At 38.2% G+C, this 144,179-nt stretch overlaps 2 protein-coding genes across 5 annotated transcripts; one reads left to right on the forward strand and one right to left on the reverse strand.

The window, feature by feature from the left end:
• Positions 1-269: 269 nt before the first annotated feature.
• LOC134529853 (uncharacterized) lies at positions 270-54,875 on the reverse strand. 4 transcript variants are annotated; one of them, XM_063364368.1, is made up of 5 exons: positions 54,745-54,875; positions 40,645-40,790; positions 20,591-20,799; positions 14,138-14,286; positions 270-494 (listed from the first exon to the last, which is right to left on the reverse strand). In XM_063364368.1, the coding sequence occupies exons 1-5, from the start codon at positions 54,766-54,768 to the stop codon at positions 321-323; spliced, it is 702 nt and encodes a 233-aa protein (XP_063220438.1). In that variant the 5' UTR covers positions 54,769-54,875; the 3' UTR covers positions 270-320. The 4 variants fall into 4 exon arrangements, with proteins under 4 accessions (XP_063220438.1, XP_063220437.1, XP_063220436.1 ...); XM_063364367.1 differs by having other exon boundaries at positions 40,645-40,793; XM_063364366.1 differs by lacking the exons at positions 270-494; positions 14,138-14,286; positions 20,591-20,799 and adding an exon at positions 31,974-34,139 and having other exon boundaries at positions 54,745-54,819.
• Positions 54,876-66,379: 11,504 nt separating this feature from the next.
• On the forward strand, positions 66,380-89,536 carry LOC134529855 (galactose mutarotase-like). Its single transcript, XM_063364369.1, has 7 exons — positions 66,380-66,880; positions 76,870-77,027; positions 78,845-79,054; positions 81,874-81,961; positions 83,454-83,613; positions 86,600-86,771; positions 89,307-89,536. Exons 1-7 carry the CDS (start codon positions 66,616-66,618, stop codon positions 89,385-89,387), a joined length of 1,134 nt encoding a protein of 377 aa, XP_063220439.1. The 5' UTR covers positions 66,380-66,615; the 3' UTR covers positions 89,388-89,536.
• Positions 89,537-144,179: the final 54,643 nt, after the last annotated feature.

Raw genomic sequence — 144,179 nt, forward strand, 5'->3', positions numbered from 1 at the left:
GTACTAAAATTTCATTGATGAACACTACCTTTAAAAACATGTGTTTACTAGACTTAAAAAAAAAAAAAAAGTTCTATCTAGCTTTGACACAGATATTTTCAGAAGGTGACCCAGATCACGGTATTAGCCATTTTGATGCTGGTTACTGTCATGTTACTAGTATGTTTACACTTATTTTCAAATTTCAAGCCAAACAAAGCTAGATAAATGTTTGAGTGGTAATGGGTAGAGCGGGCATGGGGTAATGAAATAATAAATACAATATGTAGTTATGTTTGGAGCGTGAAGGTTTTATTGCAGCACCGGGTCTCGGTGGAGCCTCAGTAGTAGGCGACGGGGTAGAGGTACTGCTGGGCCGCCCTGAGCGCCGCGTGGCTGGGGAACATGCCCTGCTTGTGGCGGCCGGGGCCCTTGGAAGCCATCGGCTTCTGCGGCTTCTGCGGCTTCTCGCCGCCGCCGTCCCCGCCCAGGCCGCCCAGCAGCGCCTCGTTGATCTGTGCACACGGTCACACTCCCTCAGCTGCGACTCAGCACACTCCCTCAGCTGTGACTCTGCACACTCCCTCAGCGGTGACTCTGCACACTCCCTCAGCGGTGACTCTGCACATTCCCTTAGCGGCGACTCTGGGGACACTGTCCTCCCGTGCGGGAACCCGTACTGTAACTTATGAGGCTTGCTTCATGATAAAGTGGTTTTCCACAACAAATGCACATGATGACCAAAAACTTTGCCCTGAATATTTCGGGAGTTTATTCCATATGGAGCTTTAAATAACAGCCTAGCTCAAATCGTAATGGTGATGGATGTCATTAAAAATTATGTTTAGGAATGGAATATGTGCAAATTATAGTGACAGTATGTGAAACTTAACTATAATTCTTCACATGTAACGATTTTGTAAGTTCACGCCCTTGCCTTCATTAAAATAAAAGTGGTTGGCAATTTTAATGATTTTTTTCCCCAGAAATTTGATGCTGTTTTGTTAAGATTATCGACCAAATGAACAGACGGTCCATTTGTTTGTCATTTGATAGGATGTACCGCTTCGGCGTAATGCACACACATTATTATTAGCACCTGGAGGTGGGCAATACTTTCTTCAAGCAGATGTGAAAACAGTTGCCGGGAAAATGCACACGCAAGTGAAACTATGTTATTCTCGAAGCTCGTGTGTCCATGAAGCATCAGAGTTGTGAGAGACCTTTGCTGCGGCACGTGTAGCGTGTCGGAGGCTTCCTCTCGAGCAGGTCTCGACATGACCGCTCTCCTGCCGCGGACCAGCGCGTGTTTGTTCCATCAGTCTGAACATTGTGACTTGTCCCGGGCTTCTTCGGGGGACCCTGGAGTGGTTCAGGTGGGGGTAAACCACCCGATGAGTGACACGATTAGGCGTCTGGGCCGAAGAGCTCTTGCAGCCGTGCAGCAAGTCTGGCCGAGATGGGCTGCGGCCGCGGGTCCCGAGGGCTGTCACTGGCCGTATAGGGCTTGGGGGGGCGGCGGTCGGGGAGAGGAGGAACTTCGATGGGGGTGAGGGGAGGAGCGGGAGAGCCGGTGGGTGAGACTGGGGTAGGAGGATGAGGGATCAGGAATTGAGCAGAGGGTGAGTGCCCTGGGGAGTAGGGAACAGGGGAGTATTGTCCAAGGGATTCCGGATGGTAGGTAGGGCTGGTTTCCGCCGGCCCAGTGAAGTAGCCCAGCTGGTACGGCTACAGCAGCACCTCCGAAGTCTCCTTCCGGTGTCGTCCCTGCTGGCGAGAGCGCTTGCGGCCGGCCCTTTTTGGCATGGAGGGGAAAAGGGGAGGAGCGGGAGTGGTCCCCGAGCAGTGAGAGGTTGCTGCCTACCAGAGGAGATAGGAGTAGGAACGGTTCTCCAGGGAGGTCGCTACCTAAATAATACTGTTCAAGTATTATGCCAATTTTATTTCCCCAGAAATTACTGGGAAGACCTTTCTCCCTGGTTTAGCTCAGCCAGAGTAAATATTCAATGCATGTACATATTCATCAGGGTGGGCACACCTGTAACATTCCTGTTCATACATAGTAGAATTACAATAATATTTACATTCACTTGTATAATTCAAAGGCTTCTTGTTACAACACTGGGTATTTACATATTTGTCCTGAATTATGCTGGGCAGGTTAATAAAGTTTCCTTAATTTACATTATCCTTTGTCTGCCATCTAGGGGCGGGTGGCGAACTAACTTTCCTCCCCATAGATTATGTAGGATGGGTGGCGCACTTGGGGCTTGTGCTATCATAACAGCCGAGGCCAAACTGGTGGACATGACAAATCGCCCCCCTCCCTCTGTGGCCTTGGCTGGGATCGTTGCACATGCCAGGAGTCAGCACGCTGGGCTTCAGTCCCAGGGCTGGCTCCTTTACACTGGCCACTACACTTCACTTTATGACAACCTGTACCGTACTGGTTTGGTGAGGCAGTCCTGTGGTCGTAGCCTCTGGCATGGACTGGAGTGTCTTCTTGGAGTGGTGTTTTCTTCTTGCCGAGTGTCCTGGGGTCCTGATGACGTCCCTAATGATGGGGATTTGGGGAGGTTATCTGGGTCCGGGTTAGGTTTTCCGGTGGGATCCCTTAGTGGGGATTTTCGTAGGTCCTTTTGGTGGACCTTGATGGTCTTCTGAGGATTCATTTCTAGGTCGAGTACTTGCCCGCGTCTTCCCACGATTGGGTAGGGTCCCTGCCACCTAGGGGAAAGGCTGGTGCAGAAGTTATCCTCCCATGAGGACATTTGGTGTGTCTGCCAGTAGGCCCAGTCCCCTACTTGGAGTGTTGATTCTTGTACTCCTTCAGGAGGAGCAGGTTGAACCCTTTGGTAGTATTGAGACTGATGTTCTCTGGCGTCTTGTTGTCGGGCTTCGGCTTCGGCTCCTGTGTGCGGAATATGCTCCTGTGCTTCTTCGGCTTGTTGGGGTTGGGTAGTGGGTAACTCCCATTCTCCAGGTCGGGGAAGTTCGTTTCCCAGCAGCAACTGGCCGGGGCTGAGCCGAGCGCTTCATTGTATCTGTTCCGAAGGGAGAATAATATCGATGGGATATGCGAGTCCCATTGGCGGTGGTCTTCCCCAAGCCGAATCCGTATTCCCTTTTTAATTTCTTGATTCCTACGCTCTGTGGGGTTCCCCTGGGATGGTACAGTGCGGTGGTCCATCGGTTCACTCGCCATCGCTTGCAGGCTTTGTCTCATTGTTCTCCGGTGAATTGCTTCCCATTGTCTGTAAGGATCTGTTTGGGATATCCCCAGCATGAGAAGACTTCATTCTCCAAGGTTGGTATTAACTTTGGTGCTTTAGAGGTTCTCAAGGGAAATGCCTCCACCCATCGGGAGAAAAGGTCGGTAACTACTAATAGGAATCGATTTCCCCGGGCACTCTTGGGGTATGGCCCCATGAGGTCGGCTGCTACTGTTTCCCAGAGTTTCTCTGGGCGGCAAGGATGAAGGTGGTCGGGCCCCGCAGGTCGGTGTGCTTTGGCCGTGTTGCACCGATAGCATTGCCCTACATACTCTTCCATATCCCTCTTTATCCCGTCCCAGGTATATCCCTTTTGGATTGCCCTCCGGGTTTCCGCCATGCCGGGGTGGCCGGCGAGATCCGCATCATGGTATTCCCTTACTACCTTTTTCCTTAAGGCTCGGGGAACTAATAGTTGTGGGTTGGCCCCCTTGTCAGGCCATCTCACTAGGCCAGCGGGGTGGAGGCAGTGGGTGCGAGCAAACTGTTGATCAGCGAGCGATTGCTCAGAAGGTGGGGTATTATGTATGCGCTGCAAGCGCTGCACCATCATACAAATGCCTGGGTCTGCTTGTTGGCCCTGTGTTACGGCTTGGCAGAGACTATCCCCTGGGATTTCCATTTGCTGTAGGCTCATCCCTTCCTTTGCTGTTGGAGGGAGTGGGTTTGGGTCTGCGACCATCCTGTCGTAGTCTTGGAAGTCATCTTCCAGTGGTGGCCCTGTGACTGCTCGGGACAAGGCATCTGCGAACTCATTGTCCTTCCCGGCACATTGTTCAATGGTGAAATCGAACTCCTGTAGCATCAATGCCCAGCGGGCAAGTTTCGCCTTACTGTCCTTCATGGATCCCAGCCACATAAGTGCCCTGTTGTCAGTGCGTACGTGAAATGCTGGTCTTCCAGGTATGGCCGAAATCGCTTGATGGCCCACATGATGGCCAAGCACTCCAGCTCATTGCTGTGGTATTTTTGTTCTGCCGGTGATAGCTTGGTGCTGGCATAGGAGATGATCCTTCGGTTTCCTGGAGTCGGTTCCTGGTATAGTACCGCTCCTAGTCCCTTTTGGCTGGCATCTGTTTGTAGAGTGAATGGCTGGGTTGGGTCAGGTCGGCCTAGCCTCTTGATCTGGGAGAATGTCTTGCGGAGGTCTGCCAGGGCTTGTGCTTGTTCGGCCCCCCAGTGAAAGCGCACTTGGGGGCTCAGCAGATCGGTAATGGGTTGGCAGATACTAGAGAAATGTGGTACAAATTCCCTGACCCAATTGCAGAGACCCAATAGCTTCCAGACTTATTGTACCGATCTGGGCGCTTCAGCTTCCATGATGGCCTGTATTTTCTCTGGATTCGCTTCGTTTCTATCTGCTGATATAATGTGTCCCAGGTACTCCAATTGGCTCTTTCCAAAATGGAATTTTTTTAGATGACAAGTTAGATGGTTTAACTGACACCATTCCAGTACTTGTGCTAGATGGGTTAGGTGCTCCTCCCAAGAGTTGGAAAAAATAATAATGTCATCAAGGTAGGCAAAGCAGCATTGCCCAATGAGATCCGGTAATACATCCTGTGACATCATTTGCTGTAACGTACTAGGGGCGTTCTTCAAGCCAAAGGGCATGACTTTGAACTGATAACGATCCCCTGTCGGATTGGTGAAGGCAGTCAAATGCTTGGAGTCTGGGTGCATGGGGATCTGCCAGTACCCTGATTTAAGATCCAGAGTGGATAATACCCGTGCTGTCCCAATGGCTTTAAGCATTTCGTGGATATTTACTGCCGGGGGCGCTGCACTGACTGTCGCCTCATTCAGTGGCTGGAAGTTAATGCAAAAGCGTGGTGTCTTGTCCTTTTTTGTCACTATGACAATTTTCGAGTTGTATGGAGACCAGCTGGGCTCTATGATATCTGCCTCCCGCATTTCAGCCACCTGTTCTGCAATCAACTTCTGCTTGTGGTGTGGGGGATCCCCTGGCCTACAGTAGATGGGACGGTTGTATTTCAGCGTGATTTGGTGACATGCACTTGAAGTCCGTGGCAGGTTTCCATTGTGCATGAAGACAACTCTATAGGTCTAGAGCATATCAACCAATTGTTGTTGAAGAGACTCAGGGAAGGCTTATTGCAGGTCTGCCAATGATAGTTCCGGTAGTGATGTCTCAGTTACTCGCCGGGCTACCCAGTAGAGGGTTTGGCGTGGAGCTCTTCCAAAACATATCCGCTCTGTTTCGAAATCCATAACAGCCTTTTGTTCAATAAGCCAGTCATGCCCCAGTATCATGTCTTCATGGAGGTCCTCGGCTACCCAGCAGGAAACTGGCACTTCCCTGTCTCCAATGTGGCATTTCAAGGAGGTCCTGCCTTAGAGCATAATACGGGTGTTTCGTTGTGCCAGTTGGGCATACTGTACTTGTGGGGTCATGGCAGCTCGAGTCTGCTGAACCAACTCGGCTTTTATGTAACTGGTAGTGGCTGCTGAATCCAGTAATGCATAGGTTTGGTGATGGCCCAGCTGTACGGAAAGGCGGGGTAGGACCCGAGGGTGGTCCTGCTGGATGCTCGTCACTTGCCCAGCTCCCTCTGGTTCTCTTGATATGGCAAGTAGGTTCTTGTATTCCTCCATTCCCTTGGGGAAGGTTCTGGAGGTAGGTTTCCTTCCCCTTAGGCGTTTCCCTGCAAGGGCTTCTTGTCCTGGGTGTCCTGCTGTTGGCGTCGGACCTGGCATTCTGCGTTGAAGTGCCTCTCAGGGCAGTACCAGCATTTTGGTACCTCCTGGCGGCTGACGGGTTTCTCCTCCCGAGTGGGGAAGGCGTTCACTTTTCACGTGGGATTGCTCCGGGTCTCTTGACAGTCCCATTGTACTGCGGTTGCTCGGAGATAGAGTTCTGCCCAATCCTTGGGAGGTGGGTGTCTGAGGAATGACTGTAGGTTGGGTCTGACCAATTCCAGTGCCGTAGGAAGGAATTCCTTCACGTTTCTATCAGGGTAGAGGCGTTCATATAGTTTCTTCTTGCAGGCGAGGAAACTCTCTATTTCCTCGCTGTCCTTCTGCTTGCGGCTGAACAACTGGGCAGTAAGTTCCGCGATTCGTGGCAGGCTGCCGAACTGGTTGGCGAAACTTGAGGCGAAATCTTCCCAGGTGTCATAAAGTCCTTCATGACTCTTCCACCATCCAGTAGCTTCTCCCATTAGTAGTCCTCCGACATGGTCAATCCATTCGCCCTGGGGAATCCCCTGGGTCTGTAGGGCCTGCTCCAATGCTGGAGCTGTTTGACAGGATCCTCATGGTCTTGTCCCCGGAAAGGCCTCGGTGTCATCTTCGTTTCGGCGCCACTGGGAATTTCTGGGGTGTTCCTACATATCCCGCACTTGAAAGAGAGTTCCGCGAGGTTCAGTGGGGTGTCCCAGCCTAGGCAGGATAGATGGTACTCCCGATAGCAGCTCTTGCAGGTGGTAAGCACTAGGGCAGTCCGTGGGCAGTCTCGGGCGAAGCATCGGCGTGGTACAACTGTCGTTGGCTTCTGGTCCCGCAATTGTTCTCGGCAGGTTTGGCATATGTGGATGAAGTCTTGGGGATCGATGTCTCGATTATGGCGTCCCAGACACTGCAAGTGGAATAATGTCCTGCAACACACACAGGGGGTTTGGGGTCCATCCTGGGTACGGCAATCTGGGGCGGCACACGGTGAAGACGCCATTGCGGTATTTCTGTTGGGCGCCACCAGGTGTTGTCTTCACTCCTGGAAGGGGATGTTTGCTCCGGCTGTGCTGATAGCTCTCGTAGAGGCAGGGCGTGGTCCTCAGCTTATCCAAGCTGACTGGCCCCACGTTGGGCGCCAAATTGACTTGTCCCGGGCTTCTGCGGGGGACCCTGGAGTGGTTCAGGTGGGGGTAAAAACCCCCGATGAGTGATGCGATCAGGCGTCTGGGCCGCAGAGCACTTGCAGCCGTGCAGCAAGTCTGGCCGAGATGGGGTGCGGCCACGGGTCCCGAGGGCTGTCACCGGCCGTATAAGGCTTCGGGGGGGGGGGGGGGGGGGGGGTGGCGGTCGGGGAGAGGAGGAACTTCGATGTAGGTGAGGGGAGGAGCGGGAGAGCTGGTGGGTGAGACTGGGGTAGGGGGATGAGGGAGCAGGAATTGAGCGGAGGGCGAGTGCCCTGGGGAGTAGGGAACAGGGGAGTATTGTCCAAGGGATTCCGGATGGTAGGTAGGGCTGGGTTCCGCCGGCCCAGTGAAGTAGCCCAGCTGGTACGGCTTCAACAGCTCCTCCGAAGTCTCCTTCCGGGGTTGTCCCAGCTGGCGAGAGCACTTGCGGCCGGCACTTTTTGACATGGAGGGGCAGAGGGGAGGAGCAGGAGCGGTCCCCGAGCAGGGGTCGCTGCCCAAGAGCAGGGAGAGGTCGATGCCTACCAGAGGAGGTAGGGGTAGGAGCGGTCCTCCAGGGAGGTCGCTATCTAAATAATACTGTTCAAGTATTATGCCAATCTTATTTTTCCAGAATTTACTGGGAAGAGCTTTCTCCCTGGCTTAGCTCAGCCAGAGTAAACATACAATGCATATACATATTCATCAGGGTGGGCACACCTGTACCATTCCTGTGCATACATAGTAGAATTACAATAATATTTACATTCACTTGTATAATTCAAAGGCTTCTTGTTACAACACTGGGTATTTACATATTTGTCCTGAATTATGTTGGGCAGGTTGACAAAGTTTCCTTAATTTACATTATCCTTTGTCTGCCATCTAGGGGCGGGTGGCGAACTAACTTTCCTCCCCATAGATTATGTAGGATGGGTGGCGCACTTGGGGCTTGTGCTATCATAACAGCCGAGGCCAAACTGGTGGACATGACAATTGGTTGAGTTACGTGTTCACTCTGCGGTGACGAGGCATCGCATACTTGTATCATAGCCGCTGACATTTCTTATGTGATGTGCGCCGAGCAGTTGCATGGTTACTTTTGTTCATCAGGTCATACATTTAATTAATTTGCACCAAGTATCCATAATTTTGAAAACCACAAAATTTGAATCTAATAAAATATGTGTGACAACCACTTTTATTTTGATATTGGTAAGGGAATTATTGAAAGTTTGTTATGAGGTAAAGAATAGCTAAGAATAAAAGCCTTTCTTCGTTATTGTATAATTTAAAGAGTTATCTATATTTTCACAAATGCAATCACTAAAAACTAATTTAAAGTATGAAAATCCCCCTTGGGAACCAAGCTGAGCTGTAAGTGGCTTACATAATTATGAATTTTCATAAAGCATTACCTCCAGAAATATTACGAGTGAAGGTGAAATGGGATAGACTGGTAGATAATAGTGTTAAGAGTAACCACAGTACCAGCTGCCCTGCTGAAGAGGCAGTCCTGTATTTGCTCAAAGGGCGATGTGTTGTGTCATACCATCGATGTGGTGAATATGGGGAGAGTAACCCCAAAAAACCGCATGGATCATGGCAGCGAACGCGATCCCCAAATCCGTCTAGCGTGACTACCATACCTCAGAAGAGCCCAACATAAATTACATTAATGCCACTTAGTACAACATCTAGGGTGCATGTTCATGCAGCATTAACTGTAAAGTCACTATCAGAAATTTGTTGGGACATGTGAATGAAAATACTGAAGTATTGGAACTCAGTCTTTGTAGGTAGTAACTTAACATCGCTGTCCAACTTGTCCACTGGACAAAAGCCATAAAATGTACAAGTGAGCTGTAGACAGTTAGATTTCTTTTACTCTCTCGGTGCATTATATATGAACCAAAAGTCTGAGTCGGATGTAAAGTAGACTACGCCAAACGCAACGACGGGAGGAAATGTAAGGAATCAGGCATGTCTTGGTGTGCAAATCCTACAGCCCTGCAGCTGGCAACTGAAGAGGTTCCTCTCGGCCGACACTGTTCGTGGCTCGCCACCCCAAACCACCGCACCGACCTCTCTGACAGCTTGTGGCAGTGCCAGTGTGAGATACAGGCATGTGGTGATGTGTGTTTGCTGCTGCTTGCAGTGTAACTTCAACATGACTTGAGCTAACAGAGTCGTCCTTTCAGTGTTGGATGTGTCTTATCGAGCACCATTCCTACTAGTGTTATTTTCGTTGAACTCAACCATTTTTGACTAATTTGACTTCTAATCTGCAAATAAAATGTTAATTTGTTATAATGTCTCTATATGGGGTTATTATTATGTATTTGATAATTTAAACACTTTGTCTGCTTGTTGCGCACAAATTGACAACAGAATCGCTCCCATCAGATGCGGTAGAAACGCGCTCTAGTGGTCTCATGCAAACTAAATCGCGCAGAATTAGAGTTTCGGGCATGACTCTTCCCCAGACCTGATGACGTTAGTGCAATATAATTGTTTCTAAATTATTATGCTTTGTTTTTACATATCTTTATGTTCAGTGAAGGATACCTGCCTCGAATTTCTATAATGTTCTTTTTCCGAAAATGAGGGGCAGAAATCTGTGTCAATGGAACGCCAAAATATGTGTTAACTTGTTTCCCCATACAAAATGCAACATTTCAGAAATATTTCTGAAATGCAAACGAACCTTAATTAACATTGCAGTTACCATGTAACATTTCAGAAACGCATGTGAAGTGTTTGTGCTGCACGGTTTGTTCACTATGCCCCACCGCGAGGTAGAGTAGCGTCGGTCAGATGCACAAACCTAGCAGCACATCATATCCATAAGAGAATGTCCCAGTTATAAAATTTATTAGTATCGACTCTAGGCGTTGTATAGCGTTTGTTCAAGGTCACAATCAAAGAGTAACTCAAATTGTTTTAGATAAGCATATGCACGAGTGCTGCTTTGTTGTTTTCTCGCTTGCAGCGCCACCTATGTTGAAAAAATGGCTCTTTCCCATTTAAGGTGAACCTATAATCTTTATTTGGCAACAGGATGAAGCCCCTCCCCATTGTAATCTCTTTGTACGAGAGTGGTTCAACGTCGAAGTCCCTGACCGTTGGACTGGTCATAATGGTCGAGAAAACAAGAGCTTCTTTTTCGAAGGCCTCCACACTTACTTGACATATCGTCTTTGGGGCTTTATAGAAGATCGTGTCTAGGTTCCGCCGCTACCTAATGATTAGCCAGGGTTGAGACACAGAACTGGCGTGTCAACCAAAGTGTGGGAAGGATTGTAGTTTAGGGGGATGTGAGTAGGTAATTATAGTTCGTTCTGGGACAGTGGCTGGTGGCGGGGGATTTGGGGATCCGTGGCGGCCATCTTGGATTACATCACTTCCGGCGGACATCTTGGATTATGTCACTTCCGGTGGCCATATTGGATTAAATCACCTCCTGCGGCCATCTTGGATTCCGCCATTTTGTTTTCCAGAAAATTCTGCCATTTTGTTTTCTAGAACATTCCACCGAATTATGATGTCACATCCACCATTTTGAAAATCCTCAAATATTAACTTAGAAAATCAGAGAAAAAATTTGTAAAAAAAAATATTAATAAAATTTTAATTTAAAAACTCTCCTCACTCCTGTGCGTTGCACTTTTCGTTACGATGCCATCATCAACAAACTCCCCACTACTACCCATGCATTATAGTCTGCTGGAGGCAGCCATCTTGTTTAGTGGAGACCGCCATCTTGATTTCATCTGATGGATGTCGTCATCGGGTGTAGATTTCTAAAGTATGTTATTGTATGTAAGGACGAGTTTATATTTCCTACCAGTGTATACCAATATACCAAAAAATTCACAAATTTGGTTAAAATAAATCACAAAATCCACAGTCATTTTGTTGTTGTGACCACCATTTATTTTTAAAGACATACAATGTATGTAGGGGTGTGTTTATATTTCCCAACAGAGTTGTTATGAGCCTTATGGACAAACAATTTTAAAAAATCCACAGTCATTTAATTGCTGTGACCATTGCTAACATGTTCCTGCATAGAAGAGATACTTATCTACTTGTGGGTTAGGACTCTGAAAAATTTCTGGTTCCTGTGACGACAATGAAGTAGTAAGTAATTAAATTTGATGGAAGAAAAAGTTATTAAGTATTGTCGACGTTAGGGCCGTTCCCGTGGTTCGGAGTCGCTGCCCAGCTGCTCCGGTAGAGAGGGTACGTGCCACGTGGCAAGGGAACTACCCTAACTCGGGTGAAATAAATGAGTTTATGACGTTAAGATTTTTTTACTGCACACGTCACACACTGTACATGGGCTGTCACGGCTCCCATCTGTGACAGTCCATCAGGGCGAGGCCCGGCTCCACGCACTTTGAGCGCGACACGACACTACCAGTGACTTGACTGGCGGTGACACGACAGTGACGCGACTGGTGGTGACACGACAGTGACGCGACTGACAGTGGCGTGACTGACAGTGGCGTGAATGACGGTGACATAACTGCCGACGCGAACGACGGTGACGTGACTGATGGTGACGTGACTGACGGTGACGTGACTGACGGTGACGTGACTGACAGTGACGCGAATGACGATGACACGAAAGACTGTGACGTAACTGCCGACGCGAACGACGGTGACGTGACTGACGGTGACGTGACTGACAGTGACGCAAATGACGATGACACGAAAGACTGTGACGTAACTGCCGACGCGAACGATGGTGACGTGACTGACGGTGACGTGACAACGGTGACACCACTGACAGTGTCCGTTCGACTCTCACTCACAACTTCGCGACCGCACTCTCTCATCCCACTCAGGCGACTGACTCGACCCACGCTCCGCGACGTCTCAGCTTTGAATATATATACCGTATAGAAGTCGCCAGCCCAGGTTAAAATTTCTAATACGGTTTTGAGGTAGTTGGTTAATTCACCGCCGAAATCGCCACCATCTCTAGGGCATCGACTTGTGGTGGTCCCTAGCCGACAAGAGTCGAACTCTTCAAACACCCCTTCCCCCTCCCGTTGAACGACCTTGAGCTGCAGTGAATGATTGATGGGGAGTGCGGGGAATGACAGCGGGCGACAGTGCTGCGCTCTAACGTGTACATAACAACTAAGACGATACAGGGCGTTACGGCAGCGCACTGCAGCGGTGAAGTTCCCAAGCTGCTTTTCATACGCTTCTGAAAAACGTAGAGTAAATCCTATCCACTCGCGACTTCTATACAGTATATATATTCAAAGGTCTCAGCGGCCTCCCCCCTTGCCGCGCGCACATGAATCCCCCCTCTTCGCTTCGTGTGCGAGTGCGTGGAGCCCAACATGGTGTCAGGCGGGGAGACGCGACTCAGTCGCCCGGGAAACACGTCTACAGGTACACAACACAAATAGATATTTACACACTCACATAATTACATAAATAAAACCCTTATGAAAGGCACATTACTGTTATGGTGGTGCCTCTGTAGGGCGTTCCCCTCTCGGCCAAGGCCATTTGTTGCACTTTTGCGCACGGGCGCCGGCGCACACGCAAGCCTGAAGCAGCAACGGGCAATAATGGCCTCAGCGAGCCGGAGGAGCACTTGGTACGACGTCAGTATTATTACTATAACCATCGCATCCTCAAAGCCGAGACTTTGTTGTATGTAGTTTCCGTTTTTTGATATATAGTTTCCGTTTTTTGATATATAGTTTCCGTTTTTTGTTGCATAGTTTCCGTTTTTGCTGTATAGTTTCCATTTTTGCTATATGGTTTCAGTTTTTGTTTCTAGTATAGTTTACATTTTTGCTATATGGTTTCAGTTTTTGTTTCTTGTATAGTTTTGTTTGATGTGTATGTATTTTTCTTTTCTTGAGAATTTTGTTTTTGTAGCATCCGAACTTATTTCAATAAATATGATTATACCTACATACTGCTTATTACTTTTAATATATAACCTTTATTTTTCAAGTTAATCATATTACAAAGAGTGAAATTATACGCAAAAATTAAAATATCTGCTTACATGCATCTTTAAAATACGAGTACGCAAATATGGCCTTGTGAGGACTCTGAAAAATTTCTGGTCCGCTAAGATGGAGTAATAAAATTATCATTATTAAAACCATCGCATCCACAACGATAGTATTTATGACATATATTTTAGTTAAAACCTATAAATGATTATGTCTTTAAGAAAAAATGGTGGTCACAGCAATTAAATGACTGGATTTTTAAAAATTGTTTGTCAATAAGGTCCTTAACAACTCTGTTAGGAAATATAAACACACCCTTACATAAATGGTATGTCTTTAAAAATAAATGGTGGTCACAACAACAAAATGACTGAATTTTGTGGATTTTGTGATTTATTTTAACAAAATTTGTGATGTTTTTGGTATATTAGGGTCATAAAAACACTGGTAGGAAATATAAACTCGACCTTACATACACTATCATACTTTAGAAACCTACACCCGATGACGACATCCATCAGATGAAATCAAGATGGCAGTCTCCACTAAACAAGATGGCTGCCTCCAGCAGACTATAATGCATGGGTAGTAGTAGTGAGTTTGATGATGATGGCATCGTAACGAAAAGTGCAACGCACAGGAGTGAGGAGCTCGATGACGAAGTCATCAGGTTTTTAAATTAAAAATGTATTAATATATTTTATAAATTTTCCCCCCAATTTTCTAAGTTAATATTTGAGGATTTTCAAAATGGTGGATGTGACATCATAATTCAATGGAATGTTCTAGAAAACAAAATTGTAGAATTTTCTAGAAACCAAATGGCTGAATCCAAGATGGCCGCAGGAAGTGACGAAATCCAAGATGGCCGCAGGAAGTGACCTAATCCAAGATGGCCGCAGGAAGTGACGTAATCCAATATGGCCGCCGGAAGTGACGTAAGACAAGATGGCCACCGCTGATCCCCGGATACCCCGCCACCAGCCACTGTCCCAGAACGAACTGCAATTACCTACTGATGTGTGCCGTCACTCACCCGCACGCCGGCGATGGCAGTGGCCACGGGCCTCGCAATGGCCAGTCCGCCCGGGCCCACCACTGAGGTGGCCACCGGCTTGGAGACAGCCACGCCGCCCTCTCCAGCTATAGCCATGCCCACCGGCTTGGCCTCGGCCACGGAGGCTCCTGCAACAGCGCGGGCCCGCTCTCCCGTGACTGCTGGCTGGGCGCCTCGGCAACACTCACACTCCCATCACAGCTCATCTGTATCACTACCTGGGCGCCTCGGCAACACTCACACTCCCATCACAGCTCATCTGTATCAGTACCTGGGCGCCTCGGCAACACTTACACTCCCATCACAGCTCATCTGTATCAGTACCTGGGCGCCTCGGCAACACTTACACTCCCATCACAGCTCATCTGTGTCAGTACCTGGGCGCCTCGGCAACACTCACACTCCCATCACAGCTCATCTGTGTCAGTACCTGGGCGCCTCGGCCACACTCACACTCCCATCACAGCTCATCTGTGTCACTACCTAAGCGCCTCGGCAACACTTACACTCCCATCACAGCTCATCTGTATCAGTACCTGGGCGCCTCGGCAACACTTACACTCCCATCACAGCTCATCTGTATCAGTACCTGGGCGCCTCGGCAACACTTACACTCCCATCACAGCTCATCTGTATCAGTACCTGGGCGCCTCGGCAACACTCACACTCCCATCACAGCTCATCTGTATCAGTACCTGGGCGCCTCGGCAACACTTACACTCCCATCACAGCTCATCTGTATCAGTACCTGGGCGCCTCCGCAACACTTGCACTCCCATCACAGCTCATCTGTATCAGTACCTGGGCGCCTCGGCAACACTTACACTCCCATCACAGCTCATCTGTATCAGTACTTGGGCGCCTCGGCAACACTTACACTCCCATCACAGCTCATCTGTATCAGTACCTGGGCGCCTCGGCAACACTTACACTCCCATCACAGCTCATCTGTATCAGTACCTGGGCGCCTCGGCAACACTTACACTCCCATCACAGCTCATCTGTATCAGTACCTGGGCGCCTCGGCAACACTTACTCTCCCATCACAGCTCATCTGTATCAGTACCTGGGCGCCTCGGCAACACTTACACTCCCATCACAGCTCATCTGTGTCAGTACCTGGGCGCCTCGGCAACACTTACACTCCCATCACAGCTCATCTGTATCAGTACCTGGGCGCCTCGGCAACACTTACACTCCCATCACAGCTCATCTGTATCAGTACCTGGGCGCCTCGGCAACACTTACACTCCCATCACAGCTCATCTGTATCAGTACCTGGGCGCCTCGGCAACACTTACACTCCCATCACAGCTCATCTGTATCAGTACCTGGGCGCCTCGGCAACACTTACACTCCCATCACAGCTCATCTGTGTCAGTACCTGGGCGCCTCGGCAACACTCACACTCCCATCACAGCTCATCTGTATCACTACCTGGGCGCCTCGGCAACACTCACACTCCCATCACAGCTCATCTGTGTCACTACCTAAGCGCCTCGGCAACACTTACACTCCCATCACAGCTCATCTGTATCAGTATCTGGGCGCCTCGGCAACACTCACACTCCCATCACAGCTCATCTGTATCAGTACCTGGGCGCCTCAGCAACACTCACACTCCCATCACAGCTCATCTGTGTCACTACCTGGGCGCCTCGGCAACACTCACACTCCCATCACAGCTCATCTGTGTCACTACCTAAGCGCCTCGGCAACACTTACACTCCCATCACAGCTCATCTGTATCAGTACCTGGGCGCCTCGGCAACACTCACACTTCTATCACAGCTCATCTGTGTCAATACCTGGGCGCCACGGCAACACTCACACTCCCATCACAGCTCATCTGTGTCAGTACCTGGGCGCCTCGGCAACACTCACACTCCCATCACAGCTCATCTGTATCACTACCTGGGCGCCTCGGCAACACTCACACTCCCATCACAGCTCATCTGTGTCACTACCTAAGCGCCTCGGCAACACTTACACTCCCATCACAGCTCATCTGTATCAGTACCTGGGCGCCTCGGCAACACTCACACTTCTATCACAGCTCATCTGTGTCAATACCTGGGCGCCTCGGCAACACTCACACTCCCATCATAGCTCATCTGTGTCAGTACCTGGGCGCCTCGGCAACACTCACACTCCCATCACAGCTCATCTGTGTCAGTACCTGGGCGCCTCGGCCACATTCACACTCCCATCACAGCTCATCTGTGTCAGTACCTGGGCGCCTCGCCAACACTTACACTTCCATCACAGCTCATATGTGTCAGTACCTGGGCGCCTCGGCAACACTTACACTTCCATCACAGCTCATCTGTATCAGTACCTGGGCGCCTCGGCAACACTCACACTCCCATCACAGCTCATCTGTGTCAGTACCTAGGCGCCTCGGCAACACTTACACTCCCATCACAGCTCATCTGTCTGTATCAGTACCTGGGCGCTTCGGCAACACTCACACTCCCATCACAGCTCATCTGTATCAGAACCTGGGCGCCTCGGCAACACTCACACTCCCATCACAGCTCATCTGTGTCAGTACCTGGGCGCCTCGGCAACACTTACACTCCCATCACAGCTCATCTGTATCAGTACCTGGGCGCCTCGGCAACACTTACACTCCCATCACAGCTCATCTGTATCAGTACCTGGGCGCCTCGGCAACACTCACACTCCCATCACAGCTCATCTGTATCAGTACCTGGGCGCCTCGGCTACACTTACACTCCCATCACAGCTCATCTGTATCAGTACCTGGGCGCCTCAGCAACACTCACACTCCCATCACAGCTCATCAATATCACTACCTGGGCGCCTCGGCAACACTTACACTCCCATCACAGCTCATCTGTATCAGTACCTGGGCGCCTCAGCAACACTCACACTCCCATCACAGCTCATCTGTATCAGTACCTGGGCGCCTCGGCAACACTTACACTCCCATCACAGCTCATCTGTACCAGTACCTGGGCGCCTCGGCAACACTCACACTCCCATCACAGCTCATCTGTATCAGTACCTGGGCGCCTCAGCAACACTCACACTCCCATCACAGCTCATCTGTATCAGTACCTGGGCGCCTCGGCAACACTCACACTCCCATCACAGCTCATCTGTGTCAGTACCTGGGCGCCTCGGCAACACTTACACTCCCATCACAGCTCATCTGTACCAGTACCTGGGCGCCTCGGCAACACTTACACTCCCATCACAGCTCATCTGTACCAGTACCTGGGCGCCTCGGCAACACTTACACTCCCATCACAGCTCATCTGTCTGTATCAGTACCTGGGCGCTTCGGCAACACTCACACTCCCATCACAGCTCATCTGTATCAGAACCTGGGCGCCTCGGCAACACTCACACTCCCATCACAGCTCATCTGTGTCAGTACCTGGGCGCCTCGGCAACACTTACACTCCCATCACAGCTCATCTGTATCAGTACCTGGGCGCCTCGGCAACACTTACACTCCCATCACAGCTCATCTGTATCAGTACCTGGGCGCCTCGGCAACACTCACACTCCCATCACAGCTCATCTGTATCAGTACCTGGGCGCCTCGGCAACACTCACACTCCCATCACAGCTCATCTGTATCAGTACCTGGGCGCCTCGGCAACACTCACACTCCCATCACAGCTCATCTGTATCAGTCCCTGGGCGCCTCGGCAACACTTACACTCCCATCACAGCTCATCTGTACCAGTACCTGGGCGCCTCGGCATCACTCACACTCCCATCACAGCTCATCTGTATCAGTACCTGGGCGCCTCAGCAACACTCACACTCCCATCACAGCTCATCTGTATCAGTACCTGGGCGCCTCAGCAACACTCACACTCCCATCACAGCTCATCTGTGTCAGTACCTGGGCGACTCGGCCACACTCACACTCCCATCACAGCTCATCTGTGTCAGTACCTGGGCGCCTCGGCAACACTTACACTCCCATCACAGCTCATCTGTGTCAGTACCTGGGCGCCTCGGCAACACTTACACTCCCATCACAGCTCATCTGTATCAGTACCTGGGCGCCTCGGCAACACTTACACTCCCATCACAGCTCATCTGTGTCAGTACCTGGGCGCCTCGGCAACACTCACACTCCCATCACAGCTCATCTGTGTCAGTACCTGGGCGCCTCGGCCACACTTACACTCCCATCACAGCTCATCTGTGTCAGTACCTGGACGCCTCGGCAACACTTACACTCCCATCACAGCTCATCTGTTTCAGTACCTGGGCGCCTCGGCAACACTCACACTCCCATCACAGCTCATCAATATCAGAACCTGGGCGCCTCGGCAACACTCACACTCCCATCACAGCTCATCTGTGTCAGTACCTAGGCGCCTCGGCAACACTTACACTCCCATCACAGCTCATCTGTCTGTATCAGTACCTGGGCGCTTCGGCAACACTCACACTCCCATCACAACTCATCTGTATCAGAACCTGGGCGCCTCGGCAACACTCACACTCCCATCACAGCTCATCTGTGTCAGTACCTGGGCGCCTCGGCAACACTTACACTCCCATCACAGCTCATCTGTATCAGTACCTGGGCGCCTCGGCAACACTTACACTCCCATCACAGCTCATCTGTATCAGTACCTGGGCGCCTCGGCAACACTCACACTCCCATCACAGCTCATCTGTATCAGTACCTGGGCGCCTCGGCAACACTCACACTCCCATTACAGCTCATCTGTATCACTACCTGGGCGCCTTAGCAACACTTACACTCCCATCACAGCTCATCTGTATCAGTACCTGGGCGCCTCGGCAACACTTACACTCCCATCACAGCTCATCTGTATCAGTACCTAGGCGCTTCTGAAACACTTACACTCCCATCACAGCTCATCTGTATCAGTACCTGGGCGACTCAGCAACAATTACACTTGCTCGCTTACACTCCCATTAAAGCACATCTGTATCAGTACCTCAATCTCAAAGTTCCTCGCCGATTGCATGGGAAATGTTACACAATGTTGAATTAAAATACGCGCGTGTTTTTATATGTAACCATGCCACACCTGGGACAGGTAAAAATATAGATAGGCGAAAAGTTAGATATTTATAGTTTAATTGTTATAGAGTGACATATACAGAGTTATATAGGAGAGTTCGATATAGAGATATAGATATATAGAGGAAAATACATAGAGAGATAGATAGACAGATAATTAGACAGAGATAGAGGGATGCCAAAAAAAATTGATTGAGAGCATTGCAAAGCATGCCTGGCATTAGCTAGTTATTTTATATTTATGTTTAACACGGTTAAACTTGTAGGCCTTTTTGAGTGGCTGAACATTAACAAATTAACTATAATATATAATATAACATAATATATTGCAAAGTTGAATTTTTAACATTGGTTTGCAGAATGGATAATGAGAACCAAATTGAATAAATAACTTAAAATGTTTGGGTTTAGAGGCAATGCTGGTGGCCACTCCACAATATGGTTAACATATCTTTCAAAAAATTTAATTCCATTTATCCTTTTAATATCATAGAAATTTCAAAGATTTTAAAAGGCTAGGTAAAATTAAAATGACAACGAAATTATCCGACAAGTTTGCAGTTGCTATGATGCCTGACGATTTGGTAACACACCAGTGCACTCTAGTGGATATCTAGTAACGCAAGATGGCGATTGACACCAGCACACACTAGCAGAAGAAAAGAGAATCCAAGATCGTGGCTAATATGGCTGCTGTGATGTCATACTGTTGGGAGTAATATATCGTGTGATATAGGTGGTAAGGGCTAGTCTTATCGTAAATATTGAGGGGGAAGTATATGTCATTTTCTATAAGTACATATACAGTGCCTCTAAAGTCGTAACATGTGTTCTTATTAAATTATTTTTTAATATTAAAAATATACATTTGTTCATTAATTTTACTTTGGAAGTTTCAAACTGGGGACTCTGAAATCCGAAAAGCCAGAAATACCTATATTAAATATCTTTAAAAAATTATAATTTTGTAAAATTTGTTTTATTATTATATTTAATTAACATATGCGCGTTCGAATTGGGGACTATGAAATCCGTGACATAAGAAATACTTTTGTTATATATTTTTATTCAATTTTTTTAGGGTAAAAATAGTCAGGGTGTCAAATTTCAGTCTATGTATTGAATTTAAAGATCACAGTTCATGTTTGAGTCCGTAGGTCGACGCCTCTATCAAAGGAATCCAAGATGGTGGACTCCTGGCTCCTGTCATTGGTATTATCCACAATCCACACCCACTACCCTGCACCAGACTTGGCTATAGCATAGGTCTACTAATCATTATGTTACGGATAGTATCAAAACATGTTCATGTTCATATTGTAGTTTGACACACTTTTCCTAAATTCGCAATAATCTTAAACGGTTACATTCGTGTTGTCACTTACCTTTAGGCGGTGGCTGAATTTCGACAGTTTCAGATTCTTCTTCTTCGCTCTCGTTTTCATTCTCTTGCTCTTCCTTGTCCTTCGTTGCTTTATCTTTTAGGTCTGCGAGACGAACAGAAGATACGAGTCCATAAACTGGGTGATTGACCAAGTATTGGCCTCTAGCGCCGCCATAGAATTGAAATGCCTCATCCGTTTTGTGTTCTGGCCTGTTAACACATCAACACAGTACTATTAAATCGCACGAACAGAACAAAAATTTACATGTTAACTCTGGGCATACAAGTTGAGGATCTAACAGGTGAATACTGCAGCGGCAGCAACAATCTTCTTTTAAACCCTGCCTAAAAGCTGTCTGAGCAGACACACATTATAATTGAAACTTTATCTTTGACATGAACTTAATATTTTACTATAAATAAATATTGATACAAGGGATGCAGTTACTGCAATTTGTTTTATACCTTAATTTTAAACATTAATGGAGCAGCACGAATGACTAGTCAATTTGAGATAATAACTGTATTTTTTAATGTTTCATTAAGTGAAAACAAAATATTGGCAAAGCAGACAAAATAAGACAGTAAAAAACTGTGCACAAAATTTTGAAACGGTTAGAATGCGACAAATGGTTTTACAAAATTATATATTTATATATATATATATATATATTTCAAGTACTATGTGACATCATATGTATATAATATATTATCTTTATATATCTCTCTGTGTGTGTGTGTGTGTGTGTGTGCTCGTGCAAACAAGTAGGCTACGTTAAAAACTTTGTTTTCGTTGAACTGATAAATGCAATATTTGATAATTACTTTTTTTAATTTGTCAGTAAAAATAATTTTCAAGTGGAAATTATTTTTAACTCTCGCAATTTTCGTACCCAAAGAAAACTAGTTTTTTTCCCCCTCTGTGTAAAATACGAATAACTAATGATAAAGTACTACCAGTGTTTGCTACACATTACGTACGTAAATTATACTACATTTAAAGTTTTTCATCAACAAAATTTATTATTCGAACAAAAATTATTGAAACCAAAATGAGAAAAAAATATATATTTTTAAATTCTATTTACATTCCACTTACTAAAAAAGAAAGATAAATTCCATTTTATTTTCAAATTTAAAATTATATTTTGTATTTCACTTCCACTGTGAAAGCTTTTGTGCAAACAAAAGAGCACTGCACACATGCAGCGGGTTATGTAACTCACCCTCCTGTAGCCAATCGAAACATGCGCGTACTATGTGCTTGCGTCAAACACAATTTTTTTTTTTTTTACCTACACGCGATGAACGTGACCGCGAGAAAACTGGCAGATTTAGCAGAAGAAACAATGGACGAAAATCCATAGCTCTCTCGCCTGCGCGAGCCGCAAGCTTTGAAGATAAACTCGAGTCAATGGAACTTGCGACAAACTATGCGTTTCGCAAGACTCAAGCTCACACTCATGGCACCTATTAAACTTTAATGACTTTCAAATGACTTCTCACACAAAATGCCGAAAAAAGAAAAAAAAATTGGCTGTCTGTAAAGTCGGTTTACGGACGATAGTTTAACGTGACAACGTCATAACAAAACATTGATTAAATTATTGCATACTTTTATGAATAAAATTGAATCATTTTTATAGAACTATCACTATTTCGTATGGATACAAAGAAGGAGTGAAATGAAATCTACAATTTAATTGATAAATTTACTTTTATTTGCACTCATTAATTCAAATATGTTTATTACTTTAACGAACAGATTATTTTAACTATAACTTTTATACATGTTTGCTATTTAACTCCTTCCAATCTGTGTTATTCTGTTAAGGATAGGACGGTGATAGGAAAAGTAGGAAACGAATGGGAGTGTTTCAAGTTTAACGTGCCTCGAAAAAGTCAAATCGATGGTTGTTCCAATCGAGTGGAAGAGAGATAGATGCGGCGCAAGCGTACAATGAGCGTAACGGGACACTTTTTCGTGCGTGCAGCCGGCGTTCATCGATTTATTAGACGTTGTCACGTCAAAAATAAAAATACATGCAATTGATGTGCTGTTTCTGAACAATGGGGATTAGAGATTCTGGCAAACTAGGCCCTTTGATACCTAATTCCTGCATAATTATAATTGTATTAACGCTTACGACACTCAACATATTCACATCTTCACCCACTCTCGATTAGTGGAACTCGAAATTCTGGAGCCCCAACAGGCAGTGGCTATCCTTTTCTTACAGGAAGTAACATCATATGTTTTTCAGAGTTTTCACCAGTGTACTGTGTACACGAGCACTGGCTATTGTGGAAGAGAGACCACAGTAATTATTCGAGCAGGATTAGAGATTAAGACTCTGCGCTGGCATCCATTTGGACGTATAATAGCGGGTAGGATTGGTGACGTAACTGTTAAGTTTACACTCCATTTGGTTCAAATGCTTATAGAGAATGCACTTTATTCTTCACAAAGTACATCTTGCCAATTTTAACAATGCCACGGTGGCCAATTCATCGTCGGTGTAAGTATATGGCTTAAAATAAAATAGCGTAAATATAAAATGAATATTATCTAACATTGTGTAACAATTGGCCTTTTTTTTAAATTTGGGGCATTCTAAGCAAAAAGAATATTGACCACGAAGTGTTATTTTTTGCTTTTATAAGTTAGAGTGTTTAAAATTACATCAAAATGTACACTAAATATGAATCAGTGGTTCGAATAGCACGTAAAGATGAATAATTTGAGCTTGTATGCCTGGCATATGAAAGAAAGCAATAATTGGAATAAAATAAAATAAGAACGGTTTATTTTTTGTCTGCTACATGATGCTACTGTGTGTCAGTGATACGTTGCGAACATATGAAGTAATTTGTCCAGTAATTTAGTGAATAATACTTATTATTTAATTATAATTAATTGTTTTATCAATGCTATTTACAGCGGGAAATGGAAATAGAGAACAGCTTTCGACTTTAGAAAGCCAGTTATAAAGAAATTGTGTAAATTTATAATGCAACCATGCATTTCGAATAACAACGACGTACTGCCATTATGGGAATTTAGCGGGTAAAATCTTACGTGGTAACAAATAATAACTATTGAAAATGGAAAATCTTGTTTCTATTTCATTTACTTGGCTAGAGATAAATTATTATCACAAAGGAATTATATTATTGAATACTTTTGTGCGGTAAATGTGTGGTTCCGAACAAATGTATGATATTTGTAAATGGTTATTGATGTATTACTTAGATGATGAAAATGATTTCTTGGTTAAAACAACTTGGATCTACAAGGTATTAAATACGGCAACTTGTCAATACCTTAGTATAAAATTCGAAACATTGAAAAACCACAGTTAGACTCTATGCCGAATGTTATGCAATAGATATTACGCAACTGAATGTTCTCGCTCTAAAAGGGTTGACAGTTTTTTGTTAACTCTAACCCATTATTTGGTAGCTAATATTCAGATTTGTATTCTGTTTATTGGACACTATTTTTCTAAGAGTGTTTGGCCAACACACATTGGTGTCGCGTGTAAAATGCTGATTAGTAATCATTCATAAAATTAATTACGCGTATGATCATACATCTTTCTCAGAAATATGATGGTACATGGCAACCCCTTATATATCAGTGATAAAGTTTGTCTCGTGGGTCAATTTTATCAGCATGCATGTTTCTACATATTATTTAAAGAAAAACAAATACATAAAGTTCCATCAGCAAAAGTTTTTCAAATTAATATAGGTACCCTAAAACTTTTTAGCCACCATTTTAGTTTTCAGAAACGTTCCTTTCAACTTTTATCTGTACTGGCTTTCAAGAGCTGGGAGCATATTCGTTGTCTTCATTCCACTCTGGATGAATAACTTTGGTATTTTTGAAAACCACTCAGCATAGGTACATAAAACAGCTGATTTATGAAGCGGGCCGATGAGGTAATTAATGTTTGTTTTTTTTCCAGGCCAAACTAGTTATTACTGCGGTTGGTGATTTTTCAAGAAGTGAAACCACTTTCCGCTACAGGACGTTTGGCCTTGGGTGGACCTGTGGAACTGGTCGAAGGACAATACAATCGAAAACATCTCCTTAGTGTGGTATTCTAAGCCAAGCTGAACTTAAACGTTGCGAAAATGATCCTGCTTTCCAAACGTCCTCCTTGAACTTTGTTTTCTAAACTTATTTCATAAACTCACACATGTTTTCTTCATAAAATTTTGGGAGCTATTATATATGGTGCTATCGTCCCCAAATTACGCCATGTTACCAAGTTCGCGTTCCTAACAATCTACGTAATTGTGTACGCCAACATGGCCGAGGCGAGAGTCGAACCTATTCAGGAACATAACTGCCGGTACGACCGGAGTGTGACCAGGTTGGTTTATAGCAAGTCAAACTAATTATTTCATTAGCCCTGTGACGCACTTTCATGTGTTTTGGTCACGTATAACTGAGAACAGTCAATTAACGTGATTTTGAATGTGCCGATTTCAGCAACTACCAATTTAGGCATTGCATTCTAGAAAATACGTGGATATAGATCCCTTAAATGCTGCCAACTTAACTGTGTATGTTATATTGAAAAAAATCATGCTCAAGGAACGCCATAACTTACCTACATATTGCTTCGTTACCGACTAGGAAAACCTGCCTGTGCCAATCATGAATAAGTGAAATATCTGTTTTCGTCCACATATTAACCTTCAAACTGTTACATTCAAAAACGCAAATTAAGTTTATCAAACTGTAAATATCTTAAAAATGTTTGATGTTTGCAACGTAAATATTAATATAACATTATTTTATGCTATTGATTATTAGGAGTAACTAATGGCAGGTTACAATGAATTAACAACACTTCCACTCACCGTCTAAGAAGATCATCTCGATAGTAAATAAAAAAGTACAGTAAAAAATTCAAACCTAATTTCATGTGTTGGCAGTAGAAATGAACTTGTTTCAGAGAGAGGAATTTTAGTTAAATGTATTAGTAGTGTGCTTAAGCCGATTCTGGTGCAAGGTGGTGGGTGAGCTGAAAGGTGCGTGTCAATGAACGGCCGTCATATTGCATTTTGGTGACCTTTAACTTCCAAATTAACAAAAATGACTCAAAGATTCCCGTTTTCAAAACTAAATTACATTTTATGAAGGAAAATTTCCCGTTTTGCTTGAAAAGTCTTAAAAATATTGTTTAAGTTTCCTTATAAATTAAATCAATTAAATGTGTCTGGACCTTGACCTTTTATCCGGCCACAACTTAAATTTTGATAACCCAGAGTGAAATTTCAAACCCTGATATATTTTTTCTTATAAACTAAAAACTAATATTTCATTAATTTATTAAATAAATTCTCAAAAGAAAATAAAATAATTTGAATAAAATGTAAATAGTACACCATCGAGATAGGGGTTACTGGTTCAAACCCTGCAAGGACAATTTAATAAAAAATTACAAGCTGTGGCTGTTCGCGAGTGTGCATATTTAATTTTCTTGTTTGTTATAGAGGTTTCCTATGACATACAGTGTAATCAGCAATGGCGTTTGTCCCAAACGAAATCATAAATCACTACATTCCTCTTATATTTAACTTTCATACCACTTCTCTGAAGTTGTTGACTTGTCGACGTTATCATCAGATAATTTTGTTGCATAAATATTGCGATACTTATTCAAGATATACCTTCGACCAAAAGATTTTTGACACTGCTCCATCTAAATGATCTTTGGTAATGTCCCAATATACACTCACTTTTCTCACTAAATCTTGCATTCTTTAATAAGGAAACTCTTTGCTTCGGTTATTAAACCGGTAAACATTTGATACCACTACATGCGATGATTTGGAATTCATACTAGCTTTAGCAAATAATGACAGATGAATACTGATGATTTCTACTGAATTCATAGCATAATATGTGTATGTATTATTACAATCTGTCAGCAGGAGTAAGTATTTCATTTGAAATAATACTTGCAATGCACATTTCTGCTTTTTATTGACAGATTTCACTTTATGTCATGATGAAGTGAGTGTGTGAGCTATAAAAATATCTATAATATTATTTGATTTTAACATGCGGTAAGTTACCATGCATAAATAAGAATACAAGAATTAAAAATCATTATTTTGTATGTTGTAGGATTTTGTAGTATGCGGGATGCTCTCTCACGATTGCAAGAGAAGGGGGGTTTCTCTGCGTCTGAAGGAGGTGGAACCTTGACTTGTATGTAGTTGCTCTTGTATTGTAGCTTTACCAAGGAATTGTAATCGTCTGGGCCATGCATTTTTCTGTTTGATTATCACCTGGTTAAAATTTTATAGGTAGTGTTTCGGTAACATGAATTCACAGCCAAAACGTATCCCTAAATATATTTGAAGTCACATCAAGAAAACTTATAACTTTTGAGGATTGATGTTTTATAAATAATTGGAAACACACGGAGAAAACTAACAGAAGGCTTGCAAACTAATTTTCTATGAATATTACACGTAGATGACCATAAGCAATAAGCTAAGCATAGATAATTATGTTAAAAATGCGCATTGCATATGTTGCTGCAGATTAAGTTTAATATAAATATATGTGAGCATAATTATGAATGAAATAAAATTAAATTCGTTGCCAAGGGAGAAATAAGAACATTTCTTTAGGAAAACCCTTTAACAATGGTAATAACAAGAAAATGGATGAACTAACTCGGCGTGAGAGTTAGAGCGTAGTGCATTGTTGAAGCGTGATTAGTTTATATGACGTACATGATGATACATCATATAAATGTGTTGGAAACATGTATATACAAAATTACTTTTTTTCTATGTCAAGGTCTTGCTTTACGCATGCGCACACCGTAAAAACGTGTAATTTAACACCGATGTAGGTGGCAGGTGTATCTTCACTGATGAATGTGTATTTCTACCTCGCATGTGTAATTTAACCTACACAGGTATGTATAGAAAAAAATTTGTTGTAAAATAACACCAACAAAATTGGTGTAGATTTACTCTTCACTGACAGGAAAATTTAACTTCTTAGCATTTGACTACTGTATGCATAATTTTCCACAGTAATTTTACTGATATGAATGTAAATTCATACATACATCGTCTATGTAATTATGCAGTGCATGCATGTGTAACATAGTGTAAAATTACGCTGCTCTATTTGTGTTTCCAAAATGAAATAATAATTCAACTCTACATTTTGTATGATATCGTGGAAGGTTCTGAAGTTGGTTTCTAGGTGTCACTAGCGTAACTTCTTGTGGACACGTAGAGTATATCTCGAGTGCAGTGACGCGGACTTGAACATTGATCGCCATGGCTTGTCTAGTGATCCGGAAGCAAGAACCTTCACCATTATGCCACATAATAAGTTAACAAGGAATAAATTAAATAAGGTATATACAGCAACAATATTTGTTAAAATTACACACAATGAGTTTTCATAACTTACCCGTACTAACGTACACCTACTTCGAATGTGAAAAAAAAATTATTTTTTAAAGCATAGACACACGGGAATACGAATAAGTAAACTAACACTTTTTGATAGTGTTTTAAAATGCACACGGCTTTTGTAAAATTACACATTCCAGGTTGGTGAATTATTATTATTATTATTATTATTATTATTATTATCATAAAACAAAGCTTTATTTTTCTTCAAGTTAGTGCAATTTTATTTTGGGTGTAAAACCATAAGAAGAATCGTTGATTATCACTGCAACTCAATTTTTTATGTATGTTTAATTTGAAGAATATTACCTACATTAGGTGTGAAATAACACTTAGCGGTGGGAAAATTACACAAGAAATGTGTCCACACGTCGAAAAACATAACAAAAATAAAACACTAGCACCGAATGAGTACATTTACATTTTTTTTACAAAGCACCAACATAAATATAACTATCTATGTTTTTATAACAGTTTGAACAAACTGCATTAAAAATATATTGGAATATTCTAAGGCGGAGAAAATATCCTGATATTGGCTCTTGAGAGTTATGAAATTGAGTTCATTTTCAATTAAACGTCATAGTTTTTCAGTTTAGAACATTAAAATGAATCCATGAGGCATTAGGTTAACCACATTAACTTTTAAGTATAATGAAAATAATGTGTCAATGAGAATACATTATCAGAAAAAAATAAAAACATGGTGTTCATTAGAATTAATTCAAGAGCACGATACCAAAATAACTGTATTTTTATCTCACTATGCTTGGCTATGGATTTGTATTTTAGGAGAACTATGTGTACCAGGTATTACGAAATAAAAAAAATAAGTTTACTAAAAAAGTTTTAATTTACAATGTTTTTTTTATTACATACTACAAAAGTAACAATTCAAAATAATTAAAGTGAATGCATATTTTGAATATTAAACAATTTTATTAAACAATTTACAACATAAATTATAGAACTTAATATGAACATATTGCACCAACTTTCACTGTTGCCCTGTAGTGTAACCAAATGTGACAATTTTAACAATAAAGAAACATTCAGTCTTGTTCCATAATAACTTATTTAACTGTCATTATATTTACTTCAAAACTATCCTAAATTTTAAGTTATTTAAATACATACTTAGAGCTCCACACTTTAAAGCTTAACCAGTTACTACAATTATTAGGCAAACGTTTCTAATTGAAAATACCATTCATTAGTTCCTACCACGTGAAGAATTGGCGGAACGCATTGAGGAAACTGTCCTGAAGCGAGGGACAAAACAAATCGGACACACGCCACTGAGCAACTAGAATAAGTCAGTGACTGTACTATTGATGGCACGGGATCCAGTCACATTGGTGTTGACACAAATGTCGCTGTGCGTATAAACACTCATTGTTTCAACTTTAGAGCAAAAACATATTATACTTCTTTATTTGAAAAGGTTTATGAACAATTTAATTTAATTACTGTAAGAACTTGTTTTAAATATATGAAACAGATTAAAGATTTTATTTTTGATAATCAGTTTCTCTGGAGCTATGATACGTACAAATTGGCTAATTTCAGAAGGTAAAATTTTTAAAACAAATTCCAACAACCACCAAAATTTATGTGAACAGAAAAAGATGAACAAAGTTTACATTATTTCTACTAGGAAGCCCCACCTTGTATACAGAATTAAAACTCATCTTTCGGTTACAAATTTCAATCACCCAGCAATTATTTCAAACTACAATTCGATCAATATATTGTATGTGAACGTACCACTTGTAGCCAAACCAAAAGTATAATAATGTTCGCAGGCTTTCACGGTCATTGTATGAAGTAGCTTGGCTTCTGGGTTGTAGCCGTGTCCTTGGCGAATAATTCACCGACTTTTCGGTCGACATTGCAATCGCCATCATAAGGAAGCAGTTACCTACTGTAGGTAAGCATGGCGACTGCAATGTCGACCGAAACGTAGGTGAATTATTCGCCAAGGACGCGGCTACAACCCAGAAGCCAAGCTACTCCAAAAGTATCATCTTTGACACATTTTGCGGCAAAAGTCAGATGCATTGAAAGATCTCCTTAAGAAAAGTCTGCAGTCTGCAGTTACTTAAAATAAAAATAGGAGAATACTGATGGTTCAACAGGAGTTGTTGCCGCACAATCACGGGAAGCCTTCTTTTCACAGACGAGAGAGCCAAACGCCCGATCGTGCATCTTTGGTTTTTTTTTTTGTTCATTGTAAAAGGTTAGGTTAGCTACATTATAAATACTTTAAAACATTGTGGACGGTTTATTTGGTTAGGATAGCTACATTAAAGATACTGTGAAATCATGTAAACGATTTCCTAGCCCTGGATAGCTACATATTAAAAAGTTATTTGCTAAGCAACAGTATTTATAATGTAGCTATACTTACCTAATATAACCAACCATCCACAATGTTTTAAAGTATTTATAATGTAGCTAACCTATCCTAATCGACCGCAAAATTTAAAGCCACACCGGTTTATACAATGAGATAGAACGGATAAAAAAAAGCGAGCATGAACTTGGGGGAACTTCGGGTGTGGCTCTCTCGTCTGTGAGATGAAGGCTTCCCCACTATGACAGCAAGTGTTGGTCTGGTGACGAGGCACACCAAGGGAGCCGCTACGGCTGCACGTACGTCACGAACAAGTCCGAGTGCGCGTCGGCGACTCCGCCGGGTCCGGCGATTGCCACGGCGTCCGGGGCGAACACGATGCGGGCGCTGTGTCCTCTGTGGACGACGGCGTTCGACACGGGTGTGGCTAGGGCCAGCCCGTCCTCCCCAGCCACGGCCTTGGCTCGCGGCGCCAAGAACAGCGTGGTGGCCGGCGACTCGCCTCCCGTCAGTTGTGTGCTTCCCGAGTCAAGATTGTCTGAAGCACTTTCTTCCCAATGTTGAGGGAGAACAGCAACAGCTTTCCGTGCGAGTTCTTTGTCCATTTGGTCAAGTTTGCCTGAAGCACTTTCTTCCCAATGTTGAGGGAGAACAGCAACAGCTTTCCGTGCGAGTTCTTTGTCCATTTGGTCAAGCTTGCCTGAAGCACTTTCTTCCCAATGTTGAGGGAGAACAGCAACAGCTTTCCGTGCGAGTTCTTTGTCCATTTGGTCAAGTTTGCCTGAAGCACTTTCTTCCGAATGTTGAGGGAGAACCGCAACAGCTTTCCGTGCGAGTTCTTTGTCCATTTGGGCACTTTCACGGTGGTGAGGAACACGAGCGAGAGAAGGCGTTGCAACTGGACTGTTTTCGTGCATTCCCAAATACGGTGCGTCCGTCGTAACTTGCGCCTCATGCCGTCCTACGTTTCTTCTCTCGTTCCCTTCTTTCTGATCAGTTTCACCAAGCTCCTCTTCAGCGACACGTGATGGTTGTCTAGGAACATTTTGATTGGAAGTTTGTTCGACTCTGTTCGCGTAATTCCTGCTACTCAAAACTGGGAATACAGTGAATATATTCGGTGACACTGTCTGAAGTAGCGAATACAACTGAACAAAGTTACTGTTGCCGTACGCAGCACCGTAGTTGTGTGAATTATTTACAGTTTCGTGACGTGCAGATGGTAACATGTCTCGCTGTTGAAAGGAGACGGGTGTAGTTTGATGACGTAGAGGCAGGAAGATAGTATAGCCGTAAGGAGAAGCGAGCTCTTTGTGAAAGGGTTTCGACAACGCTGATGGGTTCCCCGATTCATTCAGCATGTCCATAAACCTACACAAAAAATAAAAATAATAAATTCACTCAAAATAACTGTAAAGCATATAAATCTTTCAAAGAATACATATTTCATGCGAAAAATATCTCTGAATTTTATGTGCAGTCAAAATAAATTACACAAACTTCTATCGTTCGAAAACATATATAGATTCTTTATTTTTGAATAATCGTATGAATGAAAACATTATTTTCAGTAAGCACAACAGTTTATTTCAGAAGCAAGTACAGTACAGTATTGACTGCAATTTCATTTCAGAATTAATATTTAATATTTTATTTTATTTGTTATTTTTAACTACCGTATGCGTGCACAAAGGCATTCATATTATAACGGTTCTTAGTACTTGCTAACTGCTGATTCTAGTTCCACTCTAAACAATGAATCAGGAAAGACAAAAGTGTTACCGAAGCATCCATGCAGTCTGCGGACTACTGAGGTGGATGGTAATAGATGGTAGGACCCTCGGCGACCACCTTGCCTCCTGGGGGAAGGCTTGCGAGGTATCTCTTGGCGCTGAAATCCTGCGGGTTGAAGACCACCTCTGCTCCGCTCGGCAGTGCCACGACCTTCCCGCCAGGACCCACTATCGCCATGCCATTGGGACTCGTGTAGGCCACTCCCCCAGGACCCACGATAGCCAATCCGCCCGAGCCAGCAGTGGCTATGCCCCCCGGTCCGGCGATGGACACGCCTCCTTTCCTCACCACCAGCTTCGTAATGAAAGTCGCGTTCCTGGTCGTGTCGTTTGTCGACATGATGATCACCGTCGGCTTCATGTCGTCCACAGTTTGTTCCTCCTCACCACTTTCACTCCCAGTTCCCGCCTGGGGACTAGAAACTGTGCTATGGACACTGTGCGGGTCAGCTGCCGAGATCGGCTTGACATGCGCGTTCGCCAGAGTTATTTCTGTCGCTGCAGGAACATAATCCGAACGCACAGAGCTCGTTACCAGCGGGTTTATTCGATACAGAGCGGCGTTGTGTGCAGCTAGGGCGTCTCTGGCCGGGTTGTTTCTTAGGGCGAGCAGTCTTCCGCAGATGTCGGCTTCCGGCCCGTATTCGAACACGTTGTAGAAAGCATTATACGCTGCCAGGAAGGGATCGTTTATTACGATCGGGAAATAATCAGCAAACGGCCAATAATATTGCCGAGCGCGCGCACCACCTGCCACCGAAGGCTGTACATTTTTTATATTGTTTACCCTGTACGTCATTGAATAAGGTGTCTGAATGGGTGAGTGATGGTGACTGGAGTACTGATTTAAACTGGGAACTTGTGATCTTCCAATAAATTGACTTTGTGATGGGGAAGTGGGTTCTTCTGGCAGTAAGCTATACGCGCTTGGTGTGTAAGGAAAGCTCTTTGAATCTCTGAACTTTGTTAAATACTGTATTTCGCCACCGTCTTCTTTTCTAACCTCCTTATCTGCATATGAGTACTTCAAAGGCGGTGGTGCTGGCGTTGGTTGAAAAAATTGATTTAAATTGGCTGAACTGCCAGATACGGAGTTATAAACAGGTGGGTTACGAGAAGAGTAGTCATTATCAGGGAATAATAGAGATATAATTCTTCTTTTGTCTGCATTGTGGTTGTTGTATAATTTAAAATCCAAGTGTTCAGCAAGGATTTTTGCCTTCATGTTTGGTTCTTTCACTTTGTTGTGGTCGTTGTTGGCGTGCTGATGCTGTTGGTTCGTGTTGTATTCTTGTGGTGGAACAACTGTTTCCAGATCACTCTTGGGTGATGGTTTTGCATTTTCTGGTGTTTGTACCAAATATTGTTTTTGAGTCACACTAAGAAAATTCGTGTTATCATTTAAAGAGATCGACGGTTCCTCATCACTGTTGTATGATCTTTCCGTTGGAGCGATTTCAAAATCATCTTTTTCAGATGCACGATAATTTTCACTTTCTGTCATTGTCTTAAAATCACTGTGGGAAACATCACTTTCCGATGATAATGAAGGGTTATCGTTGGTTTGAGATTCATTAAACACTTCATATGTATCTCTTCCTACCTCTGCCGCTTGAGGTTGTGTACTTAAATCAGTTGTATGTTCTGGAATAAAAAATATCTGCGGATATTCCGTATTTTGTGATTCAGACATATCCTCCGTGTCATTATGTGGTATTTGTGTTGCAATAGTTACATATTCTGTTGGATTATTATCATCAATATAATCTTCTTGCTGTCCTGATGAAGTTTGGTTTATTGTGCTATTCAGTACATTTTCAGTTGTTGCTTCCAATTCTTTGACAGTGCTTTTATGTTCGTAGTTAGATGGAAAGTATTCTTCTAAATGTGCTGCATTACTGCCTGAAGTTTGCGGAGAAACCTCTAGTTGACTGTACCTGGAACAAAGAAACGAAAAAAAATGAAATTGAATATTCAGAACGTTTTATAAGTTTTGAAAATCTTGCATGAACAGTATGATTTTAAATAATCAAGCTTTTTTAAACTACTCTGTGTTTGTTATTTATGGCATACACGTTACATTAAGCGTAAAGAGATAGAGTCCCGAGTCTTCAGTGTTAGTAGCTAAAGGCGAAACGAAGCTTGTTTGTTATTCACAGATGTTAGTCGTGTTATTTGCAAAGGGAATAAATTTGTTATATTTCTCATTCAAAACAGTATGTATATAAAATTCAAATTCCTAAGACTACATTTCTTCTTTATAAAATTAAATAAACGTTAATTAAAGTTTCAAATACATTTATATCCAATTTAGTTGAGAAATATTAGTTAAAGAATTTGAGACATTGGTAAATCATTGATGAATAGTAAATGAGAAATTGGCTGAAAAAAGATATGAAAACTCTATACATTGACTTTAATTTCTGACTTCATAACACTATATTAAACTCGTCCTAACAATTCACTCACGATGTACACAAGCCCACTAACAGAAAATTTATTAGCTTGAATATAAAATTGTAATTGTTTATAAAGTAGAAAAAGGTGTTAAAAAGTACACTATAGTTTAGTTTTAGAACACTAAAATATTTTATACGATATATATGAATGAATGGGCTAGATTAATAAGTATTAATATATTTTTGCAACAGATTATTTTGCACAACACTGTCTTATACCAATGCTATTTGCAAATAAACATTATTACTTGAGCACAATTAATTTTATGCTTCAAATATATTTTTTCTAAGTCAGTAATTTTATTAATTATTAATCTGTAATATAATTCATACGATAGTTAATGCCCTAATGATTTATAAGTCTGATAATTTTTTAGAAAACTTTTAATATAGTCGAGATGACTGTTATAATATATGTTTCGACATAGAATATATTTTTTCCCCCTAACGAATCAAACTAACCGAGTGTCCTGCCTGACACTTGATAAAAAATTGTCCGATAACTGCACTCTACTTTTTTGTTAAAGTTGAAGAAAGCCTTTAAAATGAATTTGACAACATTCGTATTACGTTGTATAACTTTCATATAAGAACAAACGGAAAAATCTATACAGTATGTGAGAAAAAATTGATGAAAAATTTAAGGTACCTAAAAATTAAATGTTTATTTTTCTTTTTAAGAACTTCCTGTGGTTTGGAATGTCAAAATCAATGAAAAAATTATTATACTCTCAATAAAATCTAGATAGTAGGACCATGATTTAATTCTTTCTAAGATAACTTTTTAGACATTACGCTATATATATATATATATATATATATATATATATATATAAATCTAATATTCCACGAGAAACGGTCATCTGGAAATAATACATTAAAAAAAATTGTTTAAAAGTCCCTTGCTCCTCCTATGTATAAAGTGAAATAAAATCGTAACTTAGGGGATTATGGAAAAAATATTATTTCATATTAATTTTCACCATTTAAGCAACCATAAAAATTTAAATGAAAATAATACTACACAATTAATAAAAGAACAAAACAATTCAATATTTTATTGATATATTACTCATTAAAAATTTTTGTGTTTAAGATTTTACTTCCTAAAGATGCATTGTAGTCAGTATAAATCTCAAAACAATTTTTCAAAACTCAATTTTTATACTATGCATAACTATACGTTTATGAGATGTTAACTTTACATACCCAAATATTTTAGTTCGTAAATGAGCCATTTAGTAATTGGCTAACAAAACACGCATTCTTCTTAAAACTACAAATAACGTTTTTTTTTCATAAGTTTTAATGCTTTTTATAGCTGAATTTTACTAAATAATTTTGATACACACATTATTATTAATTAAAACATTGTAGGGCCTATTATATAAAATTTTATGCCATACAAATTAATGGATGTAACACAATGAAACTCGTGAAAAATTACAGTTAAAATTGGGGGTTTGTTTCAAGTCACTGCGATGAGAGAACTAGAATATTGATAGATTTTAATTAAGATTATATATTCTTTTTATTAATTTTGTTTAATTGTTAGCATCGAAGCTGATATTAATGCTATGAATTAATTAATGAGAATCTCAGGGAACTAGTTTACACTTTACTATGTGATAGGTTTTACTCAAAAAACAAAATTCATACTAACATGTTCAGACGATTTTTCGAGGAAAACAAATGTCAAATTTAATAATTTGAAGGTCTAATACACTAACTGAATTTTTTTTAAAACATATATTCATTCCGGTGTTTTAAAATAATTTTCTCGTACTTTGTAAAATTTTTCCATCATTCTATATCATTTGCATGGTAAAAAATTATGCAACTCCATAATACCATTGTGTAATTTTAGTGGGTGTGTGCTATAAAAAAAATAATTAAATAGCTCTTATTATTGACACTGTTATATAAATAAATCTTAATATAATCTTGAAGTTAAAAGGCTATTTTTTTGTTTGTAAGCTTTTATTTCATAGGTTAGAAAAGAAAAAATAAACAAAATCAATCACTCTGTAAGTTTTATTAAAATGATTTGACACTAGCAAAAGCAATACAAAATGAAGGGGAAAAAAAACGTTTAAGACACTGATACTCACCCCACCCATGACATTCACAGTATTAAGTTCCTTTTTGTCCGCCATAGAAGTAGTTGTTTTAATAGCTTCACAGTGCGCGCATGAGCTAAGCCCCGTGAAATCAACAACCATCCAACAGCAACGGCTTTTGGTTCTCTTTCTGGAAAAATCTGCATAAAACCACAATGCAGCCGAGCGAGGTGGCGAGATGACGATTCTGGAGGACGCGGGTTCGAATCCAGATTGCAGTGTTCCAGTTTGCCGTGATTACTTCCAGCCATGGCCGCTTTCTCCCAACTCCCTGAATTGTGTTCGTCCATCATTTATGATCTCGTTGTCGACAAAACGTAAAACCATTCATATATTCCCTAGTGTTATTTAAGATTTACAAAATCGGAAGAAAAATATAGGTACCGACTCCAAATTGTTTATTTTCTCCTTAGAAGTTAAATGGTAATGGTGATACATTACTGAATCAGTCCATACAGAAAGCGCTTTCTTTAGTCAACACTCTAGTAAGGTTGAGTTTGGCCAAAAATAAATCTATAATTATTAAATTTTTTAAATTGGTATTATCAATGTATGTATATATACTATATATATTTCCCAAACATTTATTTAACCTCATGCTTTTGAGAATTTTGTTTAACGGGCTGAAAGTTATGCCCTTCAGCATGGGTTGTTTCTTCTGTTGGATGTGTGAATTAAAATGGACGTTTTCCATTTCCTGGCATTGGTCAACAAATGCCACGGACGAAAGGACAAAAGAAAATAATATGAAACACATAGGACAAAACTTTTCGATGCCTGGAACTAGAATTCTACCTCTCACCCGGAAACGTGCACAGAGTACAGGCCTGTAAATTGTGTTGTGTTAGCAGTGGTTATACTTTAACTTTATTTTTGTTGTGACCACTGTATTTGAACTGTCTTACTTTTAGTTGATTTTTTTTTTCAGTTGAATTGAAGTGAAACTTCTTTACAGCCGGCAGAGTATGTCGAGGCTTACCGAAAAGCGAGAAACAATAAGTGCGTAACAAGATCTGTAAGTAACGAAAACTCTAGGTAAAAAAAATTAAAAAATTGTAGGTAACGCAAATTGTAGGAATGGAAGGTGTAGCGATCAGGAGTGAGGATCTCGAGAACATGTTTGCATAATAACACTGATGCATAATTTCACACTTTCTTGCGCACTCGCATACTTGCACTCTTGCATACTTAATCACTTGCATGCTTATGCACTCGCTTGGTTGCAAACTTGCTCAGCTGCATACCTGTGCACTAGCAAGCTTGCTCACTTGCGCAATTGCGCAGTTGCATAGTTGCTTACTTGCGCAATCACATACTTGTACACTTGCCTGTTTGCATACTTGCACACTCGCATACTTACAGCCATGGTCACCGAGAACGATGGAAATGTGAAGGAATGGTGACGGCGCGGCGGTAGAAAATTACTAGAGACCGGAAAAATTCGCGAATTCATTTCGCGATATGCTAAAATACAAATAGTTATACCTCAGTGCTGCCTCTGCTATTGGCTCACAACTCACCTGGATGACGCTGGGCCAATGAGAAACGACCGACCAAAGCTTTATCGAATCACAGGCTGCTACGTTGGGACGTCTCACAAGACAGCAGCCAATGAGTGGGTGGCATTTGACCGAGTTTACGTATAACTATGGAGTTCATCCTGCAATTCATTGAACCCGCGAATTTTTCCGGTCCCTAATAATTACAGACGCGTTCGAAAAAAAAATCAGTTTTCAAATAATTCAGCGGTGTTTCTTGATATCCCTCAAAGACGTGTTTCACTTTAAGGTTTCTTTGACTTTTTTTATATTTTTATGTATATAAATTCTCGGTGGCATCTAATTTGGTGCCGTGAATATATATATATATTTTTTTTGCAATTCCATTTAGCAGGACTTATTTTAAAACCCAATATATAGGCTGCCAATAAACTTAATTTTTGTAGTTTTTAAGTAAAAACGTGATGAGGGTGTCAAATTTTAACCAAAGTGTAGCACATTTAGATTATATTTCAAGTTCAGGGGGCCGAGGCAAAGATCTCCCCAGTCAGTGGCATTGACGTCACGACTTCAGTATGGCTGCCGGCACTAAATATCCTCGCACTGGTCTCTATTTTCCGAGCCTTTTGAGATAATTGAACCGGTATTCGAACCACTATCCTCCTGAATCCGAGTTCTATTTTTCCAACAAACTCGTTTCACCTATTCTCACATGTCAAGAAAAATTGAACATTTTCTTGGTCGCCTATCTGGGTTGCTTTCATGCTGCAACCAGTTAACAAACTTCTATTGCTATTTTCCACACTGCCTGCAGCGGATGAGCTACACACTGTTATCTTATCACCACCATTATTATTATTATCATTTTCAAAGATAATTATTGTTTTTTTTTGTGATTATTTCAAACACTTAACATTTTACGATAGCAAATTTAAATTGAAAACGTATACATTAAACATTGGGAAGTAAGAGTAAGACGCGCTCAGCTATTGGTTGCCTGTTCCGCCCTGGCAGGAGCAGAACCAATGATCGTGTGCGACACACGGCCGCACTACGCCACCTCGGGGCGGGCTGTTACACTGCGAGAGATTGAAAACAATCAAATCCAATGAAGTGAACCTCAGAGATACTAAGATTGAAGAGGATTTTTTTTTTTTTGTGAAATAGGCATTTTCCGAATATTGAACAAAATATAACCGTGTTCACCTATACATTTTACTATAAAAAGTACTCGAAAGATAACAAAATTGATGGTGACGTACATATTGTAAATGTTATTTTAAACATTCAGGATGCAAAATATCTCATGTCAGTGATAAAAACACGAAATTTCAATAAAATTCAAGGCAAAAATCAAGGTTTTATCACATCGTCATCGATTCTAAAATCATAAGGCGTTATAATGTTTTGTACAGCCTTAAAAGTATGTAATAAATTTGATTTAGAAAATTTCTGTTAAAACCTTTGATTTTTATTACTTTCACAACTATAAATTTAACATTTTTTTTCCTACCACTAAGCTTTGAACAATCAAACTTAATAGTACATTAGCTCTGCACCGTTATATAAACACTGTTTTTTTATCTTACCTTTTGGGGAACGTGGTAACAGTCATTTCCCCTTGTTTACTTCCCATTTGTTTGGAAGTTTGAAGTGTGATTGCTGTCAGTTACAAGTGAGTAACACAAACTTACATCCATGTAAGCGTGACGCAAGCCTATGTCTCTTTGTTCCCAAAGCTGGCGTGCATTACTGCGCTACAGAATTTGGTTTAAATAAGATACCGATACCACAGATTTTTATTGACCTATTCGGACACTTGTGTTACGTGGCTTGTAATTGTTACTACGTTTTGATTGTGTGTTTTTTTTAATTTCCGTAAATTTCGAATTGTGTTTTTTTTTGTAATCTTCTATGTAAATAACGAATTCACTTCGGTTTGCCACTACCCTTACTCATTATATGGCAAAGATTACTTTCAAAATTGCTGCCCTTTCTCTTTGTTTGTCCTGTTGGCACTAAGGGTTGCGCAGAATGTCTCTGCGCATCGTCCGACGGTAATTACCTTACATGTTTTTTTTTATTCTTCTCAGTCATGCATGTTAACTTATCGTAACGTTCCATCAGGTTTTCCTACAATACAAGTTAAAGTTACTTTTTGTAAAATAACCGTTAATATTAATTTGAGTTTATAGAGAAAAAATTCAATTTTATTTTTTACAGTGAAGCCACTACTTAAGGCGCTCAGCAACCATGCAAAAGTCTACTGCTTGAAAAGGCGTTAATACCAGCATACAAGTCCCACAGTGGAGTGTTAAGTGGTGCTGTGTTAAAGCAATGCCCAACTCGTCGAGAGCAACTCACTTGGAGATGCCTGCGTCTTGGTGCGCCGTGTAGAAGCCGGAGTTCTCCCTGGCCTCGCGGCGAAGAGGGCGAAGTTCCTGTGGCTGGGGATCGGACGGTCGACCGTATGTCTCGACCAGGAAGATACCCACCACTGCTGCTGACAGCTGCTGGAACAATACAAGCAGAATACAGCGCGTGAAGTAGGTACACCTCATTGATGACATAAAATACAAACAGCATGAAGTATGAGTGGTAGTGCAATGATATTTATGATAAACGAAGTTATTGTGTCATTATTGATTAAGAATTCATAGAAATTTGGGAGCGTTAGGCCACATAAATCATAATACAACAGACGAACACAATACAAGAAGACATTATTTCACGAAAGTAGATAAAAATAAAATATTGGAGGACAGGATTGGGAGCCAGAAGACGTCTTGAATGTGCCAGTGTCACTGTCAGCCATCTTGGATTGTCGTCTGCTAGTGGCACTCATCTTGGTTCTAACTTCGACAACTAGAGTGCACAAGTCATAATGCAAGAGCGTGATGTATTGGATTCAACAATGCAATGTAGTGTTGAAATTGAATGAATGTTGTGTGATAGGAATTTTTATTCAAATAGTCTTTAAAAGGTTAGTAAAGCCCTGGTGTTTTTAGTACTATGTGTTACCGAGGCAGCATTATTTGCGAGAATCTGGATGCAGGCCAGTGGTGGCCAAGCGAGTCTCGTACTGCATCTAAGTTTTTTTGTTGTTGACCATCTTGCATTAAGTCAGAGTTTAATCTTAAATGTTGTAGTGCACTGTGATTTGTAGTTAAAAGTTTTATGTAATGACCATCTTCTTACAAGTAATTGTTGAATTTTAAATTTAGTGGATGCTAGTGATGTTTGTTCAAAAAAATGTTGTGTGGTCGGAAATACAATGCGGCTAAAGCATAATTCTGTAAGTATTGTAGTTTGAGTTAAATTATGCGTGTGATAAGCATCTAAATAGTCTTAGTTTTTTTAATGTAATTGCTGTTATGTGACTGAGTTAAGTAAACCGAATAAAGTGATGCTGCTTTCATATTATATAAGCTAAGGTAGCAAAAGAAAGATCCGTGATTAAGTTCCAGTTGTACAGCACGTCCATAAAAGAATGTCCCAGTTATAAAATGTAATAGTATCAACTGTAAGCGTTGTAGAGTGTTGGTACAAGGTCACAATTAAATAATAACTCAACAGTTGTAGATCAGCGCATGTACGAGTGCTGCTTTGTTGTTTTCTCGCTTGCAGCGCCACCTATGTTGAAAAAATGGCTCTTTCCGAAATTAGTAGAAGTTGAACCTGTGAACCTTTTTTGGCAACAGGATGGAGCCCCTCCCCATTGGAATCTCTTTGCACGAGAGTGGTTAAACGTCGAAATCCCTGACCGTTGGATTGGTCATAATGGTCGAGACGACAGAGCTCTTTTCTGCTGGCCTCCACGTTCACCTGACATAACGCCATGCGATTGGGGCTTATAAAAGATCGTGTCTACCTTCCGACACTGCCTAATGAGACACATAATTGAAGAGGTTATTGCTTCCTTTACACCGGACGTGTTAACCATAGTGTGGGAAGAATTGGAATTTAGGTCGGATGTGTGCCGTATAACTAAAGGTGCAAATAGTGAACATTTGTAAAGAAAAACTAGATTAGTTTGCCTTCAATTTTATGTATGATTTGTTGTAAATAGTCTACATAAAACACTTATAATATACCATTGAAACTGGGTCGTTCTTTTATGGACATCCTGTATTTTGGTCGTTCGTTTATAACAGTACCGATCAAGTTCTATACTGTGAGTTGCAGGCCTTGAGTCGAAAGTAAATTGACTCAACTCGACATTGGCGCCGCTGCTTTGGCAATCGTCCAAACCACGCCCTGAAGAAAACCAAATTGCAGTAATTGACAAAAGCACGCACTCAAGGAAGCAGATACGTATCGGGACAGCCATGAAAAATTTGGCGTGCCCTTGATTGCGGTCTGTATTTCCGCATCATTCTCGCCATGCAATTGCTACTCGAATAATCAAGGCCAAGTGTGTTTGTCTGCATCGTCAGCGAGAATGCCACGGGAGCTGGAAGGTGCTTTTGTGAACAGCACCTTCACACGAGTGCCATATTAGGCTGGCAACGCAAAAATATTAGTAAATATGAGTGCAAATACGTTCTTTAATTTATTCATGCAATTGGGAATTTTGATTTAATACAATTTCTTTGACATACGCCATTGCAGTTTTGCACTGTTTGTCATGGGAAACATTCAAGAACGTAAATTAAGAAATAAAAATGAAAATATAAACCCTCAGAGGACAAGCCTAAATCAGCTATGTCAAACAGATAAACCCAAACATGTACCTGAACAGGTATTTTGTACAACACAACGACGTCAGCACAGACGAACACATTTAAACTTAAATATCAGCAGAACAAGAATTCATTAGAAGGAATTTAGTCTTAAAAAATAATAACAGCACAGAAGAACACAGTGGGCTAACAACGATGAGAGAGTTTTAACAATAACAGTAAATGCAGGCAGACAAGAAACATGGACAACACAACAAATATACAAACACAACGGTTAAGATAAACAAATATTATGGACAACACAACGACTACAACACAACGAACACAGTAGTTTACTAAGACAAAACAGTTGCGACGGTTATGCCTGATGATGGGAACAGAAGATATTTCCCGAAACGTCGTCTACATACATACATTGACCACTTTCTAGCTCATTTAAAACTTCACCATGCACTACAAGTTCACTTAAGAGGTAAGTGGTAATGTGAACTATTTAATGATCTTCAGCTTTATATATATACAATTTTCTGGGTGATTATCACGGTACTCTAGCAGTTTTTGTGCTCATGCATCCTTGTAAGTATAGCCTTTCGGTTCCCTGCGAAACAGCATTTCGTGCAGACCTGTAGTCCATATGTTTTGTAATCCTCTACACATATGATAATTCCTGGTTCACTGTCTATTTATTGAGCACCGAAGAACCATTTATTATATTTTCTATACACTTCACAGGTAATGTCATTATTCCAGCTCGTGAAAACTATCAGGTATTTACTAACCAATCCATTAACTTGGCGTCCATGTTTCCTTAATATACGTCTGTGCACCAACTGGGTACTTTGAGCATCTCCTAATCGGGCCGTACATGCTACCATCTGAAGTACACATCGGTGTAAAAAAACAAACAAGATATGAATAGACTACATTTCCTTTTCAATTAATTCTGTGCTTTAGAGGCACGCTTTCAAAGGCAGACAAAAGCCACCCGAATACAAAAAATAAGTGCCCTGTAGTTTAATTTTTATTTTATTTTTCACCTTATTCTCATTGGAGTTGAGGTGGACCAGACGAGAGATGTAGGCATGACAAACATGATGAAAATCTACCTCTTGTTCACTCCGAAGGAACAGTCTGCTACAAGTATGTCTGGATGAAGCCTCCAAGTTGAGCAGAAAATTCTTGTTTATGCCGAAGGAAAGTTCGAAATTTGCGTTCCTCTCGCCACGCTGTTGGATTCGCCAAAGATTACAAGCATAAGGTAGTTCGTGCTGCTTCTAGCCAACATGCACATTAATGCGATAGTCACTGATGCAGATAAACCACAGAATTGTGCGCTGCCACATGAGTCCATTTGAGTGGATGCTGCCTCACATATGAGTATATATGGATGATTGCATCAAGATGCTGAAGAATATAGAAAAATGGCAAGAAGATTGATGTTCTGTTCCGATACTGGAGCTTCGAAACATATGCTGCCTTGCCACAAAGCCAACATATCAACTGGACAGGTACGTACAGCTTCGCTATGGAAAACCAAGATCCACCATCGTTGAGGATGAAAAAGGGGACACTCATGCATAGAGACCTGCAAAATTCGCGGATTCATTCGGTGATATGCTAGAATTCAAACACATATACCTCTTAGATAATTTTGCTATTGGCACACAGTTCATATGGACGAATCTCAACCAGTTATAAACCCTAAACCAAAGAAGGATCGAATCACAGACAAACCAGCTGAGACGACTTACAAGTCGGCAGCCAATGAACTTGCGTTATTTTCCCGAGTGTACAGGGGTATGTGCAGTCTATCCTGAAGGCCATCGAAACCGCGAATTTTTCAGGTCTCTACGTCATGCACAATACACACATGCCAACATAGACACGCATATATAATTAAGAATAGTTCTCTCTCCTGTGTTCTTAACGACAAGAAAATGAGCAAGAAATGTGGTGGCAGTCCTGTTACGTGGAGAACGGGTCCCGGCACTTCTGCGAAGGCGACCACTTCCCCTTCACCCCCCCCCCCCCCCCCCGGCCAGGCGGTGACTGGGCACATGCGGTCGAGGGGAGGTGTGACTGACCTCCGCTGACCGCCAAGTCGACCACCTCCTGAAAGTCAAGGCTCACTAGTCACCGCGAACACCTACTTTTTTCATCCGCCTCTTCTATTTATGTTGACCACTCGCCCCGCCCCGTACGAGTCCCTGGTCTGAACACGGAATACATCTCGTGCCTTGTTTCATCCTGCAGCCATAAAACCAGACTGGCGGCCTCGAAGAAATTTTTTATTTTTAGTTTACCTACAATCAACTTTTGATGTTATATTCTTGTAAAGTAAGTGTCATTAAAAAAAAATCCGAATTCAAATGGAATCTTAATTTTTTCTGGGCTTACTACGCAAATGAGGGAAATGACTACAAAAATACTATATCACAAAGCAGACGTAAGTCAAAATTATGCACACAGAAAAAATTAACATTTTGAACATGATTATTTTACATTTTGTATGTTCACACGCATCACTTATTTGTCCAAGTAATTAGCCGGTTCCAAAACCAAAATAGAAATAAGTATGATAAGCAAAATAAAGTTTGACTGGTAGCAGATGTTTCGCCTAGAACGCAGGTGTCATAAGCACTAACATTAACAAATGAAAATAGAAATGAAGAATCACTGTACAAAATAAAAACAATTGACAAGAAAGACCATAATCAGTAAAATTACTGCCAAGACTAAAAAAAAACCACATATCGGTATCCTCTTACTAACAAAAGCGAGGTCAGAAGATAATGTTGATCTTGTTTTGGGACATCGACCGCGGTTGAACATAGCATACGTACTTAGTTAGATGATTCCACGTGTTGGTCTACCATTGCCTTTCACACGAATGAGATGGTGAACAGACTACACAACAAACAAGCTATGGTCCAAAGCCATTCCCCCAATACAACAATTTACAAATAAAGATCCAACTTTGTGAAAAAAATATATAATGAAATTTGGTTTCACATATGTACAAGTAGCCTACATACTTCTAAGTCCCAATCAATTTTTTTTAAAAAAAAGTTACAAGTGTTTATTTTTTGCTGTCCTTCAACTATTCCTTAAGAAGACTCAGTTCGCACAGCCTAGAAGGTAGGTGGTACTTCTAGGGTACAAGTTATATTGCCGTCGGTTATAACGTTTTAGTTCGGGTAACGGTCGTACGACTATTTAACTGGTACGTTTGTAGCAAGTAATTTGTAAGTAGAAGCGTTTTCCTTGCTTGGTGAACCTGTGATGGCCCCGGGATGAGCAGTTCTGGTTTCGTCGGTGGACGTGAGACGCGATGCGAGAGGTGAGTGGATGCCGCGGAGCGAAGTACAGTTGGGTGTCGCCTGCGGTGTGACGACACTTGGCCGGCGACGCTGTTGGGTCAGGCGTGGACGTGAATGTATCCCGTCACCTGACGAAACTCGCGACAGAGCTGGGGGCTAGCCACACGCCGCGGAACACATCCTGCGCCAGTGTTGCCACACCTGCCCGAGTTCTGGTGTGCGTCTGCACCTCGCTACCCGAGAAGATCTGCCCGGGCGATTCAAATGTGCCAGGACATAAATATCGAACAATATTGACTTGATGTAAGTTTTTGGACATACGCCATTGCTAAGCACATGTATGTCTGTAGAAGAAAACTAAAAAAAAAATAACCAAAAGACTAAAACACAAATTAAGCAAAAAATTGCTGTTGTCAACCCTCATTTTTCCTGCCCCTACTCAGTCGCACCTGTGATTTCGTACCATGTGCGTCTCTTCCTGAGGACGGGAGCAGATAGCAGTTCCCGAAACGTCGCTTGTTTCTGTTTTGGAAAAATATTGTGTTTACTTCGTCTTTTCGTTTTGTCGTGTTTTTGTCTCGTTTCAACTGTTGTGCTGAATTTTTTTGGGTTCAATATTTTTGTGCTGTCATCTTTTGTGGGGGTTTTTTCATTCTCTTAGTCCATTTTTCTTTGTTTTTCTTTGTTTGTTGACCATATTCCTGTTATGGAATATTATGTGGTGTTTATATCCTGTTGACAACAGCAAATTTTTACTTATTTGTGTTTTTGTCTTTTGGGTATTTTTTAGTTTTCTTCTACAGACTTACATGTGCTTATCCATGGCGTATGTCCAAAAGCTTACATCAAGTCATGCACTCCCATTGCACAAATCTTTCAAAGATAATATCGAACAATATTGACTAGAACTGAAAACCAATAAGGGAGCCCTGGCCGTAACGCACCTACAAACATCCCTCCCTATCTTTTTCCAATTTTCCGCGGCCGCACTATATCCCTAGTGATCTCTGGAGAACTACAGGATCAAGCTGCATCTAGTATCAAGTGAATAAGGGATTGCTCCCCCTTTTGTTTTCTTGACCCAGCCCTCTTGGCATGAGCCCTGCCGGCCTGGGGCCCCCATACGCCGTACACGCGGAACAGGAGAGGTGTTGGAGATCCAGCTATGTCCAGAGGCTGAGGCTACCCATCCCAGTATAGACACCACCTTAACCCCCCGCCTCACTCAGCTAACCAGATAATTGGCTGCGTCCTAAGCCCTTAGACGTTATCAGCATTGCTGGCGTCTACCCCGTTCTACCACATCACAGCGGACCACGGGTTCACTGGGTGATGGATATCTCTCACTGAAAACAATCTTGGCTACGCTACTAAAGCACAACCCAAATTGAAGTCGCCATATTCGTATTGACATTTTTCAAATGTGGCTAGAATAGTTGTATCCCGCGCCCAACGTCGCATTTTAAAAACCTACGCGCGGACCTTGGCAGTGGAGCCAGTATTGCATTTAAACTAAAAACATTTTATGTTGTCGCGCTATCATTAGACTTAAAAGAACAATGTATATGATATTTGTATTAAATAAGATTGCAATACTTTGTGTGTGTACCTGATTGATAGCGGAGCTGAGAACTTCTCGTACCCCAAAGTACCCGAATGTAGTTGAGTGTACCCAAATTGTGTTTGCTAATGCTGTCAACACTGATGAGCGCTGGTTAGGCGGACACTCAGTGGAGGGGCTGGCCTACCAACTTACTAACATCAAATAAAAACAATCTTGAAACATAGCTTGTGGTTTGTGCTAAACGACTGCATAATATTACATCGGCATTAAAGAGGCCGTCCATAAAAGAATGTCTCAATTTCAATGGTACATTATACAATTTTAATTTAGACTACTTGAAACAAATACATCTAATTGAAGGTACACTTATGTAGTTTTTTCTTACAAATTTCCAATATGTGCACCTTTAGTTATACGGCACACATACAACTTCCCAACAATTTGGTTAACACGTCCGGGGGGTGGTGTAAAAGGGGGGGGGGGGGTGTCTGGCCCCGTATCATAAGAGGGTCCGGGGAATTTTTACAATCCAGATTCAAAATGGTCAATTTTGTGGCTTTCTAATGGTAGTTTATTTCTCCCTGAAATCCAATATGTATAATATATTTATCATAACAATTATTATAAACGCAAAATTTGTATGTCTACAAAATACACTTAAATACATATAAAGGTCCCACAATTAATTGTTAGGATTAACTTGAATATTACAACACAACTGTTACGTTAATGTTAAATGTTGAAAATCTGCAGACGAATGTACAGTTTCATTTCATTGCAAAATCCCCTTCTCATGACGGCAGAAGATCGGAGTTTGTAATGAAAATTTGATTAACTTCTATTATAGTTTTCCAGATAAACCCAACGTTTAATATAAATTGTGTGTATATATTTAAAAAAAAAGTCTTATCTCCTATGTTCAGTTTTGAAGATGCTGTGCCTACCCGCTGGTAGGACCACGACTACCGTTACAAATATGTACTCGAATGCTTTTTTTGACGTGATAACGTCTTATAAATCAATGGACGCCGGCTGCACGCACGAAAAATTGTCACGTTCCGCCTGAGCCGAGCGTGCAAGAACCGGCCAACCACCGTGCGAAAAAATGTTCTATAATATCACACAGGTTAATGCGGACTTTTTAACAAATTGTTCGTGATTATATTTAAACAAATTAGGTATTTAAATCAAATTTGCAAAAAACTGTAAATAAAGTTTGAAAATTAAAAAGTATGCAATTTTTCATCAATGTTTTCTTATGACGTTATCACGTAAAGTTATCGTCCGTAAACCGACTTTACAGACAATCCCCCCCTTTTTTTATTTTTCAAAGGTCCCAGAGACACGTTTCATTCGTCCGTCATCTTATTGAAAGCTGAGTCCTTATCGTCCCTTTCGATGTATTCACTGGACGTAGAGGCAGCGAGGGAGATCTTGCCCCTCATGCCTAGGGGGGGGGGGGGGGCATGTTGGGTCTCAGTTTTAGGAGTCTCCCAGAAAAAAAAACACCCAGCACACAAACAATCAAGCCAATAATAATAACTAGGGCCATGCATATTACGCGAAAAGATTCCGAGACTAGCTGAACATTAAAACACTGTAGCATCGTCTGTGTTTTGTGATAGGGTGAGTTTCTTTCAGGTTCATGACGATTGTTAAAACACCAATCACAGTAATTCATTGCGGAAGCAAACGCGTCCTGAGTGGCTCGGTCAAACAATGCATCGACATCTCTCGCAGACGGCCGCCAATCACAAGGAAGAAACTGCTAGTGCGCGTATACCTTGTTGCAGTCTAATAAGCGTTCAGCTTTATTCGCGACAAATGCCTGCCCCTATTAATAACTAGAAATCTGCACAGCGCGCATGTACCTCCCTGCGCAAACAACTGAAGATCAGTGATCGCAAATTAAATAAACTCAACACACAAAATTCAAAGTCATCCGAAATATCCACCCTCCAAATCAACATGCAGTCTGGATACTGACACTGAATTATGTGTATGGTTATATGGGGCGTGGGTTTATTTGAAAAGTACGCATATTTTCATGTCAGAACTCCAAGATAATTAAGCCTTCGCTGTTGGCATGGTCGAAAAAGTAAAAACTTTTTAAGTGGTTATTGTATCCAAGCCAACTGAAACAAAAATAAGTAATGTGACGCTGATAATGAACCACGCAAATTCGCGAACGCGTTTTACTTCTTAGAGAAAGATTATATTATCTAACTTCCAACGGTATTTCTTCGTTCCCAAAATAATCGTTAAGTTGTCCTCCATTAATATATTTTCAATAACATAAAAAATATTAGTTTATTATTTAACAATACAAATTATATAATAATATGTTTCTACTTAGTGTAGATAAATAAATTTTAAAATTTAGTTTAGTTCAAGTCCTATTCTTAACCTAAAGCTTTTCAATATCCATGATGTTCGCGTTTTTTGCTTTATTTACAATCTAATAGAATTTTACTCCCATGCGCTCTTCAGTGCAATGAAACTGTTTATACTGATGAGCGCAACGTAAAATATTACACTATTTAGTAAAACAAAATTATCATGAAACATTTCCATTTTCTGCAAATATATTATTCGAATAGTTTAAAATTTGAAAAAAATTACTTATTTATAAATTATTGCTGTGAAATAAGTTTATAACTTTTGTGTCAAAATAGCGTAAAATACTTAATTAAATATTTTATTTCGGAGCTTTTTATTTTTCACTTTTTAATGGGTGTTTGATACGCTCACACGAAATACATGACTTTAAAATTAATATTGTTATGTTTTACATAAATACAACTTACTTGCAGCAGATTTCTTGCATGCGATTTGTCAACAATAGCGTGTATTTGCTATTAAAAAAGAGAAAAAAATTAATTTCCTCTTCTTCAAGAAGTACTTGAGATAAAAGAAGCGACTCCTCGCTAGAAGAGCAGTCTTCATGCTCGCTAAATAGAATACAATCATTTTAAGGTTACTAAATTTAAAAAAAAGACAGTTAAGATTTTTAGAAAACAAACAAAAAAATGTTGAGTTAATTACCTTTCATTTCAGCTGATTATTAGTTTAAGCATGTACGTTTGAAAATGTGCACTCTGATGAAGGTGTTACGGCCAAGTGAGTACTTTTATCCAGAATGCGACAGTGTGAGAAAAATATTCTCCACTAGTTAGCTTAACGTGCCTAATGCGCCCGTTGAAAAATTATGAGTACGACAAACATTTAAATTTAATATATACGAAATATTGATCAAAAATTCAAATTTTTAAATGTTTTTTTAAATACAAATTATTTCCGATATATATGAAATGATAAAAATATATTTAACAGAAATTCGTTTTTAATGAAGAACCTCTTGAAATATTACATTGGGTGTTAATTGTCTCTGGTCATTTAGTAATCTTCCTTGCTGTGGATTCGATTCAATACACACCAGGATGGCGACCATGTTGGCAGTGCGATTCGTATGAAGCTGCTCAATTGAATAGAGTTCGCAACAACATTAGCATGCTACAATTCAAATGTGCCTTAACAGCTATTCGTGATGAATTTAATCCGATCATTAGCGCTGGAAGATTGACACAATAGTGGTTGGTAGAGTCATATTTGCAAGTGAAGGCCAACAACTTGAATTATATTAAACATATATATATGTGGCACAAAAACGTGGGAAACTATGCAGAGGCTCACTTCTTTATCACTGAAAAATGCTTAAACTATCGGTCTCGTCAAACTATTACGCTGTGCCCACCATGCATAGTATCTTTGCGCCACGGACTCGGCAGCAATGCTAGGAGGATCAGGTTAGCAAAGAGCAGTGGAAATGTTACACTGTAAGCGCATGAAAACAGAATTCATACAGCGTTACAGAGTCAGTAAATGAGTCAGTAAATTAGTCAGTTATTCGCGCATTATTGCAAGACAAGGCATACAAGTTATATTCTTAACGCCCCTTATCTCTTTAAATTTCCCTATTCTCTGAACTGTATAGTTTCAAAACCAACGGTCACCAACGGTGTTAGAAAATAATACCTATGTTCATTGCAATAACATTATTATAATTCAAAGAATGTGCAAACATAAATTACAAGTATTATTTTTCCCGTGTGAAAACACTACCATTGATGAGAGCTGAAAATAAATTTCACTACAAGAATTTGGCTTTATTTTTTAAAGAAAAAAACTGATTATTGCTCCAGAACTAAAATTTTTGTAATAAAAATGAGATAGTGTCTTTAACTATAGAGAACAATATCTGTGCAGTCAAACTTAAAACAAAAGCATGGCGTTTTTATTTTGGTTAAACACGATGACCCGGACAAAGGACATCCCAGAATTTGCATGGAGTGGTTGGGGAACATCATAGAAAAGAGAGCACAAGATGGCCGAGCCGGGGTTCGATCCCGGTGGCAGTGTTTTAGCAGTTCGCCACCTCGTTAAATGAGACTTAGTGGGACATGGCTTACAAACTAAATGGTTCTAAAGACACCTGTGTTTGAGATGGGATCTCGAGTCAGAAATCAGGACGGCTGACTACTGCATCACCGAAACCCGCGCAACGGTAAAAATAAGGATCTTTAATAAAGGATGCCGTGATGCCGTTGGAGTTTGAGGATAATAAAAAAAGACTTTTTTTAACAGCATGTACAGTTCTCAAAATTATCATTCAACCATCTAGTTTTGCAATTCAATTGTTATAAATTAGGCAAAGCATATTACTTAAATTGGGACTGGAATTTTAAAATTGCTTATATTACGAAACAGTAAAAAATTTCCCTGCCAGTGGCGGGAAGTATAATTGGTTAATGAGGGGATATACCGATCACTTCAAAATCACATTTATAATATTTTTTCTTAAAAACAATAATATTTACCACTTCTGATAAAGCAACCAACTTGAAGCCTAGTAGAATTATTTTATTAACGATTTTAAATTTTGAAAATCTTGTAATATATCATCTCATTTTCAAAATCTTAAACGGAGGTTGACCCAATATTTCCATATGAAATTTATAAAATCCAAGACTAGATAATTTTCTCACCTGAATTATAAATAGGTACGTGTGCATAAATAGCAATATTTATATATCTTTTTTTTATCTCACTATAGTTATATCATATTTTAAAACTAAATTTTGTTACTGGATTTTGGGACATTAGTAACATCCCGAAAAAAAAGGAAGTTCCATTTCCTGGCGTGTATCCATTCTTTTATACGTATAAAGCAAAAAAAGAGTTTGATTTTTCAATTAATCCAGCAGGTCTGGCTTTAAACCTATCAGGAGTGTACTACCGCCTAAAATTGTTTGCTGCCATATTCACTGCATTGCACGCAAAAACGAGGCATATTTCTTTAATTGATTAAAAGGGTCACGTGCTTCATAAAATGAAGCTAAGAGCATACTTACCTACAAAATGTTATCATTGTTGCAAAATGAAAACAATTTAAATTTCCATTTAAACTTATGTTTTTCATACAAACGTCTCTCTTGACGTAAAAAGACTGCCTTTTCCCGTAGATTTTATGTAGAGATGATCATTTATTAGTGGAAGGATGATGATATTATTGAAATTTTTCAAAAGTCGGTTGCTTGAGCTCTACAGAAATTCATTCAAAACTGTTCAAGGAACCACGTAATAATATTAGCACACTTGTCTCCGGCTGGTTATGTAAACATAAATAAGATAGACGCCTGAATATTAGTACTACATAGTTTAACCGAAAACCAAAGTTAGAATACTTGACGATATTCGTTTGATTGTTTTAAAGATTAAGTATTTACTTTTGACGTGATAACGTCTTATAAATCGATGAACGTCGGCTGCACGCACGAAAAATTGTCACGTTCCGCCTGAGCCGAGCGTGCAAGAACCGGCCAACCACCGTGCGAGAAAATCTTCTATAATATCACACAGGTTAAGGCGGGCTTTTTAACTAATTGTTGGTGATTATATTTAAACAAATTATTTAAATTAAATTTGCAAAAACTGTAAATAAGTAATATTTGAAAATTAAAAAAGTATGGTTTTCTTATGACGTTATCACGTAAAATTATCGTCCGTAAACCGACTTTACAGACAACCCCCTTTTTTTACTTCCACTTTAGATTTCAGGTGTAAATATCGTACAGGCGGGAGACAGGTTAAACGGCGGGGCCTCGTGGCTGTGATTCAGGTTCTTCTCCCGGGCGGGCCAAACTGGGCTGTATAGAGAGCAGTAAATGTGGCGGACGTTGCTCGGGGTTCCCACTGGACATTCCCCGTCGCTTGACGTCACACTAGCAACCCTGACGACCCGGTGTCGTGGAGACAAACGCTCACTCATTTGTTCCTTTGAACGGCTTCGATGCGCTGCTGCAAGTGACACGCTGCGATAGCCCACTGGAGTGAAAAAAAAAAATCTTTATTTGAGAGACAAACTTTTAAAATTTTTTAAGCTCATCACCATCATTCCACAACGTTTCATAGTTAATATCTATACGACCCTTTACATTTGTAACGATCAGCCAATCACACAAAACTGTAGAAACAAAATAAAAACAATTAATTTTTAAATTATACATGAACAATGACTATTATCTTTGCAAAGAAATTTGATTATTGTGTGTTATAACCATACGCCAACGCTATTTTTACGCTGTGTGTCGTGGTGAAAAACCCGAAGAACGGAGAGAACAACATATGAATACGCACACTGAGAACCAAGCTGAAATAAGATAATGTGAAATATTGAACGCACGGACAGCACATGTTATGTTTGTGTGTTTGTTCCTCCGCTCCTCAGGGATTCGCCGCGGAGGGCGCGCGAGGGGGGGGGGGGATCCGGGCGCAGGTCGCGACAGGTCTCGACGGGTCTCGACAGGTCTGGACAGGTCTGCGCGGGGTAGGTACTCACGAGGGCGCTAGCGGTGAGCTGCATGTCGGCGGAGCTGGGCGCTGTGCGTGCGGTCTCTCGGAGCTGCCTCGGCGGAGTGCCTCTGTCGGCGGCTGCTGTCTCGCCGTCCCGTGCCCCAAACCAGTTCCTCCTGGCCGCGGGTCCCTGCAGAATCGCGGGCGAAGTCCCCCCACCCTAGCGACCGCGACCCCTCAGCCACAGGCAGCGGTTAGTACATCGGGCTGGCTGCGAGCCAAGACGCCCCTCCTTAAGCTGTTATTCTCCCGCTGCCGCCTTATGCACACCTCGTCCCACGTGACTCCACAAGAACAACCCTCACCCGACCCCCACACCCAGGGGAACCGACGAAATGTTGCTCACGGCCGAAAACCTCGTCGGCGGAACACTCGCCGATCCTTGATTATTTCTCAGAAACAGGCTCCTGGTCGATGATTTATTTCCCCATGGAGGGAACGACCCTACACCTCCCTCGCTCACACGTGACTCATGCCTATGTCATGCCCGGGCATTGCACCCGGAACCCCGTGGCATGTCGCCTCAGATGCTTTTACGGCTGTCCCTGGCGCCGACGCTGTTTCCGCTGACACTTCAAGGCCACTCAGTGAACTGAGTCATTGGACTCGCATAGCCTGATACACAACTTCTCGAACCATTTGCAATTAAATATTTTAAAAAAAATCCCAAAGGATGCACAGTTTAAAAATATTTTATTGCCATGTAACGGCGACATCATTGAGTAATTTAAAAAATATTTTTTTTAGAAAATTACTTGTGTAGCGTTCCTCCACTATGATGAGTTCAAATACTGAGAGAAGTGAGGAGTTTCAATGCACAATATTTTTTTAATGAGTGAAACAAATTCCATTACAAATAATTTTGTCTTAATTTTTGGTACACTTTTCGTTTTTTTAAACGCTATTCTCTATGCTTTTGAGCATCTTATTTGTGTTGGATTTTTCATAATTTTCCATAACATTGAAAAATATTACATTTTACGTAACTTATAGTCTATTAAAAATTAAATAAAGAGAGTGACCTGTAACGATTTACTCAAGTCAACTATGATCTATAAATGGAGAATTGTTCAAAAGTTAATTTTTTTCATTTAATTCATAAATCAAGCTTACAGGTCACAACTGGTTCAACAAATTATACATAACAGACTAAAAGTGGGTTTTGTCACCCATTTAGTTCTACGTAGTGAAAGGTTGATGGTGTTGCTAACATTATAAAAAGTTACATTCTTGAGCTCTACAAGAAAACAAGTCACAAATTTATCGAGGAATCACCTCATAAAAATACAAATTTGTTTCCTTCATAATAAGTATGCATAAATAAGAAAATCGCATGAAGTAAGATAAAAAATTTAATTAAAATCCAAAGTGTCAGTACTTGTCAACATTCATACAATTGTTTTAATTATTGTGTTACTAATGAATTTTCCCAATTATATTTTGTGTTAGAAGCTTATCAACGAGAGGTCAGTTCTCTCGCCTTCCACTACGGTTTCGATTTCCAGCCGTGTCAAATACTGATTTTTCGAAAACTAAAGATGTGGTGAACGTTGCTGAGCACGATAAGTGTTCACTCAAATACCTAAACCATTACTGAATGAACACAAGACAAAAAAAACTGAGCATAAGTTAATTACAATTACTGGCTTAAAGTAACTCCCACTCACACTCCCACCGACTGTTGCATCTGGCAACTGTTTCATTGCCTAATCAGACCTTAAACATTCCACCCCCAATCGACAACCAAGCAGTATATAAAGAATGAATATACTGTTGCTAGTAGAAAAAAAATGTCTGGAAAGAATAGCCCAATTAATTAATTTCAGTTTAATTTGTAATCCAATATTTAGACTGTTAGTTAAATTACGATTCAAATGTCTATCCACAAATTAACTGTCCACTATTCACTCTCCCCACTGTGCTCGACAGCGGCATACTCTACTGTTCATCTCTTACCACGCACCTCGCACCCAACACACTGCTTCGTACCACTCACTCGTACACCACGCACACACACACACACGTACCGTGCCAGATGCTCCGATCTCCACACACGACGCCCGTCTCTCGTCGCCCGCTATCGCTCGCCAAGGCGTCATTCACCCTCATCACTTCACTGCTGTACCGCTCCGAGGATTCGCCCACATCACCACTAGTCGCTCTCGCTGCTACGATCGAGGACGCACCACAACGCCGAACGTACAATAACGCCAAAAACCATAACGCCGAATGCCCAATTGACTACAACGCCGACAGCTAGAAAACTGCTGTGTACCACAACGCCGAATTACCACAACGCCGAAATACATTAACGCCGAATAATGTCATTGCAGGACTGCCACAAAGGTTAGGTTAGGCAAGGTTAGCACACAAATTCATTCAGTTGTTTTTCATTTTGCTACTGTGCCCCCCCCCCTCCCCCGCGCAGCAACATTTTTCGGCGTTACTGTCTTTCGGCGTTGTGGTACACAGCAGTTTTCTAGCTGTCAGCGTTGCGGTCAATTTGGCATTCGGCATTATGGTATTCGGCGTTATTGTACGTTCGGTGTTGTGATATTTCGGCGTTTTGGTAACGACCCGCTACGATCGCGCGTCCTCTCAGCCATGCGAATCATGCCCTAATGCGGCGATTTTCCCGCTTGCACACGACTGTTCGCGCATGTACATTCGCGAGGTACATAAATAACAAAAGTTTACTTGCTTGGGATTACCTGCCACCTGTTGAATTCACGCCCAGCAATTCCCGAACAGTCTCTAAAATAAATGTTATGTTGTAAAATTTTAAGATGGATAAATTGTTTTTGCATGGTTATAAGTCATAGCTCTACAAGTACCGGGGGCGATAACAATGATGAAAACACAAAATATAATTGCAGAGAAAGAAAAGAAAGTCAATTTAATTTTGTAATATCTGAATTGGTAATAGTTTAATTCGTATGTACTTCATTCAGATTCATAGTTCACAATCAGTTCGCTTATGTTATTGTCATTATTCATTTTAAAATGAGTTTACTAAACTATTGCATATTAAATGCAGACAAAAATGAAAGAAAAAATAATTGTTTTATTAGTAAATAGGTCCTAGATTTTCAAAAATGATATTATTAAAAAAAAAGAGCGCGTGAAACTCCGTACATCTCATAGAAATGAAACGTTTTGGTAAACCTCGACTTGTAAGTATATCGTAAGGGTTAAAACCGCAGAGAGCGAGAGAGAAAGAGAGAGAGAGAGAAAGAGAGAAAGAGAGAGAAAGAGAGAGAGAAAGAGAGAGAGAGAGAGAGAAAAAGGAAACAAATACAATTTTCTAAATAAACATGAATTAAGGAAAATCATATCAATGATATCAATGACATCAATGATATCATGATATCAATAATTTTTCATCAATCAATATTGATTAATTACAATAAATATTACTCACTGTTGAAATACTCACACCATAGAAGAAAATGTGTTTCGTAAATATCAATGCTAGGTTTGATTATAATAATTTTTTTTATTTAATTTTTATATTATATGTTGTTATACGTGATCGAGCATTCTAATAGACTGTTTTTGTAATCCTACAAATATACCTTACAATTGAGTTACAGAGCAACAGATTCTGCCAATATGTTACATAGGTACGCATAATGCAATGCATTCCTAGGCATTGATAATGTTCTGCCGTTGAATTAATGAACAATGACAAAATGTCGGTAATTCCGTGGCGAAAACTAAACGGCACGGACCTACCTCACGGTAGTTATTTATATTATAGCCATATTGCCACAAAGTGAAAACAAAAACAAATAATATTTCACGGACGGGATTTTGTTTAAAATTTATTTTAACTTGCATATTCTTAGTTGGACATAACATATTTATACGCTCGTGAGCTCATAATTATTATTGGTGTGTGATTTATTTAATCATATAATAATTCGTGACGAATATTTACCCTGTAAAACTAAAGCGTGAAAAGCTTTATGCCAAAAAAAAATTATTTAGTTTCACAACTAAACAATACTAATAAAACACTGTTTAAACAATACTGATTTACACAAGTAATTAAAATAATACTTTGCGTACTTGAAAGATAAAATTTTCTTGTGAGTATGGCCCGTGGCGCGGTGCACAACAATAAGCTGAAACCCCGTTGTGTTTCCCTCTGCCCAAATACTGCCTTACTAGATGCCAGAAAGTCAGACATAGGCGGGTCCCTACCGTGACCCGCCTATCCCTGCAGCATGGCGGGGTTCAACATGAGCCGCACGCCGCCACGTGGAGCCCGCTCAAAGGGAACGAGTTCTCTGCACCGTCCGCAACATACTCTCCTTCCTTTTCGCCTAAGAAATCATTTCACGTAAAGGTTGCATTAAAATTTTACTCTCATTAGAATTCTACTACAAAATGTTATTTTTATATAGAAATGATAACTTAAGTTTATAAAGAAGTGCATGTAGTAAACTTCTCAAAAAAATGTTTTATTGCCAATCATAATTTAAAAAAATATATACATAACGTAGTTGCACAAGTGTGCTTTGTCTTGAACACAAGACAGCAGTCCTGTTCGCTCGACCACGAAATACCCGACGCCTGCTTTGTTTATCGATTCTCCCGTCTCGCAATCCCCCCCTCCCCTGACCACAAGTAGGTGGACTATTCCCCCCACGGGACGCCCTGCTTCCAGGAGACGGCCGTTGCGTCAGCGCGCTGCTGCCAGAACTGACCGCCGCGGCCCGGTGCCAGCGCTGCAACTGTTTCCGCGTGTTGCGGCGCAGACGACACCGCGACACTGTGTTGTGGGAACCACACGTAACCTAGAACAGTCATAACTTAGAAACCTCGAAAAATCCATGTAACTTAGAACTGTCATAAGTTAGAACGATCATAACTTAGAAACACGTAACTTAGAAACACACAATGCAGAATCACACAACTTAGAAACGTCGTAACGTAGAAAGTCATAACTTATAACTACCACAACTTAGAACTGTCATAACTTAGAAACACGTAACTTAGAAACACGCAACGCGGAACCACACAACTTAGAAACGTCGTAACGTGTGCAAGTCATAACTTAGAACTATCACAACTTGGAAACACACAACTTAGAACAGGCATAACTTAGAAGATTCTATCTTGTGTTTTTCTAAGTTATGTGTTTAAGTTGTGTGTTTCTAAGTTGTGACAGCACCCCCTGTACTGTCATCACAGCCACTGCGGGCCTCGTGGTCCGTGTGCCAGAGCCGAGCATCGAACCAAGGGCCCGCGAGGAGTACCAGGCCACTGCCTCTTGTTGTGAAACAGAGTTTATGTGAGGGTGTCTGTGAGAAGGATGATACTGGGTTACTTCTAGGGTGTAGTTAATATTTGTTTCTTTGGCGGGGTCGCGGGAGGGACTCGAACCCACGTGCTGCTGAGGGCAATGCGACGAATAAAGATAGAAGTCGGCAATCACACGAAACAGGAGGACAGAGGACAAAGGAGTAAGGAAACGCAAAGTGAGTCACTCATGGAGCCAGGGCGTGTGTTCGATACCTATCACAAACACAGCAGCAACTTGATAATTTGTTCTTCCGTCATGTAGGAAATTGCGTGCATGTGAAGTTAACAGTGGTCACGTACTTTTGTCCTAAATACCTAAATTCAAGCACGTTAGCCACAATGTTTATAAAATTGCAACGGTGATGTCATAATTCAGATTGGCGGAATCAAAAATTGGCGAAATTTTTTTAGAAAACGAAATAGCGAAAAGTTCTAGGAAACAAAATGGCGGAATGTTCTAGAATTCTACAAGGCGGTCATAAAATAATGCACAAATGGCTAAATCCAAAATGGCGGAATTCTAAATGGCAGATCCAAGAAGTCTGCCGGGGTCAGATCAAGGTCATACAAGATGGCCGTCGTTACGTCATGGCGGCTGGCTCCACGCCTTCACAGTCTGAACCCAGCCACCGGACCGCCAATCCTAGACTACTTATAAGCATAGATTTAACCATAGTAAATGAAAGTGTTAGTGTGCGATGGAATAAACATAGTTGAAATGAAATAGGTGCGTGTTTAACAACTTTTTAAATCGTCTACCTCAGGAAATTAAAAGGAGGTGTAATTTCATACTCGAACACTCTTAAAACAGAAGATTTAAAAACAGATACTTGATCCATACTAAAAATTAAAAAGGTCTACGCATATCCATATATATGTGTGTATATATATATAAAATTCTTAAACGATGTTGTTATAAAAAAATTCTTTTATGCACCTGGCGAATTAACTGTGTCTATTAAATGTTTCAAATTGTAAGATTTTACCAAAATATTCTGAAATTGCGTGCGCGATGCCGCAGGTTTTAAGCTAGTAATATAATAAGCGAGAAGTTTCACTTCGGACGAGCGTGGACCCTAAGCACATTTTTTTCCCAACTGTTCTTATTCGACGGAGGATCGCAACGAACTACCTCGCAGTGGCGAACTCCTTGTTTTTTTCTTTCTCTGTCTCTCTTTCTCTCCGCTTCGTCCCACCTAGGGCGTGCACCTCGGGGCAACGACCTGTCCTGTTGCCGTGACCTTGAGACCGCCTCGCCTGTGCTCACAAGCAGTCCGGGGGGGGGGGGGGAGCGAGGGGAGAAGGAAGCCTGACCCCAGCTCGGCAACTGTGCAGCCCACACGACCACTGCCACTTCAATAATTGCACTGGGGGAAACACGGGGTGGGTAGTATCGCTAAACTACGTACCGCGCAACGGGACACTTTTTCGTGCGTGCAGCCTGCGTTCATCGATTTATTAGACGTTGTCACGTCAAAAAATTCATTTTTATTATTTACATGTGTGAGTTTTACAATCTGGATTAAAAACAAACAGGCTGAAACCCGCCGTCAACACAGAAATTCCTATAAAGCATGCACAAAGTACTCTCTATAGTACACATAACTAAATAAATATCGTACTATTTTTCCACAAGATTATAATATAAATCATTAGGAATCATATACCGGGAAGGCGTTAAAATATGTTAATTATCTCAAAGTTTATGCGTTAATTTTATCTCGTACGCCAGTGTTTATAAGATGTAAAATGGGTGTCAGTTTTCGCCCAGGCTCATGTTTATAAGGTGTAAAATGCGTGTTATTTCGTCTGGGCTGTGGAAAAGACGTTACACTAATGCCACCTGCCGAGACTTGAGCATACTAAAGGCGCGCAGCAATCGATATATCGATTGGTGACAGCGCACGCGTGGGGCCAGTTGCTGTGAGTAAATTCGGTCGTCTTCTGTTTGTCTGCATCCTCGCCCTTCTGGGAAACGTTCTTTTCACAGACGAGAGAGCCAAACACCCGATCGTGCATCTTCGTTTTTTTTTTGTTCATTGTAACTAAATATGGCGGTATTGATAAAAGGATACTAATGGTCAATTAGGTTAGGTTAGCTACATTATAAATAATTTAAAACATTGTGGACGGTTGATTTGGTTAGGATAGCTACATTAAAGATACGGAAAAAAAGCACGAACTTAGGGGAACTTCGGGTTTTGGCTCTCTCGTCTGTGAAAAGAAGGCTTCCCAAGCTTCACCCTCGTTAATTATTATTTTTTTCGTTTTTTTTTTAATCCCTTAAATCCAGGCGGTTGCCCTAGCAATAGATAGCAATGCCTATGCTGTCACCCCCTCCCCCATCCCTAGAGCCGACAAAAATAAAATGGCGGAAAAGCGTGCGCTGTGGTCGGGTCGAAGCGAAACCAACCAGACACCGGGCGGTTCAAAAAGTTTGCCGGCGAGCGAAGGCCTCGTCGACCGAGAGAGCGGTGCTCCCCGCCTAGGAAAAGTGTCTGTGAACAACTAGAAATGGTTTTCAACTGACACAAACGAAGGAAATGTTTAACTCGCGCAAACTAAACAATAATTTGCATACTACTTACAATATACTAGTTATACGATCGTGCAATGGCTAACCCCATGCCTTCTATGATCAAAAAAAAAATAAAGTCGCAATGCAGAACTATATGGTATCGGTATTTTGTGTTTAAAATCCATTTCCTTAGATGATGAGGACAACACGTACCTAATGTGAGTAAAACACTGATGAAATGTTCAGATTATAGATGGTTGCGCGATTCACTGCGAATGGCGGTGCACACGTACACAAGACACACACTGTCGGATTGGCGGAGGAATACTGGGGCACGTCATCAGGTGTTACGTACACCTATGGCTAGAGACCGGAAAAATTCGCGGGTTCATTTCGTGATATGCTAAAATTCAAATAATTATACATTACTGCTGCTTCTGCCATCGGTTCTCTGTTGATCTGGAGGACTGAGGGCTAATTAGAGACCCTCACTCATAGAAGTGTCGAATCACAGGCCACCCAGTCGAGACGATTCACAAGTCAGCAGCCAGTGAACAGTTGGCATTTTCCCGAGTGTGTAGAGGATATTGGAGTCTATCCTGGAGGTCATTGAACCCGGTCTCTACCTATGGCTCTTGCTGTGCGCTGGCATCTACGATGTAGTTAATGTACATGTTTTCCAAAACTATAGTGTATTCTTGCTTAGAATCAAGCAGAATATATTAATCAGAAAGCCGAGCAAGTGACTCAATGGAATACATATTTCAAAATGGCCATCGGCCATCTGGGGCAAGCTGTATCCTTTGTCAAGACACCGGCCTTCCGTTTTGTTTATGGCTTTTTCATCATGTGATTTTGAAAGATAGTATTTTACTGTTGAGACCATTCCTAGCGAGCACGTTTTGTCTATTGGAATACCGTTCAGTTAAAAAACTATTCGGTTGATCATATGTGAAATCCCATTGCTTATGAATTTTTCTTTATCTGGTTTCTAGTTATCTGGCTTTGTGAATCTTCCACATATACAAAAAAAAATACTTTGAGATGTTTGTGTTGACATCATGATTCTGTATTCCAATAATAATCTCTGATTTGGGCTTATAGGGACCGTTAAGGTATGGTTTATATAAGTGCAATTCCATTTTCGTATTTTCATCGTCAAATTGTAAAGGTTGATTTACTTCAAGAATAGTTCTTTCCCTGGGAAAAACTGTAAAGGCGAGGTTTTTTTTTTTTTTTTTTTTTAAAGGAATCTCATGTTAAAAGGTATTAGGGGCTTGACATATCTGCCTCTACTGGTTTTAGACATACCTGCACCACTCCATTTATGCAAAGAAAAATATTTTATAATCTTATTTTTTCAAATGCAGTCATAGTGCTATTTCTTCTTTTCTATGACTTAAATATCAAGCAGGTATTTAAAATGTTTCGGGGACAAAGAAAGATGAAAAACCACTTCCCATTCTTCCTTTAAAAAAAGAACTATCTGCAAGGCAGGAAAAAAATACTACAATTTTATCTTGGTTCTGGAGTAGACCAAGACTAGATCCTAGCAAAAATCGATATTTCGTGGTCCTCTGAGTCAGTTCGCGCTGAAGGATCACAGCCTCACGCTGAACTGTATACATATTTAAGCACAATATTCATCACAGCATCGTGAAATCCTGCTGCTACATGTTAATACATGTCACTAAAGGGTGTTAAGTTAACACTACGATTCGAATGTTTATTGTTCAGGGGAGAAATTCGAGCGTGCCACCACTGATTGTCGCATATCACGCGTGGCTCTGATTGGAACGATGTCTCTGGCGACCGCGCGAGGACTGGGATTTTAATTTTTTTCCTAGCCTAATTATTCGGTAAATATGTATTGTACGGATTAGCGCCAAAAAAAATCGTACAAATATGAAATAACTTGCATTATATGCTATCTTACGTCCTCTTTTCAGAGCCGCCTGCGGAGATAAAAAATTCCAATTAATTTAGGAGATATCGAATTTTTTAATCTTCATTTTTTGGCGATTTTTTTAAAAAAAATTTTAAAAATCCGAAAATACCTTTATTCTGTGCTCTTAAACTTCCTCTTTTCATTAAACCCGGCTGAGATAAGAAATTCCAAATACTTTTGTAGATATCGAATTTTTTAATTTTCATCCTGTGCACTCATGCGGCGATAACTGTTGCTTGTTTACAAGTATGGTTTTTTTTTTGCGATGTTCCCGAACGGAGAAACCTAAGATGCACATAAAGTTCTGCCATTCCCGATTACACCCGAACAATTCACCTTCGGCCAACCTCGGGTTTATTTATTAATATTTATATTTCTCTGTTTATTTTAATGTAGCTATACTAACCTAACTAACCATCCAAAGCGTTTTAAAGTGTTTTAATGTAGCTAACCTATCCGACCACTTTTAATATTTCAATTCATTTTTCCTGCGCAAAAATAAATAAATCCCGTGAACGTGAACGAATACATCATGTAAAAAGAAACTTACATGAGTTTATTCTGTTCATCCTTTGTCCCGGTTTGTTAGGTCAGGTCAGCTACATTATAAATACTTTAAAACTAAACAACCAATAAAATTAATTTTATTATTTTTTATGTCTGTTCAGTTTCAAAGTATTTATAATGTAGCTGACCTGACCTAATCTACCTTTGTCCCATTTTGTTAGGTCAGGTCAGTTACATCATAAATACTTAAAACTATACAACATGTAAAATAAATTGATATTATTTTTAATTTCAGTTTATTTTGAAGTATTTATAATGTAACTAACCTTACCTAATGGAAAATTTCTGTTATTTAGACATTCACGCGCACACGGCAAAATATAAAATGGCGACGGTCAAATTATTACACACGTCTGGTATAGCAAAATAAGAACGGCCATATCTCCAAAAGTATTTGGAATTTTTTATCTCCGCAGGCGGTTCTGAAAAGAGGACGTAAGATAGCATATAATGCAAGTTATTTCATATTTGTACGATTTTTTTTGGCGCTAATCCGTACAATACATATTTACCAATTATTCTTAGTGTGTAAGGGGAGGGTCCAGGTTAGGGGAGGACCTAAGTGTGTCTCAGGCCGAAGCCTATACACTCTACCATGAGGGTTTTTAACCATGCAAGACCAGGGCGCGTGCATCATGTGCTAATTTGGGTTTACTGGCCAGCCATAGCAGCGATTGGCGCCATGGCTGACGCCCCATTGAAATATTTTGATCAGGGTAGCCCCCACGCCAGGTAAGTATAATTTTTTTTTCCTAACCTAACTAAAACTAAGTGTATTTTGGAGGGGTCCGGGTTAGGGAGGGACCTAGGTGCGTCTCAGGCCGAAGCCTATACGCCTAGTCATGCTGGGATTAGCCATGCAGGGAGAGGGTCGCATGCATCATGTGCTAGAGGTAAGTATAACCGATATCCTTCGGATTAGAAATTAGCCACGCTAACCGCAAGACCACGATTTTTTTTCCTAACCTAACTAAAACTAAGTGTATTTTGGAGGGGTCCGGGTTAGGGAGGGACCTAGGTGCGTCTCAGGCCGAAGCCTATACGCCTAGTCATGCTGGGATTAGCCATGCAGGGAGAGGGTCGCATGCATCATGTGCTAGGAGGGGATTGGCCAGCCATGGCAGCGATTGGCGCCATGACTAACTCCCCTCACTCTTAAATCTAGACTATAACTAGAGATAGGTTGGGCCCAGGTAAAACCTGCATAGACACAGGGAAAACCCTGGGCACATTCATGCGGGATGCAAATTGGCATGCATTACGTGTAGGAATTTACAGGAGACAGAGGATGGTCTGGATGAAGTGTTGGACAGAGTAGAAGAAAGACCACGAGGCCAGGCACGCGACGGCCGGACTTGCCCGAGGACGGCCGGACTCGCCCGAGTACCCCCGATCCCGCGCTGGCCGCCTGGGAACGGGTACAAGGGGAAAGAAGAAGAAGGGCGAAACCGCCAAGCCACGTAGCCATTGTCGCGCCGTTATCAAGCGCCACGCACGCACTTATCTCGAGCACCATGTCGCTGACGCTGGTTGTTATCGCCCTGTGCCTGTGGCACTGTCGTCAGGCGGCGGCGAGCGACACGATGGCGGGCAGCGGGCAGGTGGTGCAAGACGCGTTCGGCTCCGTCGACTCGCGATCTGTGGATCGCTTCACGCTCAGAAACAAGAATGGCATGGAAGTTCAGGTCATTTCCTACGGTGCGACGATAACTTCAATCAAGGCGGCGGACAAAAATGGGAAAATCGAAGACTTGGTGTTAGGGTTCGATGACATCGACGGTGAGTAAAAATTTATAAACATTTGATGAGCACGCTAAATTAATTTGTTATATATGACAATGAGAATAATATATGAGTAAGATTATACATGTTTTGTTTATACACTGGAAAGTTTATGAATTTTTTTTACTTAAGTCTACATACATTAATAATAATAATCCATACGTGTTTTTGCAGGTTTAGTTCTGATTGGATGGTCGTTGTGCCTAACTTAAATTTAAAGTAGGTGATAACTTTTTACCAGATGTTTACTCATTATGCTATTTAATTCAACTTAAAAATAAACTTACGAGCTTGTTTTCAATCGTTACAAAATTTATGTAACTCTGGGCTCCTTTTGATTTCGGACAGTACTCGATTATATATATATATATATATATATATATATATATATATATATATATATATATATATATATATATAAGCTTCAACGCGACAGGAGTCTACGTAATTTGCGCAACAACCTACCTACCCGATAAATTTATCTATCTCGCAAAGACGCAAATCAACGGCACTCAGTGAGACCCGTTTCATTAATAAAACAAAACAATGCTTCAGTATTAAAATAAAATAAATAATTTATGTGTTTGAGCAATTTTTGAAACAAACTTGCTCAACAATTTAAATCTTTCAATATAAACATGCATTTTTTTTTTCATATTTATTGTAATTAGTACATTTTGTTTTTAAATGAAAGAATTTTACTGAGCAGAAGTTAGCTCTATCCGCCGGCTCTATCCGGCCGCCCGGGACAGAGAACTTGGGACAAAAACAGCCTAAGTCATTCCACGCAAAAACGGCAATTTCCAACCAATTTTAATAATTTTACAAGAGAATGAGCAGTCATAACGTTAGAGCAGTTACACGGTGACCTTCATACATGTGTTTACTATCAATAAAAATTAAATTTAGTGTGTGAACCATCGTGCAGCTTGCACCAGGGCCTCTGAAAGCCTCCAAAGTTTTGTTTTCATGGAGTATATCACAAACATTTTTGACGTGACGTCTAATAAATCGATGAACGCCGGCTGCACGCGCGAAAAAGTGTCCCATTACGCACATTGTTCCGTTACGCTGTGTCCCGTTACGCACATTAACCCGTTACGCTGTGTCCCGTTACGCTCATTGTACGCTTGCGCCGCATCTATCTCTCTTCCACTCGACTGTTTATAAAGTGAAGTGAAAAGTTAATGTGGTTTTCATTGCTTATTACAACAACAATTTCGGCAATAAAGGTTAATTATTCTTGCATTTTAAAAATCTGATTACTAGTATAAATTCAAGTATTTATTCTTTTATTATTAAAATAAAAATGATTCAATTTTATTTATAAAGTATGCAATCATTTCATCAATGTTTTGTTATGACGTTGTCACGTTAAACTATCGTCCGTAAACCGACTTTACAGACAACCAATTTTTTTTTGTCACTTTGGCCGTTGGTACCGATTGAGCTGGTACATAGGTACCTTCCTACAGGTATAGACTAACAAATAAAAAATAAATTTGAAGGCAAACTATTCTTAGAGGTTGTTCCAGGAGCCCTGAACGCTACCAATGTGTTGTTTTCATGAAGTATATCACAAACACTTTTTTTTTCCGGCCACTTTGGCCGTTGGTACAGATAGAGCTGGTACATAGGTACCTTCCTACAGGTATATACTATCAAATAAAAAATAAATTTCCAGCAAACTATCTTACAGGTGGTCCCAGGAGCCATGGAAACAACACTTTGAAGGCTTTCAGAGGCCCTGGTGCAAGCTGCACGATGGTTCACACTCTAAATTAAATTTGTATTGATAGTAAACACATGTATGAAGGTTACCATGTAACGCTATAACGTTATGACTGCCCATTCTCTTGTAAAAATATTAAAACTTGGTTGGAAATTGCCGTATTTGCGTGGAATGACTTAGGCTGTTGTTGTCCCAAGCTCTCTGTCCCGGGTGGCCGGATAGAGCCGGCGGATAGAGCTAACTTCAGCTCAAGAACGTATTTCTGTCTATTAATATTTAATATTTTCCTCGTCCTTTGACTGATTAATATTGAACCTAATTAACTATACGTACATACATTTAACTAGATGAGTTAATTTATTTTCAAAATATAGCACAATAGGCTATGTTTTACTAGGACACTATGCATTGTGAATTAAAAAATATATAAATCATATTATAATTTGTTTTCTGTTCATATCGGTTAACATTATTTTAGTATTATGTGATGAGGTTCAATGGTCATTGGTTGGATTGCAAATCCCGGCTGTTAAAAATATTTAACAGACAATCTGTTACAATCACTTTTAAAACGTGTGTTAAATTATACAAACCATTTTTAGTAACTTCTAATTTTGTGATGTGGATTTAAAGACAACTACAGTAAATGTAATTTTTAGCAATATATGATTATATAGCAGCAACATGACGAACAAGCATTTGTTTAACATTACCGAGTGTGCATATTTGATAGGTACCAATAAGGTACTTGTTTACTTCCACATTTAGAAGTACATTAGTGTTGAATAAGCGTTTTGTTTGTATCAATACAATTTTAGTAAAAAAGGAATCATGTCATTGTAAAAATACATATTCTACCGAGGAAATTTTAGACAAACAAGTATTAAGTAGCAAATTTAAAACTATATTAACAAAAAGTCATTAAATTTATTTAAGTTTTCCATTGTATGACATTTTTTGAACATCATGTAGAGTTACTTTGTCTCTATGAAACCTCAATTGTACTCGACAGTTGAGTGAATAAAACGTAATTTTAAGAATCTTAGGTTCGAATACCAAAATGGTTAGTTAATTAAAGTAAACGCTAGTTCAGTAAATCAGTAAAAACGATTAAAAGTTTATTTCGCTACATATAGGCTACATATCGGCTACCAAAAAAATCAAATTACAATTGTGAACTTTGGTTGCCTGCTTTCGAGACCATTTCCTTTTGGGTGGAGATGCATTTAAATGGTTGCTTTAACCGCCGTTTCACCGACCATATCACTAGGCATCTTCAGGGTGTGTTGCATAATCAATCACAGGTTTTGACCATTGGGCCTGCTATAAATGTACACAGCCTCCTCTTACACCTGGTTTCTGAGTTCATTGCTACACACCTGGATGGCACAAGATATTAAGTTAGAGAATTACTAAAGGGTTGATATTTTTCATTAAAAATTCACATTAAGAGAAATAATAAAAATAGTACTATCCTATACCTAATCAAATCTCTAAAAGAAAAGGATTTTGGTAAAGTTTTATTTAATAAAAAATATTAAATTTCATCATGAATAGTAACGTTCTCTTTTTTTTTAAAAAAAAAAAAACTAACTGTTGTATTTTTTTTGTTTAAATGCATGTTTGTTAGACGTATTTCATAAAATCTTAATTATAATGTTAATAAAATTTTAGCAGCTCGCTTTCAAAATTCACCTAGAGGCCTTCCTTGGCTCAACAATCAATAGCGAAAAACCTATATTCAAACTTTTTCCTTATATCTTTTAAAATTTTCTGTATATATAAGTACTTCGTTGAGGTATGTCCCGCTTGAGTTTTACAGCGGTAAAATTTGCACAAGGAAAAAAAAGATTTATTCCATATTAATTTTTTTTGGTATAAATTTAAAGTTTCGTAAAGCCTAATAATGTTCGCAGGCTTTCACGGCCATTGTCTGAAGTAGCTTGGCTTCTGGGTTGTAGCCGTGTCCTTAGCAAATAATTCACCGACGTTTCGGTCGACATTGCAGTCGCCATCATCAATTGATGGCAACTGCAATCAGGGCCGGCGCGTCCATATAGGCGAACTAGGCAACCGCCTAGGGCGCCAAATAGCTGGGGGCGGCGCAGCACGACACATTTGGAATGCTTATATTGATATAAGTAATTATTTAAAGTCCACGATGACCTGTTTATGATTTGTAATAGTAATAAATATAAGAGTAAAAAAACACAAGCATGCTTACATTTGATTGTTGACATAATCTTAGGCTTACGTGATGTATTTTGAGGCAAGGAAAATTTTTTTGGGGGTGTCCCAGGAGGGGGGGGGGGTGGGGGGCGGCATTGAGGTTTTTCGCCTAGGGCGCCAATTTACCTTGCACCGGCCCTGACTGCAATGTCGACCGAAACGTCGGTGAATTATTTTCCCTAGGACACGGCTACAACCCAGAAGCCAAGCTACTTTCGTAAAGCTTTTCTAAAACAACGAATAAGAAATCCCGTCTGCTGTCGCCAGCACTTCCGGTTGCGAGCTGCTCTCACGCCGTCTCGTCTCTCGGACCTCAAGGTCACCCCAAGGTCACCCCAAGGTCACCTCAAGGCTGCTGACTCATTAGCACGTGGCTCGCGGTCTGACTTGACTTGGTGCGACCTCCAGCCTGTCCCACTGACAATGCACGGGTCCAGGAAACTTTACTTTGCTTGGTCAAACTTAGTCATTTTGGTGAGATTTGTTCCAAAAGCTTCTATGGGTCGTATCAATGTTATATTCATTTTTGTTGGTGAAAAAAATTCCTTGAATCCGAATTTATAAACAGAGATTAATTCCAAACAATTTTTCTGAATAAATAGACAAAATAAATTGTGAGATGCATAAAATATTTATTTCATAACACAACGGCTTAATAATGATAATTTTTAAAGTATTTAAGCGTAGGCCTTTTTAATTTAGTATGGATTAACTATCTGATTTTAAAACTTCTGTTTCAGAGTGTTCGAAGATATTTATTTTACTTGATGAAATCACACTTCCTTTTCCTTTCACGAGGTAGAAAATTAACAAAAAATGAATTTAACTTGCACCTAAATTATTTTAACAAATTTTATGCCATCGATTACACATAAACTTTCATTTACTATTTTTTTAGATGTATTCTTAGAATTATTAAATATTTTTAACTTATTACAAATACCTCCCATTATTGAAAGATATTTGATAAAATCACGTCTTTATTTGAAATGTAAAATGCAGATATCAAATTTATTATACAACATATTAGTTGACTTTTAGTTTGCTTAGTATTACTTAAACAAAATCCCCAAATTTTTTACCCTTCACCTCTTTTTCCCACAGGGATGCTAATGTAAAAATTAAGAACTACGTAATTATGATATTATCTATTAACCAAGCAAAAACCAAACTCAACTTTTTTTTATCCGCACATGTAAACTCCAAAACAATTATAATAAACTTATATTTATATTAAGTTAAAATTAATTTTGTCAATAATGATTTAAGAGATTATATTACTTTTTAATTTTTTAAATAATATTAACCCCTATTACAAATTAAGAGGTAATACTTTGTAAAATGCTGATTAAGAGAAGGTAGCTTAAGGTATGTTTATTTAACATTTCCTATATCTTAATCTAAGTTTTATTTGATTAGGAGATATTGTTTTTTATTGTTAAAACACTATTTTCAACACTTTCACCCTTTAAAAAGTACAACTTCAGCATGTTGTTAGAAAGAGTTTGTAGTCTGGTTGTCTGTAAATAATACCACATAACTTACACATCGCTTGATTAGCTTCAGAGATACGACCTTTATAATGAAAATAATCAACTACCTTTCCACCCCTTTTACAGTCGAATATAGGAAAAATGTAAAGGTTTAAACTGACATGAAATCATAATTTTGTACATTATTGTTGCTCAGTTTTTTACCTTCATCTTAATTTGCTTGGATATGTTATATACTACTATGAAAACTAACGTGCCCCTGTTTCACTGGATTTAGGTTTAAGTAGGTATCGAAAAAAAAAGGGAAAGAACTCTACGTAATTAATTATTTACATTATTTATGCAAAATTTCTTAAATCCAGCCTTATTTCTTATGGAGATATTAAATTTTTATGATAAAACATAACTTACTGCCATTTTCCACCCTTAAAAAAGAAAATCTATAAAAAAAACTGAAAGAAAAAATACAAATGTTGTTCGTTCTTAATTTCTAACCCTTAGATCTAGTAGGTGCGGAAATAAGCATTTTTTCTTTACATCAAAAGTTACCCCTTTACACACCTTAGGAGATGAATCTTGCAATTACGTAAAACAATAATTTTTAGTTTATTATTTTTACCATTTAATTTTCTTAAAACTTTTTTTTTTTAGTTTTGGAGGTTCGATTTTTTTTAAATAAATAAAAATTTACCCCGTTATCACTCCATTAAAAGACGAATTTTGATAAACGCAAAAATTAAGTAATACGTAACTTTAGATGCAAGCTTTATTAGGATCTTGCTTTTAGATCTAATTGAATTGGAAGCGTTCCTTTTTTTTTTTGTTTAAAAACACACCTACCCTTTTAACCAAATTTACACTTTGAATAAAGAAAAATGGTAAAAGAGTAGTTGGTATTTTTCGTATGTTTATTATTAGTATCCAACTTTTTATATTGTGCTTGATTAAACTTGAAGTTAAAATCATTTATCTTAAAACCATATTCACAAATTTTTCATCCTTTATGACTAGAATTTCGCAAAATGGTGAAATTGTAGTTGGTAGTTTTCGTATGTTTATTATTGGTAAACAAAACATTTTATTACGCTTAATTTAATCCGAAGATATGAATATTAATCTTTTAAATAAACTTACCCTTTTCATTTATTAGGGGTTGAATTAGGCAAACTGTAAAAAATTGTGGTTAGTAGTTGTAGGTTTATTATTGGTATATTATATAACATATTATGCTTGATTAAATTTGGAGATATAATTATTAATCTTAAAAACATACATGCTCCTTTTTTCACCCCTTAAGGGTTGAATTTCAAAAATTCAAAAACTGTAGGTGTAAGTTTTTGTAAGGTCATTATTGGTACCAAAAATTATTCATTACGCTTAATTATATTCGGAGATATAATTATTAATATAAAATAACATATTTACCCCCTTTTCACCCCTAAGGATTTGAATTTTGCAACATATAAAAATTGTGGTGTGTTCTTATTCCTGTGGCTAGATCGTATCAGTTTCACGAGATCGTATTCCTATGGCGAGATCGTATCTCTGCGATGGAATTGTATCCCTGTGGCGAGATGGTATCCCTGTGGCGAGATGGTATCCCTGTGGCGAGATGGTATCCCTGTGGCGAGATGGTATCTCTGTGGCGAGATGGTATCCCTGTGGCGAGATGGTATCCCTGTGTCGAGATGGTATCCTACCGAGTTGAATTTTCGTCCGAATCTGCGTCCTTTTCGTTAAATGAATGTAGTAAATCTATCATCAGGGCTGAATATTTAATGAATCAAAGCTTCTTGGTTTTGTATTGTATTGTATTAGACCCATACAAATTGGTCTGACAGTTCGAAGACTCTTGTCTGCTTGAAAGAGTTCATTACTTGTTTGAAATGAATACCAAGTACCAAAAAATAATTGTTTCGTATAAACGTGGCCTATACGCCTGTAATTGTACATGATCTGGCCTCTTGGTTGGAAGACACTTGCCCTAAACGCCTGACATGGGACATGGCGTGTTTAAAGTGTTCGGCGAACATCGTCTAAAAATAGCCATTGATTCGGAGACGCATGGCCAGTATGAAGATTTGTTGTTTCTTATTGTTCTTGGCGATGTCTTTTTTTTTTGTGGCATATGGCCTGGGTTAGACTCTGGTCAGTGCAATACAAAATTGTTCCAGGGCGCAAATGTTACATTCGTAGGCTAGTTTTCTACTCCCGTTCCATTTATCGTACTTTGAATCCACTCCAGCAAGTACTTTACATGTACCGAGTTACGATTTCAGCCTTGTTTTCACGTTTTCACGTGAAGGCTGGGAAGCGAGGCCTACTGCACGCATGCAAGACTCTCCCAGCATACGACAGTCAGGCCTCGCCCGGGCAGCCTCGGTCCCTAGGCTTTGTGGTTAACGAGCTTGAATTTAGGTACTTTGACTAGTCGTACGTGAATACTTTTAACTTCACGTGTATTTGACATTATTTTTCTACATGAGGCATGAAAAAATTGGTTGTCTGTAAAGTCGGTTTACGGACGATAGTTTAACGTGACGTCATAACAAAACATTGATGAAATGATTGCATACTTTATGAATAAAATTGAATCATTTTTATTTTAATAATAAAAGAATAAATACTTGAAATTATACTAGTAATCAGATTTTTAAAATGCATGAATAATTAACCTTTATTGCCGAAATTGTTGTTGTAATAAGCAATGAAAACCATATTAACTTTTCACTTCACTTTATAAACAGTCGAGTGGAAGAGAGATAGATGCGGCGCAAGCGTACAATGAGCGTAACGGGACACAGCGTAACGGAACAATGTGCGTAATGGGACACAGCGTAACGGAATATTTTGCGTAACGGGACACTTTTTCGTGCGTGCAGCCGGCCATCGATTTATTAGACGTTGTCACGTCAAAAAATTAATACAAAGTTGGCGGGTGGGTATCGATCACATGATCTTTAAAACATGAGTGACTGGCACTTGGTGTGTGTGCTAACTACTTATCTGTCCTGCTGTTTCATGTGATAGTAATGTTTTTTAGTTATTGTATTCTGGACCTTAGACTGTTTTAATAAGTAATTAATCAGTTTAATTAACACTGCACTGCCTGGTATCAAATCGCGGAGAGGAATCAATAGAATGATTCATTATTTTAACAGGAGATTTTTTTCCCCCTGAATTTCTTGGTTAATAATTAGGCATTTCCAAGATAGCGGCCATTATGTTATCATCGGCTTACTGAAGGCTGGCAGATGATGAATTTAAGCTGCCTTTAGGATTTTGAACGTGATTTATTAAATAAGTGCATTTTACCTATAATAATATGTTTTGCATCATTCAAGGATCGAAGCAAGCACTGATGCTATCATTATTTTAAGAAGTAAAATTTTTAAAAAATTTTCTTGAATTTTTAGCATGAATATCACGGATTTTCAATATGGCGGACAATTTTCAAAATGTCGAAGTTCCTTTCATTAAAATTTTATTAAGTCAATATTTTATAAATGTTAAAATTTCTCCCGTTAAAATCGGATGAAAATTATGGATTTTCAAAATGGCGACAGTTATGAAACGCACAATGATGGTGGCTGACGTCAAGGTCCCGATCTCAGCGGCTTAGGGTGGCTTGCTGATGATAAATTTAGGCCGCTTTTAGGAATTTTCAAGTCCTTGACATTTTTGAGGAATAAAATGGGAAATTTTCCTTTAAAATGGGAATTTTGCCCCCAAAATGGTAAATTTTTTAGGAATTTTAAGGAACTTTGAGTCATTTTTGAGAACATTTCATGAAATTTTACACAAATAATGGTCGCCATGACGTCACTATCAGTAGCGGATCCAGAGGGGGGACTAAGGGGCTCAAGCCCCCTCCAAAAGCATCTGGGTCTACTATTGTTTTAGTGTTTGCCTTGATAAAGCATAGCCTCAGCTGGGTCAAGCCCCTCCCAAACCAAAATCCTGGATCCGCCACTGGTCACAATCCAAGATGGCCAACCCTATCCACAATCCACAACCAGGAACCAGTATCCAGAGCCCCTTTTATAACTGCTCACAAATGTTTTTCTTTTAACTTTTGGTCACTAAAACTGTTTCATCTTTCAAAACTATGACTACTTCAATCACCGACTGCTGCACCATTAATAAATAAGAAATCTACCTAGTACCGAAAGTAGTGGGAATTATCGGTTCCGTTGAAGTCTACCACCGAAAATCGGTTCCGGTTCCGGATATCTTATTATAAAACATTTACAAATCAAATTCGAGATAAGTTTGTGTCAAAAGGTTAAATGTCGGCAATAAAAATTCAATCACGATTATAAAATAAGTTTTAATTCTAAAATGTAAATTCATATTTAATTTCTCACAAAAATTATTTTATGCCTCTGAAACTGGCTGTACTTCCTAATTCCCCGTTCCTGTTACGGGAGAGTTTTTTTTTAAAAATATGTGTTCATATTGCATCAGAGCTTGTTTATTAAAATTTTTGTTAAGGATGATAACATTTTTATATTGATTTCTTTTTATTTCAGGATACCTCAAGAGCAATAACCCATATTTTGGAGCAACTATAGGTCGTGTTGCAAACAGAATTAACTCTGGAAAATTCAAAATTGGAGACAAATCTTATCAAATCTCTCTTAATAAGGGTAACTTCACATTACATGGAGGTTTTAAAGGATTTGACAAGGTAATTAAGATAAAAAGTCAACTTATTAAATGATTGTTACTATCTTCACTTGTTTTTTCATCAAATTCATTTACTTTGTGAATATAAAAATAGTAGAATATCTTGAAGACATGCAAGGAGAACAAAACATGCAGAACGTATTTAAATTTCCTACTAAAGACTTTACAAGAATAGTAAAAAAAATTAAAAAAATGGATAGTTTGATGTAGTGACTTAGGGAAAAAACAAAAAAAAAACTATTTTTGTCATGAATTTATAGTTTATTTTCTGAAGGAAAATAATGAATATTAATTGACCAACATTTGTGGATTACGTGATTCTAAAAAACGTCAAAATTATTTACTGGCTCCAGAGAACCGCAGAACTGTTATTAAGTTCATAAATCCCTCGTTTTTCAGAGCAGAATCTCTTAAACAAATGACTTTACCCGCAGAGGGATCGTACTCTGTTATCCTGTAAGCGGGAGTTGGAGACGTACCTACGTTTTGGTTTCCCTTGAACGCTATCTCGAGACTTGAACCTGTTTTAAGTGCATTTGATTGCCCACGTAAAGGTTCAACGTGCAAGTCCAAAGACTCGTGTATTCGGAAAAATTTACAAATTATTTTATATAAATGATCTTCCAAAAACTTTAGTGCTTCGACACTATTTTGTAGCAATGACATTGACCACAGTTACTGTAAATTCTTTCGTTTTACCTCCTTATCCAAGCAAAAATAACTGCTTGTGCATCACTTAAAAATTCAAAAATTCTTCACATTGGCTCATTGCCTTGCACGTAGAGGTTACTAGACACTTGATATGCTAGCTGGTGTCGCCCTTAGCGTACCCTTGCATCTGTTCAAATAATGAAAATAAAATAATCCTGGCAAGCCCTTAATGCACTAAGTGTCTAAATTTTTTTAATTACAATATTTTATTAATTCATAAAATCTTACCATGTAGTAAGCGTTTCAAAATACTAAGCAAAAAATCTTCGTCAATATATGTTTAGCACAATTGCCAAATGTTGAACATTCAATCTTGTCCCAATATGTTTAAAAAAATTTTCCAAAAATGAAATTGGGGTCATTATTCAATGTTTTTGGAAGATTGGAATGCAATTTCTTTGAAAGGTGACATGTCCGAAAGTTAATTAAAATTATATTTCAGGAAAATTTAGGTTTTAACAAAATTATAACAGTATCATACAAATAATAAACCTAGAAATTATTTTTAACTATTATGGGGACATTAAATAACCTAATATAAAGCCTTATATTTTATTATGAAACGTCTATAAACTGACGTTGTCTAGGAATAAAGATGATTTCTCCAAACTTCAACTACATATTATGGAATATTAAAAAATGATAAGTTTTAAACTACAATTTTACTCCTTTTTTAACACCACACACATGAAAATTCAATGAAAAATTTTTAAAATAAAAAGGATTTTTGTACAAGCTGTTAAAGATTATTATATATTTGTTCATAGAACTATAAACATACCACTGTTTTGCTAATGTACGGAAGTTTGAACTAAAATAAAATTTATCACCAGGACTTTTTTTTAAATTCTTCTTCTTCACTACTTGATTCTCTCCATTAATATGGAAGTTGGTTACTATTAACCTTGTAGGTTTTACTTGACTTAACCATTTTTAACATAATGTTTATTTAAAACTTTTGTTTTATTTTCCATTATTTTTATGTGTCTTGTACAGTTCATAAATTTAAAAAAAACTAAAGAGCATTGCATCAATACTGCTTGCTTTAACATTAAATTGACAGATTATGTAGGTACATCATTAATTTAATGATTTTGTATTTTTCAGGTGATTTGGGACTCGTATGTTAATGGAAACAAAGTGATTTTCAGCTACGTCAGCTGTGACGGAGAAGAAGGTTACCCTGGAGCTGTCCTTTCTCAGGTCACTTACGAGTTGACTGACGACAATGAGCTGAAAATCACCATGAACGCATCCTCTACAAAACCCACACCCGTCAATCTTTGCAACCATTCTTACTTCAACCTCGGTGGACACGTGAGTTTCCGTCTGATGATGAGAGTACATGCCCAGTGTCAGTGGAATTCTGGTATTTTTTGTTGTCAAACAGAACCTTTCCCTTCTTTTGCAACATGAGCAGTCAAAAATCATCTTGCACCATTACTATACTAACAGGGGTTAGCAGAAGGACAAAGCGCTAAGCGCTAAGGAGACCTTCTGCCCCTGATGTTATGAGGTGCTACAGTGATCAGTGGTGATTTGCAAAAGTGTAAGGGAAGGCGTGTTTCGATGAAAGCCGTTGGCTAACAGCGACATTCGGAAGTTTCTCATAAGAAAAAATTTGGTTTAAAAAACACCGAAATATATCTTGAACTTCAAAGTCATTGAGAAAAGTATAAAAAGATATCTGTCACAGTAAATTTACAATTGCCATGAATCTGCAAAATAAAATCAATGTATTTTGCGATTTGTACTGACAAAACCCCATTTAATTTACATTATGTTACGAAAGTAGTGTACCGATTACTATGGTTAAGTGGGTAATATGGTATACTGTGAATCAAGAGGTCGCAAGTTTGATAATCTTCTATTCTCTCTCATTGTAAGTAGTATTAACTTGAACAGTTAAATGTAATTATATAAAAAATTGCTTGTAAATTCACATTTTTATTGACAGCTGAAAGCTATAAATGTTTTTGAAAAATGTACAAATTAACATGTTCATTGTGAATGTAAATTTACTCCATGATGCAGTAAAGCGATGGTAAAAATACACAAGCATGCATATTTAAATAACATAGCAGTTGTACTTCTACACTTTTGATAGTACTTTTACTTGAAAACAAGAGTAAAAATACATCGACACATGTAGGTGTAAAGTTACATTAACGTTGGTGGAGACTGCTGCCACGTCCGTTTTATGTAAAACTACACAACTATTTTACAACGAACATAATGTTAGTTATGCTTATTGATCCTGCTGAGGTACAAACACACATAATATTTTTTTCTATACAGGTAGTATGTTTTAGTGTTTGAATATACCTATTAGTGAACTTGTGATAAGGTATATTGTTAAGCTATTCGGATAGTTTTCAAAATAATATAAGATTTTGGGCTTTTATAGCCTCATCCCAACCTCTAAATCTATAAAAAAAAATGGTAGCGTAAACAAGACATAGTGTAGTCTTTAGTCAGCCAGGCTGCAATGCCTGGTGATTGTTCGGTCTTTGGCTTTAAATACAACCTTCTTCATTTCAGAAATTAATAGTGTGCCTACTGATTCGAAATGAAAAACAAAAAAAGATACTTATACGTGGGCAGTTGAATATCCTCAAATAATTTAAAAACGTGAGCTTTCATGGTGGAAAACTCAGCAGGCCATACATTCTGACAAACAGAAAATAACATACATTGTTAATGAATTAATTTTGTTCCAGCAAACAAGTTTTTCCTGCTGAATGACTTGGACTTTTAAATCAGCAACAAACAAAGATTTTAGCTTGACTGCCAACGCAAAGTTTTTTATTTTACACATCACACGACTTAACTCAGGCAAAAGTTTGGATTGGTCGATGAAACACAGAAGCAAGAGCTCCCCGTTTCCTTAGGAACTTTGGCAGTCATTAGTGCATGGCACACTCACCAATAAACAACAACAAAAACTGCAGCAACATTTTTCCATTAAAGACGTTTCAGATCCAAGAGCAGGCACGGTTGTTTTCAGGAGTACCGGTATGTGGTTTTCTGACTCCCAGAGTTTAATGATGTATGGCAATGGTTGGAAGCCACCTACAGTACTTCATAGTTCGAAAAATTTGCAGATGAGGTGATAAAACACGACAACGTATTACATAACCAAACATGGATTTATTTTTGAATGTAAATATAGGCTAAAGGAAAAATATTTTGTCTTCTTTCAGAAAAAAATATATATATAATGTATTATTTAAATTACACTTCCAGTTGTTTTCTCCGGTGTGGGTGTTTTCAAAATTAGGTACATTTAAACAATTTATATTATTTTATATTTACATCTTTTCATAACAAATTATTTTATTTTTATATTTTAGGTAAATTTATAATGAAAAACAGCAACCACTTAACCTATGATATAAAGGGCATATTCTGCAAAAACTATGGACACAAATAATGCAGTGAAAATGTTTTGGCCATTCTAAAATATTTTTCTTTGTCTATTTTCATGTAATAAATAAATTAAGCTTTTACAATATCTTATTTCTACATTTGATTATTTAACTAGAAAATTCCATTAATGTTAGCGGTTATATTAACTAAACTGTTTAAAATGTAAGTAGGCTTAGCTTAATAAATGTGATTTATAAGTATTATTCACTGTGAACTTAGATGTGTCTTTGAGTGAAATTTTCGTGGAACTTATCACAGTGAAATGAAGGTAAAACTAGCCATTTAAAGAATAAAACTTATCTTAAAAACCTCATGAACAGTTCATGAACATGTATTTTCTGTGTGCAACATAAGCAAATTGCCTTAGCGTTTCAGGCAGCCAATAATAGTGTATGGTGTAAAGCAAATGTAAAATGTTTACAAATGTCGACATTTTCTCAAGGGAAATATTTTATACATTTAAATAATTACCATACAAACTTTAATAGAGTACGCTTATACCGTTTCCTGAAAGACGAGGCATGGATTCTTACATTTCAGAAATTAGGGGTTGTACGTTGTATATTGCCTACGATAGGCAGTTATTCTTAGCATAATTCCCGAAATAAAAATTTCGGAGACAATAAATACTCGCTAAAAGAGAGTAAGATGTTCTGTTTTGTTCAGTGCTAGAACTCATTATTATTTTTGTTTCCTGTCATATCTAGGCAACTGGAGCTCAGAGTATTTATGATCACTTGGCCATGATAAATGCAGATTACTACACAGTTACGGACAAAGAAAGCATCCCAACAGGTAAAATGTTAATAGTGGATTTGTGACTCTAAAACAAGGAAATGCGTAAGAAATGCAGAAAAAAAAGCTGCAAACTAGTTTAAGTCAGAATGCCAAAAATACAAATGTTTAGAAATGACTACAAATCCTCCCTCCATAATGTTCAACATGCCCCGTTCTTACTATCAAGATATATATATATATATATATATATATATTTATATATATATATATTCATACTTGAACTTCTGTTTTGTCATGGCAGCCATTTTGGAAGTTATATTGTTTTCTGTTGTTTATAATTTTGTCCAAATTCATATTTGTTTTACTTGTTATCTGCTGGAGCCAACTAATGTTTCTCAATTATCTGTTATTCATACTGGCAAATATTTGTTGACATCTTAAAAAAAGATTTACCTTTAAAATTTATAAAGAATTCAAACATTCTTAACAATCTTCAAATAGTAAAAAAAAATAATTTCTCAGGTCACATATCCTATTTCTTTATTAATATGTACCAAAAAATTAATAATTTACAATATTTCACAATATTTCTTTCAAAACGGTCCTTGTTTCGATCCTTCGAATGTTCAAAAAAAAATATTTTTTTTGCTCGAAAATTACTAAAAAATAATAAAATGCAATAAATAAAAAACAAACAATAACTTAATGAAAATCAACTGATGCCATAAGACTCGAGCATCTGAATCAACTCTAGGTGAGATTATAATTAAAAAAAAAAATGTGTTGTTGAATCCTTTCACTACTACATAAATAAATAGGCCTACACATTTTCCTTTACTACTACCAAGTACACTGTAAAATCGTATTAATAACTACCTTGATGGTCTTCCGATGCGAATCCCAGTAAAATTTTAATTTATTACTATTTCATTATTTATTTTATTTTTTTACATAATTCGCACAAATCAGTAGCTATAAGTTACATGAAATAACACAAAAACTATTTGTAAGTTAGTGTTACTAGTCTACTTTTATAGTCATGTGCGTAAATGTTACTGTAAATGTCATGAAATAAAATATAAAAAATTGTTTATAAAATATCTTGATGCTAGATGCAAGAAAACTGTAATTAATTCATTTATCAAATAAAGTACCTAATTCATTCAAGTTCATACTAATTCAATGATTTTATTTCTGGTCTTCCACAATGTGTGCAATATATAGACAAATAATAAGACTGTCTAACAAAAATGCAAATAAAAATTAATTTGAAACGAGATAAGAAAAATCTTTAAATAATTAGCGAAGGATCCAATTTTAACAAGTGCAATACGTTAAATTTTGTAAAAGGTCTGATTAAAACCTTAAATACTTTGATTTGCTACGGCTATTTGAAAAAAAAACCTATTTTAAATATAAATATTTCATACAAATACAAATATTGTGTTTTAATTGTGCACTTAAATGAGATAATTATTATTAAATCACTTTTTTAATGTAATTTACACAATGTGTTTTGAGTTAAAAAATATTTGTTTTAATTTTACAGGTGAAATTGCTAGTGTTGCCGACACACCATTCGATTTGAGAAAATCAACGCCACTGAAAACCGGTATTCCCGCAGCTGACAAATTTGCAGGAAAAGGTGGATACGATCATAACTTATGCATCAACTCAGACGGCAAAGATGGTCTTCAATTTGTGGCAAGGTAGACAGTTAAATTTTTGTCATTAAAATAAATGCTATTAATTACAAAATTTTATTTTCTTAATTGTGTATGTAAATCATAGTTTTTGACTATTGCATGTTTTGAAACAATTGCAGTGCATAGTTTAATTTTTTTTAAATAAATTGAGTGTAAGGAATTTTTAATGATTTGAGGTTCACTTTAATTTCCTAAGATTTTGAAAATCTACTTTTACACAATGTAATTTTATTTTTGCCAGTCTTCATGTGAGTCGTTACGTAAGTATTAAAGAACAACAATGGAAACGTCAAACCTCATAACGAAAGTATGTGACCAGGCGGAAATGTTCATGAATAACGTCACACAATTACCAAAGTTTTGCATGACCACATTCAAATATGTACAAAAAGGAAGCCACACAAAGCCAATTCATTACCCATGCCCTACAACATTGCACAATGCACCTCAGAAATGAACAAAAGCAACATCTGACAATACCGGTAACAAACGTAGAAATTACCACAATAGCTAAAAAAACGTACTCTAGGAATATCACTCGGGGACGTTTTTTTGGGTACAGAATCTACATTCAATATCTGGATATTATAGTTATTGAATTAAGAGACATGGAGCATTGGGTTTGTCAAAATTAAGACCTAAGTATTTCACAAAAACAATTTATCTATCATTTTGCTGGTGCTAAGGATGCAATCCCTAACTAAAATAACAGACTTTAGGCAAGTAATTTTGTTGGCAACAGACTACAAGATAATAATACAAGTAATTGCTAAACGACTTCAGAGGGTCATGGCCAGTGTAATACGGCCTGGTCAAATCTGTGTGGTACCTGGACGTTCAATTATTCTTAGTCTCAGTACAATCAGGGACATCAAGTGCTGCGGTCAACTAGCAAAACAAATAATGGCATGATGCATTTGAACTTCAATGAAGCATTTGATAGAATATGCCCCAGTTTTGTGTTAGCGGTAATGCAGTAGATAGATTTCCCAGAAATTGTAATTAACTGCATAAGAATGGCACTGGGCAAGAACCTCTTTGAAGGAAGCCCAATGACAAGATACTCACCATGCATCTTATGCGTGACAAGTTAGTGGTGACAGCATACGTGTGTAGAGCCAACAAACCAAGAGGGTTCCAGTTATTTTGGTTGACATCACTGAGTATCGAGCAGAAGTAAATACAAGAATTTACCATCAACAGAGGAAGATTTTCCATTTTTACAGTGACAGTAGTGATGAGAATACTTCCTAGGCATTAAGTACAGTGAAACAAAAATACTCTGGGTTTCTTTCAGGCGCGGCATTACACCAACCATTCAGAAAAATTGAGTACAAACAATAAATAAATGCAGAGGATGCATGATATAATAGTACAAGCAAGCAGGACTTATTCGAACAAGTACAAGTGAATGATACCTTCATACTATCCAAACTTTGATACTTAGCACACATTTGCCTTTTGCCACATAGCCTACAAACGTGACTATGTACGTAGGATGGTTTCTATGGAGTTCAGATATGTTCCAAATTGCACGTAAAAAGTACAATGTTTGTTGCTGAAGGGTGTGACATTATTTTCAACTTGTAGCGGAACTAATTGTTTGATATGCCTGCGAGAAAGTGTTAAGTTCGTAGATGTTGTAAACGTAGCTCGGGTAAAAGCGCGGAGTACTGTGAAAACCTTCACAATTTTTGCTGCGAGAGGCCCAAGGTGTATGTGGCTGGAGATGGCTGCATGTTTCAAGATCTTGTGACCTAGTCAGTGCTAGGTCACCAAACCCTGACAAAAACTGCAAGTTATACGGACGTGACGTTCAGGATGTTATAATCATGCAACACACTCGTATACAACTTCCTATTGTTACTTATCTTTATTTATTTATCTACTTTATTTGTGGCAAAGTTAAGGCGATATGCATTTTCTTACAGATTTTTTATTGAATTAATTTCTTTATTATGTTGCTAATTTTAGTTTATACGTTTTTCCACATATTTTTAAGGATGGGGTTTAGAAAACACGCATGGTGATTTGGTATATCACAGTTGGCACAGACTTGGAAAGACAGTCATTTAATTTCTGCTATAAGTCTTATATAAAAGTATTTCCCAAAAGTTTTATTTTGCTAAGCGTTTTTTTTACATTATAGTCATAGTAACGAGAGAAATTTGAATTGATTTATAAACTGTTAAAAAAAATACTTTTTTATAAATTTTTACAAAATAAGACCAAATATATCATGATTCTTTTAAAAAGGATTCTCGAATGTGAAGATTTGTCAACTTAGTTTTATTATTATGACTTGATTCTTTGTTTTCAATAATAGATAAATAAAATTATTATTTTCAATTGGTTTTTGTAAATGCTCTAAAAATCTCGTTTCATACACTCAAATAAAAATTACTCTGAATAAAATACCATTGCCTGAATCCCAAAAAAATACTTACGCGCATGTCCATGCAATCAAGATGTGCCATAAAACCCTTGCCTGAACTAAGGATGAATCAATGTCATTAATGTCTCAAGACATGCAGTTGAATCCAAAATCAGCACTTTTTCATTTGTATTTGTAAGTTGGGTTCTATGAAACAAATTATCATAATGAACTCTATTTAACTTTATAGTTGTTAAATCTTTTCTACCTTGGATCTGTTCGGGAAAATATTTTAAACTTTATTTTTAAGTGAATAGTCTTGAAGAAATTTTTGTGATGTACAGTGAAAGTGCTAAAATTTCCATCCTATCTTATGGGCGTTGCACATTCCTCAGAATGTACAGCACCCAGCTATTCACTTAGTGATATCCGCATCCCACCGGTGTAAGATTTTTCCGAATGGAGAAAGAAGAGTTTAGTTTACTTTGTAACATAAAAAAATAATTCAAACAATTTGTTTATGGAAACTAATTTTGGAAATATTTAATGTACTTATTTTATGTGATAGAATTTAAATACCTGTGTGCGTACTAATGTGGAATTAAATGTCTGCAGAGTGTTGCACCCAAACTCTGGACGTCAACTTGAAGTATATTCCAATCAGCCTGGTGTACAGTTTTATACAGGAAACAGTATTAGTGAAATAACAGGAAAAGGTGGCAATGTGTACAAGAAGCATGCTGCATTCTGCTTGGAGACACAAGTCTATCCCGATGCGGTTAACCATGTAAGTTGTAGCGTACAGTACCTACAATCTAATTCTCTATTAAATTAAGACTTCGGGTGTAAATAGTGATTACAAACATTCTTGTGAAGTGTGGATACAATGAAATAAAAATTGTCGAAATCAGAAAACATTTTTATAAGGCTTTCATTTGTTTTTGCCAAGAACGTGAAACTACTAGTTTTTACTTAAGAAAACTATGTATGTTGTACACATATTACGGTTGACATTTGAAACGGATTTTTTTTTTCGTCACAGGGTTATCACTATTTACATCCAAAGTCATTATATACTGACCTTAAGCCCTTAAGAAGAACTGACACATGTAGTGTTACTTGATGTATGAAAAACGTTTTTTCGGTATTTCAGTCAGTTTTTCATTATTTTACGATTTTTTACTTTCAAATTTCTACTTTCTGAATGTTTCTAAAATTAAGTGAGCTGACGTGTTGGTTAAGAGCACCCGGGTTATAATTTTAGTGCAGAGACCTTGATTTATGTTGTCTATTGTCAACAGAACTCTTACATCTTGGCAGAGGAATTTCAGTGGAGTGACCTTGGTTTCCATTGTCTATTGTTTACAGAACTCTTACAACTTGGCAGAGGAATTTCAGTGCAGTGACCTTGGTTTCCATTGTCTATTGTTTACAGAACTCTTACATCTTGGCAGAGGAATTTCAGTGCAGTGACCTTGGTTTCCATTGTCTATTGTTTACAGAACTCTTACATCTTGGCAGAGGAATTTCAGTGCAGTGACCTTGGTTAACATTGTCTATTGTTTACAGAACTCTTACATCTTGGCAGAGGAATTTCAGTGCAGTGACCTTGGTTTCCATTATCTATTGTTTACAGAACTCTTACATCTTGGCAGAGGAATTTCAGTGGAGTGACCTTGGTTTTCATTGTATATTGTCTACAGAACTCTTACAACTTGGCAGAGGAATTTCAGTGCAGTGACCTTGGTTTCCATTGTCTATTGTTTACAGAACTCTTACATCTTGGCAGAGGAATTTCAGTGCAGTGACCTTGGTTTCCATTGTCTATTGTTTACAGAACTCTTACATCTTGGCAGAGGAATTTCAGTGCAGTGACCTTGGTTTCCATTATCTATTGTCTACAGAACTCTTACAACTTGGCAGAGGAATTTCAGTGCAGTGACCTTGGTTTCCATTGTCTATTGTCTACAGAACTCTTACAACTTGGCAGAGGAATTTCAGTGCAGTGACCTTGGTTTCCATTGTCTATTGTCAACAGAACTCTTACATCTTGGCAGAGGAATTTCAGTGCAGTGACCTTGGTTTCCATTGTCTATTGTTTACAGAACTCTTACATCTTGGCAGAGGAATTTCAGTGCAGTGACCTTGGTTTCCATTGTCTATTGTTTACAGAACTCTTACATCTTGGCAGAGGAATTTCAGTGCAGTGACCTTGGTTTCCATTATCTATTGTTTACAGAACTCTTACATCTTGGCAGAGGAATTTCAGTGGAGTGACCTTGGTTTCCATTGTCTATTGTCTACAGAACTCTTACAACTTGGCAGAGGAATTTCAGTGCAGTGACCTTGGTTTCCATTGTCTATTGTTTACAGAACTCTTACATCTTGGCAGAGGAATTTCAGTGCAGTGACCTTGGTTTCCATTGTCTATTGTTTACAGAACTCTTACATCTTGGCAGAGGAATTTCAGTGCAGTGACCTTGGTTTCCATTATCTATTGTTTACAGAACTCTTACATCTTGGCAGAGGAATTTCAGTGGAGTGACCTTGGTTTCCATTGTCTATTGTCTACAGAACTCTTACAACTTGGCAGAGGAATTTCAGTGCAGTGACCTTGGTTTCCATTGTCTATTGTTTACAGAACTCTTACATCTTGGCAGAGGAATTTCAGTGCAGTGACCTTGGTTTCCATTATCTATTATTTACAGAACTCTTACATCTTGGCAGAGGAATTTGATGCAATAATTTACTGACTGTTATACTGCTATCATGAAATTTTTAAATATGGATTGATATACCTCATACATAAATAGGAGGATGCCTGTTAATCTTTTATACTTCTATAGTAAAACCGAGCAAATAAAAGTCAGCCAATCTCCATCCGCTTATTAATACTTCAATGCATTTATCTGATACCTTTGGTCCGTCTATTCAATTTATTATCTAAATTTCTGGTCTTACGGAAGACAGGTATTTGTAACACAATACTAATGCGTTTTTTTATTTAAAATTTGCATATTTCTGGTATTTTAAAAAAAACTGTAAAAAAATAAAACTGTAGTTATGTACGTACTTAGTTCGAATTTCAATAAAGTAGTAACTAATTTAAAAGCACATATAATAAAATTTTATATGCCATAACAAATACTCCTACAGTTTGAAAATGTAAAACTTCAAAATAAGTAAAACAATACAAAACAAATGGATTTCATTTTTAAAATTTAAAAAAATTAAAATATTGAATTTTGTAGTTGGCCATATACATGATGGTATAGGTACTGTTGTTAACTCCTTACTTATTTTATTGTATTTCTGATTGCAGGCTAACTTTCCTAACAGTATACTCTACCCTGGTGACGATTATCATCACGAAGTCATCTATAAGTTTACAGTGAAAACTTAGGACAGAATTGGCGATGAAAAAGAAACCAAAGAAGACATGAATGGTTTGTTTTAAACGATATAAGCATATATCTGAAATTTTGTTCCAGTTTGTATAGGGTTGGGTGAAATAAGGTTGTGAATAAATAAAATATGAGATGCTGGCATTCAGAGTAATGTGTCTACCTTCTTTTAAACAGAGTGCACATTAGAACTATCACATAACATATACAAACACAAACCCTTTTATTTGAAAAAATTTGGTTTAAAAAAACTTATTGCAAGGTACTTTAATATGATGGTTTAATATACTTCCAAAATACCTTTTGAAAACTTATATAATAATTTTAATAGGTCTGGAAGCTCACTGATTTGTTCACACACACACACACCCATATCTATATATTAAAAAAATACTGCCTAATGGCAGTATTTTTTTTCTTCATAGAAATCATGAGATACAATCTACAATCGCCTCATATAAATCAAGTCAGCAATAACAGCTTTCAGTAACCAGGATGTGGAGCAACATAAAAGGCCATTCAAACACGCTGGAAGCTCACCTGATGGTGGGTGTGAACTGCAGTAAGTATTGCAGTATTATCTATTAGTGTTCTCGAGACATGGAAAAGTAAAGTAGCAGCCACGTAACGACACTGTTTTCTGGTGATTCATCGGGTGTCTTTATATTGGACTATCTCTGGAAGGTAAGTAATGGATGCTATGCAACTTTCTCGATACGGCGTTGTCTTATTATTTACTCGATTATTAGTCCCGTTAGCAGATAAGTTATACCTTGCAAAAAGTATGGTATAAGATTTTAATTATTATTTTATGTAACCTCTTGACAGGACTATATTCTGGCAAAGAGAATATATGCATGGTAGGAATCCGATCAACACTTGTTCTCACCGAATCAAATCACTTTTTATGCATAAATAAATTTATTTTCTTCGCTATGTGCTCATTGAGAAAATGTTTAACTTGGTATGCGAACTGTGGGCAGGATTAAATTTAAATGTAGGGACAAAATAACAGAGCCAAAATTGCTAAAAGATGGACTTAGGTCCTAGATGCAAAACAATGGGGTGCCGAACACTGGTTTGAAAAACTAATCTGTGTCTCTGTTCAGGGGATAAGCCATCCAAAATTGTATAATTATTTGCTGTTCTATTATACGTAAACGAAAAATGGCTGCGACTTCTTTAACAGAATTTAAATATACTGAAAAGGGCTCACGAGGCTTATTAAATGACTCCAAAACTGTAATTGCATGAGCAATCTGCGTGGTACAAAAACTGAATAGACCTATATCCTCATGATAACTGTCAAAATACATTTTCTGCACATTAGCCAATTGTGTCCATTCACTTAAAGGACTAAATATAAAAGACTTAATTACTTCCTAAAGCTGTGTTTCTTGTATGGTATTGCTCTGACACATCTTCACAATTAATTTTAAAATCATAAAATTTTTGAAACATGGAGACTTTCAGTAGAAAAAAATTCTTCAAAATGTTTCGAGTAGGCGAGAGAGCTCACCAGAAAAATTAGGTAGAGAAAGATTGTTTGGTGACTCTAATGTGTATGGCATACTTGATGATGAATTGAAAACAACACGAAGAACAAACTCGTAGCTTGTGTCGATGTGGTGTAGGCAATGTTAGGGACAGATACAGCAAATCATGCAGTATTATTATCTGAGTCAAAATTCAGATTGTATTGCCCTGAAACCAGCAAAAGGACTGGATTTTCAACAGTGGAAGTGGGCAATGCCTGCACTTCAAGTTGGTGACAAACTTGTGAAATGGACGAAACTGGCACTAAGTCTCGCAAAAATAACTGAGTTTCTGAGTTATAAACAGTTTAAATTTACTTTTTGATTTCAACTGGCACATTGTGTAATGAGGCAATCTGTACTTCTGACAACTTAGGGGAATGAACGTCTAACAAACACTAGACACGCCTGTTCAAATGACCAAAACAATTTTTTTCTCTAGGTAAGGTGATGGCAAAACTCTCATCATCTAGATTAAAAACTAGGTAGTTATGTAATACCAGGATCTTACTTATACACACATTACTATCCTTATTAGAATTTATATTATTTAAATTGTCACAGTCGACACAAATTTAATCTGGAGGGCAGTGCACAGCATTTTGAGCAACGTGGTTGCTGTGGAATCCTTACAGGAAATACCAAGCAGTTGCCACCACATAAGTATATTTTTTAATAAATTATTTAAAAAAATAAAATTCATGCATAAAATTTTTAAAAAAATATTATTTATTGAATAAAGCACACAGTATTGCAAAAGAAGAAACTTCTTGTATGCAATCAGGGGCGTAGCCAGGGGGGGGGGGGGTTTAGGGGTTCAAACACCCCCCCCCCCTTAGCACCAAATCTTTAATTAATTTCTTATTCATCACTCAAACAAATTTCATATTAAAATTAATACAATTTTTACCATTACAATATTTAAATTTAAGAACCGAAAACTGCTAAAATAGCACTATTTTACACCTTAAAATCCAAATTTTCCCGGGGAGGACCTCCGGACCCCCCGCTCTTTTACGCGAGGGGGGGGGGGGGGGGGGGGCATGCTTCTTAACACCCCCCATACACAAATCCTGGCTACGCCACTGTATGCAATATGCCACGGTTTTAAAACGGCAGAATCAAAATTTTACTTTAATTAAATATGGTAGGATAGACAGCAAGCGACTGGTAGCATGTGGGTTCGTACTTGCTGAAGAGGCCGGGAGCCAGGACTCGCCCGTTCAACTCGCCACACGACCAGTCGTCTGCTACTCGCTCCATGTGTGTGTGCGAGGCGAGTAGTCAACCAGTGTCTTACCGCACCTTTCGGGCTGGAGCTGTTTCTCTTAAGCCTTTCAAGTTATTGTGCCAACAGGCTGAACTTAAATATTGGCATATTTATAGCTGAACGTTGATATATGTAATTTTTCTTGAACAATCTTTGAATATAGTAATCAGTAAATTCATAGCTTAATTTATAATATTAAATACTTTGTATGGGCAAGGTTGTATTGAGAACGACACTTCAATTTAAATTTTTTAAAATTAAGTTTAATAGCATTGATTTATAGAACCACAATATTGTCTTCAAATTTTATTACTGTATTTTACTTGTCGTGGTTCTATTATAGCGAATGGCCACATTTAAGTTTAGATATGAACAATTTTTATTGCCTTCTATTGTATGCCATACAATGACGATAATTTTGGTGTGTTCACAGAAGTAACGGGATACACCCCTCCCCTTCATGAAAAACGGAATATTATTGGCATCAAGCAAATTTGTTGTTCTGTCGCTGAAGCCATGTTAATTTGATAACAGGCTTTCACAAATCAAAATAATTTCTGAAAATAATTTCATGTCTAATAAATAACTTGAATCGTGTATTTGTGGTAATTTGCCCAGTCATAGGCAGAGGATTTAAAATAGTAAACATTCGAAAATATCATTGGTTTTTCACTTAAAAAAATAATTTAATTCCTTTTGGAGCAAATATAGCTTAATAGGCACAACACATTCAAACATCGCTTGTTGTCTTTTAGGAACAGCAAGACCTCGTTTCTGCTATTACAGAAATTTGTCAAAACTCTAAAACTTTTATGATGTATTATGACATTAATTGAAATTATTTATTTTTTGAAAGAAATACGTGAGACAATTGAAGTCAGCGAACCTGGCATCGTGGAGTGTAACTAAGTTTTAGGTGGAGTAATGGCATCTAGCGGTTTGAAAACAATGCAGTAAATTGTTTCGCGCGTCGCCAACGATAATTGGCTAGTTTCCTCTATTGTCGTATTACATTTGCTACTAATTAATGAAATATTTTCAACCTGTCAACGATTCAAATATATGCCGAGAGTTTTATAGAGATTTTGATGGAAAATATACAAACCGATATTTTACGATCATAGGCTAAATGATATCTGTTATTTTTAACTGTAACCCAATCACGTTTTAAGCACTTCTGGCTCTCAAAAATATAACAGCAATGCAGCTTCAGTTCTCTAATATCAGTGAAAAATAGCAAAGAACCAATAAAAGAGCACTTTTTTCTTATTGGTCTTATTCTTTTTGTTTCGTGAATACGACATTTGTTGCCATCTATCGCCTGATATAAGAACTAAACTTTAATAGTTCTTAACTACCCGCTAGAGCGCAGCTCCTGTTCCTACCGCAATAAATACAAACTTTTGGTATTGTTAAAGTTATTTTATTTGTAAAATACTTTGTGAATATCTTAAACAATTAATTGACCTTTTGTCTAAACAAGGTTTTTCTTGACACTATATATATACATATATACATATATATATACATATATATATACACACACACACATATATACACACACACACACACACACACACACACACACACACACACACACACACACACACACACACACACACACATATATATATATATATATATATATATATATATATATATATATATATATATATATATATATACATACACACACACACATATATATATACACATATATATATATATATATATATATATATATATATATATATATATATATATACACATTTATATAAAGGATTTTTGAAATATGGAATTTTTCACCCGCTCCTGGGTGGTTTCAGCCAATGAATGCAGCAGGTCTCTTTTCTAAACTGATTTGAAAAGCGATTTATTTGTGGGGGTACGTAATAAACATTATTATTAAGCTGAATTCGTGTTAACGGCCAGATGGATTAAACAAACTGGTTATGAGTATAGAAATTAAGGCCTCTATTAGTTTTTTTTTTTACGTTTTGCCGTTTAAAATCTAATAATTGTAATATTAATAATAAATCTTGAAAATAATTAAATTCATTTGCACGTCTAGAAGTTAAGAAATTATATTATTTTAAGAAAACACTAGTTAAAAAGAAGAATAAATACAGTAACAAGGTCATATTACCTAGATATTTTTAATAGGTATACAAAAACCTGCCGGTCTTACCTTTGTGAATGCGATGCGAAATGATAAGGTGCGGTGTGGCATCGAATTCGGCCCAATTCAAGTAGTAATTTCGTAAAATGTGTTACTTGGTTTGACTTAAAATCATCCGTCATTCACTTGTTTTGCCCCAATAATAATATCCCGATGCGGTTAATTGAACATACTTTAAATACGAAGATTTTAAAACTGTTAAATTTAAAATTGTTTTAATTTTCATTAAAATATTTCTAAATTACCTCAAACCCACATAACTAAAATATATGATGCCACCTTTAGTGATTTTCAACTAAAAATATATTAAACTTATTTATGTGAAGAAATATCAGAAACTGCAATTTAAATTATTAATTATTTATTTAGTTACACGAATATATATGTTAAATATAATAAAAAAACACGTTATTTATTTTTTGGTTTAACCAAAATAATGCATTTACATGACCTGTACGTACAAACATATTTCTAAGAATGTTTATTGTGCACCTAGGCCTATGTTATAACTGGACTGTAGGTTTATATAATGTCGAAATTGTGTAGAATCCAGGTTAAACAACCACCTCGCTACCTACAAGTCAATTGAATATACTTACATATTGCCATATATGTGTAATATAAATAAATTTATTATATATAAATATATGTTGAACGATTGCAACTAAAAGAGTTTAACAATATGTATATTTTTTATTGAAATAAATGTAAACAAAATATTACATAGAGTTAACGTAATATTAATATGCATCGTCTTCGCTAACAACGGGGGATAAATTTAAGGGGCAGCAAGAATTGTTTTGACGTGACAACGTCCAATAAATCGATGAACGCCGGCTGCACGCACGAAAAAGTGTCCCGTAACGCACATTGTCCCGTTACGATGTGTCCCGTTACGCTCATTGTACGCTTGCGCTGCATCTATCTCTCTTCCACTCGATTGGAACAACCATCGATTTGACTTTTTCGAGGAACATTAAACATGAAACACTCCCATTCGTTTCCTACTTTTCCTATCATCGTCCTATCCTTAACAGAATAACACAGATTGGAAGAAGTTAAATAGCAAACTTGTATATAAGTTATAGTTAAAATAATCTCTTCGTTAAAGTAATAAACATATTTGAATTAATGAGTGCAAATAAAAGTAAATTAATCAATTAAATTGTAGATTTCGTTTCACTCCTTCTTTGTATCCATACAAAATAGTGATGATTCAATAAAAATGATACAATTTTATTCATAAAAGTATGCAATCATTTCATCAATTTTTTGTTATGAAGTTGTCACGTTAAACTTTCGTCCGTAAACCGATTTGATAGAAAACCAATTTTTTTTTTTAATGAACGTTTCTTCGAAAAAGCAACCATGCAAAGTTAAAGGTGTGAAAAGTAGAACGTGAATTTGAATTTCCCGCGCAATAGGCGCCGCTCCAGAGACTGATAGAACATTCGATCGCAGCATTGCGCTCACTAAGCCACAACACAGCGCTCATCGCCCGAAGCTGAACAAGTGCTCGCTGTGCTGTTCAACAAACAGCTGGTCGCTGTTGTGTTCGACTCGCCCCGAACACCTGTGTCTCGCTCGTCAGTGCAGAGCGTGGACACGAGACGTCACGGCGGTGTCCCTGCTTGTCCTATCAGCCAATGGGAGCGCGCCCGGTTGGGCGCGAAATTCAAATTTGTGCGCAAATGTTTGCGCCTGTAGCTTTGCAGCGTGGATTTTCAGGAAAATAAGCATGTCCATAAAAGAATGTCCCAGTTATAAATTCCAATAGTAACAACTATAAGCGCTGTAGAGTTTTGGTCCACAGTCACAATCAAAGAGTAAGTAAAACGGTTTTAGATCAGCGCATGCGCGAGTGAGGCTTTGTTGTTTTCTCGCTTGCAGCGCCACCAACGCAAAATGGCGACTCCTGAGCGTGAAGCGTTTTGTTTTGTGCAATTTGCTAAGAGTGAATCTGCAATTTCAGTTCAACGTGCGTTTTGTTTAAAGTTTAATTGCCGAAGTACCTGACCGTTGAATTAGGCGTAATGGTCGAGACGACAGAGCTCAATTTCGCTGACCTCCACGTTCACATGCCATAACGCCATGAGATTTATTTTCCTTTAGGGCTTTATGAAAGATCGTGTCTACGTTCCGCTGCTACCTAATGGTTTGCCAGATTTGAGACACAGATTTGAAGAGGCTATTGATTACATTACTCCGGACGTGTTAACCAAAGTCTGGGAAGATTTGGACTTTAGGTTGGACGTGTGCCGTATAGCTAAAGGTGCACTTATTGAAATTTTTTTAAGAAAAACAATTTTAGGTTACCTTCAATTTGATGTCTGATTTGTTGTAAAAAGTCTAAATAAAACTGTTATATTCTACCATAGAAACTGGGACATTCATATACTGAACATTCTGTATATTACTGCCTATATACACATAAAACATTTGTTTCTTATGAATGATAACTAAATATTAAGTGGTTTTATTCCATAACACCGAAAAGGAGTATTGTTTACCAAGTTGTTGACTGAAAGACAAAGTGATGCTTACAGCATAAACATTATTGCACAGTAAAGAGGAATAAATAATGCACTTGGCTACTAGTTAGATAGTTTAATCCTGCTTTATAAAGTGAGACATAAGCCAAGAAGTACGAAGTCTTAGCTCATGTTAATTTTCTTTTGAAAATAAAGTAATTTATGTTTAAAGGTCATGCGAGACTTAAACATCGAAACTTGACTGTCTCTTGCTGTCTGCAAAATTTGGAGAAACTTTTATAAAACATTTTTTGTAGTTTTGTAGGTTCTCAACTGTGAACAATTTTTTCCCGTTCAAATTAATTGAAATTTAAGGCATCTTCGGGTACATGTTTTTGTGAAGTAGGAAAAGGGTAAAGGCCGTGTTTAATGTCACATGTTATTGTTAAATGTGATATTAAACACACATAGAGTGCTCCCGCACGGTTTATTCGCTACAGAAAGGACTGCAAGATTGACTGTACCATTAATGAGAGATGTAGAAAGTCAGTGGAATCTATGCATATTTGAGTTTTGAGTCAGTGAAAGAATAGTAAATTAATGTTCTGCTCACGTGTGCTTACTGACTGTTCGTAAATAGTAATATCGATTGGGAACTTGCAAAAAGCCACAATAAAAAATTGTGAGCTTTAGTAACAGAAATAAATGGCAGAACTCTACCGATATAAGTGAAGTAATTTTAGGAAAACCGCAAACTAATTGTTCTAATTTGGAGTGGTTAAATTTATGTTTTAATTAGAACGTGAAGAGCAGAAACTAATTTTTCCCCAGAGGCTTCTGCTAGGACAGAAGTGTGGTCGAAGGTCGGGAGCACTTTGACAGCCTTTTGTAACTTTGAAAAAAAATATATTATTTCTTTGTGGAAATAAATGCCCAGATGGTGTCAAAAACACTGAAAGCCCACGGAAATAGAATATCTTCAGCTGTAACAAAGTTTCACTTCTTTGGTTTTTAAAAGTGTTAGAAAACATTCCTCTAGTGGGTAAACGAAGTTCATGCTTACGCTAACACCAGAATTCCCAAGTCGGCCTGCACTCCAACAAAAACATATACATGTAAGTACATTTTATATATTGATATCTGTATATTAAAAATACCTATCCGCATACTCCTGTGACTATTTGACTGTGTGACCACAGCATGTTACCTTTTAACTTTACATTTTCAGAATTTCCATTTTAAAGGAAAAATGTTCGGTTTAAGCTAAAAATTTGAATTTATTAATGTCTTAAAATATTTTTGCTTTTAAAATAATGAAAATTCATTAAAGTGGCATAAGACTTCTATAAATAAACTTCCCTAAGCCGCTCAGGACATTCAACCCTGACCAAGCTGTCATATTGGATGACCTTTGACCCCAGCGGCCATCTTGCATTCCACAATTTTTTATTCAGCCTTTTTAAATTACGTCACGTTTGCCATCATATATTATGACGTCAGGTCCGCCATTTAGTTTTCTAGAATTTACCGTCATTTTATTTATAAATCTTTCCGCCATATTTTATTCACAGATGGATTTTGCGAGTCTAACATTGGTTTTCTCCGTGTACTCTTGGTTATTCCTGAGAGAAACAATCACTCCATGCATTTTATTTTTCATGAGACATGCAATTGTATGAACAGTTTTTTTCCCATTGGTGAATTTGTCACCAAATGATAACTGGTAATATTTTAATCAGGTGGAATTCAAACAAAAAAGATTAATTACTCAGTCTATCACTGCTTTAAAACAACTGAGAAACACTATCATGCATGACGATTCCCCTTCCCCTTGATGTCTAGCGAAGTCCTCCTTCTGTTGCGATCGTGAGTGAGCATCCCGCATCCCACATGAAACACAGACTGCTTTTACAACATACAAGAATTATCCTTTTTTGATACTTATATTATACAAGGTAAATTGTGCTAGATGGAGCCAGATATTTATCTCTGCGGGAAATTTCTTGCTCCAAACAAGCCCATCACCGTCGCAAGCCATGTTATTTTCTAATTGCTATGATTATACAAGTAAAACCTGATAGGAGAATGAAGAGAAACTACTTTTGTCAATATTTATGGGAAGTAACAAATTAAAAAAAAAAACTTAATATATAGAATGTCAAAATATAAGCAACCTGCAATGTGTGCAAATATTAATTTAACTTGTAATTTACTTGAAAAGGCTTTACGTCACGCTGACATGCACACAGGCATTTAGTAACGCATTTATCCCTATAAATATTTTATATCGATTGTATTAAATATTTTATGTAATCGTTCGTATCTGAGTTTATTGGTGCCTTATGACTGCATTGGCATTTTTATAATTTGTTTGCAGGTAATAAAAAATATGCATACAAATAATTAAGTTTGTTGATTTCATAATTTATTGGGCCACTCTGCTCAGTTGGCTTGTTTCCAGAGTTTACAGTGAAGAATTATTTAAAGTAATCTACAGTTTTCTGTTTTATGAACAAGTATTACAAAACTGTATATACAAAAAATTACAAGGTACACACTATTTAACCTACGTGCAAAGTGTCTCTTTAGCTTAAATTATAATATTACATTGGTGTGCCGTATATACCTTAGGCATTTAATTTATAGTAATTAATTATATTACTTGGTGACACCTTAGACCATCTCAGCTTGCTTAAAAATTTGGTCTGGAGTGGACGGTACGTCCAGGATTATAGCGATCTTCGGACCACTTAGAACTGACTCACGTCAGCTCTTACAACTACGAGTGAAGCCACTGGAAGAACTGAATCAGAGCTCACAGGCATTGCGAACTGGCACCGTTAGGCCAGGTGCGTGCGGTGTTGCCAACTCGTCCGTGCGGCTGCCGGCTTATGGCCGAGTTCAGAGTATCTTTCGATGGTCATCCACTCGCAGGAAGGCTTTTTATTTGTTTGGAATGCTCGGCAGTGACGACTTTCGGTGTCACTTTATCCACTCGTGGAGTCCACGCGCGAAAGAAGTGAAACTTCTTGCTTTTTATATTATTAGGTATATACGTAAGTAATTCTCTTTGGCTGAGGTCGCAGATTATATATCAATTATGCTGTTGCGCGAGAATACAAGTGTGAAAGTATGCAAGCATACGATTAAGCAAGTGTGCAAGTGTATGCTGAGTCATTTCTACCCCTCCCCTGCCGGCTCCTCTATCGGTTCCCCCACCACGTACCTAACTATTCCTCTCATGCGGTAGGGATTTTCGTAACGCTCGTAAATTGTAGCCCCCTCAGAAAAGAAGTTTCACACTTTGGGACGCACCACAACGCCGAAATGCGACAACGCCGAAATGCCAAATTGACCACAACGCCGACAGCTAGAAAACTGCTGTGTACCACAACGCCGAAAAATGTCATTGCAGGACTGCCAAAAAGGTTAGGTTACGTTAGACTAGGTTAGGTTATGCTAGGTTAGGTTAGGCTAGGATAGGCTAGGTTAAGTTAGGTTATATTACGCTAGATTAGGTTAGGTTAGGTAAGGTTAGGTTTGATTGTGGTATTTCGGCGTTAAGGTACATTTAAGAAACACACACAAATTAATTCAGTTGTTATTTCGGCGTTGTGGTACCCAGCAGTTTTCTAGCTGTCGGCGTTGTGATCCATTTTGATATTCGGCATTATGGTATTTCAGCGTTGTGGTAACGATCCGTTCCACTTCAAAAATATGGGTTTGACTAGGCCGGGTATCGGCGGAAGGCGAGTGATCTGGCCTCTCTCCACCGTGGCCCCAGTTTCGAGTGAACACATGCTTGTGTTCGTCTGCTGCGCCGTGCTCACACAGACAATACACGAGATGAAACAAGCCACAGTGAACAGGGAGAGATCAATGGAAAGAACCCGAAGGTTGCGTGCTTGCGTGGCGTTTGTCGCTTCTGGTTACGCGTACGCGCCGCGTCACAAGTCCCTCGGGCGACGGGCACGTCAGCAGCGCGGCGTTGCCAGACTGCACGGCGGCAGAAGAGAGTCGTTCTCGCGCGTGCGTCACGTGGTCGTTAGAACCATCGATCTGCGTGCAGACGTGTTACAATAGTTCACTCTCATCACTAGAGACCGGAAAAATTCCCGGTTTCGATGGCCTTCAGGATGGACTGCACATACCCCTGTACACTCGGGCAAATAACGCAAGTTCATTGGCTGCCGACTTGTAAGTCGTCTCAGCTGGTTTGTCTGTGATTCGATCCTTTTTTGGTTGAGTGTTTATAACTGGTTGAGATTCGTCCAGATGAACGGTAAGCCAATAGCAAAATTATCTAAGAGGTATATGTGTTTGAATTCTAGCCTATCACCGAATGAATCCCCGAATTTTGCAGGTCTCTACTTATCACTAGAGACCGGAAAAATTCGCGGGTTCATTTCGTGATATGCTAAAATTCAAATCATTATACCGTTGTGCTGTTTTCTGCTATTGGTTCACTGTTAATATGTAGGACTCTTGGCCAATTAGAGACAATCAATCAAAGAAGTATCCAATCACAAGTTACTCAATTGAGACGCCTCAAAATTCAGTACCAAATGAACGGGCGCCGTTTGCCCAAGTAGGCAGAGGATCGTGTAATCTATCCTGAAGGTCATTGAACTCGCGAATTTTTCCAGTCTCTACTTATCACATATTTAGCAGCGTGGTCTCAAATGATCCTCGACTATTCCGTATACCAATTTCCTAGTTCTATGCTCCGCTGTGGACAGGGCAAAGAGTCAAATGCAGGTAGCAGGATGTTCAAGTGGTACACCTTGATTATTCTTTGTATTCGTGCTTAATGTACGTGAAATCATCAACTGTTAATTTACGAAGATAGCCACAGATTACCGAAGCTCCCTGGTTAGTTTGTCACCAGCGTTCTTCGTAGAATTGAGTTGAAAAAATTTGAACGGTGTATGAGTAGCTTTATTTCTAACACAGCTGGAATAATTTCCGTGGAATCCTGTTGGTGGGTTTGGTTTGACCGGCGTGTGCGCACAGCCGCAGAGTGTGGGCGTGTGCGCACAGGCGGAGTTCGCGCACACCACAGCCGCCTTCATCAACGGCACAGAGACGGACACATGTTTGCTATTGAACTCCTTCCAATCTGTGTTATTCTGTTAAGGATAGGACGGTGATAGGAAAAGTAGGAAACGAATGGGAGTGTTTCAAGTTTTAATGTGCCTCGAAAAAGTCAAATCGATGGTTGTTCCAATCGAGCGGAAGAGAGATAGATGCGGCGCAAGCGTACAATGAGCGTAACGGGACAATGTGCGTAACGGGACACTTTTTCGTGCGTGCAGCCTGCGTTCATCGATTTATTAGACGTTGTCACGTCAAAAAAAAAAAACCGTAGCAGACATGGCTACCACTCGGCGCGGGGCGACCTGGTCTGTGGGATCCGTGTTCGTCTCCGTGTCGTGGGACGCGGGCCTGTATAAGCGTGAGGAGTGGGGGAGTGGGGGGAGTGGGGGGAGTGGGGGGGTGGAGACCTGGACAAACAATGGGCGGGCCGACGCCGCGGGATGTCGCCGGGACCCGTGGACCAGGGATGCTGGGGGTGGGGGCTCGCCCAAAGAGCGCCGGGCAGAGCAAACAGCCGTCTCAGCCCCCAGCCACGGGCGGCGCGCCTCAAAGTGCCTGGTTAAGAGCAAATTAAAGCGGCCGCCGCAGCAGGTGGTATTACATACCGGGCCGCCACGTGATGCGTGTAATGGGAACGACTGGTCTGGAGTCTGGCCGGCGCCCGGACCCCCCCCCCCCCCCCCCCCCACGAGGCGCGAACAAGGCTCCCTTTGTGTCCGACCACGAGGTCTTCCCCCGTGCAGACACGTCCCATTGTCCGCCAGACGGTCGCGGGTTCGCAACTCGGCCGACCCCCCGGATACCTTTCAATCTCTTCTGTTTATTTATCAATCCGAAGAAAACTAAGGGAAGCCTTCATCTCACAGACGAGAGAGCCACACCCGAAGTTCCCCGAAGTTCATGCTCGCTTTTTTTTCTTCTCAGTTCTATCTCATTGTATAAACCGGTGTGGCATTAAATTTTGCGGTCGATTAGGATAGGTTAGCTTTAAAACATTGTGGATGGTTGGTTATATTAGGTAAGTATAGCTACATTAAAAATACTGTAAAATCATTTTATGGTTACTCAGCAAATAACTTTTTAATATGTAGCTATCCAGGGCTAGGAATCCGTTTACTTGATTTCACAGTATCTTTAATGTAGCTATCCTAACCAAATCAACCGTACACAATGTTTTAAAGTATTTATAATGTAGCTAACCTATCCTGATTGACCATTAGTTATAATGAGTTACAATGAACAAAAAAAAAAAAAAAGAAGATGCACGATCGGAGGTTTGGCTCTCTCGTCTGTGAAAAGATGGCTTCCCGAAAACTACGTGGCCGTATCGCCATTGGGCGGAGTCATCAAGGCAAAGGTCTCTCTCTAATATTGCATTTTTCGAAATCACATTCCTGAAAGTTGGCGAGTAAATACGGGTCCAGTTTCACCTGTAACCATGATGAAAAATTAAACGGGAACACAAATGAAAAAATGTCAGCTAGTGACATGGTGTTTTTGACGCGACAACGGCTAATAAATCGATGAACGCCGGCTGCACACACGAAAAAGTGTCCCGTTACGTACATTGTCCCGTTACGCTGTGTCCCGTTACGCTCATTGTACGCTTGCGCCGCATCTATCTCTCTTCCACTCGATTGGAACAACCGTCGATTTGACTTTTTCGAGGCACATTCAACTTGAAACACTCCCCATTCGTTTCCTACTTTTCCTATCATCGTCCTATCCTTAACAGAATAACACAGATTGGAAGAAGTTAAATAGCTAACACATATAAAAGTTATAGTTAAAATAATCTGTTCGTTAAAGTAATAAACATATTTTAATTAATGAGTGCAAATAAAAGTAAATTTATCAATTAAATGGTAGATTTCATTTCACTCCTTCTTTGTATCCATACAAAATAGTGATAATTCAATAAAAATGATTCAATTTTATTCATAAAAGTGTGCAATCATTTCATCAATGTTTTGTTATGACGTTGTCACGTTAAACTACCGTCCGTAAACCGACTTTACAGACACCAATTTTTTTTTAATTCTTCACATTTATTTATATACAAACAAACGCATATGTTTAAGTATGTATATATATAGCGTGAGTGAGAAAGAGAGAGAAAAGAATTCAAAATATTAATAGATATGAAAATATTATTCCGTCACTGTTAAGAAAACTCAAATAGCAGGTAAATTTAACTCAAATGTAAGAGAACTACCATGCGACGTTGCAATGAACCTTCAGTTCACATCTGTTGTTCAACAGGATATCTGAAACAAAAAAAAAAACTCACAAGGCTGTAAAAAAAACGTAGTCTTAGTGTCATTACTTAAAGAAGATTAAAACCAATTTAATTAATTTTTAAGAAAATCATCACTAAAAAATTAACAACTTCTTTATTCGGACGTAAAATAAAAAAATGTGTTGACAAAATACTTTATACTAAATTTTTATATTTTTCCATGACAAAGCTGTGGTAATAGCAGGATTAAATTTAAAAATAGATTAAATATAAAAAAGCTATTTTTACTCCTTAAAAACGTCATCTTTATTCGCTTCTTATTCTTCAGAATAGGTATTACGTTTTTATTACGTTGATAAAATTGTCATTTTATGTGTAAAAAATGTAACCTAAAAATTGTAATTAATAGATAGAGCACTATAAAAATAACAAAAAATAGCCTACTTTCTCACAACGCAGTAATGAAGTACATGCAAAATATGTAGCCTATCAAAAAGAGTTTTCTTTATGATTAAAATATTTTAAGTATTTTTATTTTTCATAAATGGACAGATAAAAATTTCAGTTCACCACCGGGCTGCGTTGTCAAACGGCCTAAGTTATCTTGTCATTTACAAATCTTCTCCAAATTTTTTGGTAGCTAATACCAATGCCAATTACATTGCAAACTTTTTCAATCAATTTAAATTGTATTTTCAAGCAGAGAAAATGGCTCAATCAAGTGTATTAAAGAGAATTTTTATGTATTAAATTATTTCACCCAGTATTATAGCTAATATGGGGGAAAGGAAGGAACCACTGTATATGTTATTATCCTGGATATTATATTTTGGTTGCCACTTAAAGTTACATAGAGTAGCATTGTCGACGAAATAAAGCACGCCTGTTCATTGCCTTGAACGTAGAGGCAAATAAGTATGTCAGCTACGAGCCTATGTCAGTTTCGTCCATGGCCTAGCCAATTCACTGCTTCACACAACAGTAGTTTTAAATGTATTATGCTTGTGATTGGTGTGTTGGTTGGAATAACATGTGTCAAATTCCCTCACGAATCTAAAACGATCATTTATTATTTTCCTGAACACTATTCTTTCTCTTTGTTTGGTCATATCTTCCATATTCTGGAGAAGAACTAAACCGCATCACTTGCAAATCAAAGAATTATTTTTTCTCATTTCTGAAGGTAAACTATAATTGTCAATTACAAGTTTGACAACTAACTTGTCACTTATCAGCTTTACAATTGACAGCAACCGCAGTTTATTCGTAACATTTTAAGTAACAACTTTAAGTGATTACTTGTTTCATTGTGAAACACAATAATTTAAATATTTTATTTTAAAAACTTGTAAGAGCATTATTGTTATTAACAAGCTTGTGCCTTTGTGACACAGGGCCCTGGTATAATATCCCGATAAGAAGAAAGGCAATTAGTTGGCAGCCACTTTTAATTAATCTAAATCCACGGAAAGCTAACGAAAGAGTGATTTGCAATAAGATATATATAATTTTTTTTTTTCAGGTTTATTTAAATTACTTTTGTGAATAACTGGCAGGAAGAAAGGCAATTGGTTAGCAGGTACTTTTAATTAACCTTAATCCACAGAAATCCTTTTAGAAAGGAAAGCTAGTGAAAGAGTGATTTGCCATATAATTATATATATTTTTTCAGGTTTATTTGAATTACCTTTGCGCCCAACTGGTGGGAAGAGAGTGAGGGATCTAGTCTATATTGCGTATCGGGGCTCTGACGATAAATGTCGGCCAGATTTTGCATCTCACTCTGTGCCCGCGCGGTCGTTTCGTAACAGGTTGTGTGGGCCAGGGAGCTGTCATATTTGTTATCTGCGAAGAAAGATTTTTGGTCCGTGTCTCACTTATCACAGCGTGACGCTAATGGCACGTTAGGGGACGGGCCTGATGAATATGCGCCAGCCACGAGATGTCCCCGCCTATTGGTCCCATGCGAGCTCAGGTCGGCCACATCACGGGGACGCACCGCAACGCCGAAATACCACAACGCCGAACGTACAATAACGCCGAAAAATGTCATTGCAGGACTGCCACAAAGGTTAGGTTAGGTAAGGTTAGGGTAGGTTAGGTTGTGGTATTTCGGCGTTAAGATACATTTAAGAATCACACACAAATTCATTCAGTTGTTGTTCATTTTGCTCCTGTGGCCCCCCCCCTCCCCGCAGCAACATTTTTCGGCGTTACTGTATTTCGGCGTTGTGGTACACAGCAGTTTTCTAGCTGTCGGCGTTGCGGTCAAATTGGCATTCGGCGTTATGGTATTCGGCGTTATTGTAAGTTCGGCGTTGTGGTATTTCGGCGTTGTGGTATTTCGGCGTTGTGGTAACGGCCCGAGGATCACTGCACGGCGAATGGACAGAATGACTGCAGAAGCGGCAGGGCCCGAAACAAAGAGTCAAATACAAACATTATTTAAAGAAACTGAATATAAGGAATTAAGTGCAGTTCTTACTAAACCTTACCCTTTATAATTATTTTAAATTACAAAGGTAAGCATTAACGACAAAATAAAATAAAAAAACTTTAGTCCTACAGTGCACTCATGTTCAAATTTCAAATTAGTCTGTGGTTCAAAAGTTTTCACAGTCAACACTGTGCCATTACTCTTCAATACTGTGTGGTCAGTTTCACATATCCAATACAAACCTTAGTATAAGTAAGAGCATTTTATTAAAAAAATCAAACGTCCTTGGTAATTCTTTTGCTTAGGAAATTAGAAACAAACAAATTTAGAATACATTACGCCGCACCAAAACTTAGTCGATCACTGAACTATAAAATAATCCTGACAGACGTAACGTTCAAACTCTTGATCCAAAAAAAGTAGTCTTTAAGTGTAGACATATACTGGAAGTAGAAGTGAGCTGATTTAATGTAATGAATACGCCCAGCTGCAATGAGGTGAACTAACATACGTAAGACCGAAAAGAGATGAAGGTTTCAGTCACTTTTTTTCTTTCCGCTCTTATGAAGACATGCATTAAGTATAGAAACTCGCTTGAAACACTGCAGACATAATAGAGCTGTACTGCGACTTTCTTCTAGCGTCTTCGTCGTGTTGGATTTAACATTAAGTAAATTTTGACATTAGGATAGTAATGATTTTTTGAAGGAAGACAAGTTTATCACTTTGTTGTGAACACTGTGAGTTTCAAGATCAGAACTGATCAAAATCCATCTTCCTCATAACACTTCAAAATAAAATGAGGAGTACCTGCCTGAGAATGCGAGTAAACTCATAATGCTCTTGCTATTTTTTTAAGAGTATGTTATTAAATTAAAAAAAAATATTGAATCCGCTCACTAAAGTTAAGGTTTGTGTGTAGGAAGTATTCGCTGACTAATAAACAAACATATTCTTAGTGTTGTAACTGTGTCTTAAAATGTTTCAGGTTAATATTTTAATAATGCTATAGAAGTATGACTGCTTATACGTGGAGAAACTTTAAAGTGTTTTAACAAACTGGGGAGTATTTTAATAAAATTCATTGTCGAAAAAAAATGTCCCAAGCCGGAGTTTTATTGGAGCCGTTTCTAATAGTTTAAAATTTCCGTGTGTTTCGCACTGCTTATTGGTTACTGCTTATCAGTGTTTCACCGTGGCAAGAACGTTAATGATTCAGGCAGCGAATTATAGCTGCGGGTGCAGTAAGTACGTGTGTGATCCGCATCCAGAAATGTTGGTATTTGAAACGCGACTATTTTATTTATCAGTTGGTTTATCACGCTCGGCATTATTTTCGAATAATTGTATTTGTAACCTAGTTTTGCACTGCAAGTTTATTTTCAACGTGAACAACATTAGAACACATGAGTCTGCCTGTTACCGAGGTTAGATGCTTACACATCACTGGTGAGACTGCAAGACTCACTCACATATTTTTTGACGTGACAACGTCTAATAAATCGATGAACGCCGGCTGCACGCACGAAAAAGTGTCCCGTTACGCACATTGTTCCGTTACGCTAATTGTTACGTTACACTGTTTCCCGTTACACTAATTGTTCCGTTACGCTGTGTTCCGTTACGCTGTTGTTACGTTACACTGTTTCCCGTTACGCTAATTGTTCCGTTACGCTGTGTTCCGTTACGCTGTCGGCGAGTGCAGTAATAATAGGTTATGTTACAATTGAATAAAAAATTATGGTGAGTAGTATAGGAATGGGGCTTCTGGCACAGGATTCAGGTTGTGGTGTGTGGTGGGGTCAATGACCGACCGACCTCTGACGTCACAGCGGCCATATTGGATGACCTTGACCTTGACCTTTGACCTTGACCTTGAATTTGATCCTCAAAAATCGCCAAAATTTGCCAAAATTGGGCAAAAATTGTCCAAAATTCCTCAAAATTCGCCAAAATTTCCATTTCTGTGGAAAAAAATTCCGCCAAAAAATCTCAAAAAATTCCACAATTCAAAAATCAGGATTTCGAAAATCCTCAAAAGTCGTTTTGCCCTAGAAAGAACCCAAATTCCTAAAAGCGGCTTAAAACTCCTAAGAGCTAGCCGCTCTAAGCCGTCGAGGTCATGACCTTGAAAATTAGGATGCCATGGCAGCCATATTGGATGATGACGTCACCGTTGCAATTTTCGTTACGGCCGCCATCTTTAACTTTTTTATTTATTATCCGATTTTAATGAAAAAAATTTAAAAAATTATAAAAAAAAATTAAATAATAAAACTTTAATAAAATATTTAAAAAAAACATACATTTACGACACGGAGTTCGGAGTCCTCGGTTCGAACCCGACGAGCGCAAAAAAAAAAATAAAAATGGTGACCGATCCTTCCCCCCGTGGTGACTTTTGGCAGACTGACTCCCACCACTTTTCTTAAAGCATATATATCGTCACCCAGTATGACGTCATGTCCGACATCTTGTCTTCGTTGCTGGAGACCACCATCTTGTATTCGTCGGCGAGAGTGCGCTGATAACATGTTAGTTTAGTTCTTATCCGCTAGAGTGCAGTAATCATTTATTACTGTGACACCTGCCATCTTGAAATTCGGCCGCCATCTTGGAAATCCGTAATTATTTAGCTAGGAATTCGGGAAAAGTTCCAAAACTCATTAAATAAATAGCTCATTAATTTACATATTGATTCGATCCGCTCCTGTCCTTGGTTCGATACCCGATCGATGCAATAATGTTTAATTTTATGTAAAAAATAATAATTGCAATAAACCATGTTCAACATATATTTAAAGAACCTCTAAATCCTCTACGACCACCATCCTATCAGACATCAAGACCACCATATTGGAAATTCGTAATTTTAATGCTAGAGATTCGGGAAAAAATTCAAAATTCATTTAATAAATTTGTAATCTATATACTGATTGATTAGATCGAATAAGGTCCTTGGTTCGATCCCTGGCCGATACAAAAAAATTTAATTTTAAAAAATACCACAAAAGCGACAGGTTTGAGAAAATAAAAACACCACAAGTTCTTTTAAAAAAATTTATTACATAAATTCAATACACTACTACAAGTACAAAAAAAAACACTGACAAATTACCAAAACCTTTTGGATTCCTCGTTTCAAACAGTCTTCTTATTTTACGGACTAAGCCTTTAACATGACTTTAAATGTCTATCCGATCCGTTCATTACCTCAGCCAGAGACGGACTGAAGTCCATATCACCAGGGTCTCACTTATATAGACTCATCAGTCGGTACAACACATGAGTCAAAACAAGAACCATGTTCATTATACTCACACTTAACTTTCTCGGAGCATTTTACATAATGAAGATGTAAGCTATCAAGACGTGAAATTAGTTTTTTGCACTTATTGCACTGAAATTGTATTCTTTTAACATTATTAGAACAACTGCTTCTTTCATGTCTGCGAGCATTTGAGGTGATAGTAAATGATGCGTCACAGTATTTGCACTGACGCAATGTACGCTCTTCATTAGTTGAAGAATCCATTGCTGACGATGAAACTTCGGATGATGGTGGTATCACGTCTGTTGAAATCTCCTCCAATGTTGACATCGTCGGTGCACACGGGATCTGCTCCTTCTCCGTCGTAGCTGTCGTCAAGGTTCCCGTAGTCGATGGTACAACCTCCGAGTTCAACGTTAAAGACGGTAAAGATGCCATCGAGGTCTCAAGAACAGCTAATTGACACGACTTATGCACCAGAAGAAACAAACTAGGTGATCCTTACACCGCCGTCGTCAGAAACAAACTGAGCGTCCTGCTGTCTAGGACTCGCTTATATACATGCACCGTATGGAATAATACGCTAGTCAAATCAAGAACCATGTACAATAATTCTAGAGTCAAATCTACAAATTAAAAAAGAGGATCATTTGATCGAAAAAAAATTCGATCTCTCCAATATACGCCAGGCTCCAAGAGCTACAATTCACATCATCAGATCCATCTACATTTTGCTCCTATGCTTCAATTGACCATTAGCTGCAAGTGCTCCAACAGCTCCATCAGCTCCAACACGTAATGTACGCAATGTACGCGCAATACATGCAATTTACACGCAATAAATGTAATGATTACACAGTACACACAGGAAATGGAACGTACACACAGTACACACAGGAAACTGAACGTACACACAGTACACACAGGAAACGGAACGTACACACAGTACACACACACAGGAAACGGAACGTACACACAGTACACACAGGAAAATGAACGTACACACAGTACACACAGGAAACTGAACGTACACACAGTACACACAGGAAACGGAACGTACACACAGTACACACAGGAAACTAAACGTACACACACACAGTTCACACAGGAAACTAAACGTACACACAGTACACACAGGAAATGGAACGTACACACAGTACACACAGGAAACTGAACGTACACACAGTACACACAGGAAACGGAACGTACACACAGTACACACAGGAAACGGAACGTACACACAGTACACACAGGAAACGGAACGCACACAGTACACACAGAAAACGGAACGTACACACAGTACACACAGGAAACTGAACGTACACACAGTACACACAGGAAACGGAACGTACACACAGTACACACAGGAATCGGAACGTACACACAGTACACACAGGAAACGGAACGCACACACAGTACACACAGGAAACGGAACGTACACACAGTACACACAGAAAACGGAACGTACACACAGTACACACAGGAAACGGAACGTACACACAGTACACACAGGAAACGGAACGTACACACAGTACACACAGGAAACGGAACGTACACACAGTACACACAGGAAACGTAATGATCACACATACAGTAGCAGAAACACACACAGGCTTAGTTGGAAATCAGAATACAAGAAATAAAAACATTAAAATTTTTACTTTCAATATTTTATTACTTCTCAACATTACACAAATACAAGTAAAAGAAGCCATTATTGTATGTAGCCAGCTTTCCTCAGTTCTTTGAGTATGAAGGATATTTCTTTGATGCACGGATAGTTTCCTGCACAAAGCGAGCCATGTAGAAGTCTTAGCCGTTCAACCAATATGTTTGGATCTTTCCATGATGTGTAATCAATCTCTTCTACCACCATCTTACTTGCTTGTTTATTATAAATACTTTTAATATCACAATCGTCCCAGTGATCATAATAAGCATTATCAGATTTATTTATTATAACACGACGTTTCCATCGTTTTGGTCTCAGGACATTGCCACATTCTTCGATCTTGTAAGCTCTAGGTGCTTCATCACAGTCTATGCCTTTGTCAACAGCCTCAGAGTCACTGTAACAATCACTGTAGAAGACATCCTCTTCACCCAGATTACCGTATGAATTCGCTATCGATGATGTCGAAGTGTCTTCATCGTCTTCATGCTTCCTTTTTAGGAGTCCATCATTTTTACAAAGAATGGAGGATCTACTGAATATAGGCTTGAATGTATTCTCACTTTTCACGGTGTTGATACTTCCATTAGTTTCAGTCTTCCCGAAGCCATTAGCATCCTTCAATTTATGTTCTTCCTCACGATCGGGTGAGCTAATTCCATCACGCTCAGGACAAGGAAAATTATTGTCATAATGCAGATCACTCTTCTTTAGTCTAGTGGATCCATCGGTGTCCTCTATGCCGTAAGTAGTCTTGACTTTACATGTTCTACCATGTCTTTTTAAGCTGTCAATTCGTGTTAACAACCTGCTACAACGATTACAGCTTAACATGTTGCGTAGTGGGTTTCTAGCACAATCATTCTTCTCATGTCGTCTAGCATTCCTTCTCATGACAAAATCCTTGCCACAGTATCTACAGCGGCTTCCTTCCGATTCAGCTATAGATAACAAACCACGATCCATGGTAGCTTCTGTGACTAATGTTAGATACAAACTGTCAGTTTTCTCCAATTGGAACCATTTCTTAAATAGAGTTTTTGAAATATTACATCAGCGAGAGTTAAGTTATCTAATGCAAAGCAAATTGATGCAAGTAGTTCCGGCTGTCGTCAACAGATGACGCCACGTGTTGCTTGCAGGTAAATAATATATATTTCATAATGTGGGATGCGGAACGCTCACTATCGATCGCAAAGGGAGGTTGGCTTCGATAGTAGCCAAGGAGAAAAAAGTTCGTCCTTCCTGCTAGTGCTTCTCAGATTTCTCACGGTCCGCCATCTTGGATTACGACGTCACAGCGGCCATCTTGGATGGGTGTGACCTTGACCTTTGACCGAAACCGCAGGAATGATCGCAAGCACACGGATTAACCATCAAAATATTGATAAGAATAATCAGGAGCACACGGAGAAAACCATCATAATATTGACAAGAATAATCAGGAGCACACAGAGAAAACCGCAACAAGTTTTCTTTGATATAATTAAAATACAAAAAAAATTAATAAAAAATTAAAAATAAAAAGGAAAAAAAAATTCAAACATTCTGGCTTGTACTAGAACTATATCTTTGCTCAACAATGAGAAGTTCACAAGCTAGCAGAATGTTTGAATTTTTTTTTTCCTTTTTATTTTTAATTTTTTATTAATTTTTTTTGTATTTTAATTATATCAAAGAAAACTTGTTGCGGTTTTCTCTGTGTGCTCCTGATTATTCTTGTCAATATTATGATGGTTTTCTCCGTGTGCTCCTGATTATTCTTATCAATATTTTGATGGTTAATCCGTGTGCTTGCGATCATTCCTGCGGTTTCGGTCAAAGGTCAAGGTCACACCCATCCAAGATGGCCGCTGTGACGTCGTAATCCAAGATGGCGGACCGTGAGAAATCTGAGAAGCACTAGCAGGAAGGACGAACTTTTTTCTCCTTGGCTACTATCGAAGCCAACCTCCCTTTGCGATCGATAGTGAGCGTTCCGCATCCCACATTATGAAATATATATTATTTACCTGCAAGCAACACGTGGCGTCATCTGTTGACGACAGCCGGAACTACTTGCATCAATTTGCTTTGCATTAGATAACTTAACTCTCGCTGATGTAATATTTCAAAAACTCTATTTAAGAAATGGTTCCAATTGGAGAAAACTGACAGTTTGTATCTAACATTAGTCACAGAAGCTACCATGGATCGTGGTTTGTTATCTATAGCTGAATCGGAAGGAAGCCGCTGTAGATACTGTGGCAAGGATTTTGTCATGAGAAGGAATGCTAGACGACATGAGAAGAATGATTGTGCTAGAAACCCACTACGCAACATGTTAAGCTGTAATCGTTGTAGCAGGTTGTTAACACGAATTGACAGCTTAAAAAGACATGGTAGAACATGTAAAGTCAAGACTACTTACGGCATAGAGGACACCGATGGATCCACTAGACTAAAGAAGAGTGATCTGCATTATGACAATAATTTTCCTTGTCCTGAGCGTGATGGAATTAGCTCACCCGATCGTGAGGAAGAACATAAATTGAAAGATGCTAATGGCTTCGGGAAGACTGAAACTAATGGAAGTATCAACACCGTGAAAAGTGAGAATACATTCAAGCCTATATTCAGTAGATCCTCCATTCTTTGTAAAAATGATGGACTCCTAAAAAGGAAGCATGAAGACGATGAAGACACTTCGACATCATCGATAGCGAATTCATACGGTAATCTGGGTGAAGAGGATGTCTTCTACAGTGATTGTTACAGTGACTCTGAGGCTGTTGACAAAGGCATAGACTGTGATGAAGCACCTAGAGCTGACAAGATCGAAGAATGTGGCGATGTCCTGAGACCGAAACGATGGAAACGTCGTGTTATAATAAATAAATCTGATAATGCTTATTATGATCACTGGGACGATTGTGATATTAAAAGTATTTATAATAAACAAGCAAGTAAGATGGTGGTAGAAGAGATTGATTACACATCATGGAAAGATCCAAACATATTGGTTGACCGGCTAAGACTTCTACATGGCTCGCTTTGTGCAGGAAACTATCCGTGCATCAAAGAAATATCCTTCATACTCAAAGAACTGAGGAAAGCTGGCTACATACAATAATGGCTTCTTTTACTTGTATTTGTGTAATGTTGAGAAGTAATAAAATATTGAAAGTAAAAATTTTAATGTTTTTATTTCTTGTATTCTGATTTCCAACTAAGCCTGTGTGTGTTTCTGCTACTGTATGTGTGATCATTATGTTTCCTGTGTGTACTGTGTGTACGTTCCGTTTCCTGTGTGTACTGTGTGTACGTTCCGTTTCCTGTGTGTACTGTGTGTACGTTCCGTTTCCTGTGTGTACTGTGTGTACGTTCCGTTTTCTGTGTGTACTGTGTGTACGTTCCGTTTCCTGTGTGTACTGTGTGTGCGTTCCGTTTCCTGTGTGTACTGTGTGTACGTTCCGATTCCTGTGTGTACTGTGTGTACGTTCCGTTTCCTGTGTGTACTGTGTGTACGTTCAGTTTCCTGTGTGTACTGTGTGTACGTTCCGTTTTCTGTGTGTACTGTGTGCGTTCCGTTTCCTGTGTGTACTGTGTGTACGTTCCGTTTCCTGTGTGTACTGTGTGTACGTTCCGTTTCCTGTGTGTACTGTGTGTACGTTCAGTTTCCTGTGTGTACTGTGTGTACGTTCCATTTCCTGTGTGTACTGTGTGTACGTTTAGTTTCCTGTGTGAACTGTGTGTTTGTACGTTTAGTTTCCTGTGTGTACTGTGTGTACGTTCCGTTTCCTGTGTGTACTGTGTGTACGTTCAGTTTCCTGTGTGTACTGTGTGTACGTTCAGTTTCCTGTGTGTACTGTGTGTACGTTCCGTTTCCTGTGTGTGTGTACTGTGTGTACGTTCCGTTTCCTGTGTGTACTGTGTGTACGTTCAGTTTCCTGTGTGTACTGTGTGTACGTTCCATTTCCTGTGTGTACTGTGTAATCATTACATTTATTGCGTGTAAATTGCATGTATTGCGCGTACATTGCGTACATTACGTGTTGGAGCTGATGGAGCTGTTGGAGCACTTGCAGCTAATGGTCAATTGAAGCATAGGAGCAAAATGTAGATGGATCTGATGATGTGAATTGTAGCTCTTGGAGCCTGGCGTATATTGGAGAGATCGAATTTTTTTTCGATCAAATGATCCTCTTTTTTAATTTGTAGATTTGACTCTAGAATTATTGTACATGGTTCTTGATTTGACTAGCGTATTATTCCATACGGTGCATGTATATAAGCGAGTCCTAGACAGCAGGACGCTCAGTTTGTTTCTGACGACGGCGGTGTAAGGATCACCTAGTTTGTTTCTTCTGGTGCATAAGTCGTGTCAATTAGCTGTTCTTGAGACCTCGATGGCATCTTTACCGTCTTTAACGTTGAACTCGGAGGTTGTACCATCGACTACGGGAACCTTGACGACAGCTACGACGGAGAAGGAGCAGATCCCGTGTGCACCGACGATGTCAACATTGGAGGAGATTTCAACAGACGTGATACCACCATCATCCGAAGTTTCATCGTCAGCAATGGATTCTTCAACTAATGAAGAGCGTACATTGCGTCAGTGCAAATACTGTGACGCATCATTTACTATCACCTCAAATGCTCGCAGACATGAAAGAAGCAGTTGTTCTAATAATGTTAAAAGAATACAATTTCAGTGCAATAAGTGCAAAAAACTAATTTCACGTCTTGATAGCTTACATCTTCATTATGTAAAATGCTCCGAGAAAGTTAAGTGTGAGTATAATGAACATGGTTCTTGTTTTGACTCATGTGTTGTACCGACTGATGAGTCTATATAAGTGAGACCCTGGTGATATGGACTTCAGTCCGTCTCTGGCTGAGGTAATGAACGGATCGGATAGACATTTAAAGTCATGTTAAAGGCTTAGTCCGTACAATAAGAAGACTGTTTGAAACGAGGAATCCAAAAGGCTTTGGTAATTTGTCAGTGTTTTTTTTTGTACTTGTAGTAGTGTATTGAATTTATGTAATAAATTTTTTTAAAAGAACTTGTGGTGTTTTTATTTTCTCAAACCTGTCGCTTTTGTGGTATTTTTTAAAATTAAATTTTTTTTTGTCGGCCAGGGATCGAACCAAGGACCTTATTCGATCTAATCAATCAGTATATAGATTACAAATTTATTAAATGAATTTTGAATTTTTTCCCGAATCTCTAGCATTAAAATTACGAATTTCCAATATGGTGGTCTTGATGTCTGATAGGATGGTGGTCGTAGAGGATTTAGAGGTTCTTTAAATATATGTTGAACATGGTTTATTGCAATTATTATTTTTTACATAAAATTAAACATTATTGCATCGATCGGGTATCGAACCAAGGACAGGAGCGGATCGAATCAATATGTAAATTAATGAGCTATTTATTTAATGAGTTTTGGAACTTTTCCCGAATTCCTAGCTAAATAATTACGGATTTCCAAGATGGCGGCCGAATTTCAAGATGGCAGGTGTCACAGTAATAAATGATTACTGCACTCTAGCGGATAAGAACTAAACTAACATGTTATCAGCGCACTCTCGCCGACGAATACAAGATGGTGGTCTCCAGCAACGAAGACAAGATGTCGGACATGACGTCATACTGGGTGACGATATATATGCTTTAAGAAAAGTTGTGGGAGTCAGTCTGCCAAAAGTCACCACGGGGGGAAGGATCGGTCACCATTTTTATTTTTTTTTTGCGCTCGTCGGGTTCGAACCGAGGACTCCGAACTCCGTGTCGTAAATGTATGTTTTTTTTAAATATTTTATTAAAGTTTTATTATTTAATTTTTTTATAATTTTTTAAATTTTTTTCATTAAAATCGGATAATAAATAAAAAAGTTAAAGATGGCGGCCGTAACGAAAATTGCAACGGTGACGTCATCATCCAATATGGCTGCCATGGCATCCTAATTTTCAAGGTCATGACCTCGACGGCTTAGAGCGGCTAGCTCTTAGGAGTTTTAAGCCGCTTTTAGGAATTTGGGTTCTTTCTAGGGCAAAACGACTTTTGAGGATTTTCGAAATCCTGATTTTTGAATTGTGGAATTTTTTGAGATTTTTTGGCGGAATTTGTTTCCACAGAAATGGAAATTTTGGCGAATTTTGAGGAATTTTGGACAATTTTTGCCCAATTTTGGCAAATTTTGGCGATTTTTGAGGATCAAATTCAAGGTCAAGGTCAAAGGTCAAGGTCAAGGTCATCCAAGATGGCCGCTGTGACGTCAGAGGTCGGTCGGTCATTGACCCCACCACACACCACAACCTGAATCCTGTGCCAGAAGCCCCATTCCTATACTACTATGGTGATTCATAAAATTGATGATAGATATTTGATTACAGTTTATTCATATGAAAACTTGTTCATAATTATATTTAAACTTTATAGCTAAACGCCAGTTTTTAAAATTAATTACAAGTCATCTACACGTGAACTGTTTCGTCGACTGTTTATAAAGTGAAGTTATAAGTTAATGTGGTTTTCATTGCTTATTACAACAACAATTTCGGCAATAAAGGTTAATTATTCTTGCAGTTTAAAAATCTGATTACTAGTATAATTTCAAGTATTTATTCTTTTATTATTAAAATAAGATTTTATTCAATTTTATTCTTAAATGTATGCAATCATTTCATCAATGTTTTGTTATGACGTTGTCACGTTAAACTATCGCCCGTAAACCGACTTTACAGACAACCAATTTTTTTAATACCTTTCATATGTGCATGATTACTTCCCAAATCTACTGCCAGAAATAAACACGTGTGAATAACATTTTGTTAGTGTTAAGAAGACTGCAAGTATCCGCTCTACCCTCTGGCTCTGGGGTAGAGCGCCTGCCTTGTGACTTGTAGGACCCGGGTTCGCGCCCCGGCTCCTCCAAGGCGGATTGTCTCAGGCAGATGGCGGCATTTGTCTGACAGGAACACAATCCCTTGCAACAAGTCAGGCTGCCAAAGAGACGGTGGGTGGCTTCCAAATGGGGAGCCCGTTTCTTCTCTAGGCTCCCCATGCGGAGGCCATCCGGGGGTTTCTCCGGGGTCGCCGAGTTTTGCAATAATATTTGTTAGTTTTGTAGAAGATAACTTACAATGAAATGTAGTTGAAAACATTATATGCTTGACATTATTTTTAATAATTCTACGTTTTAATCTTCGTGTCTGAGTTTCGTATTTGAAACATGACATTTTCTTTAGAGTTCTCTTGTTTTTCATTCTTTTGGAGATGACCCAGTCTCAATATGTAGGTTCATCCATCCAGTAAAAAAATGTCATTTCCCTTATATTTGTCATAAATTACAGTGGCAAACATTTCTTTTTAAAGGAGAATGTGCATTTTTATGTGGTTTCAGTAAATCACGTGGGAGATTTTCGGCAGTATGTCATTAGGGTGTTCATCTGGCTGTGCTGTATTCTTTGGATACAAAACTTTGGAAACATTACGGCTGCTTGGAATATGCAAACATTTTTGATCGATCATGTTGAAATATTCTGCATGTTTTCAAGTTTTTGGGAACAATTTTTTTTAAAATGGTTTCAGAAGACTCTATAATGTCTTAGAATTTACCGGAATTTTCCAAAAATATATCGACTTTTGGTCAAATGGAAAAATATATCTTAAAATATTTCAAAGAAGAAAACGTTGTGATTAAAAATTGCTAATAATCAATTTAAAAAAAAATTGTTGGTTTTTATATCGGTCTTTCTTTACTTGATTTTATAAATATATTAATTTTTTTTATATTTTAGAATAAAACTAAATTGTTTTAGATCTTATTATAAATTTGGTTGTCATTTTTGTCTACTTTTAAAGTTTTATTTTTACTTAGTTACTGAAGGCAAACTTATGTTTTCAATGTACATATGTATGGATTAAGATGGGATTTCGTGAGCCAGATAAATCAAATTCAAGAATAATTGAATTGTCCTCTTTATTGAAATATGTGTTATTGCATATTAACTCCAATTAACAACTATTTCTGAAAGCAAGCAGCATCACCGAGGAAAAAAATCCCTTAAACTCGTCCGCGACGAAGCCGATGCGCTTCTTGAACCACAGCCGAGCAAACACCCAGACAATGGAATTGAATGAGTGGATAACTAACAGACTTTGGGGGGAGGAGACAACTTAACCGGATCAGTATTTATTGCAGTTAGCCACCCTTCTGAATTGCATCCACGACCCCCACCCTTCTGGTCTTCGCTGTTATCTGCCCCCCCCCCCCCCCTCCCCCTGGCCACTGCCTGTTTCCGCTGGTGCGAGGCGGCACACAGACACTTCAGTCTTCAAGAGCACCGAACACACTTCACGCAGCACGAAAGTTATTCACGAAAACACACGTCAAGTGTATCTCTTTGACTGTTGGTGTTTTACTTTCGACGGTTGGGCAGCCTTCTTTCCACAGACGAGAGAGTCAAACGTCCGATCGTGCATCTTCGGTTTTTTTTTGGTTCATTGTAAATAAATATGGCGATGTTGATAAAAGGATACTAATGGTCAATTAGGTTAGGTTAGCTACATTATAAATACTTTAAAACATTGTGGACGGTTGATTTGGTTAGGATAGCTACATAAAAGGTACGGAAAAAAAACATGAACTTCGGGGAACTTCGGGTTTTGGCTCTCTCGTCTGTGAAAAGAAGGCTGCCGGCCCAAAGAGACTACACCTCCAAGACTACGGCTCACTCCGGACAAAAGAAACATCGACTCTCGCCGGGTTCCTGGGATCGAACCCACGACCCTCTTCACATCAGCGCGATGCGCTGGCGATCATGGCCACCGAGTTGAGGTTTCTATGAATGTGCCACGTTTCTGTACTTTTTAAAAATTCTTAATCGTTGAAACTTCAGAAGTTTGCTCTACATACCGTATTTCGTTACAGAATTACAAAAAAAAATATTTTGATTAATCTACTTAAATTTTAGACCACTCAGGATGCTACATATGTTCGCTATGTTCGCTATGTTCGCTATGTTGGCGAAGTCGCCACGTATTTTGTTTTCGGCTAATGTTCTAAAACATCGTTGACTTCGCGCAAGCGCAGATAAACAAAAACATTTTTTTTTTTTTTCGCGCGGAATTGTGCAGCCTGACTTGTTGCAAGGGATTGTGTTCCTATCAGACAAATGCCGCCATCTGCCTGAGACAATCCGTTCAAAAACATCCATGTTTATGGAATAAATTATGGAAGAATGTAGAAGGCAAGTTAAGCATGACAATGCCTGGGATTTGATTTCGAGGGAATGCTATCAAACTGAGTCCATAAACTTGGCTTCGTCCTCACGCAACTGCTTCATCGAATGATGTAATTCTCCAAATTCAATTATTTTTAAATTAATTTCACAAACCCATTTATTTTCACGTTCACACACTGCGAGAGCCAGCAGATTGTTATCATCGTCGGAATCATCACTCGAATCCCACGGCATGCGTCTCTCCGACATCGCGAACTGGACTGTCCTGTCTGGCCGCCTGGCGCAGCGAACATAGCGAACATAGCGAACATGGCGTAGCTTTCTGTGTGGCCTCAGCTTTAATGCTAGGCCTAAAATTCCAAGTTGGGTTATTGGATTTCAGGCCATATCGTAATTATTGTTTTATGGCAATTCCTGCTAAGGTTTCACTGCACAAGCATAACATATTGTGTTTGCTTGGAATATTTTTCACCCAAAATATTCTTATTTTAAACATTTTATTAATTAGAAGTGATAAATCATTATAAGTATATATTCTGTGCATCCAAAGAATTCTACACAAAATGTATGTGCCAGCCAAGTCTCCATTAATGTTAGTGTTATTTTCAACTCACATTTGTTTACGTTTTTTACTCTTGTTTTCAATTAAAACTTATTTCAAAAGTATAAAAGTACAACTTATATGGTTTGATAAATATGTAAAATTTGTTGGTGTATTTTTAACCTGGGATATATATTTTGATCACAACAGTTAGTTAATTTTACTGCATTATTGAGTAAATTTGAATTAACCAAGAACACGTAAATTTTTAATATTTCCAGATACGTTATCTTTATAGTTGTTAATTAACTGCAATGTACTTTCAGCGATTTTTATTTTGTCACATTTAATTGATCAATTAAAAACTTCTACAAATCTGAGCGAATTTAAGAAGTATCTATCGAACTTTCGTTATTTGGAGAGCTCGTCTACTTTCGTATGGATTGCAAAAAAAAAAAAAAACTGCTTTTTTTCTGCATTTCCTTAGTACTCTGACATATATTGTGTACTTTTACAATTATGTATGTGTGTACCTACAATTACAGTGTACTGACAAAATAAAATTGGAAAGTGATTTGTTTAACAAATGATATTTGTGTAATTTCATTTATACATCCACATGCGTAATTTAATACGTTAGTCATTATAATAAAATATGAACATTCGTGTATTTTTATCAAAGCTTGTAGCACATCTTGTTTATATAAAAAAGATTTTCTGGTAAAATTACATGAACTCTACTAGTTTTTCAAAATAACACAAAAATGTACAGTTACATAACTAATGAATACAATTTACATTAATAATCATTTTTGTAATATATTTAAACGAATGAGGCTGAAACCAGCAAAATTCAAATATTCAACGGCAGCTGAGGTGAGCTTTTGTTTCAAGTTCATTCTGAGTCAGAGACAGTCACGTTTGGCGGTAAGGCCAGTACAGCGTGTCCATAAAATACTGTCCCCGTGTGAATGGTGTATTAAAAATATTTAATTTAGAGTATTTACAACAAATAATACACCGAATTGAAGGTAAACTAACCCAGTTTTTCTTACAAATGTTCAATACGTGCACATTTAGTTATAAGGCACACATCCAATCTAAAGATCAATTCTTCCCACACTTTGGTTAACAAGTCCTGAGTAATAGAAGCAAGAGCCTCTTCAATTCTGTCTCAACTGTGGAAAATCATCACGCAGCGGCGAAACTTTTATTAAGCCCTAAAGGAAAAATTAATATCACATGGCGTTATGTCAGGTGACCGTGGAGGCCAGCGTAAAATAGCTCTGTCGTCTCGACCATTACGACCAATCCAACGGTCAAGGACTTCGACAGTTAAACTTTAAACGAAACGCACTTTGAACTGAAATTACAGGTTCACTTTTAGGAAATTGCAGAACACAAAACGCTTCACGCTCAGGAGTCGCCATTTTGCGTTGGTGGCGCTGCGAGCGAGAAAACAACAAACCTGTACTCGCACATGCGCTTATCTGAAACTGTTTGAGTTACTCTTTAATTGTGACCTTGAACCAACACTCTACAACGCTTACAATTAATACTATTAATATTTATAACTAAGACATTCTTTTATGGACAGACTGTATCATAGCGTAAGATTACATTAGGATCACTTTACTTACAAAAGTTCATCGTCAGCGTGATAAGAAAGACGTTAAGGTGAGACGTTTGCCTATAAGTTTGTTTATAAACTTATAAACGAGAACTATTACGTTTATCTCAAGTAACGCAATATGGAAGTTTACTTAAAGAGTGTTTGAAAGTCCAACTTAATACCAATAGACCACATGACTAAGTCATATCTATTAAAGTTTCATCAGTAGGGAACAGAATTGACAGAGCTTACATACAGAGCCATAACGTGAATTGAAATTCTTATAGTACACTATTTAAACTTAAATTATCAAATACTTTACTTTCTAACACGTTTAGTGCTTACTTTTTTAGTCATGTATGGAATTACATTATTATGAGAGTAAACATTTTAATTCAAGAAAACGAATTTTCCCAGGGTTCGAACATTTGACGGAACTAATAGTCACAAGTCTTAATGCGAGAATAAATAAAACATTATTCAGTAATGCTACAAATCTCAAACTATTCAGCTACTTCGTGTATTTTTTTTTAATTTCTCGTAAAGTTTACAGTATGTAAGCCTACTTGCGTAAAGCATTCCATTAGAACACTCAAAATAAAAAAAAGTTAACGTATATATAGTATATCAAATAAATATAATGTTTTACTCTTCAAGCGAAGCTCACGCAGTCTATATAAAAAAAAACCGCATAGAATAATTCAGAATAGGTAAATCGAGTCTCGTTTCAGCCGTTAAAAGCAATATTGATATTAACAACACGAATCTCCTTGCGCATAACCATCTAAGCTGAATCAAACTCAAGCTACTGTATTTTGCATTAACTAGTAAGATATTTTTTTTGTTGAATAATTTCTTTGTAAATTTTATATACTTACTAATATTATAATTGCTTGTCAGTTTGTTTGTTTTTTACGCAGCAACGGAACAATGGATAGTTTATGGGCCGTAAGGTGTCATAGCCTGCATATATGTAATTATGAAATTCCATCCCTAAGAGAGTGGAAAAGGGGAAAATTTAGATTTATTGTACGGTGAGCTTGTGTCATTTCTCTATATCCGCCACACAGTCATATAGTAAGGTTTGGCAACTTTCTATCATTCTCCTTGACGAAACACATCCGCTTAGTGAAGCTCGCGGCTGCCTGCGGAACAAAGGAGCTAATGTCAGTTAAGTTTGAATTTAGCCAATAGATAGCGTTGTAACGCGCTTTCTTTCGATACGTCCGTCAAGTCTTGCATAGGGGTTACCTGCCTTCCTACGAAATGAAGCTGAGGATTGGCGTCCCGGTTTTGCTGATGCGTAGCTTTGTTGCACCGAGACTGTGCAATCAATGGGACTTTGAAATCAATATATCCCGTTTTTCAAGTGTATTTCCAACATACTTGAAACTCGGTAGTGATGCTCCTTGTGCTATGATTAAAGACCGGAAAAATTCGCGATTTCACTGACCTGTAGGATATACTCCATGATCCTCTATGCAGGCGGGAAAATTACATCTGCTCATTGGCTACTGACTCGTGATACCTGTTAACTTGGTCGCTAGTGATTCGATACTTCTTTTGTTAAAGGTTTTTCATTGGCCGAGTATCATTCAGATAAACTGTGGCCCAATCACTGATGCAGTAAAAAGGCAAACGTTTTTGGATTCTAGACTATCACGAAATGAATCCGCGAATTTTTCCGGTCTCTAGCTATGATGTGTTGAACCCGGGCAACGCCGGGTTCTGCAGCTAGTAGAGCGTGCGTAGTAGCCGCGTTGAGCGATTTTTGGCAGGGGCAAAACTTATGGCCGGGTTCGCGTCACTGACATGCTAGTGACGTGTTGCGCCAGACTGGCGGATCGCAGCGGCCTGTGTACTTGTATACGCATATACACACTAATACATTGTATATACTCGACTGTATCATGTGCGTGTTGGACTCTGTTTGGATGGGTAAAATCTTGTGAGTTCGCGTCACCGACATGCTGTAATAGCAGTAAGTGAAGTTGATTTGACCACGTGAACACATGACCTAGGTCTGACATCATTGGTAAGTCATAGCTAGGTAATACATACCACTGACATCTGTTGCGAATAAAAAAACATGATGTAAGTATAAATGATATCATGCTGACATAGTACTGATATAATACCAAAATCATTTTCTTAAGTACATTTGACGTAGAAATGATGTCCTATTACTAGAGACCGGAAAAATTCGCGAATTCATTTCGCAATAGGCTAAAATACAAATCGTTATACCTCAGTGCTGCCTCTGCTATTGGTTCACAACTCACCTGGATGACTCTGGGCCAATGAGAAACACCCAACCAAAGCTTTATCGAATCACAGGCTGATACGCCGGAACGTCTCACAAGACAGTAGCCAATGAGTGAGTGACATTTGACCGAGTGTACGTAGAACTATGGAGTTCATCCTACAGGTCATTGAAACCGCGAATTTTTCCGGTCCCTACGATATTACTCGTTTAAAAACAAAGTTTGAAGTTTTCACTTCTGTTGACAGTCCCCATGACTGGCTAATTTTTATTTTATTTTCCTGTCTTTATCAGCGCGAGCGGCAGGGTGCACCCGCGGTTGACTCGAACAGGTCTGCAAGTGTCTACAGCAGACGAACAGAGATGACGCGGTGGTTTCCCCCTCCCCTCGACATCCATCCACTGCGCATGGGCAGTCCACGCTCGCTGTAAGGGATTCTCCCCAGCTAATCCAGGCCTCTTTCCAATCCCTACGCTTCGTTACCGCTGCCCATTTGGTCTCGACACAATACCTGCTGTTTGCTCTCCGCGATAACTTTTTATCCTCCGTAGACGTTACTTCGCCGGCCAGGCCACGACAAGTGCAGATACATAAGTGACAGTCACAGCTGTCGGGGGTTGTGGGATTAAACGAATGCTACAACTGATATACAGATATGTCAGTACCCCTTGTAGTGGGTTTGAAATATCACAAAAGATACATCGAACATTTCTAAAATAATCGTTTATTGTTTTCAGCTGCAATAAAATAAATTTTTTAAAGACTTATGAATTATTTTAATTGGAAATATCATTAGCTTAACTCGAAAACTAGAGTTGCATTGCTATCCTCACACAAATCACAGTACCTAGCATAGACAGAACCTTTAATTTATGTAGGCAAAGGTTGTTTTAAATAAAAGTAAGTAAGAATTCTTTTATCGTATAAAATATGTTTTCTCAAAAACATTTATATGAACAATTGTTGTTCCACCTGGTGCCTAAACATAAAATTGAGAGGCAGCTTGGAAAATAACTTCCGCTGATTAAGCCTATACAAATTATAAGTCAAGCCTCGAACCAAGAACCTGGAACTTAATAAGGCCTGTCTTTAATGTAATATGTTTTAAACAGGTTGATACTACGCAGTCACGTGTAACGTACCGACAAAAAATCACGTGCAAAGCAAAAAATAAACAAAGTTATTTAATGTTGCGATTTGTATGAAATATTAACGCCCCAACTATTACTATATATATTACTTAACTGAAACAAAATATAAAAGACATTGGAAGGCATAGATTAAAATATATTTCATTTTACAGTTGTGCCAAATACATAATTGTAACAAATACATGAAAATATGTATTCAAATTTTCGTCTGTTACTTTACTTATCCTTTATATTCATGGATATATCATTATGTTTCACAAAGCGCTTAGTGTATACTCAGAATTAAAGCAATAAATGTGTGATTTCTTTTAATTGTAACTGAATGAGCACTAATATACCTAAAAAATACATAATGCTGCAAAAATAAATATTATGTAATAATATTTTTAGTAAACACCAAATGGTTTTAACCAAAACACAGATTGAAGTTTTGCTTTCCGTACAAAAAATTTTTTCTTGCAGGTAAAGAAACTTTCTGCTAAATTATATAGTAGTTTATATAAAACATATTTTTCAGGAATATACTCAAACGATTTTATATGGTTAACTACAATTATAGTATAGTTTATTTTTTCCGGTGTGCACATGATTTATTTGTAAAATGTAAAATTGTTATTAAAACTGACATTATTCCAGTATAATTTTGTCAAGAATATTATTTTTTAACCATTATTACTTAAATCTAATGCAATGGTTTTACTTTTATATTTCAATAAAAATAAAATTAATTAAAACTTATTTAAGTGCTTCAAATATTATCTATGAAACACAAAGAAACGCATTTACACGTAAAGATTTTACTTAAGTTAAAAATCTATAAAAAATAAGACTATTTCAAATAAAAAGAAAGAAAAACTTACTTTTATGAAATACGTATACATGTAAATACCCCTTAAAGGTTTTTGTCAGAATAATAATGGAAAAAAAATTAACGGAATAATTTCGTCTAAAATTCAGAAGTATAATCCACATATTCTAATAATTTTAATATACCACAAGAGTTCTCCAAATGTTCTATTGTAAATGTATATTTCTGTGTCAATGTTTTGTTCTTAGGCATGACTGCCGAACTAGCGAGATTCAGCAAACAAATTATTTAATCTTTTATTGTCGTTTCAATGTAGTGAAATTGCACGATAATAAATATATTGTTTAAATTGTTGGTGTACAACAGCACTTAGGTCTATTTAATTGGTTTTTATTGTATGAAATAATTTAAAGCATATAATGTTCCTTCACATATGCGATTTTAATTTGTACAAATATCAAACCAATAACATATAATGACTTATTATTATTTAAAGAAACAGTTTAATGGATCTTCATTTCGAGATAATTGGTAAGTTAAATAAGATGTATTAATATAATGTTTTAAAAATAAATTGCATTTAAATAGTTAGCCAAATTTATTTGTATTCCATTGAAATCTCTGACATTATTAAGGAATTAACTAATGGGTTTTAAATAACAAAAAAATCTATATAGAGTAGTATATTATGAATAACTAATTTTTTCTAAAGATTAAATTATTTAATCAGAGTTATCTAACAATTCAAAATTAAATTAAAAAATATATATTTTTGTCAAGTGTTTTCAACAAAAATTCGCATATATTTGGTATATATCTAAAATTATATTTAATAACACTAAAATATTTTTAAAGGTTATTATTTTTACTAGTTTTTAAAATTTTAATTTTTTAACTTTATTTAAAAATGATTATGTGTGCTTAAACTGTAACATTAATTTCTGATTTATTAGGAACAATTCTGTTTGTGCGAGAAAAAATTTTTTCCCGTAACTCCAAAAGTTTTTAATATATATATAGGTATATTTTACAATTATTGATAAATAGTTGTAAAAAAAAATTCGTGTATACAAATGTATGGTTTGTTACAATTACGTGTTTAAGTTTGCCTTCAGTAGTAATAATTAAGTTTAAACCAAATTTGTATTTTCATTAATATATTAGCCTGATTCATGTCATGGGAATGCATGCTAACTCGTATCATCCACAAACTTATGCATCAGTGTGTTTCAAACTTTAGTCCTTATACACCAAATAACCACTACCGATATTAAAGAATTCGTTGCTTTCTTTGAAAACAAAATGATTTTACGGCATCGCGTCAGTTGAATGCAGAACTGCCAATGACACATGCCACGGATTCGTCATACATTTTTATTGGAAATGCTTTCATAAAGGCTGTATCTCGTGACCAGCCAAATGAGCCGGAACCAGTCACCCTCATAGAGATGGAGTCAGTGCTGGCAAGACGCGGGGAGGAGGAATGCTGTCTTTTTCGATAAGTGGTTCGTAATATTGCAAGAGGAATTGCGGTGGAAGTAGTTTGTTTTACACCCCTTGCAGAGGGTGGGGGTTATCTCCCTCTCTAGGGAATCTGGTAATAGATGTCACGACAACAATCGGGCCCTCCAATATGTGGGGCTCGTTTAGAAAGCAGAAGTTTCATCAAGATTCCAGTACTTCGATTGCCTGCGTCAACTGGCTGACCACCGAGCTCCAAGCAAAGCGAAAGAATGATGGATATACCAACAGCGCGCCACAAAACCGAAGGATATTTTCACACTGGCATCCAGTAAATTGTATTCTCCGCAGCTTTCATATGTTATTACTTGTTACCGTACTTGGCATTTCGCTATATTTTTACAATACACTTTTATTAATATTTATTTTCTGATCCACTTTACAAGTTGACCAAGAATGTGTGAGTTTATAATATTTCAAAACTTTAGCTATTTCTGAATAATTGTCACATATTTTTTAAATGAGATTTTCAAATAAATTGGCTTCTTAAAAATGAACTATTTTTCAAAGAATGCTTGTTTTGAGATTTAATATTTGTTCCGCAATAGCTGGTAAACAAATAATCAATGAAAATAAAGTAAAACAAATGTCCCTCTACATGGTTTTTTTTTAAATTTTTTTTCTGCAACATAAAACCTAAAACTGTATTTCTCAAAAATGCTTTGTTTCTAGAAAATTAAAAATAAAATTTAATCTGTAATACTAATTTTTCTAATGTTTTATAGTTTTCAGATACCAACTACAAAAAGCACATTGTAGTAAACTTTAATTACTCCTTTTAGTTTTGAAGTCTTTTTTCTCTATATGAGTATCAGGAGCGCAAGTGTCACGTAGTACGTACATCTTCTACTAGAGGGCGCTACACCATCTTGATTTCAATACTCGATACCAGGAGAACTAGTGTCACATAGTACACACATTGATTGCTAGAGGGTGCTGCCAACATATTAGTTTAATTTTCCCCCATTTAAGTGCAGTAGTATTTACTACCGTGGTGTCGACCATCTTACCACCATCTTAAAAATCTGTAATTATGTAGCTAGAAATGAGGGAAAAATTACAAAAATCACCAAGAAAATCACTTATTATTTTACTTATTGATTAGATTGATTTAAGTTCATTGCTGTATGCAATACTATAGTTTACATAAATAAATTTTATTTAATAAACCGTGGTTTGAAAAAACCTAACAGTAGCTTAAATTCCTCATCCATTAGCCATTGTAAGATGCCGATGCCTTCTTGATTGCCATTACGAAAATTTTTAATTTTTTAGCTACAAATTAAAAAAATCATAAAAAAAGATATCTTCAATTAATATACTGATTTATTCTATCGGTTCCTGTACTTAGTTCGATTCTTGCTCGATGCAAAAATGTCGGAGTGCTTGTTTTAAATTCCAACAAGATAAAATTTGTACCAAAGTTATTTTAAAATAGACCAGTGACTGAACCAAGTACCGCAATAGAACCAAGCAGTATATTGATAGGTATTTTTTATTTCTTTTATTATATATATTTCTAAATTCTTTATGGTATGGACATGGAAGGCTTATATTATAATTTTTGGAATTTCTTCCTAATTTTTTTGGATAATTTTAAAATAATTTCAAAATGAACGAAAATATGGCGAATGATAGTTGACGATTTGGTAATTTACAAAACTGCACTCTATCGACTAACAAAAAAATCAATATGACAGTAGTGTACTCTAGCACACGACTATAAAATTCAAGATGGCGGATACAATATGGCTGCCGTGACGTCATACTGGTTGGCATAATATATATTTAATAATAGCAGTCAGTTAGTTTAGTGGAATTGTTAGAAGATAGCTGCTGTTTTTTACAAATAGATCTGTCGAGAATCGAACTGAGGTCTTAAAAATGTATGATGTAAACGTATTTTATTTAAAGATTTAAAGATTTTTTTTTTAATTTTTAAAATTATTGCTTAATTCAATTGTACTCAGTGGGTTGAAAATAAGAACTCCTGAATCGACAGCGTAAGTTATTTCTTAATTAAAATGATTATTCTAAAATTTATAATTTTTTATTAATTACAATTTTTAAAATAATATTTTGAAGTTTAAATAAAAATGAATTTGTGGTGTTGAAGTTCATTCAGATTTCCATATTTCAGCAGTGGTCAAGGTGAAGACCATCCAATATGGCTCCGTTACGTCATAAATCCAAGATGGCGGCCGGTCATTGACCCGCATAAGGCACCACAGCCTGGAGCCTGCGATCGGACCGACCAAACATTACTACTGTCATGCATTGAACAGATTTTTACAAATTTTTGATGGATATTTTCTATCTTTTATGTACAACATTATATTTTCATATATGTTTTGATAACGTACCAATAATGACATCTCTAAAAATAACGAAGCCCTGATGGTCGAAAATCACATAAAAATTAATGTTTTAACAAAAATATAAAAATAAAATGTTATTTGGAGTGTGACTTTTTGAGCACGTGGGTTTTTTCTGGTAAACATTGGAGTTTCTGACAAAGAGAAGGCAACGTGCAAGAGTGCATTAGAAGAAAAACACAAAGTTCATCCAGTCATTTCGTGCGAATATATTTTCAATTTGTCAAGATTTTTATTTTTTTTACTTCTTTACAGACACTGTAACTAAGATATATTTTTACTATTTTTACTATTAACTAAGATATTTTTTTTAATTCTTTATTATTTTTTATCCACATATAAATTAAAATTTTCTCTTAATTCTATTGATATGAGCACAATATAATTTAAAAGTGTTTACTTTTCTTGCCATATAGGGAAAGATTCCTGAATTAAAAAAAAAAGATACTACACAACATTAAATAACAGTTTGTCTATTTCCTTGCGTGTTACAACCACACGGCTTTTTTTCCCCTTTATTGTTGCCACTGGGATCTTAACAACCATAGCTTGTGTGTGGTGCGTTTGAGGAAAAAGGAATACTTTTTAATCTTCTCTTCCCGTAAAATCCCTGAGAACACTCCAACAATTGGAAGGGAAAATAACGATCAAATAAGTTCTGAAATCATTTGCTCGTTAAGGCCGCTGTGTTGATAGCTCCGGCAAACACGACCTAATGCCGTGTTTGCGAGTGCGGCTGCGGAATGAGCGCGTGTGACAGTGGCCGCGGTCTCGGCGGAGAGTCTCTGGAAGGTGGAAGGGCACCGGCCCGGCGGAGAAGTAGCAATTTGGCCGGCCATTGTTCGCCGCGGCTCCCCAGCTGTCGTGCAGCAAGAGGCCGCGGCTGGCGCGGCGCTTTGTGCCGAGGGAAGGGTGGCCATTGTGGCTGTCGCGACTTGATGGCCGCGTGAGTCACCGGGGACTATCGCGTGTCCGCGGGCTCCTGCTCAGCTGCCGGCGGTTCAACGAACTGCCCACTTGCCTCGCCGCAGCAGCCGAGGGGTCGTTACCACAACGCCGACAGCTAGAAAACTGCTGTGTGCCACAACGCCGAAAAATGTTGCTAAGGTTGGGGGGGGGGGGGGGGGGGGGGTACATGAGCAAAATGAAAAACAACTGAATGAATTTGTGTGTGTTTCTTAAATGTTTCTTAACGCCGAAATACCACAACCTAACCTAACCTAGGCTAGCCTAGCCTAACCTAACCTAACCTTTGTGGCAGTCCTGCAATGACATTTTTCGGCGTTGTGGTGCGTCCCCGCAGCCGAGTCCCCCCATCTCCACACATTTCCACCCTCAAGAGTCGGACGAAACTGTCATACAGAACGCTGAATGCGTGATATCTGAAAAGCCATCAGCCAGCACTGTTAGTCCAGCTTCCAACCTCCCTGTAACTAGTACTCCTGCCTCAAACAGCAAGCTGGTCCAAATACTCCTGATCTTCAATTGTTGCTAGTACTCCTGCCTCAAACAGCAAGCTGGTCCAAATACTCCTGATCTTCAATTGTTGCTAGTACTCCTGCCTCAAACAGCAAGCTGGTCCAAATACTCCTGATCTTCAATCTGTTGCTAGTACCCCTGTCTCAAAGAGCAATGCTGGTCCAAATGCTCCTGATTTGTTGCTAGTACCCCTGCCTCACACAGCAAGCTGGTCCAAATACGGGGCAACGGAAGACTACCATAATTACAGTATTCCGCCTGGCCTCTTCGAAAAAGGCGGAAAAGTACCATAACGGAAAGATGCCATATGTCCAAAGTACGAAACGGAATTCTGCCATATTTTCTTACACCCTCCATGAAATGAGTACAGTAGCAATGTCCTCGAAGTAGTGCATAGAATACTCGGTAGGTAGCGCTGTCAACCCTCTAGCTGTTTTTCAGGTTAACTTTAAAGATTACAGATAGCGCTTCTGGCGGTGAGAGTTGCAATAACAAATCATATCCAGATCGCGGACGAGAAGAAAGAAATGTTTCCAAAAATGTATTATAGGTAGCACTCTATTCTTATTATGACGATTAAAAAAGAATACATGTTGCACCTAGTATTCGATTCTGCCAAAATGTCTTATACATTCTAAGGAATGCGGAAAACGGCCTTACTCGTAATATTGTAATTTACATTTTTTCACACTGGAATAATTGAAGTAATTGGTAGATCATTTCATTATGTAATGAGTGCAAATGCAACCCAAACATTCAAGGATTTTCTTATGTAGGCCCTAATGTTTTCATTTTTAGGGTGACTGAACACAAAAAACTCAGATATTAAGGTTTTTAATGTCTACAAAATGTGTTTTAAAGATACTAAAATGCAAGGGAAATATTTTTGTGTAGTGTGGTTTGTTGGCACAGGGCAAGCAGCACAGGCGCTCTAGGGGAGACATATAGACTCGTACATTTCGAATGTTGATGGGCTTTGCAGTCTTTCAAAAATAAACACTGCTGAAATTTTAGTATTTTTTGTATTAGCATATTATCTTGCTTCATTAAAACTGTCAGATCAAATTGAAAGTCAGTTTTTTGTGCCTTACAGCACCTATAAACTAATTATGACATAAAATAACAAAAACACAAGACATACACTGATACACATAAATGCGACAAAACACAACACACAGATAGTTAAATATTGATAAAGTTCATGTTAACCAATTGGTTACTTTGGTTTTCACAAAAATCTTAAACCGAAACTAAAATGGTGTATACAAAAAAAAGTGGGTTGTCTGTAAAGTAATTTTTCGTGATAACGTCATAAGAAAACATTGATAAAAATTGCATACTTTTTAATTTTCAAATATTATTTACAGTTTTTGAAATTTTAATTTAAATAATTTGTTTGAATATAATCACTAATAATTAGTTAAAAAGGCCGCCTTAACCTGTTTGATATTAAGGGTGGTTGGTCGGTTCTTGCACGCTCGGCTCAGGCGGAACGTGACAATGAGTCATACTTTTCGTGCGTGCAGCCGGCGTTCATCGATTTATAAGACGTTATCACGTCAATAAATATGTAGATTACAAAAGTTTTATCAATGAATATTTGTAGATTATTCAAAATAAGTTATAATTTTTTACACATTTTATAGTTACTAATTGTTTTAAAAATGTCACTAATTCTGTAATTGCAATTCGGAATTCTTAATACAAACCGAGTCATTATGTCTGAACCAAAAAAAAATGGTAATAAAATGTATATAATAAAAAATGCGTCACTGATCGAACGTCTAGTAAATATAAAATGCAAATAGGTTATATAGGAATGTAGCATATTCAAAATAATTTAGATGCCTGAAATTTTTCTGCATACTTTCAATTATTAATTCCTAAAGATCTTCATGTGTTGCTAATAGTATTATCTACATGTTGGTGGAAAAAAAGCTTGGCATCAATATAACTCGAACCTCTTAAAAGAGGACACCACGTTTAATGTCATTACTTACTATGTAATAATTAAATTAATTTTTTGACAAAATTCTACAATAAATGATATCGTAATTAAAACACGTATACCACGCATTGCTTGACGAGGCCTAAAATTGATAATTTTTTAATCTAAAGATTATATTGGAAAATATCAAAGGCTTTGCTCATGTTGAAATAAATATAATATTTTATTTACATCTGGATTTATACTGGTACACATATAAAAAAAGCGTGTGTTAAAGACGATATTACTGATTGAAAACAATGTTGTTTTACAGACATAATATTTTTCGGAATAAAATTCATGTGCCTATAAATATTTTTTCGTCGAAAACTTCTAAAATACAACATAAAGGTTTCTGACTAGAATTTAACCGTCAATAATACTTCAAGAAAATATATACCGATAAATGCTTGAACACACAACCACTCACTGACTGATGCACACTTAATTAATTCTACAGTTACTAAAAATTAAAACGCTACAAAACTACAAAAAATATTTTTGCAAAACTCCGTTCCCCCGGAGAAACCCCCGGAATGGCCACCGCATGGGGAGCCCAAGAAAAGAAACGGGCTCCCCATTTGGAAGCCACCTGGAAGGTTTTTTTCTGTTCCACCCACCGTTTCTTTGGTAGCCTGACTTGTTACAAGGGATTGTATTCCTACCAGAGAAAATGCCGCCATTTCGTCTGGGCAATCCGCCTTGGAGGAGCCGGGGCGCGAACCCGGGTCCTACAAGTCACAAGGCAGGCGCTCTACCCCAGAACCAGAGTGGTAGAGCGGATACTTGCAGTCTTCTTAACACTGACATGTTATTCCACGAGTTTACTGTAGTTTCGTGTGTCATTAACACGTGCGGTAACGAACAAATTTATGTGTTCTTATGTTGTTCGTTCAGCATGAATTATGTAATTTCATAACAGTGAAATATAATTTGTATAACTAGTCAGGCAATTTTTTAGTTGATTTCCTGCAAACTTACAGTCCCGCTGTACAATATTCATATAGAAATATAGACTAGTAAAAACATACCTAAGAGCTTGCACGTTCGATGGTAAAGTTATTTGAAATAAATGTTAGATATTAAAAGAGTGTGTTTAGTTAAAATATGTGTGTGCTTACAAGCATGAAATTATTGTATAAACATTTTATTTATTTCGTTTTAAAGCCACAGAAAAGTTAACTTTTTTATATTACTTTTGGCTTTCTTTTGTTTTACCGTGCTTCAGTTGCGCAGCTAATACTGGAAAGCTATTCAAACAACTGTTTACAAATAACTAAATATTGGAGGTACTGGGGCAACACGAAGCATAAATGGTAACACTATTTTGTAGTGATACAGTTATTTTCATGTAAATGTATAAATTAACAAAAATGTAAATTTACATGAATATTTCTGTTCCATTTACAAAGAAAATTTACGGTGCACAACGGCAAACAGAATATCTCAACGACGAAACTTAACAGATAAAAATTGAATAAACTACGGCTATACAGAGACGCACAGGTGAACCCAGCGATGTGAAGAAACAGTGATGACAGCACAGACGAACTCCGTAAGCAACAGTTCAGCGACAAAACAAAAACGATGATAGCGCAGACTAACACAGTATATGATTCCTAAGAGAACAGTTGCGGCGTTTCGGGAAAGAGATCTATTATTCCCTTCTTAAGGCACAAACCGACTGAGGTTTGTGATGACATACAGTTTAATGAGTAATGGCGTATGGCCGAAACTACATCTTGAATTAATTTACCTATTATTTAAAATGTTGTCAGTGGAAATTTTATTTAAATAACTGCACTGAATTTGTTGATATTCACATAGATCCTGAATTTCTTTAAACAGATTTGTGCTTTGTTTGTTTTATGTGTATATTTGTTTTCATTTCTGTTAACAAGGCACAAGTATTAGTACAGAGAAGCTTATTCAAAAGAGGAATCTGTTTCTGTAACAATAAGTGTCAAGAGCGTAGTAAAAAAAAGGGGGTGGGGGTGGGGAAGTAAAGTTGCCAGATTTATTTTGACAAAGAATTTTATTTTACAAAAATTGTAATTACAGGAATTTCAAAAATTACTTAAGGGATCGTCAACTAACCTAAAAATGTATTTTCAAGCATTATCTTTGTAAAAGAGTTTCCGGAGGAGGGACTGGCTTCTGCCCTCCCCTTTCACAAATACTGTCTACACCCATGGTAAATGTGTAAACAAAATCACATTTAGTTACACGCAATAGTACAGGATATACTCAAAAGACGTGAATTAAAACTTTGGAGACCGTAATTTTTGATAGTTGTACTTATAATGTAAGATGTCATAATTTTTCAAGACATGTGAGGATAGCCTACATGGAGTACTATAGTCTGAAACTATGTATTTGTACTGTTATGCAATAATCGTTCACTCACGCCTGTAGAATAATGAATCACTACAAGGCAATCTGAAGATGAGAAAAGATACACTATCGAAGTTTATGGACCGAGTCGTAAGACACTATATTTGCATTCCAGAGAACATAGGTTCAAATCCAGACTGGTAATTGTCATTTCATTTTGACGTGAAACGTCTTAAAAATCACAGCGAAACATATGGGTACCATAAAACGTCTGACGAAAAGGTCTGTATTATCTTAACGGCCGAGACTCTCGATACAGCCCCACCGATTGTTTCTAGAAAATTGGTAGGATGATTCCTTACTGTAGATCATGTATAATTCCTCAGAGAAAAACCGTCAGGCTTTATCTAAAAAGACCTGCTGCATATTAAAAAGTTCGATCAGATGCTTAATATTTATTTTTGATGAATTTTATTTTACTTTTGAACTCTAAAATAACTCTCTTAAAAAACACGTTTTTTTTATATTTTAGATATCCCGTAGTTGAAAGGAGCGCGCGATATTTAAAATCATTTTAAACCTTACATTTATTTTTAAGTTTTATAGAAAATATTCATACGATATTAGGTAAGTTGTTTAGTTATGAAATGTAAATGTAAATTAAAAACAAAACGTTAGCTTCAAAGTTTGAAAAAAACTAATTGGACTTACAATTAAAACAGCGAATAGAAAATTGTTACCTAAATGTTAAGTAAAATACTATACGAAAGTATGCTAGGACAGAGATAAAGGTGGAATTCATAGCTTTGTTGTTGGCAAGTTAAAAAAGAAAGAAGAAATTATTATGAATTTATTTGGAGAGGCAGAGCGCAGGCGCCAGTCCCTCGCCGGCGTTTGTTTCACATTCCTCTCGTCTGAAGAGAGCGGTTCACATCGGTAACAGATGAAGATACAAGGGAAGATAAGGGGCGAAGATGCGGCTCGGCGCTGGGGCAACAGCCGTCTAACCGCCCGCGGAGGCTGCTGTCAGCTCCATTGAGGTCGCTAATGATGTATGCTCGCCTGTCCCCACTGGGCTCGCGTCTGCCATTCGCAGCGACAAAAACTACACACTCGGTGTGCACGAAAACAACTACAGCTCTTGGAAACTACAGGCAGACAGCGGAATTACACTGGAAAATATTGAAAATTATATAAACTGAATCATACATTAAAAGTTTTTGAAGTTATACTTCTAATGCGACTTCCCACAAGGTTGCGTTAAACGTTTAACGCTCCTGGGGAGGAGGAATAGAAAGAGAGAGAGCGAGAGTGACTGCTATTGTAAGGAACTAAGTAGAGAGTAAGAAAAAAATAAAGATCCTGACAGTTTGTAGTGTCGCCATATTTGTTTCAATTTTCAATACCATTTTAGTATATTACAATTTAAATTGCAGAAAAAAATCATGTTTCATAGACACATAAATAGTCAGTGTGTGTCATTTGTCTATGTCCACGAGGTCTCGCCGTGTCAATTTTCTCCTTGGGGCGAACCCGTCCGCTTACTTAAACAGCTTTTATCGTTGAATGATTTCATGATTTATTTCATTAAAATCTGCTCTCATAAAAAAGTTAGTTTTATAGACATTCAATATGTGTGTGTCTCTCTCTCTCTCTCTCTCTATTTCTCTCTCTCTCTCTCTCTCTGAAAATCAATCTATGAATCGTTACAAATTTATTTCCTTTATTTTTTTAGTTTGATTTGATACAATATGATTTCACTAAAAATCAATTTCTATCCCTTCCTATTTTCATTTCCACATTACGAAGTTTCACTTCTTCCGCGCGGAGGGACTCCACGCACTATTTTTGCATGCAATTAAAAACTATTTTTTAACTTCTCACGCGCGTACCTACGTAGGCTACACGCACCTTTTTTTTTTGTTTTGAAATTTCACTAACACAAATGTTTTACCAATTTGATATTTGGAGTATAATCATTCATTTCTTATCAAACATACTACTCTATTCGTTAACAGTTCCGCGAATAACAAAAAAAAATCATTATAGCTTTTCCTGGGTGGGTATACAAACCACGAAAGAACAAACTTCCAATAAGTTAAAAGTGTACCAAAAATAAAATAAAATTTTTTTGCAAGACTGCTAAAAATAAATTTAAAAAACCTCCAGTGATTCCTACAAGGTTTTGGACCTAATACCCTGCTATCATGCTTTGAACTGTGGATGTTCAACTAGCCTGGACTGTATGGAACCAAATTTAAAAGATTTAAAAAATAATGTTGAGAACAATTAATGTATTATAATGTTCCTAAATACATACAAGCAAGTGTTGTAAATTTTTGTTGTACTTCAATAATATGTTTGCAATCGTTGCAAATAGTTAATTTGCCACTGTTAAAGGTTTTTGTAATTACTGATATTTTTTTGCTAATCAAACATAAAAATTATTTTTTTGAAGTGAACTTCTTTGCTGAGGGGGATACGATTTTCGAGCGTTACGAATATTCCGATCGCACGAGGGGAATAGTTACGTGGTGGGGGAACCGGGAGATGAGGAGATGACAGGGGAGGGGTAAAATAATGCAGTATACTTACACACTTGCATGATTGCACACTTGCATTTTTTAAACTTGCACACTTGCATACTTGCATACTTGCATACCTGCAAACTTGCATTTTTTATACTTGCACACTTGCATGATTGCACACTTGCATTTTTTATACTTGCACACTTGCATACTTGCATACTTGTATACCTGCAAACTTGCATTTTTTCATACTTGCACACTTTCACAATCGCATACTTGCCTATGTGCATACTTGCACACTTAAAACTTGCATACGTGCACAGTTGCACACTAGCATACTTGAAAACTTGCATAATTGCTTACTTACATAAATGTATACTTGCACACTCGCATAAATGCATACTTGCAAACTTACATAATTGCATGCTTGCACACTTACATAATTGCATGCTTGCACACTTGCGTACTTGCACACTTACATACTTGGACATTTGCACACATATATACGTGCATACTTTATTCTTGAACACTTGCATACTCGAATACTTACGCAATAGCATGATTTAGCGCTCGGATAACTGCATATACATTTTTTGATTCGCGACCTTAGCCAACGAGAATTATGTTTCCTATAACTAATAATAATATAAGCAAGAAGTTTCACTTCTCTCGCACGTGGACTTCACGCACAATTTTTGACGTGACAACGTCTAATAAATTGATGAACGCCGGTTGCACGCACTAAAAGTGTCCCGTAACGCAAATTGTCCCGTTACGCTGTGTCCTTTACGCTCATTGTACGCTTGCGCCGTATATATCTATCTTCCGCTCGATTGGAACAACCATCGATTTCACTTTTTCGAGGCATATTCTACTTGAAACACTCCCATTCGTTTCCTACTTTTCCTACCATCGTCCTATCCTTAACAGAATAACACAGATTGGAAGAAGTTAAATAGCAAACATGTATAAAAGTTATAGTTAAAATAATATCTTCGTTGAAGTAATAAACATATTTGAATTAATGAGTACAAATAAAAGTAAATTAATCAATTAAATTGTAGATTTCATTTCACTCCTTTGTATCCATACAAAATAGTGATGATTCAATAAAAATGATTCAATTTTATTCATAAAAGTATGCAATCATTTCATCAATGTTTTGTTATGACGTTGTCACGTTAAACTATCGTCAGTAAACCGACTTTACAGACAACCAATTTTTTTTAAAAGTAATAGTTGTTTCATCATGTTATGACTCTAAAAAAAATATTTATAGAAACCGAACTATTTTCTAGTGCTTTTCATAACTATAAAATTTACCATGTTCAGTATTTCCATGCAGAAGTTAAGTTTTGCGGGCGAGTAATGTCTGCTGGCAGAGCGACTCATTCTCTCAGACATTATTTTAGCGATGAATTATGAAGCTGGCAGCCCCTTTTACCTTCACTCTAATCGCCTATGTCATGGAGCTCAGAGTCCTCGCTTCGAACCCGATGAGGGGAAAAAAATGACGACCGCTCCTTCCTCTACGCAAGCCGCCGGCAGACTAACTTCCCACCACTAATTCCAAGGTATATATATATATCGCCAATTAGTATGACGTCATGTCCGCCATATTGTTTTCGTCTGCTGGAGACCACCATCCTGTTTTTGTGTGCTACCATAATGTTAGTTTATTTCTTGTCCACTAGAGTGCACTATTCATATTATTATTACTATGGCACCCGCCATATTGAAATTTGGGTGCCATCTTGGAAATTTGTAATTATTTAGCTAGAATTTCCGGAAAAATTCCAAAATTCATTAAAAAAAATATCTGAAACTAATATACTGATCGATTCGATCGATTCATGTTCTTGGTTCGATCCCTTGGTGATGCAAAATATGTTAATTTTATGTAAAAATTAATAATATTAATAAATATGGCGGAAAGTCCTAAAATAAGCTTAAATTCATCTACTACCAGCCTCTAGCATATTGATCGTCTTCGTGAAAATTCAAAATAATTAACGTAGAAAATCGGAAGAAATTCCAAAATTCATAAAATAATTCACTTATTAATTTACTGATTGAATCGATGGATACCTGTCCTTGGTTCGACCACCGTCGGCGTCATTTCTCCTGTCGGGACCGCCGACGCCACTAATGGATCTCGCGACTCATCAACTGCCTCCATCGCCGCCATCAATACCAGGGAGCTCAGCACCATCGCCGCCGGCTACTCAGAGTTGGGTAGCCTCCCTGGAGACGAGCTGAGGAGGTTGCATCCCCTAATGCACTGCTGTGGTCCCTGGGTTTGTCCACTGGGGTTCAGGGCCGGATTTACTGCCTGTGGGTCCCTAGGCTGAGTCTATGGTATGGGCCCTCTCTAAGGGGAAGGAGGGGGGGGGGGGGGTAATTTTAGTATCCCCTTCCAGTGCCTCTTGCCTGGGTCTGGGTGGGTAGTTTATTTTAATTGACCTACAATACTCATATTTTTGATCAATTTTCTATTTTGAAAAAAAAAATAGTTTATTATTAAACTAGACAATTTAACCAAACAGTATTTAGAAGTTAAGGAATTAAATGACACCATAACCAATTAAAATAATCGAAAATTTCTAAATGCTGACACAACTCATATATCAGCTTTCCACAGAAGAGTTTAGTTCGGCGCAATTAATCCACACAAAACAACTGGACACTATGTCAACGCGTATTATAAGAATATAAGAAGATCCACATAGCAGTATATATATTTTTTTTCGTGTCATGTGGTGCGGGCCCATAGGCTACGGCCTAGATAGCCTGCGCGTAAATACGGCCCTGCTGGTGTTCCTTCGTCAGGAACCGTCCACGCGTTGCCACAGGTTTGAATGTGCGAGTGTCCTAGGCACTACATGAGGCTGAGTTCAATATAAAAAAAAATTCAATAAAGGTTTCAGCAGCTCCGAGAAAGTGATTTTTATTGGTCTTAAAGTGTAACTCCTGAATGCGTGAGAAAGTTATAACCGATCGATTTGCGTTATTTTCAGTATTGTTAATTTTTTTATTTTTGTTTAGATTGAATAATACTTTATGTTTGTGATTTTTGTACATATTTTAAATTGGTTTTATAAATTATTTTAAAATTTAGCCGATACATTTATTTTTATAGAAATTATTCTCTCAATGTATTAATTGAAATCTACAGTTTGAATAAAAATGTAGCAATTATTTATACATAAAACAATGATGAAAACCTTTCATACTTAAATTGGATTTGGAGAAAGAAATGGATATGGATGCAAACTCCATAATATCTGACTCTGCTTCCGTGGAGTATTTAAACATGAATATGCAAACATGCTGTACACATTCCTGCTAATAATCTTGTAAAATATAAGGTTATCATAATTAAATTTGTCTCGGTAAAATATAGAATCGAACATAGACGCAATTTATTAAATATCTGACGTTGCTTCTATACCGTTTTTAAACACGTATATGCAAACACATTCCTGTTTGCAAGTGACCTCTGAAAAGTTTCTGTTCCTACTGTATAAGCTTGTGAAACATCTAGGATGGTGTAAATAAATACACAAATAAAATTTAATGTAAAAACAGTAATTCATTTTATATGTACTTTAATTTTAATACTATTATTACTTTAAAATAAGTGCAATCATAGAATCCGCCACAATGAGACAGTTAATTTAATAACGATAGCATATATCTCCGTCAATGATTTTAAATATTATATATGTTTATTCATTTCAAAAACAAATGGCGTTATAGCCATTATAATGAACAAAATGGCATACACCTTTAAATATTGATTGAATTTAAAAAACAATCGATTTTTGTGGATTTTGTGGATTTATGTGGTCAATAAGTTTAATAACAACAATGAAACATTGACTATATATGCATGATGAAGAGCGACACTAACATAATTAAAAAACCAACATCAGAAACAAAGATGGCGGCATCCAACAGTTGAAAACAAGCTGGCTGCCTCCACCATGATAATGCAAATCCAAGATTGCTGCATTAAGCAGACGAAAACAAGATGGCGTACAGTAAACCATTGAAAAGTGTAACTCAAAAGTCGGAGGCTTGATGCTTATTGCCATTGTAACGAAAATAGCAACATTCCGGGGTGGGGTGCTCAATTTTAAGGTGGTGGACAAAAATGATGTAATCCAAGGTGGCCATCGGAAATGAGACGATCCAAAATGGCCGTTGAGGAAAATTCTTACGTTAAAGTTCAAGGTCAAAGTTAAAGTTCATCCCAGATAGCCGTTGCGAATCCCTGAATCCCGAGCCCCCCCGCCCCTGTCCTAGGACCTACCAAATCTACCTACTTATATATATAAAAAGACTATAAATTTCCTTCTGCGTGAAATTGAAGAGTGTAACATCTATTTCACCTAGTTTCTTCATTTTTATTTGATACAAAATATTTTTTTAGTTTTCAAAATACTGTAAAGTGTATCTTATGGAAACCATGAAAATTGTAACCGAGTTTCGATTGAAATCTTTTCACCCCGAATACAGAAGATGTTCCGCACTAGGTTTATAGAGATCAATAACAGTTTACTTACAGGGGGTGCGGGAAGCCATCAGGAATCTGTAATCCAAACCCATATATTACAAACATCAGAAGATAGGGGGTGAAAAGTAGCAACCGTCAAGAAAAACCATCTATAAAAATGCACTACACGTTCCGAAGATTTTCATGAAATAAAGAGACGAATATTGTGACATTGTTACATGATTCAGTTCTACCCGCAAAAGGAACAGTGACGAAGCAAA

Source organism: Bacillus rossius, chromosome 2, assembly GCF_032445375.1.
Source record: "Bacillus rossius redtenbacheri isolate Brsri chromosome 2, Brsri_v3, whole genome shotgun sequence".
Classification (NCBI taxonomy): domain Eukaryota; kingdom Metazoa; phylum Arthropoda; class Insecta; order Phasmatodea; family Bacillidae; genus Bacillus; species Bacillus rossius.

Coding starts and splice junctions, on each gene's coding strand:
- LOC134529855 (XM_063364369.1), top strand. CDS start 66,616: ATGTCGCTGACGCTGGTTGTTATCGCCCTGTGCCTGTGGCACTGTCGT. Junction 83,614..86,599: donor GGTCTTCAATTTGTGGCAAG/GTAGACAGTTAA, acceptor AAATGTCTGCAG/AGTGTTGCACCCAAACTCTG. Junction 86,772..89,306: donor ATCCCGATGCGGTTAACCAT/GTAAGTTGTAGC, acceptor TTCTGATTGCAG/GCTAACTTTCCTAACAGTAT.
- LOC134529853 (XM_063364365.1), bottom strand. CDS start 54,768: ATGCAGCTCACCGCTAGCGCCCTC. Junction 40,794..54,744: donor AGCTCACCGCTAGCGCCCTC/GTGAGTACCTAC, acceptor GTATTGTTCCAG/CAGCTGTCAGCAGCAGTGGT. Junction 34,140..40,644: donor CAAGACGCAGGCATCTCCAA/GTGAGTTGCTCT, acceptor TCTTTGTTCCAG/GTACAGTCAACTAGAGGTTT.